General features: G+C 38.7%; 5 protein-coding genes across 7 annotated transcripts in view; 3 read left to right on the top strand and 2 right to left on the bottom strand.

The window, feature by feature from the left end:
- Window positions 1-44410: 44410 nt before the first annotated feature.
- On the bottom strand, window positions 44411-88722 carry LOC309479242 (calpain-1 catalytic subunit). 2 transcript variants are annotated; one of them, XR_014199176.1, is made up of 23 exons: window positions 88582-88722; window positions 87615-87888; window positions 87369-87441; window positions 85834-85952; window positions 85556-85689; window positions 85194-85368; window positions 84964-85035; window positions 84563-84648; window positions 83166-83237; window positions 81848-82008; window positions 79531-79691; window positions 79376-79387; window positions 79079-79284; window positions 78840-78891; window positions 75578-75646; window positions 75436-75493; window positions 75278-75339; window positions 75064-75132; window positions 74437-74515; window positions 74072-74188; window positions 73640-73692; window positions 73371-73509; window positions 44411-44421 (listed from the first exon to the last, which is right to left on the bottom strand). XR_014199176.1 is itself a non-coding variant. In XM_082143246.1 (22 exons), exons 2-22 carry the CDS (start codon window positions 87861-87863, stop codon window positions 73483-73485), a joined length of 2106 nt encoding a protein of 701 aa, XP_081999372.1. In that variant the 5' UTR covers window positions 87864-87888; window positions 88582-88722; the 3' UTR covers window positions 73360-73482. The 2 variants fall into 2 exon arrangements, 1 of the variants encoding a protein (XP_081999372.1); XM_082143246.1 differs by lacking the exon at window positions 44411-44421 and having other exon boundaries at window positions 73360-73509.
- Window positions 88723-93051: 4329 nt separating this feature from the next.
- Window positions 93052-96420, top strand: cd93 (CD93 molecule). The gene has a single exon (XM_082143279.1). The coding sequence runs from the start codon at window positions 93275-93277 to the stop codon at window positions 94937-94939; it is 1665 nt and encodes a 554-aa protein (XP_081999405.1). The 5' UTR covers window positions 93052-93274; the 3' UTR covers window positions 94940-96420.
- Window positions 96421-98742: 2322 nt separating this feature from the next.
- susd4 (sushi domain containing 4) lies at window positions 98743-108496 on the top strand. Of its 2 annotated transcripts, none has more exons than XM_082143302.1 (9): window positions 98743-99580; window positions 99999-100163; window positions 102561-102764; window positions 102883-103056; window positions 103159-103347; window positions 104458-104649; window positions 107386-107530; window positions 107615-108000; window positions 108079-108496. In XM_082143302.1, the coding sequence occupies exons 2-9, from the start codon at window positions 100034-100036 to the stop codon at window positions 108114-108116; spliced, it is 1458 nt and encodes a 485-aa protein (XP_081999428.1). In that variant the 5' UTR covers window positions 98743-99580; window positions 99999-100033; the 3' UTR covers window positions 108117-108496. The 2 variants fall into 2 exon arrangements, with proteins under 2 accessions (XP_081999428.1, XP_081999427.1); XM_082143301.1 differs by having other exon boundaries at window positions 98743-99595.
- Window positions 108497-114026: 5530 nt separating this feature from the next.
- Window positions 114027-129334, top strand: hhipl2 (HHIP-like 2). The gene is made up of 9 exons (XM_082143236.1): window positions 114027-114537; window positions 120679-121331; window positions 122259-122402; window positions 122556-122887; window positions 124790-124916; window positions 125121-125266; window positions 125369-125450; window positions 126618-126700; window positions 127436-129334. Exons 1-9 carry the CDS (start codon window positions 114190-114192, stop codon window positions 127969-127971), a joined length of 2451 nt encoding a protein of 816 aa, XP_081999362.1. The 5' UTR covers window positions 114027-114189; the 3' UTR covers window positions 127972-129334.
- Window positions 129335-137314: 7980 nt separating this feature from the next.
- The window catches only part of marc1 (mitochondrial amidoxime reducing component 1), a 6877-nt gene continuing 12 nt past the window's right edge, over window positions 137315-144179 (bottom strand). Inside the window, exons 1-7 of the mRNA XM_082143330.1 lie at window positions 143862-144179; window positions 143303-143473; window positions 140734-140899; window positions 139990-140130; window positions 139846-139907; window positions 139697-139768; window positions 137315-138128 (exon numbers count right to left, since the gene is read on the bottom strand). The exon at window positions 143862-144179 is cut by the window's right edge and continues 12 nt beyond it. Coding sequence (XP_081999456.1) covers window positions 138014-138128; window positions 139697-139768; window positions 139846-139907; window positions 139990-140130; window positions 140734-140899; window positions 143303-143473; window positions 143862-144112 — 978 coding nt within the window. The 5' untranslated portion in view covers window positions 144113-144179 and the 3' untranslated portion in view covers window positions 137315-138013. The remainder of the gene's footprint in view (window positions 138129-139696; window positions 139769-139845; window positions 139908-139989; window positions 140131-140733; window positions 140900-143302; window positions 143474-143861) is intronic.

Here is a 144179-nt window from a genome sequence, read left to right as displayed (position 1 = left end):
CATAATAAAATAATTAATAACAATAAGTAAATAATCATAATTCATTCATTCACCAGCAAAAACTAAATGTAATATACACAGCAAAAACTCCAGTGTTAAATGAACTCTCCTGGGAGTTTATATGGCTCCAGACTCAAGAGTGTTAAAGTGTTAAAATATGAGTGTTAAATTAACATTCAAGAGTGTTAAAGTTAATGAGCTAATTAAATGTGAAACTGGATTATTTGTTTTGATCATTTTTATTCCGATTGAGGTGTTGACATGGAGCATTTTCATTCTGATTTGACTTTTAAACTGGTTATAATTGTAATACAATGCAAGCCTACATGTAAACGGTGCTATTGACATATAAGACTTATTCTAGATACAGAATACACTATTAATTTATGTGAAAACATGTCAGTTTCATATATACATTTTCCATATTCCTTTACACACAAATACATTTGAAGTTGCGTGCAGGCATTTAGTAAATAAGATCTGAGTTCTTATGCAGAATAAAAAAAATGTGTTTGTTTTTTTGTGATTGTCAGATAGAGACATACACATTGAAATGACTTTCTGGTGAAATAAAGATTATATCTTGGGGAGGAAAAGAAACTTTATAAAAACAAGCACTGACAGGTGTGCACAGGTTACATAAAAATGCACTCGAATACCTGACTTTCACGCGTAAAGTCGACTTAAAATTGCTGTTAACTAAAATAAAGAAGAAGAGGTTTTGGCAATGGTATCACAATGTGTCTGAAACTGAAATATAAACTCTCCAGACATCATCATCATGATATCATTCAATGTGTCTCTATAGCACACATTATATTTATCGTGCAATTTATATGCTAAAGTTTAACTATTATTTACTCAATTTTTTTGGTGAATCACTTTTACACTACAAGCTGTGAAATCAATGAAATATACTGTATGAATTGAGTAAATGCAAGTAAAAAAATTAAGTAAATCTGAGTAACTGCATCTGGTACATTAACAAGTGAAATTGAGAAGAAATAATTTAACATTTAAACTTTTAAAAAACAATATTTATGAGTAATATTAACTGTTTTTATTTATGAGTAAGATTACCTTTTTTTATTTCCTCTAAACCTTTGTAAAATAGTATTCCATACAACCACCAGTATACATGACATTGGCCTTTATTGTCGATGAGTAACGTACAGCAATACAGCACATTTTACACTGTTTTAACATGTATACAATATTGCCTACATTTAAACTCATTTAACAAACATTTTAGAAGTAAAAATGAAACATTTAAACATTCAGGTAGCCTAATTCAAGTGTAATCAACCAGTCTCTTACAGTGGCGCCTCCAGAAATTTTTCATAGGGGTGGCCAGATGGGGCCACTTAAAATCTTGGGGTGGCACACCAAACCTATAAACCATAATTTCCGAATTTTTTTCTACTGTTGTAGTAAACCGGCCTGTAGTAAACTTTTAGAAAGACTTAAGGAAACTCCTACTGATATACTATATGATGGTTTATTGTGTTATATTTAATGTTACTAATGATATAATGTGCATAGACTAATAACAGTACAGTTAACATTTTGAGTTGCACAACAACAAAGGTGTACATTTATTGCAAACAAAACAGTTACTGGGGAAAAGCAGATACTGGCAGATACAAATATATTATATTTATTAATGTCAAGAATTCAGAAGTGTATATATTTATATAGCCTACACTACAAAGAAATAATATACAATTAAATTATGCTTATTTTAAATCTATTGAGCAGGCTAGGTATAAAAAATATAGGCTTTTAATAATCTTTCAGTGCGCAAAACCATGATAATATGAAACGCTTCAAAACAGAGCACACAAAGAGCGTATGCGCATCGCGGGTGGGCATTTAAAAGTTCATGGCACAAGGCGAAGAAATGTCGAGCGCACAAATCCTAGTGTATATCTGTCCAACACTTTATTGATCATTTGTTTCACAGTTTTAAATTCCAGTTATTGTGCGTTTGATTCCGATTCATAGTCCTTGTGAGGTGTGTGATCTAACAAGCACACGGTAGTGAGTCGTTTAAAAACAGCAACAAACTCCAACAAAATAAAGTCATTTTATGCAAAGCCACAGCATTTTATCTACAGATAATGCATTATAATGTGAATATATCATATTGGAGAGAGTTCTCTTACGAGAGGTCTCTCGTACTTGCGTAAGTATCTTACGCTAGGGGAAAACCTCTTTTCCTCGAGATATTGAAGCCAAAAATTATCCTTAATTTTGCAATAATGTAAAACGCATTGCAGCAGCATGCAGACATGGGCGAGACAGCTCGCGCGCCCATTGGCTGCTCTGCGGCAACTGCACCAGCCTATCGATAGAGGCCCCCATTACGTCATGTCCCGCCAAAAGCGGGTGGGGCTAGGGCTATAAATACGGCCCAGAGAGGCTGGTTTGGTCAGTTTTTTTATCTCTTCAGCGGGCCAACGCATCGCTGGATCCTGAGAGGAAGCCGCGCCGTCTGATTCAAGCACCCAGCGGGATTAGTCTGCATCTGAAGCTGCCGGTCGACAACTCGCCGCCTTCAGTCGCCGTTCCTGCTGACGCTTTCCGGCGTATATATCCTTTTCTCTGCTACTGTGTTTTGTGTATGTGTGTGTTCGCCGCCGGGACACACACTCTCATTGCACTAAAAGAGCCGGGCGTCTTTTTCAAGACGCCCCTTTCCTGAGGACGCGCAGCTCTCGCGCTCGCTGACGGCGACTGCCCTCACTGCGAGCTAGTTACTGCCTATGGTGACTCTGCGGACTCACCTGGCATCCTTCTCCGAGACTGCGCCTCCGCCCCCCCCCCCAACCCGCAAAGCTTGCCGGTGCGCCCGCTTGCCTTGCCTGCTTGGAGGATGATACCTGCTCTCCCTCTGTTCGAGCCGCGCAAACCGCGCTGTTCACAGGGGATGTCAGGAGCTGACGGTCACGGGGCTAGCTTTCTCTCTCCCTCTGTTCGAGCCGCGCAAACTGCGCCGTTCACAGGGGAGGCTGGAAGCGGACGGTCGGGGTTAGTTTTTCTTTACGTACAAGAAAGCTATACCCTGCCCCTGCGCCCCATTCACGCGTCACTCACCGGCGAAAGGAGAAAAGAGTGTTGATAGTCCCGCCGAAGCTGGACTGACCTGAATTTTCTCACACATTTCTCAGTTCCCTGATCAGGCGACTGGAAATATAAATATTGCAGCGCCTGCAAGCAAACGCCGAAGAAAACATTTTGACGCTCTTATATGCTCGTGCATCTGAATGCCTCCAATGCTTCGCTCTGTCAGTTCCCTGAAAGGCGACTGCAGATGTGCATTTTGCAGCCAACGAGCGCGTTGTACAACCCGCTCGTCTGCACCCAAACACCGTTTCCATGGTTCCCGTGCGTCACTGGCGAAAGGAGAAAAGAGTGTTTATGTCCCGCTGCGGCCGGGCCGAATTCTATTTCTCATACATTTCTCATTCCCCTCTGAAGTTCAGGCGACTGGAAATGTCAATACTGCAGTGAGCGAGCCTGTTGTAATGCACGCACGCCTGCATACAAACGCCAGCATGTTGACGCTCTCTGATAATACTCGCGCTAACTAAATGCCTATGTGTCTTCCCCTGTGGCCCAGTGGCAGATTCTCAGGCTATCGCGCGAGAGACCCGTGTTTGATCCTGGGTCTACCGGCAGATAAAAGTATGCCGTCAATGCTCGCTCTGTCAGTTCCCTGAAAAGGCGACTGCAGATGTGTATTTTTGCAGCCAACGAGCGTGTTGTACAACCCGCTCGCCTGCACCCAAGCACCGTTTCTATGGTTTCCGTGCGTCACTGGCGAAAGGAGAAAAGAGAGCGTTCCTAGTCCAGCTGCGGCTGGATCTACCTCCATTCTCACACATTTCTCTGGAAATGTCAATATTGCAGTGTACGAGCCTATTGTAATACACGCACGACTGCAAACAAACGCCAGCATGTTGACGCTCTCTGTTTCTATGGCAACTTCTCGCTCGTTCAGTTCCGGTAAATGCGACTGTTCCAGTGTATTCTGCAGTAAACAAGTCGGCAACACAGCCCGCTTGCCTGCACACAAACGCAGATTTTACAGCTACCCAGATAAATCCCATAAGAGTGTATTTTCTGGTGTTCCGGCCACGGCCGATGATGTTATGAGTGTAGACAAAATGCCCACTTCCCAGTGCTCATTCCTACACAGAAACACAGCCCGTCACACAGGGCTCGCGCACATGAAATCGACCCAGATCGATTGCGCATTAAATGTGGTAAATGTGCCCAGTGCCCACAAACACTACGTTCTGCATGTCTCAAGGTTTCTGTAAAACGAAACCAACATGCATTCGCTCTGCTCAGGCGGACAATGCTCTCAGTGTTGTAAATGTGCCCGCTATCCCACGCCCACATTCACACATAGACATGACAGGTCTTACAGGACTCGCCCAGCCCTCCCCCTCTCGGTTGACCACCGCAGAGGAGTCGAGCGCGGGCAATCTGCCCGCTGTTATCAGCGCGCCCCCTGCCTCAAATGTCATAAGCGCGACGCTTATGTTGCAGCACACTGAAGCCCCTCTGTCGCTGAGCGACCAGAGCGCGCTTCGCATTCAACCCCTAGCCATTCGTGCAAACGCATGGGCAAGGCTACCTGGGGTTTCGAAGTGGGTGCTAGACATTATAGAAAGAGGCTATTCGCTACAGTTCGGTCGACGCCCGCAACGCAAAGCGGCGCAAATCGATACTACGGTGAAAAGGAAGTAGCACACCTACTTCGAGCCGAAATAGCGAAGCTACTGAGCAAAGGGGCTATAGAACCCTCATCACAAGCTCAGAGCGAAGGGGGCATGTACAGCAGATATTTTCTGGTACCCAAAAAAGACGGGGGTCTCAGACCCATTCTAGATCTAAGACGACTAAACAAAGCACTTCTGAAACGACGGTTCAGAATGCTCACGACCAAGAAAATCCTCTCGCAAATTTGCCAAGGGGACTGGTTCATGTCGATAGATCTGAAAGACGCTTATTTTTCAAATACAAATAGCGTCACATCACAGGCGATTTTTGAGATTCGCCTTCGAGGGTCAGGCATATCAGTACACAGTCCTGCCATTTGGACTATCCCTGGCACCTCGCGCATTCACGATGAAAACGCAGCTCTGAAACCTTGGACAGTGACCGACTGGTACCGGTCAGGAGTAAGCCTGGGGACTTCCTCGAGTGTGAAGGTGGTGTCTACGGATGCCTCAACCTCGGGATGGGGAGCGCTGTTAAACACGATCACACAGGCTAGAGCTCCATCTACGAGGCGGCTCTATTCCTCAAAATGGTCTGTGTTCACTAGCTGGTGTACAGCGAGTGGCACTTCACCCTCACACTGAGGGGTGCCGGAGGTTCTCTCCTTTTTACAAGAGCTTCTGGATAAGGGCAGAACCCCATCCACGCTCAAAGTTTATGTGGCGGCCATAGCAGCGTTCGCTGAACCACCGCTTGGCCAGTCATTAGAAAGGAACGATCTGGTCATTCGCTTCCTTAGAGGAGCTAAGAGGCTGAACCCTCCCAGACCTCCCTCAGTTCCCGTTTGGGACCTTTCCACGGTTCTGGAAGCCATGAAAGGTGCCCCATTCGAGCCAATACAGTCAATAGACCTGAAAATCTTGTCTTTCAAAACAGTGTTTCTTCTGGCTCTCGCTTCAGTGAAGCGCATAGGGGATTTGCAAGCGCTCTCAGTGAGCGCGACGTGTATGGAGTTTGGGCCTAATGACTCGAGAGTCATACTCAAACCAAAGCACGGATATGTTCCTAAATCCCTCAATACACCATTTAGGGCACAGGTTATCTCCCTGTAGGCCCTGCCGGTATCTGAAGAGGAAGGGGACGCAGGCTTCCTTTGCCCGGTCAGGGCGTTAAGAGCCTATGTGTCTCGCTCATCTGTTTTCAGACAGACGGAGCAGCTCTTTGTTTTGTTCTCGGACGTTCTATGGGACTAGCTGCATAAAACAGAGTCTATCCAGATGGATAGTTGATGCTATAGCGCTAGCTTACACATCCAAGGGCCTGCATGCCCGATAGGTGTCAAAGCGCACTCCACAAGAGGCATGGCCTCGTCGTGGGCTTGGTCCAGTGGGATTGCCTTACAAGATATCTGTATGGCGGCAGGCTGGGCCTCCCCGTCTACATTTATAAGGTTTTATAACCTCGAGGTTCCCGCTTTACAAGCTAGGTTGCTCTCGGTTTAATTTTTCAGTATTGCCCGCCCGATGCTATCGGCTCAGGATGCTGAAACTGCTAGAGCGTCGATCACTGATCGTCTGTATACTTCTGTGGGCAGTCCGTAAGTCCCCCATATTTACCAGTCCAGGCCGAGTTCGCCCTGGCTGTGTGGAACACTTGATATAACATGCTCTTATCAGAGCTCCATATTACAGGAATGATGCTATTCTAGCCCCTCTTCCCGGATTCTCTGAGAGTCCCTTGTGATTAGGCACTGTATGAGCCCCGGGCACCTGCCCTTGGGACTTTAGTGTTATGTCTCAAGCACGCACGGCGTTTTACATTGTGTTACCCTAGCGTAAGATACTTACGCAAGTACGAGAGACCTCTCGTAAGAGAACGTACTCGGTTACTAACGTAACCTCGGTTCTCTCTAGAAGAGGGAACGAGTACTTGCGTATCTTGCCGTGCATGCGTCATGTTCTGATTCGCTTCAGCGATGAAAAAACTGACCAAACCAGCCTCTCTGGGCCGTATTTATAGCCCTAGCCCCACCCGCTTTCGGCGGGACATGTAACTAGCTCGCAGTGAGGGCAGTCGCCGTCAGCGAGCGCGAGAGCTGCGCGTCCTCAGGAAAGGGGCGTCTTGAAAAAGACGCCCGGCTCTTTTAGTGCAATGAGAGTGTGTGTCGCGGCGGCGAACACACACATACACAAAACACAGTAGCAGAGAAAAGGATATATACGCCGGAAAGCGTCAGCAGGAACGGCGACTGAAGGCGGCGAGTTGTCGACCGGCAGCTTCAGATGCAGACTAATCCCGCTGGGTGCTTGAATCAGACGGCGCGGCTTCCTCTCAGGATCCAGCGATGCGTTGGCCCGCTGAAGAGATAAAAAAACTGACCAAACCAGCCTCTCTGGGCCGTATTTATAGCCCTAGCCCCACCCGCTTTTGGCGGGACATGACGTAATGGGCGCGAAGCACCCTCATTGGTTCTTACGTCATGAGGGGCCTCTATCGATAGGCTGGTGCAGTTGCCGCAGAGCAGCCAATGGGCGCGCGAGCTGTCTCGCCCATGTCTGCATGCTGCTGCAATGCGTTTTACATTATTGCAAAATTAAGGATAATTTTTGGCTTCAATATCTCGAGGAAAAGAGGTTTTCCCCTAGCGTAAGATACTTACGCAAGTACTCGTTCCCTCTTCTAGAGAGAACCGAGGTTACGTTAGTAACCGAGTACGTTTTACCGTGCATCCAACCGGAAGAGGCGCGCGCGCTGTTTGAATACTGAATGGAGAATGATTGACAGCCACAGAGGAGGGAAAACGAGTTTCCGTAAACTTTAATGATGTAAATAGACTTCTGTCCCTCACATTAAGCTATGGAATAACTTCAGATGACTTTGTCACCCAAACTGACGCGGTAGTCTTCTTCGTCTTCTTTCTTAACTTCTTTTGAAATTGTTGACCGACGGGCACGCGCTGAGCTGTTGCTGTCTGAGCGCGCAACAGCGGCATGGACGGAGGGGCGGGGGAGTACTGGCTACTGGGTGCGATCGAAGGTCTAGAGCGGCTTGCCTGCCTGGCTGTGCATTAGGGATGAAATGCATAACTGATGCTACTAAAATTTATACTGGCCAGCGGGGTGGCCATTGGTCTGTTATCCAATATCCACCGGATCAGCGCTGGTTCTCGTGTGGAGACGGACTCTCGCTCTGCGGGTGAACTTCGAACTTTAGACCGCCGTCCTGCATTTCACTCATAACTGAAAGATACTGCGAGCGACTGACTCCATAACCTGCCAATAAACAAACAGTGCACAGTTCTGAGGACATTTTATCATCCAAATTAATTATATTCATTATCATTAGGAATAAAGTCGTGTGTTTATGCAAGGCGTTTCAATCACGCGAAAAGACAGGCACGACTCTCGTTTAGGTGTCACATTACGCCTCTGTATGTTGTTTTGCATTAAATAAAATGATTTAAAGCACAGTAATGATTTTATAGATAAAATAAAACATACACAAACCTGAATTTCACAGAGAAAATGCATCAAATCTGCAACGCTGAGAAGAGAACTGTTGTTCTGGGGCCTGTTCTTCGTACGTCGCTAACTCAGTTAGCTGGATTTGATTGTTGACGATTTGGCATGATCTTGGATTGTTTGGTTCTTCGAAGCTCATCCTGGACTTGCTGTCATTGCAACAGGTCCGTAAGCTTAAACCTGCTCGGGAGCTGAGCGGAGCTGATACAGGAAGTCCAGCGCAGCGCGATAGTGCACTTTCTGAGATATATATTTTTTCTCGTGACTCGTGAGATTGTCGTTTACATTATTAATTTGTTGGAAACGCACATTTATTTTCGACTTGTCAGAGTCGGGCTTTAACTACAGCACAAACTGTTTGCATTGCCCTAAGATTATTTGCGAGTGGCTCTTTCCTTTACACTATTGACTTGACTTGACTATTGGAGATGCGGAGAACTTGATGGAAAGTGCTGTCTGTCGTGTCATTCGGAGTTTACCTGGCGCTTTTAGGTTTAAAAAACAGTTTTAGGTTTTTTTGTGGCATTTCCAAGCCACTTAAGACCCAATGTTGTAAAGCAGTTTTTTTTTTTTTTTTTTTGCTATCATAATTTTTTATGAAGATCATGCAATCATGACCATACCGATTATGTGTCACTCATGCTTCACTAACGTGATTGATACCAGAGACTAGACCATAGACTGCCATCAAGGCCTCAATGAATGGGATTATGTGAACAGAAAGGGGGTTCACTATGCAGCCCAGTTACTATTGTGATTCTTAATATTCCAGATTAGTAATATTATATCAAATTTTAAAAAAAGGCAGTTGACTAAAATCTTCCATATCACAAATGTGAAAGCAAAATGGCCAGGAGCTGTGCATGACTTAAGAATTTTTCAGAGATTCACATTTATGCACATTATTTGAAAGTGGTAAGGAAAGTTCCACAATTAAATATCAACCTCACTGTATTGCATACACTTATGCTGATCCTAACAGAACTGCATTTTTTCATAGGTGATTATGACATGTTCCTGCCTGCAGACAGGTGTTTTATGACCCCATTCCCTGACCCAAACCAGTTACAATGCAGCTCTAACCAGGACAAGGGCACACAATTAAATGAGTCTGAAAACTCTGAGGGTTGCACACCTGACAGGGCCTGTGACATTGTTGCATGTGCCATATTACACAACATTGCAAAAAAAAAAAAAAAAAAAAAAAAACACTTTTCATTAATGTTTAATAAAAGACAAATATGCTTAATTCCTTTAGTTTTATTTCAATTGTTCTTTGTAAAGAAAAGCCAGTGGTCAAGTGCCTGCAAGAGATATTAGACACATGCCTCATGCAACAAATAAAAAGGAAAAAGTTGGCTATCCACTGCCCACCTGTAGGCCTATGTCTCCTCTGTCTGTGCAGACTCTTCAGGCCTTTCTGTAGATGTGAAATCCTGCAACTTATATTGCAGCCATAAAGCATACAAGTATAAATTAAGTCAAGTTATTTATGCACTTGCAGGTAGGCTAGTTCCTCCATATGACAGTAATCTGAGAGGGTTTATTCACTGTCCAGTGCAATGGAAACTGTCACAGTGTCTGGTTGTGTTTCCCCGGGTACCCACTAGATGTCCTCCTTACCCCCACGGTGTCTTGCACTAGGAACTTCATCTCCCACAATTCTGTCTGTGATTTGCACCCAGGTGTCTGTATTTTGTATCACCAGCTGTCTCTTGTTATCCCCTTGTCATTCATGTATATAAGCCCTGTTTGTCTTGTGTTCTTTGTGAATCAATGTTTAATGTTACACCGCGTCTGTTGCCTGAGTTTTGTCCTGCCTTGTCCTGCCTTGTCCTGCCTTGTCCTGCCTTGTCCTGCCTTGTCCTGCCTTGTCCTGCCTTGTCCTGCCTTGTCCTGCCTTGTCTGTTTCTTGTTTTTGTTATTTGCCTACCTGGATTCTGACCTTTGCCTGTTTTGGATTTCGCTTTTTGGATTACCCTTTTGATATTAAACACCTCACTTTGCTGCACATTGGATCCTGTGCTTATTACCTTGGCGGTCGTGACAGATTGATTCACCCTCTAGGATCCAAGCAGTATGAGCGCCCGCCGCAATTTCCCCGCTGCCAGAGGGGAACAAGGAGGACCATCAGCACCAGAACCCAGAATGAGCATTTTTGAATGCTTTGCACTGTGGGCTCCGATTATGGAGGAGAGAATGGCGGTCAACTCCCCTGAGCCACAGCGCAAGAACACCGGGCAAACCAAGTCGGTTAAGGTTCCCCCCCGTGAACATTCTTTCGTGGGGACCCGCCTGGTAAAGTTTCGCGGTACCCGCGGAGGTCGCAGAGGAGGTGGAGGTGGGCGGGAGGAGATCCCGTTCCATTACCCGTTCTGGCCGCACATTGATCCAGAGGTTCCCCTGCAGCGGGCTCCACCTAGTCCAGAGCCGTCCACTCACCATCAGAGACGGCGGAGGAGGAGGAAACCTCTCGGCCTCGACCACGGGTCCGAGATGATGCCCGTACAGCCTGCTGTCACGCCAGAGACTGTTCACTTCACATCTGCCCAGCCAGAGACGGTTCACGTCACGTCTGCCCAGCCAGAGACTGTTCACGTCACGTCTGCCCAGCCAGAGACTGTTCACGTCACGTCTGCCCAGCCAGAGACTGTTCACGTCACGTCTGCCCAGCCAGAGACTGTTCACGTCACGTCTGCCCAGCCAGAGACTGTTCACGTCACGTCTGCCCAGCCAGAGACTGTTCACGTCACGTCTGCCCAGCCAGAGACTGTTCACGTCACGTCTGCTGAGCCGGTGTCTTCGGACAAGATGGCCGCCGCCGAAAGTGTTCCCGTCACGTTTACCGAGCCGGTGTCCATGGACAAGATGGCCGTACAGCCTGTGTCTGAGCCGGTGGTGTCTGTTCCAGAGTCGGTGGTGTCTGTTCCAGTCCCTGAGCTGGCAGTGTATGTTTCTGAGCCGGTGGTGTCTGTTCCAGTCTCTGGGCCGGAGCCAGTCTCTGTTCCTGAGCTGGAGCCAGTGTCTGTTCCTGTGTCTGTGTCTGTGTCTGTTCCTGTTCCTGGGCCTGAGCCGGTGACATCTATTCCTGAGCCCTCAGTGACCGCGACACTGGCCATTATGGCCACAGCCGTGTGGTGTGTGTGGGCTGCGCGCACGCTTGGACCGGTGGTGTCTGTTCCAGGGCCAGTGGTGCCAGTTCCAGTGCCTGAGCCGGTGGTGCCAGTTCCAGTGCCCGAGCCAATGGTGCCTGAGCCGGTGGTGCCAGTTCCAGTGCCTGAGCCGGTGGTGCCAGTTCCAGTGCCCGAGCCGGTGGTGCCAGTTCCAGTGCCCGAGCCGGTGGTGCCAGTTCCAGTGCCCGAGCCGGTGGTGCCAGTTCCAGTGCCCGAGCCGGTGGTGCCAGTTCCAGTGCCCGAGCCGGTGGTGCCAGTTCCAGTGCCCGAGCCGATGGTGCCTGAGTCGGTGGTGCCAGTTCCAGTGCCTGAGTCGGTGGTGCCAGTTCCAGTGCCTGAGCCGGTGGTGCCAGTTCCAGTGCCCGAGCCGGTGGTGCCAGTTCCGGTGCCCGAGCCGGTGGTGCCAGTTCCAGTGCCCGAGCCGATGGTGCCTGAGTCGGTGGTGCCAGTTCCAGTGCCTGAGTCGGTGGTGCCAGTTCCGGTGCCTGAGTCGGTGGTGCCAGTTCCGGTGCCTGAGTCGGTGGTGCCAGTTCCGGTGCCTGAGTCGGTGGTGCCAGTTCCGGTGCCTGAGTCGGTGGTGCCAGTTCCGGTGCCTGAGTCGGTGGTGCCAGTTCCAGTGCCATTTCCGGTGGTGCCAGTTCCGGTGCCTGAGCCGGTGGTGCCAGTTCCAGTGCCCGAGCCGGTGGTGTCTGTTCCAGTTCCTGAGCCGGTGGAGTCTGTTCCAGTTCCAGTGCCTGAGCCGTTGGTGCCAGTTCCAGTGCCTGAGCTGTTGGTGCCAGTTCCAGTGCCAGTTCCGGTGGTGCCAGTTCCAGTGCTTGAGCCGGTGGTGCCAGTTCCACCGTCCGAGGGGTCGTCTCCGCCGTGGCCGCCCGAGGGGTCGTCTCCGCCCTGGCCGCCCGAGGGAAAGTCTCCGCCCTGGCCGCCCGAGGGAAAGTCTCCGCCCTGGCCGCCCGGGGGAAAGTGTCCGCCCTGGCCGCCCGAGGGGTCTTCTCCGCCCTGGCCGCCCGAGGGGTCTTCTCCGCCCTGGCCGCCCGGGGGGTCTTCTCCGCCCTGGCCGCCCGAGGGGTCTTCTCCGCCCTGGCCGCCCGAGGGGTCTTCTCCGCCCTGGCCGCCCGAGGGGTCTTCTCCGCCCTGGCCGCCCGAGGGGTCTTCTCCGCCCTGGCCGCCCGAGGGGTCTTCTCCGCCCTGGCCGCCCGAGGGGTCTTCTCCGCCCTGGCCGCCCGAGGGGTCTTCACCGCCCTGGCCGCCCGAGGGGTCTTCACCGCCCTGGCCGCCCGAGGGGTCTTCACCACCCTGGCCGCCCGAGGGGTCTTCACCGCCGTGGCCGTCCGAGGGGTCTTCACCGCCGTGGCCGCCCAATGGACTGTTCGCTTTGCCCCGACCACCCGATGGACTGTTCGCTTTGCCCCGACCACCCGATGGATTGTTCGCTTGGCCCCGGCCACCTGAGAGACTTTTGGTTTTCCCCTGTTTCCCCATCCTATTGTCCATGTTTCCCTGGCCCCTGTCTTATCCTAGTTCCCCCGTGTTTGTTCCCCTGCATGGACCTGGTCCCCCGTCCCTCCCCTGGATCCTCCACCGTGTTACCTCCCTCCTGATCTCTTGGTTTGTTCTGTGTTCCGTCTTGGAGTGTCTGGGAGCCACTCCGTAGAGAGGGGGTCATGTCACAGTGTCTGGTTGTGTTTCCCCGGGTACCCACTAGATGTCCTCCTTACCCCCACGGTGTCTTGCACTAGGAACTTCATCTCCCACAATTCTGTCTGTGATTTGCACCCAGGTGTCTGTATTTTGTATCACCAGCTGTCTCTTGTTATCCCCTTGTCATTCATGTATATAAGCCCTGTTTGTCTTGTGTTCTTTGTGAATCAATGTTTAACGTTACACCGCGTCTGTTGCCTGAGTTTTGTCCTGCCTTGTCCTGCCTTGTCCTGCCTTGTCCTGCCTTGTCCTGCCTTGTCCTGCCTTGTCCTGCCTTGTCCTGCCTTGTCCTGCCTTGTCCTGCCTTGTCCTGCCTTGTCTGTTTCTTGTTTTTGTTATTTGCCTACCTGGATTCTGACCTTTGCCTGTTTTGGATTTCGCTTTTTGGATTATCCTTTTGATATTAAACACCTCACTTTGCTGCACATTGGATCCTGTGCTTATTACCTTGGCGGTCGTGACAGAAACAAATAGACATTACAAAGTCTTATACTTTCTTTCCTTTGGAAAGTTAGAAAATGTCCACTTACTGCACATATTTCAGCCACCACTTTCTTGGAAACAGATACAAGTGTTGGTGTATTATGTAAGTGCACAAAAGAGGAAAACAGAATGTCAGTAAAATGAACTACACTCGGAAAAAATGTGATCAATAACTCATGGCAAAATATTTTTACATTAACATAAGTTTATCAGTTTTCACTTTCACAAGTCAAAGTAATTCATCATTACTCAAGATTTAACAGTTGAAATGACTATACGGCCTTAATTTAATGCAGCAAAAATTATTTTACAGTGTAGGCTACTAAGATCTTTCTATTTTTCTTTTATAAACAGACAACCATTTATTTAACAGTGCCTTTTATACAAGAGACTATAATATAACAAAAAATTACCATTATGTAGAATATTTTTGTACTTCACTTTTATTTGTTCCCATGTTCTAGTGTGGTGACTCTGACATTACAATGAACAAAGTAATTATGCAAATATTAAAATACAAAATATAGGCTAATAAGTGATAAAAAAAACATCTAACATGGCCACTTCTAACGGATTTAAATTGTCTGCTACTTTTTGCCAGCCCTCTCTCCTGGCTTTTGCAGACTTTGAGGTGTTCCCTGGCGTTTTGATTAAACATTAAAATTCCGAATAAACTTGGACTATTAGTTCTTGCTCTGCTGAGGAGAAAAACTGAGCCCGCTCTTTGGCCACGCTGAACAGCCAATAGCAGTGTTGCTGATCAATGTTTCTACTATCGATACATATCCCCTTTTAAACCCCCTTTTGTACAAGCTAATATGATTCTTTGGGGTCTAAATTAAATTTAATTTCTCATTAGTATAGTAAGAAAACACAAATTTTACCTGGTCAAAAACAGCTCTGATTTCAGCACGCCGTATAAGTGCATGTGTCTTTAAATGATAATGAGCTTTGCTCACCCCGCCCCTCTGTTCTGTGCGTACACTGTTTGAAACACAATAACACAATAACAATAACGCGTTGTTCATTATAAACGTGGGATTATGAATTATATTGAGAACGTCGTACATAGAAAACATGCTGTAATGTACCCTGAGTGTAAAAATAGCCGCATTCATCGTGAAGCGTGCAGCAAGCGATTTGCAAAGATTAATATAAAGATTAATATAAAGGTCAATAAAACGTTACACTCACTTCAGTTCTTCTGGAGGTGCAGCAGGAACACAAATAGTTGGTACTGATCCTTTTTTCAGGAGCAGCTTCTTAGCAAATAACCAGCTTTACTGATCCTCGTTTGTAAAGCAGTCTGGTGTGTGAAATGATTCGCGCAAACATGAAAGCATTGACGTTGATCGTGGGGAATATTCCCTTCGAAAACAAACTCAGCCACTGCGTCTTCAGCTGTACGGATTTAGGAACATCAATATGACTGCTGTGTTCGTTATTGCACCGAAGAACAGAACACCACAATCGCTTAGACGCCATTCTACTCAGTGCTCCAGCTATCAACACTGAACACGCCGGTCGGCGCGGGCTATGATTGACAGCGAGGGTGGGTCTGTGTTGAAACGCTGCTGTCAATCAACCATCGCGGGAGGGGCGTCGATTTTGTTATGTTTAACTCAAACAATCAAGTAAACGATATTCAGAGATTTTATTAAGTTAATAAAGTTAAATATTTCTGTAATATTTACTAAGCCACAGAATAATTTTTTAGAGTGCTGAGTGGAATTTGGAGACGGTCCCTTCGGCGAATATCAAACCCAAAACTAACTTTACTGCGCTCCCGGAGCGGTTGCTTCCCAAATGCAAAGGCAAATGCAAATGATCCCCCACCCCCGGATAGACAGACAGATAGATAATCTATAATCTATTTTCTATAATCTAATAGGATTCAACTGAATGGCAACTGTGTATAGCTCATAATAATGAATCAAAACAAAAACTGAAATTGTGCACAGCTAATTAACTGCTATACTTCTAAAGTGTTTTTTTATATATATATTAAATTTAGTTTTTACTGGTGAATGAATTAATTGTGATTATTTACTTATTGTTATTAATTATTTTATTATGTGGGTATTGTGTTTTAGTATATAAACGTGACTAAAGCTGTATCGTTTCGTGACTAAACAACGCCCCTCAGGATTTAAACTCAAAAGTGTGCACTTTTGGATAAATATTGATGTATTCTCATATGTTTACTTAAATTTTATTGTATCTGTGTACGTTAATTAGCACCCCTCTCCAGAACATAGGAAAATGTGCATTTTTGATTTTTATTACATTTTGACGTTTTGAAGCGCTGACTTTTTAGTGACGTCATTACGTAATCCCCGCGGAGGCGCGGACCCGTCCTGCTGCCACAGTCAGAGCCGTTGAAAAACATATTTAAAGCAGGGCTATGCAGTTTCGGGAATTTCTTCGCTGTATTCTCGCTTTTTGCTCGCAGGTTTCTCTATAGAGCTCCCCCTACAGCTTCGGAATAGATATTTGACAACACTGTCGAAAAACTCGTTGGCGACTCTCAGATACCAGAGGCTATAGATCAACGACATCAAAGCAGATGGGACATTCTTTAAAACGTCTTCTCCATTCGGGTTCGAACAGTGTGAGGGAGCGCAATAATGACAGAATTTTTGTAGATTTTTTTTGCCGTAAAGCAATTCGTTACATCGCGAGACCTGATATCACGCGATACTTCCTGACGCTGAGGCCGCCAAAGTTGCAAGGGTGGTTTTTCGGCTCACAGGCGCTTGGGGGGTGCGAGACGAGCACCATTCAACCCGAAAAAAGTCATATAACTATTCCAATGACTCCGAAGCTGTTCGGTTAAGGTAAAAAAAATACTTAGTTCACCTTTAACAGCTCTGCAGTCAGTGTGCTGTTTCACATCAGATACAGAGCAGCACCGCGAGCCTGAGGCCCCGTCCACACTACTGCGTTTTAGTTTAGAAACGGAGAATTAAAACGAATATGATCTCCGTCCACACCAGCGTTTTAGGTGCGTATTAGAATTGATCTCCGTCCACATTAAAACGACTGAAAACGCGGTTCACGTGACCATTCACCAACACTGGGCATGCGTGTGCCGGTGTAAACACAACTTCATTGATAAAATGATCCCACCATGCGCTGGTTCTTCCCGGGTTAACCCAAAACCGACGCTCCATGTACGGTCGGTACCGCCGCTGCACACGGGAATTGTCACAGATCGCTCGAATAATAGCTTGCCTCCGGCGCATGTAGGCAGTTATAGCATTGTAAAATGCAGAATTTACTTGCACAAAAGCTGCTAGCAAAGATATACGCCATGACTGATGACACCCAATCATAGAGCCGAGCGTGAGCCTCTACTACGTCATTGTTTCTAAAGTCCTCCGTTTTGACCCGTCCACACTAAAACGCCCTCCGGAGATTCAAAACGAAAAACGGGTCGTCAGCGTTTCTAAACTTCTCCGTTTTGGGTCTCCGTTTTTGCCGTTTTAGTGTGGACGGGAGGTGCAAACGTAGCAAAAGGTCTCCGTTTTTAAACGAAAACGCAGTAGTGTGGACGGGGCCTGAGAGAGAGAGAGAGAGAGAGAGAGAGAGACAGGTATGTGTTTACAGAGCTGCTCACAAAACTACAGAAATGAGACATATAAAGTGAACGGTGAAGTTAATATAGTTGAGGGAGTGTTTTAATGCTTGGAAGTTATCATGCTAGTGTTTTGTTTGTTGACGTTAGTTTATTCAGAGTTTTAAGAACGAGCGGTGTTTTTGTAGAGGTGTATAGAAAGACGGCATGTTAGACATCGTTTAGATCGGCGCTTGCGCTGCGAACCTCCAAAAACAACAACAACGAGAATATTTTTTACGTTTGATAATTAAATTCTATGGTTATAGTATAGGTAAATAAATATTATACTACAAAGTTGTCACTTTTTGCTAAAATTCAAACATTCAAAAACATTTAGCCTATGTGATTTGTGCTGAACCGACAGGTTTTGGCAGGGTGATGTAACACTTTACAATAAGGTTCATTAGTTAACATTAGTTAACGTAATTAACATGAACAGCTATTTTTATTAACTAACATTAACAAATATTAAAAAATACTGTAACTAATGTATTGCTCATTATTACACTCTAAAAAATGCTGTTGGCTTTAATTAACTTTTTTATGTCAACAGGTCCCACGTAACTAGGTTACGTTGGATTTGTGTAACATTATTTATTTCAATTAACTTAAGTTAATTACATAAGGTTAATCCAATGCTGTTTAGTTGAATAAGGTTAACAGTCTTAATTTTGTCCAAAACAATTAAGTTAATTAAGTTCAATTATCCTAAAATGACCATTTTTACATTCAACCAAAACAAATAATCCAGTTTCACACAGCAAAAACTCCAGTGTTAAATGAACTCTCATGGGCTTCAGACTCAAGATTGTTAAAGTGTTCAAATATGAGTGTTAAATTAGCATTCAAGAGTGTTAAAGTTAATGAGCTAATTAAGTGTGAAACTGGATTATTTGTTTAGATCATTTTTATTCCGATTGAGGTGTTGACATGGAGCATTTTCATTCTGATTGGACTTTTAAACTGGTTATAATTGTAATACAATGCAAGCCTACATGTAAACGGGGCTATTGACATATAAGACTTATTCTAGATACAGAATACACTATTAATTTATGTGAAAACATGTCAGTTTCATATATACATTTTCCATATTCCTTTACACACAAATACATTTGAAGTTGCGTGCAGGCATTTAGTAAATAAGATCTGAGTTCTTATGCAGAATAAAAAAAAATGTGTTTGTTTTTTTGTGTCTCTGATTGTCAGATAGAGACATACACATTGCAATGACTTTCTGGTGAAATAAAGATTATATTGAGGGAGGAATTGAGGGAGGAAAATAAACTTTATGAAAACAAGCACTGACAGGTGTGCACAGGTTACATAAAAATGCACTTGAATACCTGACTTTCACACGTAAAGTCGACTTAAAATTGCTGTTAACTAAAATAAAGAAGAAGAGGTTTTGGCAATGGTATCACAATGTGTCTGAAACTGAAATACAAACTCTCCAGACATCATCATCATGATATCATTCAATGTGTCTCTATAGCACACATTATATTTATCGTGCAATTTATATGCTAAAGTTTAACTATTATTTACTAAAAAATTTTAGTGAATCACTTTTACACTCAAAAAAATTGAGTAAATTTTAAAGCTGTGAAATCAATGAAATATACTGTATGAATTGAGTAAATGCAAGTAAAAAAATTAAGTAAAACTGAGTAACTGCATCTGGTACATTAACAAGTGAAATTGAGTAGAAATAATTTAACATTTAAACGTTTAAAAAACAATATTTATGAGTAATATTAACTGTTTTTATTTATGAGTAAGATTCACTTTTTTTATTTCCTCTAAACCTTTGTAAAATAGTATTCCATACAACCACCAGTATACATGACATTGGCCTTTTTTTGTCGATGAGTAACGTACAGCAATACAGCACATTTTACACTGTTTTTAACATGTATACAATACATTTAAACTCATTTAACAAACATTTTAGAAGTAAAAATGAAACATTTAAACATTCAGGTAGCCTAATTCAAGTGTAATAAACCAGTCTGTTATTAGGCTTGGGAGGGTTACTTTAAAAATGTATTCCGTTACAGTTACAAATTACTTCATGAAAAAAGTATTCAGTAACGTAATCCAAGTACCACAATATGAAAGTAATGTAATCTGATTACTTTTGGATTACTTCAAGGTCACATATATAAATAAAGTCTATTTAAGAAAATGTCATATAGCTGTAAGTAACTATGTTGTAGCTAAAAACCTATTAAAACTAAGCAATCATGTCTCATTTCCACAACTTGGGAACACACAGCCCTGAATATTTATGTAAAGGGCTATACAGACATCTAGTGGCTACTGTATGGTATTACAGATTATTTTTGTTTTATTTTTAACTAACATAGTTAAACATAGTTAACAAACAAAAAACACAACATTTAAAATTTCTACACAATCTAAATATTTGTTTATTTTAAAATAGGCCGTGATCTGACTTAATTTGCCTGACTAAACTAGGGGCGTTGGCAGTGGGAGTTCCCCCTACGTTACCTAGGCAGCGAACATCCCTTTAAGCGAGAAGAGATTAAGAAAGGACATATTGGTACAACCATGTTGTTTGCATTTTCTTCTTTGAAAACAAAATATCTGCGGAATTTCCATGAATTTCCATGAATTGAAAGCGTTTTTCTACTGGCAGCAGTGATTCATTCAGCGTCTGAGGAGATTGTAGACAGCTGTTATTTGCGCATGCACCAGCGCGTGGCACACGTGAGTCATTACTGGCAACAGAACCAGGAACTACTGTATAATCAAGCAGCGCTTAATATAGTGTTATTATGCCAAAATACTGATTTATTAAGTTTTAAATTAAAACATTGTAATCCTGAAAGTATTCCCCCTTTTTTCAAAATGTAACTATAATCTGATTACTATGTTTTTTGACGTAACTGTAACGAATTACAGTTACTGGATTTTTGTATCCTGATTACATAACGCCGTTACATGTATTCCGTTACTCCCCAACCCTGTCTGTTATCCAATATCCACCGGATCAGCGCTGGTTCTCGTGTGGAGACGGACTCGCGCTCTGCGGGTGAACTTCGAACTTTAGACCGCCGTCCTGCATTTCACTCATAACTGAAAGATACTGCGAGCGACTGACTCCATAACCTGCCAATAAACAAACTGAGGACATTTTATCATCCAAATTAATTAAAAAAACCCATGTTCATGTTAAACAAATATAAAGCAGCAAAGACAAAGTCGGCAGCATTGACACAAAATAGGCTACAGAATATTTGGTTCTGTATTGACAGGTGCAATATTTGAAAATCGATATTATTTGGAAACATATAATATTATTCGGAAAAGGGTGGCTTGCCCACTTCAGGTTGGTGGAGAGTTCCTGCCTCAAGTGGAGGAGTTTAAGTATCTTGGGGTTTTGTTCACGAGTGAGGGAAGGATGGAACGGGAGATTGACAGACGGTTTGGTGCAGCTTCTGCAGTAATGCGGTCGCTGTACCGGTCTGTCGTGGTGAAGAAAGAGCTGAGCCGCAAGGCGAAGCTCTCGATTTACCGGTCAATCTACGTTCCTACTCTCACCTATGGTCATGAGCTTTGGGTCATGACCGAAAGGACAAGATCCCGGATACAGGCGGCCGAAATGAGCTTTCTCCGCAGGGTGGCTGGGCGATCCCTTAGAGATAGGGTGAGAAGCTCAGTCACTCGGGAGGAGCTCAGAGTAGAGCCGCTGCTCCTCCACATCGAGAGGGGTCGCTCGGGCATCTATTCCGGATGCCTCCTGGACGCCTTCCCGGGAAGGTGTTCCGGGCGCGTCCCACTGGGAGGAGACCCCGGGGAAAACCTAGGACACGCTGGAAAGACTATGTCTCCCGGCTGGCCTGGGAACGCCTCGGTGTCCCCCCGGAAGAGCTGGAGGAAGTGTCTAGGGAGAGGGAAGTCTGGGCATCTCTGCTTAGACTGCTGCCCCCGCGACCCGGCCCCGGATAAGCGGAAGAAGATGGATGGATGGATGGATGGATGGATGGATGGATGGATGGATGGATGGATGGATGGATGTCACACCTGAGGCGTTCCCCAAAGCGTCATTGACACAGTGCGAGTTCCCTTTCGACTGGGAACTTGCTTCAAGAATTGTCTCTGATGATACACATATTTTACATATGTATTTTAATTTGTTACCATCAGATTCAGGGTCTTGATGTGCAAGTCTCGTTATATAAAATCTTTTGTTCCAACTGCGGTTAAAATTTTAAATAGAGATTTTTTAAATTGATGTAGGATGCTGCTAGTTTTTTTATTTTTTTATTTTTTTATTCATTGAAATGCTGTTATTTTCTTTTTTCATATGTTATTGTATGTGCTGTGTTGTGTGTGATCGAAGTTGTGTACTGGCTGTGTCATGCTGTCCAAAACAAATTTACCAGGAATGGGACAATAAAGTATAAAACTAACCTAAAACTAAATATTCACAGCCGTCATGTCACCAATTCTCCACCAAAGGTCACTGACTTTAAATTAGTGAGTTTCATTCCCATTGTCACCTGTAATCATTCAATATCTTCAACATCAATATCTTCATGATAATGTAGTACTAGCAACTCAAACTGACTACGCCATTCCCTAATGAAGGCAGGAGGAACTACAATATTAGAATCAATAAACACAAAATGTATAAGAATAACAATATTTATTGCAGGCCTACTTGCATTAGCTATGGGTGCGTCTCAATCAGCTCCCTAGCTTCCGAAGTCGTGAATTAGTAGGCTATATCATGTAGGCTACACAAATTTAGGCATTAGTAAGGACAGTGAGGACCCAGTTAAAATCCTCCAAATTCAATTAAATTTAATTTCCCACCGTTTCGGAGAGAAATAATACATGCATCGTTCAAAGGGAGATTGCATCACAGCGGTGCAGCAAAGGCTGTGCCAAATTCGAAAGCTCCTTCAAATGCATCTTTTGTTTCCTGTGAAATGAAGGATACAACAGATGGATCTTTCGTGGCCTTGCCTACCCCACAATTTATTGCGTGCCAGTGACAGGATTTTTTTAGAGATATTATCGAATTACACTTATAAACATAAGTATTGGGTTTCGGTTTACTCAAATGTCACAGTTGCTAGGCGACAAGAACAGTCTTCAGCAGGCTAGATTTATTGTAATTAATATATTTATGATATATTTGTAATGATGAGTATAACATATATATATATATCATATATAAATTATGACTATAGTAAGTAAGAGTATGAGACATTTCTTGATAAATAAACACTCATGCCAGCCAGGAAAATCCTTGTGTCAATACAGTATATGCAAATGAAAATCAGTCAAGTCAGATCAAGTCCTGTCACTGAACTAAGAGAGGAGTAATTTGATAGTGCCAAACTTTAAGAATGTGCAATCACTGTGATCTTTGAGGTTACTTTGGAAAAAAAAGAAAGAAAAAAAAGATCAAGGTAAACATATTTTAAAAGCTTTAAAACAATCTTAGTTTTGTTGTTGTTGTTGTTGTTGTTGTTGTTTTTCATTTGGAAGGTATGAACCATGTATGCAGCTATTTTAAAAGTGACAATAAGCAGACGTGTTACATGAACATGTGGGCTACAAATAACCACCAAAGAGTCATGGAAGTGTGGACTAGTTTCCCAAAGGAAGTTGATTAGTCACAAACATTCATTCTTATAGTTTGTTTTCACTTGTTTCCTGTCTTCCTTTGTTCTGGGGCCTGTTTCAGAAAGGAGGTTAAGTGAAAACTCTGAGTATGTTAACCCTGAAATGAGGGAAACTCTGAGTTTTCTGTTTCAGAATGGGAGGTATGTTAAACCTGAGAAAGCAGAGTAAGTCAAGCCCGTTTCTGAACGAGAGGTAACTTATACTCAGAGTCAGTTACCATGGTAACTTACTCTGTGAACCTAACCTGGTCGGGAGCAGGTTTTCTTCGGTAAACCCAGAGTTTCTATTGGTCTCCTCCCCTTTTTTAAAGAGGAAGTAGTGTTTAAACACCTCATTCATTCTTTCAGTACATTTTTATTAATAAAATTAATCTTTTATTAATAAATAAAATATTGCTATTTTTACTGCAGTTTTTTTCTATTTTTTTTTAAGATGAAGTCTATATAACTCCTTAACTGGCAACTGAAAATACAGTAGTAGATTAGAGTTACATAATGTAGTTCTGAACAAATTCTACAGAATTAAACTGTGGCATTTACTGGAAATCACTGAACTGTGTTCATCTGTGCAACAGAAGTTAATGGACCGTCCTCCTGCTGTTCTTCCACACTCTGAGGAAGGGAGAGATAAGAATACCTGTTTATACTTAGATTTAAACTTAGATTATCCACATAAAAATGTGAAAAAATCTGAATGTGATGTAGCTTGTTTGATGTGTAGACACATAATATTAACTTTACCTCTGTAGGCCTCTCTGTGGCAGCAGAAACTCTTTATCCCCATCGTCCTGTGAAGATGAGCATTTGGTTGAGTGCACTTTATAACACTATTTTTCATAATTTCTGGTGTATTGAGTAGGCTACTTACAACTGCCTGGGGTTCTGTTGGGACAGGAGGCTCCAAAAGACAGATATTACCATCAGAATCTGTTGGGACCAACAAAAAACCCAACCCAAAGTAAAATAAATGGAAATATCAAAAATAGCCTATATAAAAAATAACACATGTAAACCTCTTACATTTTATAAAGACCCTTGGATCTTCGGGAGTGACTGGCTCTGAAGTCCCTCCAGGAATTCCCTCAGCCAAAAATGCTGCTGCACTGCTAGACACTGGATGCTATTTAGTTATTTAATATGCCAAATGTAAAGTCAGATAGCCTACACCCATGATATGCTCAAGCCTTACTTGATTGAATTATGTTTTTATATTTAATTTTCAGCTGCTGCCATATTCTTTTAATACCTGCAGGATTGCACCTATACATGAAAATTTTAATTAGGTTGAATAACATACTGTTCTTCCAGTTTCACCTCTGATATTATAACAGTTGGGTAAGTTACTCTTAAATAGTTATTCTACAAATGACATCTTAAACAGTGTAATTAGATTAATGTAATAATGACTATCTTTAGAAAGTATTGGTCTACTTATTACTAAATCCCATATCAACCTCAACCACTTGAACAATACAAGGAGAGACAAGAAATAGCACTTTTAATGCTTTCAAATAAACAATATACAATTGCATGAATTATTCTTGAATTGACCAAAGTGTGTAGAGGGAGAAGGTTACATTAAAAATATACCTTTTAAAAATGTATATTTAATATACAGAATTGTTCTATAGTCTAATGCAATTACATCAGATTTTACTTTAAATTACAGAAGAATTAAGAGTAATCCCTTTAATTAAATTACAGTATTAATGTTCTAATACTGTAAAATTACAGTAATAATGTTCGTACTGGTGAGAAATATGAAGACCTCTTTTTGTCTGGCGCTGTTGCCATGGTGACTCATAATATCTGCACTCCATTGATAATGCCTTTTTATAGTTGTGGTGCACGCGCTTAAAGGGATAGTTCACTTTGAAAAAAATTTTTGGTATGTTTTAGCTTACCTCAAGGGCATCCAAGATGTAGGTGTCTTTTTTTCCGCAGTAGTTTCAATTTTGATATTTTTAGGTCAAACCGTTCTTGTCTGTCAGTCATATAATGCAGGTCTATGGTCATTAAATCAAAACACAAGCACAGAGTCCAAATTAAAACAATTCCCCGTCGTCCAAATTAAACAATTCCCCATCGTAAGTACACATTGATGGCCTAAGACACGAAACGAGCGGTTTGTGTGAGAAAAGGAACAGTATTTATATCGTTTTTACCTTTTATACGCAGCCATGTCGAAGTGATCTGATCTGACGTGTACGCAGACTGGTGTATAGATATACACACTAGATGTCGCCTTAAAGACATTCGTTCCAATGAACTGCCGTAGACAAGGCGACATCTAGTGTGTATATATCTATGCACCAGTCTGCGTACACGTCAGATCAGATCACTTCGACATGGCTGCGTATAAAAGGTAAAAACGATATAAATACTGTTCCTTTTCTCACACAAACCGCTCGTTTCGTGTCTTAGGCCATCAATGTGAATTGTTTTAATTTGGACTCTGTGCTTGTGTTTTGATTTAATGACCATAGACCTGCATTATATGACTGACAGACAAGAACGGTTTGACCTAAAAATATCAAAACTGAAAATACTGCGGAAAAAAAGACACCTACATCTTGGATGCCCTTGAGGTAAGCTAAAACATACCAAAAAATTATTTCAAAGTGAACTATCCCTTTAACTCAGAGTAGGTCAACTCGGAGTTGATTGAACTAACTCAATTCAGCTGTTCTGTAACCGAAAACTCAGTTTCCCATCTCAGGGTAAGTCAACTCAGAGTTCAAGTTTTAACTCAGAGTTGGTTGAGGCTCCTTTCTGAAACAGGCCCCAGTTTTCCTGCCACTCTTTAGTTGTCATGGTAATTAATTTAATCAGCACAGGTGTTTATCATTATTTCATTCATTTGGCTTGTACTTATTAAGTTGCAGTCTTTTCAGTGTTCAGTTGTCCGTTCTCATTAATGCATCACTTGTATTTCTTCGTCAACATTTGTTGGTTTGCCTTCTGAGTTTGTCATTAAAGACTTTTTAAAGAGTTGGAAACGTCTTGGGAATTTTTTTTTTTTTTTTTTTACAAATTTTCGTATAATATCCAAGGTTCACATTTCTAGTAATTGTGCAGTTAACTATCATATTGTATTTTCAGAAAGTTTGGGAATATTTTCCTCTCATTGAAATTTATAAGATCTGTTGTATTTTGAACCCAATCTTTCTTTGTAAAAGGCATTAAGTTAATCATACTGATTTCAAAGTTAAGGATTCATTAGTTTGAATATACATTGAACAAAACACTATAATAACATCTTAGTTGAAAATTCAATATACTTTATTTTAGACAAAACATTCCATGTTTCGGTCGTGGCGGCACATTTTCGTTAATGACAGTTATGTTTTGGTAGTGACCACATCACATTACAGAATTTTAACTCGCATACTAAAACACTACTAAAACATACTAAGATACTAATGATTTGCATTACTGTACTAAAATGTTGTTTATTTCCCCCAAATAAATGATTGTGTTCCCTTTTGTCACTACCAAAACAATGATGACATGTTTTGGTCATGACTGTTTCGGTAGGGACAATTTTAGATACTTTTGAGCCTAGCTCAAAGATGCTAATCAGCACATGGTTAAGCACAGTTCTGAACAGTTGTATACACACAAAAACTAAATTTTATCGAAAAACACTCAAAAAAACATGATGTCACAACCGAAACTTCATCACATGTTTCGGTAGTGACTGTTTAGAATTAGATAGTCAAGTCAAGTCACCCTCATTTATAGCGCTTTTAACAATATACAGATTGCTTCAAAGCAGCTTTACAGTGATAATAGGAAATTACAGTAACAGAGATTCTTTTGGCTTTACAGCAGCTCTAGAATAAAGTTATTGTCCAGCTAAAGTTAGTTTTGATTGATTGTGTAATGACTGAGACAAATCAGACTCAATTATTTGTTATATTTAATAAATTATACAAACTGTATTTTTTAACATAATAGGATTTTTTACTAAATGTATTGTACAATTTTTTTTTTTTTATGTAATTTTACTCTCTTTTAGGGTGACTTTTAACATCTGTCCAGGGACTGCAGATGAAAAATAGCCTTCTGGCTAACTCTGGCATATTGGCAGAAATGTTTATTAATATGCACTGTCCCTGTAATAATAAATAAATAAATAATCTTTAAAACTCACTCTGGGATCTGGTGTCCCATCCCTCCAACAAGGGCAAGAAGGGTCTTGGTGACCATGACTACGATCAGATAAGTTGGTTTTATTGCTGTTAAAAATGTGGTCACATGGAAAAAGCAGAGGCCATAAGAAAGACCCACAGCCCTTAAAACAGACATTTTCTGCATCAATTTATAGACGAACTGATCTATAAATGAACATGCACCTCAGGACACTGTGTGAATGATTTACTGTCTTGTGTACTATTATGTTTTTGATACTACAGTATGTAATTTTATGATACAACCAATGGTCAATGTAACCCCACCGGTATCATGTCTCCTATCTAATTAATCCTCATTTAATGACTCACACTTAAAGGGATACTCCACCGTTTTTTCATATTAAACTATGTTATTCCCTTAACTAAGACGAGTTGATACATACCTCTCTCATCTCAGTGCGTGCACTTAATCGCTCTGGCGCGCGGTGACACTTTGATAGCACTTAGCTTAGCCCAGTATATTCAATGGTATCTAACAGCAATGAATTTAGAAGTGACCAAACACATTAACGTTTTCCCTATTTAAAAACAGTTACACGAGTAGTTATACGACCAAGTATGGTGACACAAAATAAAACGTGGCGCTTTTCTAAGCGGGTTAAAAAGGATAACTATAATGTACTGTATGGCGGAATAGCACTTTTGGGAATACTTCGACTCGGTGCAGTAAAAAGTCACGCCTGATCCTCTTCCCGCTATTGACAGAAGTGAGAGGAAGAGGATCAGGCGTGACTTTTTACTGCGCCGAGTCGAAGTATTCCCAAAAGTGCTATTCCGCCATACATCCAATAATTAGAATCTCTGTTTTTTCAGAATTAAGTAGTAGGAAATTACTAGACATCCAGTTTTTTATATAAGCTATGCATTTCCGTTAATTTTGTGAATTGGTAAGTTTCGTCAGGGTGTGAAGAAATATAGAGCTGAGTATCATCAGCATAACATTGGAAACTAATGCCATGCTTCCTAATGATATCTCCTAAGGGTAGCATGTACAGAGTGAACAACAAAGGCCCTAGTACTGAGCCTTGTGGTACGCCATACTGAAATTTTTATCGATATCTCTTCATTTACTGCTACAAACTGATAACGGTCAGATAAAGTATGATAACTGATAAAGTATGATTTAAACCATGCTAATGCAATTCCACTATTGCCAACATAATTTTTGAATCTATTTAAAAGAATGTTGTGGTCAATAGTATCAAATGCAGCACTTAGATTGAGTAACACTAATAGAGAGATACAGCCACGAACGGATGATAAGAGCAAATCATTTGTGACTCTAATGAGAGCTGTCTCAGTACTATGGTACAGTTTAAATCCTTACTGAAAATCCTCGCAGATACCATTTCTTTCTAAAAAGGAACATAGTTGTGAGCATAGTGACAATTTTAGATACTTTTGAGCATAGTTCAAAGATGATAACCAGCACATGGTTACCTTGCACCGTTCTATAAAACAAAATTTTATGGAATGACACCCAAAAAAGTTTGCTTAATTGCATAAAAAAAGGTGTTTGGTAGTGACGTTCCTTAAAGTTACACATAGATTTTCAGACTTTTGAACACATTTCCCTCAATTTTATGGTACCTATCTACAATGCATTCATCCATCCATCTTCTTATGCTTATCCAGGGCCGGGTCGCGGGGGCAGCAGTCTAAGCAGGGATGCCCAGACTTCCCTCTCCCTAGACACTTCCTCCAGCTCTTCCGGGGGGACACCGAGGCATTCCCAGGCCAGCCGGGAGACATAGTCCCTCCAGCGTGTCCTAGGTCTTCCCCGGGGTCTCCTCCCGGTGGGACATGCCCGGAACACCTTCCCGGGAAGGCATCCAGGAGGCATCCGGAAAAGATGCCCGAGCCACCTCAGCTGGCCCCTCTCGATGTGGAGGAGCAGCGGCTCTACTCTGAGCTCCTCCCGAGTGACTGAGCTTCTCACCCTATCTCTAAGGGATCGCCCAGCCACCCTGCGGAGAAAGCTCATTTCGGCCGCCTGTATCCGGGATCTTGTCCTTTCGGTCATGACCCACAGCTCATGACCATAGGTGAGAGTAGGAACGTAGATTGACCGGTAAATCGAGAGCTTCGCCTTGCGGCTCAGCTCCTTCTTCACCACGACAGACCGGTACAGCGACCGCATTACTGCAGAAGCTGCACCAAACCGTCTGTCAATCTCCCGTTCCATCCTTCCCTCACTCGTGAACAAGACCCCAAGATACTTGAACATCCGCAAAGAGCAGAGATGAAATTGTGTGGTCCCCAAACCTGACACCCTCCGGCCCCTGGCTGCGCCTAGAAATTCTGTCCATAAAAAATATGAACAGAACCGGCGACAAAGGGCAGCCCTGCCGGAGTCCAACATGCACCGGGAACAAGTCTGACTTACTGCCGGCAATGCGATCCAAGCTCCTGCTCCGGTCGTACAGGGACCGGGTAGCCCTTAGCAAAGGGCCCCGAACCCCATACTCCCAGAGCACCCTCCACAAGATGCCGCGAGGGACACAGTCGAATGCCTTCTCCAAATCCACAAAGCACATGTGGATTGGTTGGGCAAACTCCCATGAACCCTCCAGCACCCTGTAGAGGGTATAGAGCTGGTCCAGTGTTCCACGACCGGGACGAAAACCACACTGTTCCTCCTGAATTCGAGGTTCTACTATCGGCCGGATTCTCCTCTCCAGTACCTTGGAATAGACTTTCCCGGGGAGGCTGAGAAGTCTGATTCCCCCTATAGTTGGAGCACACCCTCCGGTCCCCCTTCTTAAAAAGAGGGACCACCACCCCGGTCTGCCAGTCCAAAGTGGTACTGCCTGGTACTGTCCCCGACCGCCACGCGATGCTGCAGAGGCATGTCAGCCAAGACAGCCCCACAACATCCAGGGACTTGAGGTACTCAGGGCGGATCTCATCCACCCCCGGTGCCTTGCCACCGAGGAGTTTCTTGACTACCTTGGTGACTTCAGCTTGGGTGATGGACGAGTCCGCCTCCGAGCCCTCAGCCTCTGCTTCCTCAATGGAAGACGTGACGGCGGGATTGAGGAGATCCTCAAAGTATTCCTTCCACCGTCCGGTGATATCCCCAGTCGAGGTCAACAGCTGCCCACCTCCACTGTAAACAGCGTTGGTAGGGCACTGCTTCCCCCTCCTGAGGCGCCGGACGGTTTGCCAGAATCTCTTCGAGGCTGCCGCCCGATCCTCTTAGCACCGGCCCCTTACGGTCCCTCCTGCAGGTGGTGGGTCCACGGGAGGGTGGCCCCATGTCGCTCCTTCGGGCTGAGCCCGGCCGGACCCCATGGGGAGAGGCCCGACCACCAGGCGCTCGCATACGAGCCCCTACCCCGGGCCTGGCTCCAGGGTGGGGCCCCGGCTGCGCCATGCCGGGCGACGTCACGGTCCTCGAATTTGTAGGCATCATAAGGGTTTTTGAACCGCTCTTAGTCTGACCCGTCACCTAGGACCTGTTTGCCTTGGGAGACCCTACCAGGGGCATATAGCCCCAGACAACATAGCTCCTAGGGTCGTTCGGGTACTCAAACCCCTCCACCACGATAAGGTGGCAGTTCAAGGAGGGGCTATCTACAATGAAAAAAACAAAAAACATTTCAATATCTTTTCACAAGTTGGAATTTAGGGGTTAGGGTTCTGGACAGCCACATTCCATTTGAAAGTACCCAATAAATTATGATTTTATATACGCTGAACAAAATTATAAATGCAACACTTAGGCTGAACTCAAAGATCTAAGACTTTTTCTATGTACACTAAAGGCCTATTTCTACCAGAAAGACTCGGGAGAATTGATGCTGTAGCAATATACATTTATTTAGAAGCTCAGCAAGCAATCAGGTTCTTTGGCGTAGGCCCCGTTCGTAACTCGCATTCAGAGGGTACGGAATCTGCGTGTCCCGCCTGAAGATGAAGGCAGGGGCGCAGCCCACCCCCCGCGAAGTAAGGAAGGGCGCCATCTGGTGGTGGTGGGGTGGATGGAGGAAAAGAACATTCTGAAGTCTTCAGGATGGGGGGGATAGCCTGTCTGGTGGTGTTGGGGATGATGGAGGGGGAACCCGACTTGGTGGTGTAGGGGGGGTTGGAGGAAAGGTCCCGTCTTAGTGGAGGCGGGGAGGATGGTGGTAACTGGAGCGACAGCATCTGCGAACTCAGACATGTGTAAGTACTACCCTTTTATGCTACAGTAAATGATATGATTGGATAGATGAGAAGGTAATTAGTGACGTGAACGATTGAGTCTTCCTGGCAGAACTTGCGCTAGCTTCATTTCTCTCAAATATTGTTCACAAATCTGTCTAAATCTGTGTTAGTGAGCACTTCGCCGAGATAATCTATCCACCTCACAGGTCTGGCATATCAAGATGCTGATTAAACAGCATGATCCTTAGGCTGGCCACAATAAAAGGCCATTCTAAAATGTGCAGTTTTATCACACAGCACAATGCCACAAATGTCGCAAGTTTTGATGGAGCATGCAATTGGCATGCTGACTGCAGGAATGTCCACCAGAGCTGTTGCCCGTGAATTGAATGTTCATTTCTCTACCATAAGTAAACAAAGGCGTTTCAGAGAATTTGGCAGTACATCCAACCGGCCTCACAACTGCAGACCATGTGTTACCACACCAGCCCAGGACCTCCACATCCAGCATCTTCACCTCCAAGATCATCTGAGACCAGCCACCCGGACAGCTGCTGCAACAATCGATTTGCATAACCAAAGGATTTCTGCACAAACTGTCAGAAATCGTCTCAGGGAAGCTCATCTGCATGCTCGTCGTCCTCATCAGGGTCTCGACCTGACTGCAGTTCGTCGTCATAACCGACTTGAGTGGGCAAATGCTCACATTCGATGGCGTCTGGCACTTTGGAGAGGTGTTCTCTTCACGGATGAATCCCGGTTTTTACTGTACAGGGCAGATGGCAGACAGCGTGTATGGCGTCGTGTGGCTGAACGGTTTGCTGAAGTCAACGTTGTGGATTGAGTGGCCCATGATAACGGTGGGGTTATGGTATGGGCAGGCGATGTTATGGACAACGAACACAGGTGTAGTTTATTGATGGAATTTTGAATGCACAGAGATACCGTGACGAGATCCTGAGGCCCAGGAATGGATCAGGACAGTCTGATTCGATCAAAGGGGGTTTATTGAACACTGAGAATTCGTTGGTCTGTGTGAGGTATGTGTGTGGTTCTACAATAAAACATAAATAAAGAAATAATCAGTATAACATGACTTGACTGTTATATCAAAATAAATCACACTATAGCCTACATCACATTGCATTACACTATACAATGTTATAATATACATAACTCAACTTTCCGTGGACCAATACAATGCAATTTGGCGCTGTCATTGTTTAAGTAAACATAATTGGCACGTTGAAACCGAAAGTGTCCATATATTGACAATAAATATCACACAGCGCACTATACAGTACTCCCATATGAACCTAACAAAGAATTAAGTATAGTATCATAGTAACATGAATAAACAGGTACGGAACAGGCTGAAGATATCCTCAACTGCTATATTATATTGCAGAGATGGGGGACTCGAGTCATATGACTTGACTCGAGTCAGACTTAAGTCGCAAATTTTAGGACTTGAGACTTGCTTGACAAATATTAATAAAAGACTTGACTTGACTTTGACTTGATATTCATGACTTGAGACTTGACTCGGACTTGAGGTAAATGACTTGAAATAACTTGTCTTTTTAAAAATAAATATCTGTGTTTGAACGCACCGCAACAATCACGTGACGCAGCAGGAACGCGCGCTGTGTGAACAAAAGCCGTAATACGCTGATTTCACGCAGCCGTTATTTTGAAATCGAAAGCGAGGCTCCGGTGGGAAGAAAACCGGAAGTGTCGCCTTTAATCACAGGAGAGTCGTGAATGCAATGGCGTATTGTTGTGTTTAATGATGTTGTGTCAATTCTAAAAATGTACATACATTTCTTTCATACTTTAGACTATATACAGTGAAATTCATTTATGAATAAAAAATTTTTTTTATATATATAATTCAGAATGTAAAAAAAGAAGCAGGAATGAACTATATACATATCCTATATTGGATATTAACATCCAATAGTGTAAATCGCGGCAGCAGCTTCAGGTTGGTAATCCAAGGCATTGTTGTTTATCGTTACTTCCGGGGTTCTTCCCACCGGAGCCTCACTTTCGATTTCAAAATGGCGGCTGCGTGAAATCAGCGTATAATGCAGTGTCGTAGTGATGACGCTGAAGCGCGGGATCGTTCGCCAGCTGTGAAACGGTACGTAATGCGCAAGTTTATGATCGAATCAGAGAAAAAAAAAATGCACAAGCGTGGTTTCGAGAGAGAGAGAGAGAGAGAGAGAGAGAGATCGCAGCTCATAAGCAAACTTAAGACGCTGCTAAGACATTGATTACATGTCTTTAGGGGTTGTGTGTGAACGCAATCTCTGATTCCGGGAAATCACTGGCACTGCCAGACTGGCAGTGTGAATGAACCTAAATCAAACGAACCCGGGTCAAATCTTGGGTCACTTTATCCGTGTATTTTCCGGAATCTCTGTGTGAAAGGGGCTTTGGTCACACACCCTGACAAAGGCTCATTAGCCACAACGCATAACTTTGTGCAAGTACTTGTCACCTGATTTTAAAATATTAAAGCCATGATGAAATAAAGGCTTTCTATATGTTTTTAATAATATTCGAGTGCCTTGGATTAATTATTTTTTTTTATGATCTGAATAATCCCTTACATACAAAAGCACAGAGAAAAAATATTTTCTTGAAAATGAAAATTCCAGTTTTTCTTACCTGCATGCATCCCTTTGTACTGTCTAGTTATATGCTACCAATATAGTCTGCTATCCCAGGGTTGACTTGAATGTTAAAAGAAATATAAAAAAAAATGTAACTGTAATTTAATAATAATTAATAATGCATTGGTACAGTCTCTGGGATTTGTTTTCATGATAATCGAATGTAAAGAGTTTTATCTCTAAAAACTGTTTAGCTTATAACGCTAGTATATAGGGCATAGAGTAGGTAAAAAGAAATCGCTAGTTAATACCACTAAAAGATTGTAAAAAGACACCGACACACAAAGAAAAAAAACATACAGACTTTCGAACCGAACCATGCATACACAAATACACAAAACAAAAATTCAAACTTGCAAGCACAACCATGCACACATGCAAACAAACAATACACTCTTCACTCATACACACGCACACACATTCACTCACAAATATTAATGAATCAATCACACTCAATCAAATCATCTCTCTCTCTCTCTCTCTCTCTCTCTCTCTCTCTCTCTCTCACACACACACACACACACTCTCACACACACACACACACACACACACACGGACATGCAAACAATACACTTTTCACACATACACATGCACACACATTCATTCACAAATATTAATAAATCACTCACTCACACAAATTAATAATGTACAATAGTCAATCCACCTGATTGACAGGTGTAAGTTTTGTGTCCACCTGATTGACAGGTGTAAGTTTTGTGTCAATTCAATTATTACTGTTTTTTTCTTGTTATTCTTTTGTTAAAAAGGAAAGATCTAACTTGTTGGGATGTGTTCATGTTCCATAAAGGGAATGCCAGTTTGAAGAATGTCATTTGGTGGCATAGGAACCATTATACTTGAATTGTGAATTGTTTAATACCTTTTAATGGTGTTCTGCAATGTTTGAGGCATATTTATTTTTCATGCTTTAATGTTGGCCTAATTTCAGTTACATTTACATTTTAGGCTATGTAGTTTGACTTTTATTTATTTTTATTTATTTTTTTATTGTAGTAACCACTCAGCTGTATGTGGAAATGCATATTAAAAAAAAAAAATGCAAATAAAACCATAGTCCACAGCTTATGTAGTTTTAACTTATTTTAATATATAAATTCAGTGAAATCATCAAACGTTTGTATGACTTGCCAGTGACTTGTGACCCAAGCTACGACTTGACTTGACTTGCTTGACATAAAGCAGTGACTTGACTTGACTTGACTTGCTTGACATAAAGCAGTGACTTCACTTGACTTGACTTGCTTGACATAAAGCAGTGACTTGACTTGACTTGACTTGAGTTGCTTGACATAAAGCAGTGACTTGACTTGACTTGACTTGACTTGCTTTTCACAAAATTGACTCGGACTTGCTTGAGACTTGAAGGATAAGACTTGAGACTTACTTGTGACTTGCACTTACTCCCACCTCTGTTATATTGTAAACATAGCTCGTGAATGCACCGAACGCGTAAGCTTAGTTCTCACACTGTTCATTCTGACTACCTCCATAACAGCGGACAAATACCAAATTGCCTCGAAAATAAATACTATGATTAACAAGGACTGTATGCTGATCAAAACGGGTACTCACAATCAGTAATAGACGCACACTATAGCACACAAAATATTCCACCAAATAGTGGTTTGGAACAACTTGAGGGTGGGTAAGTAATGACAATTTTCATTTTTGGGTGAACTATCCCTTTAAGAACTCTTTTCCACTATAAATAACCTTTTGTGGAATGGAACGGTTACTAAAAGAGCTTCACATATGAAAGGGGGAATCTCCTCAACCACCACCAATGTCTAGCATCCACCTGGATGATGCCAGAGCAGCCACATTGTGCCAGAACGCCCACCACACACCAGCTTGTTGGTAGAGAGGAGACAGAGTGATGAAGCCAATTATGGAGATGATCAGGAGGCCATGATGATGGACAGAGGCCAATGGGCAAATTTGGCCAGGATGCCGAGGTTTAACCCCTACTCGGTAACACTTTACAATAATGTTCATTAGTTAACATTAGTTAATGTATTAACTAACATGAACTAAGCATGAGCAACACATTTGTTACTGTATTTGTTAATCTTTGTTAATGTTAGTTAATGAAAACAGCTGTTAATTGTTTGTTCATGTTAGTTCACAGTGCATTAACTAATGTTAACAAATACAACCTTTGATTTTAATAATGTATTAGTAAATGTTGAAATTAATATTAACTAAGATTTATAAATGATGTAGAAGTATTGTTCATTCTAGTTCACGTTAACAAAGGTAGTTAACTAACGAACCTTATTGTAAAGTGTTACCCCCTACTCTTTTCCGAAGGACATCCTGATAAGTCCGGACGTCTCATCTGAAGGACGGGTTAATGGGGCCCATCAACTATTTGGTTACCCATATTCTTCAAAATATATTCTTTTGTGTTCAGCAGAAGAAATAAACTCATACAGGTTCGGAGTAAATAATGACGGAATTTTCATTTTTGGGAGAACTATCCCTTTAATTGACCCTAGCAACACAGGGTTGGTTCAAATGTCATCTCTTAAAAAAAAAAACTTTAAAAAAAAAAACTAGAAAAGATAAGATTTAGCTAGATAACTAACAATGCCAGCAATAGCAGGAGGTTTCAAAACCAAAGCAAAATATAGCTGCGAGCAGCGATTGCGGGCCCAAGCCGGTGGCACCGCCACCCTGGTGCCTTTAGTTACACTAAAGGCACCGGGGTGGCGGTGTCACCGGCTTGGGCCCTCCATCGCTGCTCGCAGCTATATTTATATATATATATATATATATATATATTAAAAAAATATATACATATATATATATATATATATATATATCAGACAAGTAGTATTCTCTGTCTTGTCACTTAAAAAAAAATATATATATAGATAGATAGATAGATAAATTAATGAACATATATATATAATATATATATATATATTTTTTTTTTTAAGTGTGTGTGTATATATATATATATATATATATATATATATATATATATATATATATGTATATATATATATATATATATATATATATATATATATATATATGTATGTATATGTATATTCTTTTTTCCCCTATTTTTAATATATATTATTATTATACATATAATAATTATATATATATATATATATATATATATATATATATATATATATATATAATTAATTTTTTTGGATGCTAAACTATTGTTTATTATAGGCTTTGTACTTCACTCACGTTCCAATATTGAAGGGAAAAATTATCCTCTTCACATGCGCAAAAATGTGCTTGGAAACATCACAGTTGAGCGGTGATTACTGTGAATAGTATGAATTGTACTACTGAATATTTAAACAGAGCAGTGTTTTTATATGTTAGGTTGACTATTTTATTATTAAGGCTATAATGAACAGGCTGCGATGTCAAGATTGCAATGCTGGAATGCACAATATGTTGTTGTTGTTGTTGTTGGTGTGTGTGTGTGTGTGTGTGTGTGTGTGTGTGTGTGTGTGTGTGTGTGTGTGTGTGGAGCAGTGTGTATATGTTAGGTTTACTATTTTATAATATTTTATTAAGGCTATAATGAACAGGCTGCGATGTCAAGTTTGCAATGCTGGAATGTGTGTGTGATTTAACAGTAGACACATAAAAACATAATTGGTACATCATTTTGTTCATACAGGACATCATTCAAACTGCAAAGTGTTTACTTATATTTATATACACTCGCAATAAAACACAACATTGTGCTTTTGTCAAATAAATTCAAGTAATCCACCCCCCGAAATTGCGTTCATTTTAAAATTAAACTAAAAGCTCTTGGCTAAACAGGCATTCATAACTGTGAGCGCCCACGGCGAGGAACAAGCAGAACAGAGCGAACGTTTTTTTAGTTAATTCCTACTTCCATAGGAATGGGCTTTATGCACAGCTACACTACTTCCTGAACTTCAGCCAGCTCTTTGTTTCCTGTCTGTCATTATTGGACAAACTGATTAATCCAGGTGTGTCTGATTATTGTTACTGAGGTCAGGCACACCTGGATTAATCAGTTTGTCCAATAATGACAGACAGGAAACAAAGAGCTGGCTGAAGTTCAGGAAGTAGTGTAGCTGTGCATAAAGCCGCTCTACTCAGCACCATTATTAAAGTCTGTGCAGACGATCTGTATTTTACTTTAAATTAGCGATTTAAAAGCCCCCAGCGGTGTCACACGTCGATTAACCGACATCCCTAATATATTTCTATATATATACAATAGGCCTACCTGAAAGAGAATTTGGCTTGCCCAACCAGAGTAGCCTGATTTGAACGTCAATGACAAAAAATAACTTGGGAATCACTAAAACGAGAGATTATTCTAATTTTATTACATTCATTTTAAGTTGCAATCAACGAACGTCAGATAATAAATGTATTACTGATCAATGGTAACAAGGTTGCGCTGCTGAGCTCGTGCAGCTTCTCCAGGAGAAACGTAAACAAATGAGCGCAGCACACAAAAAAGAAACCCAGTTAACAACATACTGACTATAACAATTACAAATATGGAGTTTTTATATATTTTATAACATAGAGTTAAGCAACCTCGCTTGACGAGTAGGCTACTATTTCCTGAATACAATCACGATTGAAACTGTGACATTGATTTCATACAACAGGTTAATAAACAGTTATAATTAAGTCACTTACATTTTAGATGCAATATTGACTGTTTTTGTTCTGTTTCAGCAGCAAAAATAGTTAAATATCACAGCAGAACCATCGCGCATCTCACAGCAACTTGTTTTCTCATTACTGAATGATTCAGCATTTTGAAACGAAACAGCATGTTGACTCAAAGATTCAATGGTCAATCCATAAACATCTGTCTCAATCATGAATGACTCAGTCATTCGAACGAATCGTTTGAACGAATGAATCAATGACTCGCTCATTAAGACGGTCGCCTGGCGACACCTAATGGCGGTTTAGTGTTATGTTTAAAAGTATCATTCTTTCCAACGTGTGTGTGATTTGTGTGTGCACCATTATCAATGTCCGTGCGGACGTCCGAATTTTACTTTCACTTTTATATTAGGGATTTAAAAGCACCCGCTCGTGTCACACGTCGATGGGAAAATATCCTCACAGTCATATACCTAATACATTTATATTTACATACAATATAGGCCTACCTAGTAAAAAGTTTTATATACTATTTTTATATCCTTTTGGACACAAGAGGGCAGTATAGCCCTATGTTTGCTTTTTTGTTGAACCAAATAGCACTAAATAGCCTGTTTTTAACTTTTTTTATACTTCTTGAATTGCAAAAACAGAATAAAATGGGTTTAGTTCTAATATTTGTATAATTTTATATAAAAATAAACGGTGTATAATTACATTTGTAGAAGATATGAGATGTTTTCTGATTCCTTTTTTGACATTACTTTAATCCCTCGCCATATCAAAACCGTTTGAGATATTCAATATCCGTTCACAATTTAGCATCTTTAATGTATTTTCATCATGTTGAAAAAGTTTGGTGGGAATAAAATAAATAGTTTAAGAGGAGTGGCTAAAAATTAAGAGGCTGATTTTGCAAAAAAATCCACATTCAGACCAAAATATATGACTTCCTGATGGCCGGAGCTAATGAATGTAAATTAGAAAGTTGTCCGGCTTGATGAGTACAATATACAAACTATTTTTTTTTTACTCTAGTTAAAACTAACCCGCCCACTTTTGTCAAAAGCATGTTGAAAGTGACACACTTCCTGCTGCCAGTTGGTGGCGCTATAACTTTGACTCACAATAGTTACATCCATCTGATCGGCCTTTTACCACGAACACACTGCTGAAGTTTCATCAAGATCAGTTAATGTATGCAGAAGTTATTCCACTTCGTGTTTCTCTTTTCTCGCCATAAATTCGTTTCCTCGCCACGGCCAAACCGTTCGAGATATCAAAAATCCGTCCGCAATTTAGAATACTCAATGTCTTGACTTCATGCACACCGAGTTTGGTGGGGATTGGATGAATTCTCTAGGAGGAGTACTTCGCATTCCACAGCAAGCGTTTTCCAAACAACCCATAATAGCCGACTTCCTGTTGGGCTGGCGTAAAACTTAGAGCACGAAAGTTGTTCGGCCCGATGAGATCTTTATGTGTACCGAGTTTCATATTATTACATGCAAGCGTGTTTGATTTATGGACCAAGTTTTCGGACCCCGTTCCAGGGGGCGCTGTTGAGCCCCCCTGCCACGCCCGGGTACCAGCTTCAACCCGTCCCTGATGGCAGGGGGTTCCGACTTGTATGTAAAGTTTCAAGAGTTTTTGAGCACGTTAAGGACCCCAAAAGCCCCTGAAACCTTGATTAACAATATAAAAGCAATAGTCAAATCCCCCCTCCCCTCACACACACAGAGACACAGAGAGAAGGAGAGAAAATTCTTCAGAAAATCCACATTCAAACCAAAATATCTCTCTTCCTGTTGGTCGGAGATCGTTATTGTAAATTAGAAAGTTGTCCGTCTTGATGAGAACAATACACATACCAAGTTTTGTTGTTGTTGATAAAACTAACCCCCCCACTTATGACTAAAGGTGGCGCTACTGAGCCCCTCACCACGCCCGTTTCTGAAACTTTGCACATGTCTACGGGCTAATAAATGTGATGTGTCTGTCGAGTTTCATCCAATTTCAAGTATGTTAAGAGTCTCAAAAGCATCAAAAAAGAACATTAAAGTTTGAAGCGTTGCCATGGCAACAGTATTAAAGATATCAAAAATCCTTTCACAGGTCTACATCTGCCGTGTGTTTACATTATACACATAAACTTTGAAGCAAATCGGGTAAAAATAAGAGGGTGATTTCAAAGCATTTTGAAAGGGACACACTTCCTGCTGCCAGTTGGTGGCGCTATAACTTTGACTCACAATAGTCACATCCATGTGATTGGCCTCTTACAACGAACACACTGCTGAAGTTTAATCAAGATCAGTTAATGTATGCAGAAGTTATAACACACTTCCTGTTTCCATTATTCGCCATCAATTCGTGTCCTCGCCACGGCCAAACCGTTAGAGATATCAAAAATCTGTCCGCAATTTAGCATCCTCAATGTCTTGACTTCATGCTGACTGAGTTTGGAGGCGAATGGATGAATTCCCTAGGAGGAGTACATTAAATTCCACAGCATGCGTTTCCAAACAACCCATAATAGCCGACTTCCTGTTGGGCTGGCGTAAAAAGTAAAAGTACGAAAGTTGTTCGGCCCGATGAGATCTATATATGTACCGAGTTTCATATTATTACATGCAAGCGTGTCTGATTTATGGACCAAGTTTTCGGACCCCGTTCAAGGGGGCGCTGTCGAGCCCCCCTGCCACGCCCGGGTACCAGCTTCAGCCCGGCCCTGATGGCCGCGGGTTCTGACCTGTGTGCAAAGTTTCAAGAGTTTTCGAGCACGTTAAGGGTCTCAAAAGTGCCCGAAAGGTTGACAGAAAAATAAGAATAAGAAGAATAATAATAAATATAGCTGCGAGCAGCGATTGCGGGCCCAAGCCGGTGGCACCGCCACCCTGGTGCCTTTAGTTACACTAAAGGCACCGGGGTGGCGGTGTCACCGGCTTGGGCCCTCCATCGCTGCTCGCAGCTATATTTATATATATATATATATATATATATATATATATATATACACACATATATATATATATATATATATATATATATATATATATATATATATATATATAATAAAGACGGGAAATTTTACTTGTCTTACCTTATTCTGATTTTATGATACACTCAAAATATTCCACAACAAATCCTTTAAATTTAATGTAAAAATAAAAACGAAAGTAAGCCGTGTTGGTCTCACGTAACCCTCTCATTAGAATCAAAATGTTTCAATATTTGCGATGTATTTGGATGCTAAACTATTCTTTATTATAGGCTTTGTACTTCACTCGTGTTCCAATATCGATGGAAAAAATCATCCTCTTCACACGCGCAAAAATGTGCTTGGAAACATCACAGTGGAGCTCTGCTTACTGTGAATGGTACAAATTGTACTACTGACTATTTAAACAGAGCAGTGTAATTCGTATATGTTATGTTGACTATTTTTATTATTATATTGTATTAGGGCTATAATGAACAGGCTGCGATGTCAAGATTGCAATTCTGGAATGTGTGTGTGTGTGTGTGTGTGTGTGTGTGTGTGTGTGACGCGGTTGCGGTTGAACAGTGGACACATAAAAACATAAATAAAATGTATTAGTTTATTCCTACTTCCATAGGAATACATTGAAAATGCTCGCTCTACTCCGCACCATTATCAATGTCTGTGCGGACATCTGTATTTTATTTTCGCTTTTAAGTTAGCGATTTAAAAACCCTCAGCGGTGTCACACGTCGATTAACCGGTGGGAAAATGTTATCACAGTCACATCCCTAATATATAAATACAATAGGCCTACCTGAAAGAGAATTTTACTTGCCCGACCAGAGAATAGCCTGATTAGAACGTCAATAACAAAACAAAATATAGCTGCGAGCAGCGATTGCGGGCCCAAGCCGGTGGCACCGCCACCCTGGTGCCTTTAGTTACACTAAAGGCACCGGGGTGGCGGTGTCACCGGCTTGGGCCCTCCATCGCTGCTCGCAGCTATATTTATATATATATATATATATATATATATATATATATATATATATATATAATAAAGACGGGAAATTTTACTTGTCTTACCTTATTCTGATTTTATGATACACTCAAAATATTCCACAACAAATCCTTTAAATTTAATGTAAAAATAAAAACGAAAGTAAGTGTTGGGCTCAAGTAACCCTTTCATTAGAATCAAAACGTTTCAACAGTTGCGATGTATTTGGATGCTAAACTATTCTTTATTATAGGCTTTGTACTTCACTCGTGTTCCAATATCGACGGAAAAAATCATCCTCTTCACACGCGCAAAAATGTGCTTGGAAAAATCACAGTGGAGCAGTGCTTACTGTGAATGTACGAATTGTACTACTGACTATTTAAACAGAGCACTGTGTATATGTTAGGTTTACTATTTTATTATATTTTATTAAGGCTATAATGAACAGGCTGCGATGTCAAGTTTGCAATGCTGGAATGTGTGTGTGATTTAACAGTAGACACATAAAAACATAATTGGCACATCATTTTGTTCATACAGGACATCATTCAAACTGCAAAGTGTTTACTTATATTTATATACACTCGCAATAAAACACAACATTGTGCTTTTGTCAAATAAATTCAAGCAATCCACCCCCCGAAATGGCATTCATTTTAAAATTAAACTAAAAGCTCTTGGCTAAACAGGCATTCATAACTGTTAGCGCCCACGGCGAGGAACGAGCAGAACAGAGCGAACGTTTTTTAGTTAATTCCTACTTCCATAGGAATTCATTGAAAATGCTCGCTCTACTCAGCACCATTATTAAAGTCTGTGCAGACATCTGTATTTTACTTTAAGTTAGCGATTTAAAAGCCCCCAGCGGTGTCACACGTCGATTAACCGACATCCCTAATATATTTATATATATATATACAATAGGCCTACCTGAAAGAGAATTTGGCTTGCCCGACCAGAGTAGCCTGATTTGAACGTCAATGACAAAAAATAACTTGGGAATCACTAAAACGAGAGATTATTCTAATTTTATTACATTCATTTTAAGTTGCAATCAACAGTTGATAATAAATGTATTACTGATCAATGGTAACAAGGTTGCGCTGCTGAGGCTCGTGCAGCTTCTCCAGGAGAAACGTAAACAAATGAGCGCAGCACACAAAAAAGAAACCCAGTTAACAACATACTGACTATAAAAATTACAAATATGGAGTTTTTAAATATTTTATAACCTATGATAGAGTTAAGCAACCTCACTTGACGAGTAGGCAACCGTTTCCTGAATACAATCACGATTGAAACTGTGACATTGATTTCATACAACAGGTTAATAAACAGTTATAATTAAGTCACTTACATTTTAGATGCAATATTGACTGTTTTTGTTCTGTTTCAGTAGCAAAAGTAGTTAAACAAAGATCACAGCAGAACCGTCGCGCATCTCACGGCAACTTGTTTTCTCATTACTGAATGATTCAGCATTTTGAACGAATCGGTTGACTCAAAGATTCAATGATCAATCCATAAACATCTGTCTCAATCATGAATGACTCAGTCATTCGAACGAATCGTTTGAACGAATGAATCAATGACTCGCTCATTAAGACTGATGCCTGGCGACACCTAATGGCGGTTTAGTGTTATGTTTAAAAGTATCATTCTTTCCAACGTGTGTGCACCATTATCAATGTCCGTGCGGACGTCCGAATTTTACTTTCACTTTTATATTAGCGATTTAAAAGCACCCGCTCGTGTCACACGTCGATTAATCGATGGGAAAATATCCTCACAGTCATATACCTAATACATTTATATTTAAATACAATATAGGCCTACCTAGTAAAAAGTTTAATATACTATTTGTATATCCTTTTGGACACAAGAGGGCAGAATAGCCCTATGTTTGCTTTTTTGTTGAACCAAATAGCACTAAAAAGCCTGTTTTGAACTTTTTTTATACTTCTTGAATTGCAAAAACAGAATAAAATGGGTTTAATTCTAATATTTGTATAATTTTATATAAAAATAAACGGTGTATAATTACATTTGTAGAAGATATGAGATGTTTTCAGATTCCTTTTTTGACATTACTTTAATCCCTCGCCATATCAAAACCGTTTGAGATATTCAATATCCGTTCACAATTTAGCATCTTTAATGTATTTTCATCATGTTGAAAAAGTTTGGTGTGAATAAAATAAACCACTTAGCAGGACTGGGTAAAAATTCAGAGGCTGATTTTGCAAAGAAATCCACATTCAAACCAAAATATCTGACTTCCTGATGGCCGGAGCTAATGAATGTAAATTAGAAAGTTGTCCGGATTGATGAGTACAATATACAAACTATTTTTTTTTTACTGTAGTTAAAACTAACCCGCCCACTTTTGTCAAAAGCATGTTGAAAGTGACACACTTCCTGCTACCAGTTGGTGGCGCTATAACTTTGACTCACAATAGTTACATCCATCTGATCGGCCTCTTACCACGTACACACTGCTGAAGTTTCATCAAGATCAGTTAATGTGTGCAGAAGTTATAACACTTCGTGTTTCTCTTTTCTCGCCATAAATTCGTTTCCTCGCCACGGCCAAACCGTTCGAGATATCAAAAATCCGTCCGCAATTTAGCATCCTCAATGTCTTGACTTCATGCTGACCGAGTTTTGTGGGGATTGGACGAATTCTCTAGGAGGAGTATTTCACATTCCACAGCAAGCGTTTTCCAAACAACCCATAATAGCCGACTTCCTGTTGGGCTGGCGTAAAACTTGACCGGGGAAAAGTTGTTCGGCCCGATGATATCTATATGTGTACCGAGTTTCAAATTAATTCATGCAAGCGTGTTTGATCTATGGACCAAGTTTTGGGACCCCGTTCAAGGGGGCGCTGTTGAGCCCCCCTGCCACGCCCGGGTACCAGCTTCAACCCGTCCCTGATGGCAGGGGGTTCCGACTTGTATGTAAAGTTTCAAAAGTTTTTGAGCACGTTAAGGACCCCAAAAGCCCCTGAAACCTTGATTAACAATATAAAAGCAATAGTCAAATCCCCCCTCCCCTCACACACACAGAGACACAGAGAGAGGGAGAGAAAATTCTTCAGAAAATCCACATTCAAACCAAAATATCTCTCTTCCTGTTGGTCGGAGATCGTTAATGTAAATTAGAAAGTTGTCCGTCTTGATGAGAACAATACACATACCAAGTTTTGTTGCTGTTGATAAAACTAACCCCCCCACTTATGACTAAAGGTGGCGCTACTGAGCCCCTCACCACGCCCGTTTCTGAAACTTTGCACATGTCTACGGGCTAATAAATGTGATGTGTCTGTCGAGTTTCATCCAATTTCAAGTATGTTAAGAGTCTCAAAAGCATCAAAAAAGAATATTAAAGTTTGAAGCGTTGCCATGGCAACAGTATTAAAGATATAAAAAATCCTTTCACAGGCCTACATCTGCCGTGTGTTTACATTATACACATAAACTTTGAAGCAAATCGGGTAAAAATAAGAGGGTGATTTCAAAGCATTTTGAAAGGGACACACTTCCTGCTGCCAGTTGGTGGCGCTATAACTTTGACTCACAATAGTCACATCCATGTGATCGGCCTCTTACAACGAACACACTGCTGAAGTTTAATCAAGATCAGTTAATGTATGCAGAAGTTATATCACACTTCCTGTTTCCATTATTCGCCATCAATTCGTGTCCTCGCCACGGCCAAACCGTTCGAGATATCAAAAATCTGTCCGCAATTTAGCATCCTCAATGTCTTTACTTCATGCTGACTGAGTTTGGAGGTGAATGGATGAATTCCCTAGGAGGAGTACATTAAATTCCACAGCATGCGTTTCCAAACAACCCATAATAGCCGACTTCCTGTTGGGCTGGCGTAAAAAGTAAAAGTACGAAAGTTGTTCGGCCCGATGAGATCTATATGTGTACCGAGTTTCATATTATTACATGCAAGCGTGTCTGATTTATGGACCAAGTTTTCGGACCCCGTTCAAGGGGGCGCTGTCGAGCCCCCCTGCCACGCCCGGGTACCAGCTTCAGCCCGGCCCTGATGGCCGCGGGTTCTGACCCGTGTGCAAAGTTTCAAGAGTTTTCGAGCACGTTAAGGGTCTCAAAAGTGCCCGAAAGGTTGACAGAAAAATAAGAATAAGAAGAAGAATAATAATAATAAATAATCCTACCGAAAACAATAGGGCCTTCGCCCTTTCAGGGCTTGGGCCCTAATTACTTGGGAATCACTAAAATGAGAGATTTTTCTAATTTCATTACATTCATTTTAAGTTGCAATCAGCAGTTAATAATAAATGTCTTACTGATCAATGGTAACAAGGTTGCCCTGCTGAGGCTCATGCAGCTTCTCCAGGAGAATTGTAAACAAATGAGCGCAGCACACAAAAAAGCAACCCAGTTAACAACATACTGACTATAAAAATGACAAATATGGAGTTTTTATATATTTTATAACATATAAGCAACCTCACTTGACGAGTAGGCTACTATTTCCTGAATACAATCACGATTGAAACTGTGACATTGATTTCATACAACAGGTTAATAAACAGTTACAATTAAGTCACTTACATTTTAGATGCAATATTGACTGTTTTTGTTCTGTTTCAGCAGCAAAAATAGTTAAACAAAGATCACAGCAGAACCATCGCGCATCTCACAGCAACTTGTTTTCTCATTTACATTTACATTTACATTTATTCATTTAGCTGACGCTTTTATACAAAGCGACTTACAATTGCTATATATGTCAGAGGTCGCACGCCTCTGGAGCAACTAGGGGTTAAGTGTCTTGCTCAGGGACACATTGGTGTCTCACAGTGGATTCGAACCCGGGTCTCTCACACCAAAGGCATGTGTCTTATCCATTGCGCCACCACCACCCCTCATTACTGAATGATTCAGCATTTTGAAACGAATCGGTTGACTCAAAGATTCAATGGTCAATCCATAAACATCTGTCTCAATCATGAATGACTCAGTCATTCGAACGAATCGTTTGAACGAATGAATCAATGACTCGCTCATTAAGATGGTCGCCTGGCGACACCTAATGGCGGTTTAGTGTTTAAAAGCATCATTCTTTCCAACGTGCACCATTATCAATGTCAGTGCGGACGTCCGTTTTTTACTTTCACTTTTATATTAGCGATTTAAAAGCACCCGCTCGTGTCACACGTCGATTAACCGATGGGAAAATATCCTCACAGTCATACCTAATACATTTATATTTAAATACAATAGGCCTACCTAGTAAAACGTTTTATATACTATTTTGATTTCCTTTTGGACACAAGAGGGCAGTATAGCCCTATGTTTGCTTTTTTGTTGAACCAAATAGCACTAAATAGCCTGTTTTTAACTTTTTCATACTCCTTGAATAGCAAAAACAGAATAAAATGGGTTTAGTTCTAATATTTGTATAATTTTATATAAAAATAAATGGTGTATAATTACATTTTTAGAAGTTATGAGATGTTTCCTGCTTCCTTTTTGACATTAATTTAATCCCTCGCCATAGCAAAACCGTTTGAGATATTCAATATCCGTTTACAATTTAGCATCATTAATATATTTGTATCATGTTGAAAAAGTTTGGTGGGAATAAAATAAATAGTTTAAGAGGAGTGGCTAAAAATTCAGAGGCTGATTTTGCAAAAAAAATCCACATTCAGACCAAAATATCTGACTTCCTGATGGCCGGAGCTAATGAATGTAAATTAGAAAGTTGTCCGGCTTGATGAGTACAATATACAAACTATTTTTTTTTTACTGTAGTTAAAACTAACCCGCCCACTTTTGTCAAAAGCATGTTGAAAGTGACACACTTCCTGCTGCCAGTTGGTGGCGCTATAACTTTGACTCACAATAGTTACATCCATCTGATCGGCCTCTTACCACGAACACACTGCTGAAGTTTCATCAAAATCAGTTAATGTATGCAGAAGTTATTCCACTTCGTGTTTCTCTTTTCTCGCCATAAATTCGTTTCCTCGCCACGGCCAAACCGTTCGAGATATCAAAAATCCGTCCGCAATTTAGAATCCTCAATGTCTTGACTTCATGCACACCGAGTTTGGTGGGGATTGGATGAATTCTCTAGGAGGAGTACTTCGCATTCCACAGCAAGCGTTTTCCAATCAACCCATAATAGCCGACTTCCTGTTGGGCTGGCGTAAAACTTAGAGCACGAAAGTTGTTCGGCCCGATGATATCTATATGTGTACTGAGTTTCAAATTAATTCATGCAAGCGTGTTTGATCTATGGACCAAGTTTTGGGACCCCGTTCAAGGGGGCGCTGTTGAGCCCCCCTGCCACGCCCGGGTACCAGCTTCAACCCGTCCCTGATGGCAGGGGGTTCCGACTTGTATGTAAAGTTTCAAGAGTTTTTGAGCACGTTAAGGACCCCAAAAGCCCCTGAAACCTTGATTAACAATATAAAAGCAATAGTCAAATCCCCCCTCCCCTCACACACACAGAGACACAGAGAGAGGGAGAGAAAATTCTTCAGAAAATCCACATTCAAACCAAAATATCTCTCTTCCTGTTGGTCGAAGATCGTTAATGTAAATTAGAAAGTTGTCCGTCTTGATGAGAACAATACACATACCAAGTTTTGTTGTTGTTGATAAAACTAACCCCCCCACTTATGACTAAAGGTGGCGCTACTGAGCCCCTCACCACGCCCGTTTCTGAAACTTTGCACATGTCTACGGGCTAATAAATGTGATGTGTCTGTCGAGTTTCATCCAATTTCAAGTATGTTAAGAGTCTCAAAAGCATCAAAAAAGAATATTAAAGTTTGAAGCGTTGCCATGGCAACAGTATTAAAGATATCAAAAATCCTTTCACAGGTCTACATCTGCCGTGTGTTTACATTATACACATAAACTTTGAAGCAAATCGGGTAAAAATAAGAGGGTGATTTCAAAGCATTTTGAAAGGGACACACTTCCTGCTGCCAGTTGGTGGCGCTATAACTTTGACTCACAATAGTCACATCCATGTGATCGGCCTCTTACAACGAACACACTGCTGAAGTTTAATCAAGATCAGTTAATGTATGCAGAAGTTATAACACACTTCCTGTTTCCATTATTCGCCATCAATTCGTGTCCTCGCCACGGCCAAACCGTTCGAGATATCAAAAATCTGTCCGCAATTTAGCATCCTCAATGTCTTGACTTCATGCTGACTGAGTTTGGAGGCGAATGGATGAATTCCCTAGGAGGAGTACATTAAATTCCACAGCATGCGTTTCCAAACAACCCATAATAGCCGACTTCCTGTTGGGCTGGCGTAAAAAGTAAAAGTACGAAAGTTGTTCGGCCCGATGAGATCTATATGTGTACCGAGTTTCATATTATTACATGCAAGCGTGTCTGATTTATGGACCAAGTTTTCGGACCCCGTTCAAGGGGGCGCTGTCGAGCCCCCCTGCCACGCCCGGGTACCAGCTTCAGCCCGGCCCTGATGGCCGCGGGTTCTGACCCGTGTGCAAAGTTTCAAGAGTTTTCGAGCACGTTAAGGGTCTCAAAAGTGCCCGAAAGGTTGACAGAAAAATAAGAATAAGAATAATAAATAATCCTACCGAAAACAATAGGGCCTTCGCCCTTTCAGGGCTTGGGCCCTAAATATAGCTGCGAGCAGCGATTGCGGGCCCAAGCCGGTGGCACCGCCACCCTGGTGCCTTTAGTTACACTAAAGGCACCGGGGTGGCGGTTTCACCGGCTTGGGCCCTCCATCGCTGCTCGCAGCTATATTTATATATATATATATATATATATATATATATATATATAACAAAAAAAACAAAAACAAAATATATATATATATACTTTTTTTTTTTAAGTGTGTATATATATATATATATATATATATATATATATATATTTTTTTTTTTTTTTTTTATATATATATATATTACATTTTTTGGATGCTAAACATTTGTTTATTATAGGCTTTGTACTTCACTCACGTTCCACTATTGAAGGGAAAAATTATCCTCTTCACATGCGCAAATATGTGCTTGGAAACATCACAGTTTAGCGGTGATTACTGTGTTTAAATAGTCAGTACAATTCATACTATTCAGAGCAGTGTAATTTTTATATGTTAGGTTGACTATTTTATTATTATATTTTATAAAGGCTATAATGAACAGACTGCGATATCAAGATTGCAATGCGCTCGCTCTGCACCATTATCAATGTCCGTGCGGACGAACATATTTTACTTTCGTTTTTAAGTTACCGATTCAAAAGCCCCCAGCAGTGTCACACATCGATTAACCGGTGGGAAAATTTTCCCACAGTCACATCCCTAATATATTTATATATAAATACAATAGGCCAACCTGAAAGAGAATTTTACTTGCCCGACCAGAGTAGCCTGATTAGAACGTCAATGACAAAAAAATAACTTGGGAATCACTAAAACGAGAGATTATTCTAATTTTATTACATTCATTTTAAGTTGCAATCAACAGTTGTTAATAAATGGATTACCAGTAATCAGTTGATCAATGGTAACAAGGTTGCGCTGCTGAGGCTCATGCAGCTTCTCCAGATGATATGTAAACAAATGAGATCAGCACACAAAAAACAAACTCAGTTAACAACTTACTGACTATAAAAATTATAAATATGGAGTTTTGATATATTTTATAACAGTTAAGCAACCTCACTTGACGAGAAGGCTGTTTCCTGAATACAATCACGATTGAAACTGTGACATTGATTTCATACAACAGGTTAAAAAACAGTTACAATCAAGTCACTTACATTTTAGATGCAATATTGACTGTTTTTGTTCTGTTTCAGCAGCGAAAATAGTTAAACAAAAAGATCACAGCAGAATCATCACGCGCATCTCTCAGCAATGTGTTTTCTCATTTCTGAATGTTTCAGCATTTTGAACGAATCGGTTGACTCAAAGATTGAATGATCAATCCATAAACATATGTCTTAATCATGAATGACTCAGTCATTCAAACGAATCGTTTGAACGAATGAATCAATGACTCACTCATTAAGACGGTCGCCTGGCGACACTTAATGGCGGTTTAGTGTTATGTTTAAAAGTATCATTCTTTCCAACGTGTGTGTGATTTGTGTGTGCAACATTATCAATGTCCGTGCGGACGTCCGTTTTTTACTTTCACTTTTATATTAGCGATTTAAAAGCACCCGCTCGTGTCACACGTCGATTAACCGTTGGGAAAATATCCTCACAGTCATATACCTAATACATTTATATTTAAATACAATATAGGCCTACCTAGTAAAACGTTTTATATACTATATTTATATCCTTTTGGACACAAGAGGGCAGTATAGCCCTATATTTGCTTTTTTTGTTGAACCAAATAGCACTAAATAGCCTGTTTTTAACTTTTTTATACTTCTTGAATTGCAAAAACAGAATAAAATGGGTTTAGTTCAAATATTTGTATAATTTTATATAAAAATAAACGGTGTATAATTACATTTGTAGAAGATATGAGATGTTTTCTGATTCCTTTTTGGACATTACTTTAATCCCTCGCCATAGCAAAACCGTTTGAGATATTTATTATCCGTTCACAATTTAGCATATTTAATGTATTTTCATCATGTTGAAAAAGTTTGGTGGGAATAAAATAAATAGTTTAAGAGGAGTGGCTAAAAATTCAGAGGCTGATTTTGCAAAGAAATCCACATTCAGACCAAAATATCTGACTTCCTGATGGCCGGAGCTAATGAATGTAAATTAGAAAGTTGTCCGGCTTGATGAGTACAATATACAAACAATTTTTTTTTTACTGTAGTTAAAACTAACCCGCCCACTTTTGTCAAAAGCATGTTGAAAGTGACACACTTCCTGCTGCCAGTTGGTGGCGCTATAACTTTGACTCACAATAGTTACATCCATCTGATCGGCCTCTTACCACGAACACACTGCTGAAGTTTCATCAAGATCAGTTAATGTATGCAGAAGTTATTCCACTTCGTGTTTCTCTTTTCTCGCCATAAATTCGTTTCCTCGCCACGGCCAAACCGTTCGAGATATCAAAAATCCGTCCGCAATTTAGAATCCTCAATGTCTTGACTTCATGCACACCGAGTTTGGTGGGGATTGGATGAATTCTCTAGGAGGAGTACTTCGCATTCCACAGCAAGCGTTTTCCAAACAACCCATAATAGCCGACTTCCTGTTGGGCTGGCGTAAAACTTAGAGCACGAAAGTTGTTCGGCCCGATGATATCTATATGTGTACTGAGTTTCAAATTAATTCATGCAAGCGTGTTTGATCTATGGACCAAGTTTTGGGACCCCGTTCAAGGGGGCGCTGTTGAGCCCCCCTGCCACGCCCGGGTACCAGCTTCAACCCGTCCCTGATGGCAGGGGGTTCCGACTTGTATGTAAAGTTTCAAGAGTTTTTGAGCACGTTAAGGACCCCAAAAGCCCCTGAAACCTTGATTAACAATATAAAAGCAATAGTCAAATCCCCCCTCCCCTCACACACACAGAGACATAGAGAGAGGGAGAGAAAATTCTTCAGAAAATCCACATTCAAACCAAAATATCTCTCTTCCTGTTGGTCGGAGATCGTTAATGTAAATTAGAAAGTTGTCCGTCTTGATGAGAACAATACACATACCAAGTTTTGTTGCTGTTGATAAAACTAACCCCCCCACTTATGACTAAAGGTGGCGCTACTGAGCCCCTCACCACGCCCGTTTCTGAAACTTTGCACATGTCTACGGCTAATAAATGTGATGTGTCTGTCGAGTTTCATCCAATTTCAAGTATGTTAAGAGTCTCAAAAGCATCAAAAAAGAATATTAAAGTTTGAAGCGTTGCCATGGCAACAGTATTAAAGATATCAAAAATCCTTTCACAGGTCTACATCTGCCGTGTGTTTACATTATACACATAAACTTTGAAGCAAATCGGGTAAAAATAAGAGGGTGATTTCAAAGCATTTTGAAAGGGACACACTTCCTGCTGCCAGTTGGTGGCGCTATAACTTTGACTCACAATAGTCACATCCATGTGATCGGCCTCTTACAACGAACACACTGCTGAAGTTTAATCAAGATCAGTTAATGTATGCTGAAGTTATAATACACTTCCTGTGTGCCTTATTCGCCATCAATTCGTGTCCTCGCCACGGCCAAACCGTTCAAGATATAAAAAATCCGTCCGCAATTTAGCATCTTCAATGTCTTGTCTTCATGCACACCGAGTTTGGAGGCGATTGGATGAATTCTCTAGAAGGAGTACATTAAATTCCACAGCATGCGTTTCCAAACAACCCATAATAGCCGACTTCCTGTTGGGCTGGCGTAAAAAGTAAAAGTACGAAAGTTGTTCGGCCCGATGAGATCTATATGTGTACCGAGTTTCATATTATTACATGCAAGCGTGTCTGATTTATGGACCAAGTTTTCGGACCCCGTTCAAGGGGGCGCTGTCGAGCCCCCCTGCCACGCCCGGGTACCAGCTTCAGCCCGGCCCTGATGGCCGCGGGTTCTGACCCGTGTGCAAAGTTTCAAGAGTTTTCGAGCACGTTAAGGGTCTCAAAAGTGCCCGAAAGGTTGACAGAAAAATAAGAATAAGAATAAATATAGCTGCGAGCAGCGATTGCGGGCCCAAGCCGGTGGCACCGCCACCCTGGTGCCTTTAGTTACACTAAAGGCACCGGGGTGGCGGTTTCACCGGCTTGGGCCCTCCATCGCTGCTCGCAGCTATATTTATATATATATATATATATATATATATATATATATATATATATATATATAACAAAAAAAACAAAAACAATATATATATTTATTTTTTATTTTTTTTAAGTGTGTTTATATATATATATATATATATATATATATATATATTACATTTTTTGGATGCTAAACATTTGTTTATTATAGGCTTTGTACTTCACTCACGTTCCACTATTGAAGGGAAAAATGATCCTCTTCACATGCGCAAATATGTGCTTGGAAACATCACAGTTTAGCGGTGATTACTGTGTTTAAATAGTCAGTACAATTCATACTATTCAGAGCAGTGTAATTTTTATATGTTAGGTTGACTATTTTATTATTATATTTTATAAAGGCTATAATGAACAGACTGCGATATCAAGATTGCAATGCGCTCACTCTGCACCATTATCAATGTCCGTGCGGACGAACATATTTTACTTTCGTTTTTAAGTTACCGATTCAAAAGCCCCCAGCGGTGTCACACATCGATTAACCGGTGGGAAAATTTTCCCACAGTCACATCCCTAATATATTTATATATAAATACAATAGGCCAACCTGAAAGAGAATTTTACTTGCCCGACCAGAGTAGCCTGATTAGAACGTCAATGACAAAAAAATAACTTGGGAATCACTAAAACGAGAGATTATTCTAATTTTATTACATTCATTTTAAGTTGCAATCAACAGTTGTTAATAAATGGATTACCAGTAATCAGTTGATCAATGGTAACAAGGTTGCGCTGCTGAGGCTCATGCAGCTTCTCCAGGAGAAATGTAAACAAATGAGATCAGCACACAAAAAACAAACTCAGTTAACAACTTGCTGACTATAAAAATGATAAATATGGAGTTTTGATATATTTTATAACAGTTAAGCAACCTCACTTGACGAGAAGGCTGTTTCCTGAATACAATCACGATTGAAACTGTGACATTGATTTCATACAACAGGTTAAAAAACAGTTACAATCAAGTCACTTACATTTTAGATGCAATATTGACTGTTTTTGTTCTGTTTCAGCAGCGAAAATAGTTAAACAAAAAGATCACAGCAGAATCATCACGCGCATCTCTCAGCAATGTGTTTTCTCATTTCTGAATGATTCAGCATTTTGAACGAATCGGTTGACTCAAAGATTGAATGATCAATCCATAAACATATGTCTTAATCATGAATGACTCAGTCATTCAAATGAATCGTTTGAACGAATGAATCAATGACTCACTCATTAAGACGGTCGCCTGGCGACACTTAATGGCGGTTTAGTGTTATGTTTAAAAGTATCATTCTTTCCAACGTGTGTGTGATTTGTGTGTGCAACATTATCAATGTCCGTGCGGACGTCCGTATTTTTCTTTCACTTTTATATTAGCAATTTAAAAGCACCCGCTCGTGTCACACGTCGATTAACCGGTGGGAAAATATCCTCAGACACATACCTAATAAATGTATATTTAAATACAATATTGGCCTACCTGGTAAAAAGTTTTATATACTATTTTGATGTCCTTTTGGACACAAGAGGGCAGAATAGCCCTATGTATGACTTTTTTTTTCTTTTCTTTTTTACTTTACTGTTTTTAATTTTAGATTAAAATTAGAATAAAATTATTTTTAAAAACAGAAAAAAATGGGTTCAGTTGTAATATTTGTATACTTTTATATAGAAATAAATGGTATATAATTACATTTTTAGAAGATTTTAAGCTTTTAGTGTTTCCTTTTTGGACATTACTTTAATCCCTCGCCATAGCAAAACCGTTTGAGATATTTATTATCCGTTCACAATTTAGCATATTTTATGTATTTTCATCATGTTGAAAAAGTTTGGTGGGAATAAAATAAATAGTTTAAGAGGAGTGGCTAAAAATTCAGAGGCTGATTTTGCAAAAAAATCCACATTCAGACCAAAATATCTGACTTCCTGATGGCCGGAGCTAATGAATGTAAATTAGAAAGTTGTCCGGCTTGATGAGTACAATATACAAACTATTTTTTTTTTACTGTAGTTAAAACTAACCCGCCCACTTTTGTCAAAAGCATGTTGAAAGTGACACACTTCCTGCTGCCAGTTGGTGGCGCTATAACTTTGACTCACAATAGTTACATCCATCTGATCGGCCTCTTACCACGAACACACTGCTGAAGTTTCATCAAGATCAGTTAATGTATGCAGAAGTTATTCCACTTCGTGTTTCTCTTTTCTCGCCATAAATTCGTTTCCTCGCCACGGCCAAACCGTTCGAGATATCAAAAATCCGTCCGCAATTTAGAATCCTCAATGTCTTGACTTCATGCACACCGAGTTTGGTGGGGATTGGATGAATTCTCTAGGAGGAGTACTTCGCATTCCACAGCAAGCGTTTTCCAAACAACCCATAATAGCCGACTTCCTGTTGGGCTGGCGCAAAACTTAGAGCACAAAAGTTGTTCGGCCCGATGAGATCTATGTGTGTGCCGAGTTTCATATTAATTCATGCAAGCTAGTTTGATCTATGGAGCAAGTTTTCGGACCCCATTCCAGGGGGCGCTGTTGAGCCCCCCTGCCACGCCCGGGTACCAGCTTCAGCCAGGCCCTGATGGCCGCAGGTTCCGACTTGTATGTAAAGTTTCAAGAGTTTTTGAGCACGTTAAGGACCCCAAAAGCCCCTGAAACCTTGATTAACAATATAAAAGCAATAGTCAAATCCCCCCTCCCCTCACACACTCAGAAACACAGAGAGAGGGAGAGAAAATTCTTCAGAAAATCCACATTCAAACCAAAATATCTCTCTTCCTGTTGGTCGGAGATCGTTAATGTAAATTAGAAAGTTGTCCGTCTTGATGAGAACAATACACATACCAAGTTTTGTTGCTGTTGATAAAACTAACCCCCCCACTTATGACTAAAGGTGGCGCTACTGAGCCCCTCACCACGCCCGTTTCTGAAACTTTGCACATGTCTACGGGCTAATAAATGTGATGTGTCTGTCGAGTTTCATCCAATTTCAAGTATGTTAAGAGTCTCAAAAGCATCAAAAAAGAATATTAAAGTTTGAAGCGTTGCCATGGCAACAGTATTAAAGATATCAAAAATCCTTTCACAGGTCTACATCTGCCGTGTGTTTACATTATACACATAAAGTTTGAAGCAAATCGGTTACAAATAAGAGGGTGATTTCAAAGCATTTTGAAAGGGACACACTTCCTACTGCCAGTTGGTGGCGCTATAACTTTGACTCACAATGGTCACATCCATGTGATCGGCCTCTTACAACGAACACACTGCTGAAGTTTAATCAAGATCAGTTAATGTATGCAGAAGTTATAACACACTTCCTGTTTCCATTATTCGCCATCAATTCGTGTCCTCGCCACGGCCAAACCGTTCGAGATATCAAAAATCTGTCCGCAATTTAGCATCCTCAATGTCTTGACTTCATGCTGACTGAGTTTGGAGGCGAATGGATGAATTCCCTAGGAGGAGTACATTCAATTCCACAGCATGCGTTTCCAAACAACCCATAATAGCCGACTTCCTGTTGGGCTGGCGTAAAAAGTAAAAGTACGAAAGTTGTTTGGCCCGATGAGATCTATATGTGTATTGAGTTTCATATTATTACATGCAAGCGTGTCTGATTTATGGACCAAACTTTCGGACCCCTTTCAAGGGGGCGCTGTTGAGCCCCCCTGCCACGCCCGGGTACCAGCTTCAGCCCGGCCCTGATGGCCGCAGGTTCTGACCTGTGTGCAAAATTTCAAGAGTTTTCGAGCATGTTAAAGGCCCCAAAAATGCCCGAAAGGTTGACAGAAAAATAATAATAATAATAAATATAGCTGCGAGCAGCGATTGCGGGCCCAAGCCGGTGGCACCGCAACCCCGGTGCCTTTAGTTACCTAAAGGCACCGGGGTGGCGGTGCCGCCGGCTTGGGCCCTCCATCGCTGCTCGCAGCTATATTTATATATATATATATATATATATGTATATATATATGTATATATATATATATATATACACACACACACACACACACACACACATATATATATATATAAATATCTATATCTATATCTCTCTATATATATATATACACACACACACACACACACACATATATATATATATATATATATATATATATATATAAGACAGAAAATATTACTTGTCTTACCTTATTCTGATTTTATGATACACTCAAAATATTCCACAACAAATCCTTTCAATTTAATGTAAAAATAAAAACGAAAGTAAGCCGTGTTGGTCTCACGTAACCCTCTCATTAGAATCAAAATGTTTCAATATTTGCGATGTATTTGGATGCTAAAGTATTCTTTATTATAGGCTTTGTACTTCACTCGTGTTCCAATATCGATGGAAAAAATCATCCTCTTCACACGCGCAAAAATGTGCTTGGAAACATCACAGTGGAGCTCTGCTTACTGTGAATGGTACAAATTGTACTACTTACTATTTAAACAGAGCAGTGTAATTCGTATATGTTATGTTGACTATTTTTATTATTATATTGTATTAGGGCTATAATGAACAGGCTGCGATGTCAAGATTGCAATTCTGGAATGTGTGTGTGTGACGCGGTTGCAGTTGAACAGTGGACACATAAAAACATAAATAAAATGTATTAGTTTATTCCTACTTCCATAGGTGGGAAAATGTTATCACAGTCACATCCCTAATATATTTATATATAAATACAATAGGCCTACCTGAAAGAGAATTTTACTTGCCCGACCAAAGTATAGCCTGATTAGAACGTCAAGAACAAAAAAAAAAAACTTGGGAATCACTAAAACGAGAGATTATTCTAATTTCATTACATTCATTTTAAGTTGCAATCAGCAGTTAATAATAAATGTATTACTGATCAATGGTAACAAGGTTGCCCTGCTGAGGCTCATGCAGCTTCTCCAGGAGAATTGTAAACAAATGTGCGCAGCACACAAAAAAGCAACCCAGTTAACAACATACGGACTATAAAAATTACAAATATGGAGTTTTTATATATTTTATAACAGAGTTAAACAACCTCACTTGACGAGTAGGCTACTATTTCCTGAATACAATCACGATTGAAACTGTGACATTGATTTCATACAACAGGTTAATAAACAGTTACAATTAAGTCACTTACATTTTAGATGCAATATTGACTGTTTTTGTTCTGTTTCAGCAGCAAAAATAGTTAAACAAAGATCACAGCAGAACCATCGCGCATCTCACAGCAACTTTTCTCATTACTGAATGATTCAGCATTTTGAAACGAATCGGTTGACTCAAAGATTCAATGGTCAATCCATAAACATCTGTCTCAATCATGAATGACTCAGTCATTCGAATGAATCGTTTGAACGAATGAATCAATGACTCGCTCATTAAGATGGTCGCCTGGCGACACCTAATGGCGGTTTAGTGTTATGTTTAAAAGTATCATTCTTTCCAACGTGCACCATTATCAATGTCAGTGCGGACGTCCGTTTTTTACTTTCACTTTTATATTAGCGATTTAAAAGCACCCGCTCGTGTCACACGTCGATTAACCGATGGGAAAATATCCTCACAGTCATATACCTAATACATTTATATTTAAATACAATAGCCCTACCTAGTAAAACGTTTTATATACTTTTTTGATATCCTTTTGGACACAAGAGGGCAGTATAGCCCTATGTTTGCTTTTTTGTTGAACCAAATAGCACTAAATAGCCTGTTTTTAACTTTTTTTATACTTCTTGAATTGCAAAAACAGAATAACAGAATAAAATGGGTTTAGTTCTAATATTTGTATAATTTGATATAAAAATAAACGGTGTATAATTACATTTGTAGAAGATATGAGATGTTTTCTGATTCCTTTTTTGACATTAATTTAATCCCTCGCCATATCAAAACCGTTTATTTAGGGTAAACAGTCTTTACAAACATGTACCCTTCATTCATCTCACAGAAACGCGATTCATATTTAGGCTAAACAGTCTTTACAAATATGTACCCTTCATTCATCTCACAGAAACGCGATTCATATTTAGGCTAAACAGTCTTTACAAATATGTACCCTTCATTCATCTCACAGAAACGCGATTCATATTATAGAAACGCGATTCATCTTTTTGTTTACATAGGCCTACACTAACGTTATTCCATAACGTTATTCCACATTAACACTTGAGAAAGGATAACTTAGCCTACCTCACTCCTCAGCGGGATCTGCTCCTCATATCAGCACGGAAAATTTTCTCCATAAGGTAGGCTATATTATGCCTCTTTGTTTACAGCTGATGTGGGGGCGTTTCACAGACTGAAATGGTTCTCAGAATTTGCGTTTGAATAGCACGCGCTCTCCGGGGCGTGGTCAAATTACTGTGAATCATCTCGTAATGAGCTCGACTGGAGTCACTCTCTTTTTATACAGATTACAGAAGCTGATAATATTTGTTTTTTATATAAATTACTTCATTTAAAAGCTGCGATCTCAAGCTTCATGCCCGTGGGTCTGTTTCCCTGTTTGACTGAATTTTCGCGGAGTTATAGATAATTTTCGAACGCGTTTCAAATGGGAGTTTACTGGCAGAGAGAAGGCAGAAATAGCATCATGTTAGTTTTTCTTTATTTGTCAAAAAGCAAAACACTTTATTTTTATTGTGAGTATACAGAAAAAAAATAGAAACTGAACAGGATCGATTGATGTATTACACGAAAATGAAAGATCAAAATTAACAGAGCATTTTGTGTTTATTTTTCATTGCTAAAAAAAAAAACGAGCAAAACGCGCGGGCGCGTTTTTGGTCCCCAGAGGGTTAAATTAGAAAGTTGTCCGGCTCGATGAGACCAATATACGTACTGATTTTTGTAATTGTGGGTAAAACTAACCCCCCCACTTTTGTCAAAAACATTTTGAAAGTGACACACTTCCTGCTGCCAGTTGGTGGCGCTATAACTTTGACTCACAATAGTTACATCCATCTGATCGGCCTCTTACCACGAACACACTGCTGAAGTTTCATCAAGATCAGTTAATGCATGCAGAAGTTATTCCACTTCGTGTTTCTCTTTTCTCGCCATAAATTCGATTCCTCGCCACGGCCAAACCGTTCGAGATATCAAAAATCCGTCCGCAATTTAGCATCCTCAAAGTCTTGACTACATGCACACCGAGTTTGGAGGGGACACGGTGAATTTTCTAGGAGGAGTATTTCACATTCCACAGCAAGCGTTTTCCAAACAACCCATAATAGCCGACTTCCTGTTGGGCTGGCGTAAAACTTGACCTGGGGAAAGTTGTTCGGCACAATGAGATCTATATGTGTACCGAGTTTCATATTAATTCATGCAAGCGTGTTTGATATATGGACCAAGTTTTAGAACCCCGTTCAAGGGGGCGCTGTTGAGCCCCCCAGCCACGCCCGGGTACCAGCTTCAGCCCGTCCCTGATGGCAGGGGGTTCTGACTTGTGTGCAAAGTTTCAAGAGTTTTTGAGCACGTTAAGGACCCCAAAAGCCCCTGAAACCTTGATTAACAATATAAAAGCAATAGTCAAATCCCCCCTCCCCTCACACACACAGAGACACAGAGAGAGGGAGAGAAAATTCTTCAGAAAATCCACATTCAAACCAAAATATCTCTCTTCCTGTTGGTCGGAGATCGTTAATGTAAATTAGAAAGTTGTCCGTCTTGATGAGAACAATACACATACCAAGTTTTGTTGTTGTTGATAAAACTAACCCCCCCACTTATGACTAAAGGTGGCGCTACTGAGCCCCTCACCACGCCCGTTTCTGAAACTTTGCACATGTCTACGGGCTATAAATGTGATGTGTCTGTCGAGTTTCATCCAATTTCAAGTATGTTAAGAGTCTCAAAAGCATCAAAAAAGAATATTAAAGTTTGAAGCGTTGCCATGGCAACAGTATTAAAGATATCAAAAATCCTTTCACAGGTCTACATCTGCCGTGTGTTTACATTATACACATAAACTTTGAAGCAAATTGGGTAAAAATAAGAGGGTGATTTCAAAGCATTTTGAAAGGGACACACTTCCTGCTGCCAGTTGGTGGCGCTATAACTTTGACTCACAATAGTCACATCCATGTGATCGGCCTCTTACAACGAACACACTGCTGAAGTTTAATCAAGATCAGTTAATGTATGCAGAAGTTATAACACACTTCCTGTTTCCATTATTCGCCATCAATTCGTGTCCTCGCCACGGCCAAACCGTTCGAGATATCAAAAATCTGTCCGCAATTTAGCATCCTCAATGTCTTGACTTCATGCTGACTGAGTTTGGAGGCGAATGGATGAATTCCCTAGGAGGAGTACATTAAATTCCACAGCATGCGTTTCCAAACAACCCATAATAGCCGACTTCCTGTTGGGCTGGCGTAAAAAGTAAAAGTACGAAAGTTGTTCGGCCCGATGAGATCTATATGTGTACCGAGTTTCATATTATTACATGCAAGCGTGTCTGATTTATGGACCAAGTTTTCGGACCCCGTTCAAGGGGGCGCTGTCGAGCCCCCCTGCCACGCCCGGGTACCAGCTTCAGCCCGGCCCTGATGGCCGCGGGTTCTGACCCGTGTGCAAAGTTTCAAGAGTTTTCGAGCACGTTAAGGGTCTCAAAAGTGCCCGAAAGGTTGACAGAAAAATAAGAATAAGAATAAATATAGCTGCGAGCAGCGATTACGGGCCCAAGCCGGTGGCACCGCAACCCCGGTGCCTTTAGTTACCTAAAGGCACCGGGGTGGCGGTACCGCCGGCTTTGGCCCTCCATCGCTGCTCGCAGCTATATTTATATATATATATATATATATTAGGGGTGGAGCCGAACCCGAATACGGTATTCGGAAAGCACAAATAATGTGTTTTTTACGAATACTTATTTCGAACAAATACTTTTAAAAATATTTGTATTCGGGAACAAGAAAAACTTTATATCAAAAAGCTACGTTTCCTCATGAGACATGGCGACCGGCGGTGCTGCTGATGTGGTGGCTGAAATATTTTGGATTAGGCTAATGTCACGTTGTCATAAGGGGTAGTTCACATAGCGCGTTTTTTGCGCGTGCAGATTTCAAATGTAGGCGCGCGGCAAGCGCGCTGCATAGCAACGACAGACGCCACGGGAGGGCAAGCGCTTGTGGAAAGGAGAAAGCGTGCGAACTGCGCTCTTCATGATTACGAAGTATCAGCAAAGAATTAATTGATTTCTAGCCCTTGCATTAGCTTTAGATATATTTATGGAGATGAGAAATGAAATAAAAAAGCCGTCATTTTGTCATTAATATCAGTCCGTCAGAAAAGCAGTTCTAGGCTTATTCTTGGCTGGATAACTCTTAGCAGGTTTAAAAAGCTCTTTTAAAATTAAATATGAATGCAGTTTTGGATTAAATATAAGTACAGTCAAGTCAAATAAAACATGTTTTATCTCCTGTTTGGTAACACTACAATAAGATACCATTCATTAACATTACTTAATGCGCATCTAACATCAACACATTGAGTGAACAATATATTTTTACAACATTAATGTTTGTGAATGTTATTTAATACAAACACTTGATTGGTCATGTTTGTTCACTTCATTCATTGTGCATTAAATAATGTTAACATAAATAATGTTAACTTTTGATTTTAAAAATGTATTTTTGAATGAACCCCAAGGAGAATAATTGCGACAGTATATAGCCTAACTATTGTTTATTGTTAGGTCATTTTATCTATTGTTATCTAACAAAGTAATATTAATGTAGTGTTTTTAATACTACAGTTTCCATCTTTGTAACCGTGATATAAACTTTAATATATGTAAATTTAATCTAAATTAAGCTTTACCGAAATTGTTACCGAGAACCGTGGATGTTCACAGGTATTGGTACCGAATACTGAAATTTTGGCACCGTGACAACACTAGTAGCTCTGTTAGCTTGGTAATTTAGACAATATGCTGTTGACAGAGTAACATTAACGTAGGTAATGGCTGTTATGTTATTTTCTTTTCAATGACGTTCCTTGTTACATGTTCATTGCTGGATTTATGGAAAAACATCAACCAATATTGCATATCCATAATTATTATAATTGATATATAATTAAAGAATACTTACACTATAACGTAAATTAGAAGTGTAACGCAAAAAAATGGATTTTTACACCTATTTTGAAATTTACTCGAATACAAATACAAATACAAATACTTTTCCTCTCTCAACAAATACAAATACAGATACAAATACCGGCTGCTTTGCACACCCCTAATATATATATATATATATATTATACAAACATACATATATATATATATATATATATATATATATATGTATGTATTTATATATGTGTGTATATATATATATATATATATATATATATATATATATATATTATACAAACATATATATATATATATATATATATATATATATATACACATATATAAATACATATATATATATATATATATATATGTATTTATATATGTGTATATATATATATATATATATATATATATATATATGTTTGTATAATATATATATATATATATATATACACATATATAAATACATATATATATATATATATATATATATATATATGTGTGTATATATATATATATATGTGTATATATATATATTATACAAACATATATATATATATATGTATTTATATATGTGTATATATATATATATACACCGTTCAAAAGTTTGGGGTCAGGAAGATTTTTAATGTTTTTAGGAGAAGTCTCTTCTGCTCACCAAGGCTGCATTTATTTGATTAAAAATACAAACAAAAACAGTAATATTGTGAAATATTATTCCAATTTACAACAGCTGTTTTCTATTTTAAAATATTTTACACTGTAATTAATTTATGTGATCAAAGCTGAGTTTTCAGCATCATTACTCCCGTCTTCAGTGTCACATGATCCTTCAGAAACCATTCTAATATGATGATTGATGGTCAATAAATATTATTTATTATTTTCAATGTTGAAAACAGTTGTGTACAGATTTTTTTTCAAAATGCGTTGATGAATGTAAAGTTCAAAAGAACAGCATTTATTTCAAATATAATTTTTTTTACATTATAAATGTCTGTACTGTAACTTTTAATCAGTTTAACTCATTCTCGATGAATAAAAGTATTGATTTATTTTATTTCTTTTCCCCAAAAATAAAATTAAAATTATTACTGACCCCAAACTTCTGAACGGTAAAGCTTTAGATTTCAGATAAATGCTGTTCTTTTGAACTTTCTATTCATCAAAGACTGTACACAACTGTTTTCGACATTTAAAATAATAATGAATGTTTCTTGAGCATCAATCATCATATTAGAATAATTTCTGAAGGATCATGTGACAGTGACGACTGGAGTAATGATGCTGAAAACTCAGCTTTGATCACAGGAATAAATAACAGTTTAAAATATATTAAAATAGAAAGCAGCTGTTTTAAATTGGAATAATATTTTACAATATTACTGTTTTTGTTTGTATTTTTAATCAAATAAATGCAGCCTTGGTGAGCAGAAGAAACTTCGCTTAAAAATCTTACTGACGCCAAATTTTTGAACAGTAGTGTATATATATTATATAAAAATGTAAGGGATAAGACACAGATAATTTTACTTGCCTGACCTGATTAGAACAATGAAAAAAACTTAAATGAAAAAATAACTTGGGAATCAATAAAACGGGGGCGCGATTGAACAGTGGACACATAAAAACATACTCTGTCATTTTGTTCAGAACATCATTCAAACTGCAAAGTGTTAACTTATATTTTTGTACAGTAGCAATAAAACACAACATTGTGCTTTTTTTAAATACATTCAAGCAATCCGCCCCGAAAATGAAACTAAAATGCTCACGGCTGCACAGGCATTCATAATGGTGCGCGTCCTCAGCGAGGAACGAGCAGAACAGAGTCAACGTTTTTTAGGTCATTCCTCCTTCCATAGGAATTTATTGAAAACGCTCGCTCTGCTCCGCACCATTATCAATGTCCGTGCGGACGAACATATTTTACTTTCGTTTTTAAGTTAGCGATTAAAAAGCCCCCAGCGGTGTCACACGTCAGTTAACCAGTGGTAAAATATTCTCACCGTCACATACCTAGTATATTTTTATATAGATATAATAGGCCTACCTGATTTTGAACACAAGAGGGCAGTATAGCACTATGTTTGACTTTATTTATTTATTGTTTAGACTAAACAACCATTCTGGCAGTTTTTAAACTTAAACATTCTTAAATTGAAAAAAAAGAATAAAATGAGTTAAGTTCTGATATTTGTATACTTTTATATAGTAATAAATGGTGTATAATTACATTTTTAGAATATATGAGCCTTTGAGTGTTTCCTTTTTAGACAATACTTTAATCCCTCGCCATAGCAAAACCGTTTGAGATATTTATTATCCATTCACAATTTAGCATCATTAATATATTTTTATCATGTTGAAAAAGTTTGGTGGGAATAAAATAAACAATTCAGAGGCTGATTTAGCAAAAAAATCCACATTCAGACCAAAATATCTGACTTCCTGATGGTCAGAGCTAATGACTTTAAATTAGAAAGTTGTCCGGCTCGATGAGACCAATATACGTACTGATTTTTGTAATTGTGGGTAAAACTAACCCCCCCACTTTTGTCAAAAACATTTTGAAAGTGACACACTTCCTGCTGCCAGTTGGTGGCGCTATAACTTTGACTCACAATAGTTACATCCATCTGATCGGCCTCTTACCACGAACACACTGCTGAAGTTTCATCAAGATCAGTTAATGCATGCAGAAGTTATTCCACTTCGTGTTTCTCTTTTCTCGCCATAAATTCGATTCCTCGCCACGGCCAAACCGTTCGAGATATCAAAAATCCGTCCGCAATTTAGCATCCTCAAAGTCTTGACTACATGCACACCGAGTTTGGAGGGGACACGGTGAATTTTCTAGGAGGAGTATTTCACATTCCACAGCAAGCGTTTTCCAAACAACCCATAATAGCCGACTTCCTGTTGGGCTGGCGTAAAACTTGACCAGGGGAAAGTTGTTCGGCACAATGAGATCTATATGTGTACCGAGTTTCATATTAATTCATGCAAGCGTGTTTGATATATGGACCAAGTTTTAGAACCCCGTTCAAGGGGGCGCTGTTGAGCCCCCCAGCCACGCCCGGGTACCAGCTTCAGCCCGTCCCTGATGGCAGGGGGTTCTGACTTGTGTGCAAAGTTTCAAGAGTTTTTGAGCACGTTAAGGACCCCAAAAGCCCCTGAAACCTTGATTAACAATATAAAAGCAATAGTCAAATCCCCCCCTCCCCTCACACACACAGAGACACAGAGAGAGGGAGAGAAAATTCTTCAGAAAATCCACATTCAAACCAAAATATCTCTCTTCCTGTTGGTCGGAGGTAGTTAATGTCAATTAGAAAGTTGTCCGTCTTGATGAGAACAATACACATACCAAGTTTTGTTGCTGTTGATAAGACTAACCCCCCCACGTATGACTAAAGGTGGCGCTACTGAGCCCCTCACCACGCCCGTTTCTGAAACTTTGCACATGTCTACTGGCTAATAAATGTGATGTGTCTGTCGAGTTTCATCCAATTTCAAGTATGTTAAGAGTCTCAAAAGCATCAAAAAAGAATATTAAAGTTTGAAGCGTTGCCATGGCAACAGTATTAAAGATATCAAAAATCCTTTCATAGGTCTACATCTGCCGTGTGTTTACATTATACACATAAAGTTTGAAGAAAATCGGGTAAAAATAAGAGGGTGATTTCAAAGCATTTTGAAAGGGACACACTTCCTGCTGCCAGTTGGTGGCGCTATAACTTTGACTCACAATAGTCACATCCATGTGATCGGCCTCTTACAACGAACACACTGCTGAAGTTTAATCAAGATCAGTTAATGTATGCAGAAGTTATAACACACTTCCTGTTTCCATTATTCGCCATCAATTCGTGTCCTCGCCACGGCCAAACCGTTCGAGATATCAAAAATCTGTCCGCAATTTATCATCCTCAATGTCTTGACTTCATGCTGACTGAGTTTGGAGGCGAATGGATGAATTCCCTAGGAGGAGTACATTAAATTCCACAGCATGCGTTTCCAAACAACCCATAATAGCCGACTTCCTGTTGGGCTGGCGTAAAAAGTAAAAGTATGAAAGTTGTTCGGCCCGATGAGATCTATATGTGTACCGAGTTTCATATTATTACATGCAAGCGTGTCTGATTTATGGACCAAGTTTTCGGACCCCGTTCAAGGGGGCGCTGTCGAGCCCCCCTGCCACGCCCGGGTACCAGCTTCAGCCCGGCCCTGATGGCCGCGGGTTCTGACCCGTGTGCAAAGTTTCAAGAGTTTTCGAGCACGTTAAGGGTCTCAAAAGTGCCCGAAAGGTTGACAGAAAAATAAGAATAAGAATAATAATAAATAATTCTACCGAAAACAATAGGGCCTTCGCCCTTTCAGGGCTTGGGCCCTAATAATAAATAATTCTACCGAAAACAATAGGGCCTTCGCCCTTTCAGGGCTTGGGCCCTAATAATAAATATATATATATATATATATATATATATAATAAAGACGGGAAATTTTACTTGTCTTACCTTATTCTGATTTTATGATACACTCAAAATATTCCACAACAAATCCTTTAAATTTAATGTAAAAATAAAAACGAAAGTAAGCCGTGTTGGTCTCACGTAACCCTCTCATTAGAATCAAAATGTTTCAATATTTGCGATGTATTTGGATGCTAAACTATTCTTTATTATAGGCTTTGTACTTCACTCGTGTTCCAATATCGATGAAAAAAATCATCCTCTTCACACGCGCAAAAATGTGCTTGGAAACATCACAGTGGAGCTCTGCTTACTGTGAATGGTACAAATTGTACTACTGACTATTTAAACAGAGCAGTGTAATTCGTATATGTTATGTTGACTATTTTTATTATTATATTGTATTAGGGCTATAATGAACAGGCTGCGATGTCAAGATTGCAATTCTGGAATGTGTGTGTGTGTGTGTGTGTGTGTGTGTGTGTGTGTGTGTGTGTGTGTGTGTGTGTGTGTGTGTGTGTGTGTGTGTGTGTGTGTGTGTGTGTGTGTGTGTGTGTGTGTGTGACGCGGTTGCGGTTGAACAGTGGACACATAAAAACATAAATAAAATGTATTAGTTTATTCCTACTTCCATAGGAATACATTGAAAATGCTCGCTCTACTCCGCACCATTATCAATGTCTGTGCGGACATCTGTATTTTATTTTCGCTTTTAAGTTAGCGATTTAAAAGCCCTCAGCGGTGTCACACGTCGATTAACCGGTGGGAAAATGTTATCACAGTCACATCCCTAATATATAAATACAATAGGCCTACCTGAAAGAGAATTTTACTTGCCCGACCAGAGTATAGCCTGATTAGAACGTCAATAACAAAACAAATTACTTGGGAATCACTAAAATGAGAGATTGTTCTAATTTCATTACATTCATTTTAAGTTGCAATCAGCAGTTAATAATAAATGTCTTACTGATCAATGGTAACAAGGTTGCCCTGCTGAGGCTCATGCAGCTTCTCCAGGAGAATTGTAAACAAATGAGCGCAGCACACAAAAAAGCAACCCAGTTAACAACATACTGACTATAAAAATGACAAATATGGAGTTTTTATATATTTTATAACATATAAGCAACCTCACTTGACGAGTAGGCTACTATTTCCTGAATACAATCACGATTGAAACTGTGACATTGATTTCATACAACAGGTTAATAAACAGTTACAATTAAGTCACTTACATTTTAGATGCAATATTGACTGTTTTTGTTCTGTTTCAGCAGCAAAAATAGTTAAACAAAGATCACAGCAGAACCATCGCGCATCTCACAGCAACTTGTTTTCTCATTACTGAATGATTCAGCATTTTGAAACGAATCGGTTGACTCAAAGATTCAATGGTCAATCCATAAACATCTGTCTCAATCATGAATGACTCAGTCATTCGAACGAATCGTTTGAACGAATGAATCAATGACTCGCTCATTAAGATGGTCGCCTGGCGACACCTAATGGCGGTTTAGTGTTTAAAAGTATCATTCTTTCCAACGTGCACCATTATCAATGTCAGTGCGGACGTCCGTTTTTTACTTTCACTTTTATATTAGCGATTTAAAAGCACCCGCTCGTGTCACACGTCGATTAACCGATGGGAAAATATCCTCACAGTCATACCTAATACATTTATATTTAAATACAATAGGCCTACCTAGTAAAACGTTTTATATACTATTTTGATTTCCTTTTGGACACAAGAGGGCAGTATAGCCCTATGTTTGCTTTTTTGTTGAACCAAATAGCACTAAATAGCCTGTTTTTAACTTTTTCATACTCCTTGAATAGCAAAAACAGAATAAAATGGGTTTAGTTCTAATATTTGTATAATTTTATATAAAAATAAATGGTGTATAATTACATTTTTAGAAGTTATGAGATGTTTCCTGCTTCCTTTTTGACATTAATTTAATCCCTCGCCATAGCAAAACCGTTTGAGATATTCAATATCCGTTTACAATTTAGCATCATTAATATATTTGTATCATGTTGAAAAAGTTTGGTGGGAATAAAATAAATAGTTTAAGAGGAGTGGCTAAAAATTCAGAGGCTGATTTTGCAAAAAAAATCCACATTCAGACCAAAATATCTGACTTCCTGATGGCCGGAGCTAATGAATGTAAATGAGAAAGTTGTCCGGCTTGATGAGTACAATATACAAACTATTTTTTTTTTACTGTAGTTAAAACTAACCCGCCCACTTTTGTCAAAAGCATGTTGAAAGTGACACACTTCCTGCTGCCAGTTGGTGGCGCTATAACTTTGACTCACAATAGTTACATCCATCTGATCGGCCTCTTACCACGAACACACTGCTGAAGTTTCATCAAGATCAGTTAATGTATGCAGAAGTTATTCCACTTCGTGTTTCTCTTTTCTCGCCATAAATTCGATTCCTTGCCACGGCCAAACCGTTCGAGATATCAAAAATCCGTCCGCAATTTAGAATCCTCAATGTCTTGACTTCATGCACACCGAGTTTGGTGGAGATTGGATGAATTCTCTAGGAGGAGTACTTCGCATTCCACAGCAAGCGTTTTCCAAACAACCCATAATAGCCGACTTCCTGTTGGGCTGGCGTAAAACTTAGAGCACGAAAGTTGTTCGGCCCGATGAGATCTATATGTGTACTGAGTTTCAAATTAATTCATGCAAGCGTGTTTGATCTATGGACCAAGTTTTGTGACCCCGTTCAAGGGGGCGCTGTTGAGCCCCCCTGCCACGCCCGGGTACCAGCTTCAACCCGTCCCTGATGGCAGGGGGTTCCGACTTGTATGTAAAGTTTCAAGAGTTTTTGAGCACGTTAAGGACCCCAAAAGCCCCTGAAACCTTGATTAACAATATAAAAGCAATAGTCAAATCCCCCCTCCCCTCACACACACAGAGACACAGAGAGAGGGAGAGAAAATTCTTCAGAAAATCCACATTCAAACCAAAATATCTCTCTTCCTGTTGGTCGGAGATCGTTAATGTAAATTAGAAAGTTGTCCGTCTTGATGAGAACAATACACATACCAAGTTTTGTTGTTGTTGATAAAACTAACCCCCCCACTTATGACTAAAGGTGGCGCTACTGAGCCCCTCACCACGCCCGTTTCTGAAACTTTGCACATGTCTACGGGCTAATAAATGTGATGTGTCTGTCGAGTTTCATCCAATTTCAAGTATGTTAAGAGTCTCAAAAGCATCAAAAAAGAATATTAAAGTTTGAAGCGTTGCCATGGCAACAGTATTAAAGATATCAAAAATCCTTTCACAGGTCTACATCTGCCGTGTGTTTACATTATACACATAAACTTTGAAGCAAATTGGGTAAAAATAAGAGGGTGATTTCAAAGCATTTTGAAAGGGACACACTTCCTGCTGCCAGTTGGTGGCGCTATAACTTTGACTCACAATAGTCACATCCATGTGATCGGCCTCTTACAACGAACACACTGCTGAAGTTTAATCAAGATCAGTTAATGTATGCAGAAGTTATAACACACTTCCTGTTTCCATTATTCGCCATCAATTTGTGTCCTCGCCACGGCCAAACCGTTCGAGATATCAAAAATCTGTCCGCAATTTAGCATCCTCAATGTCTTGACTTCATGCTGACTGAGTTTGGAGGCGAATGGATGAATTCCCTAGGAGGAGTACATTAAATTCCACAGCATGCGTTTCCAAACAACCCATAATAGCCGACTTCCTGTTGGGCTGGCGTAAAAAGTAAAAGTACGAAAGTTGTTCGGCCCGATGAGATCTATATGTGTACCGAGTTTCATATTATTACATGCAAGCGTGTCTGATTTATGGACCAAGTTTTCGGACCCCGTTCAAGGGGGCGCTGTCGAGCCCCCCTGCCACGCCCGGGTACCAGCTTCAGCCCGGCCCTGATGGCCGCGGGTTCTGACCCGTGTGCAAAGTTTCAAGAGTTTTCGAGCACGTTAAGGGTCTCAAAAGTGCCCGAAAGGTTGACAGAAAAATAAGAATAAGAATAATAATAAATAATTCTACCGAAAACAATAGGGCCTTCGCCCTTTCAGGGCTTGGGCCCTAATAATAAATAATTCTACCGAAAACAATAGGGCCTTCGCCCTTTCAGGGCTTGGGCCCTAATAAATAATCCTACCGAAAACAATAGGGCCTTCGCCCTTTCAGGGCTTGGGCCCTAATAATCTGACAACAGTGACTCCAGGTGGTCAACATGAGAAATATTTCATCCATTACATTAATCACTTTTCAAACAGAGAGTTAAAACAGTTATATTTGCACAAAATACAGAATTACAAACACAATTGTAATTCTGTATACACATGTGAAATGTGTATATCAAATAATAATTTTAAGAAAAACAAAAGCATTTTAATTCTTAGAGGGATAATAAGTGAATAGGCATCACAATTTGTTTATTAGTTTAATATAAAAAATAAAAAAAATGAAATGAAAGAAATGTTTAGAAATGTTTAGAAAAAAAGAAATGTCTAAACCGCCAATCTGTTCTTGCGTTTGTTGGCAAACCTCCTGGCAAACAGACGTTCCCTCATGAGTACATGGTGAGTCCAATCCACTAAAACACAGATGCACACAAATAGGTTGTGATGAACTTTGAATGAATTTTTTTTTTTTTTTTAAATGAAACACTTGTACAGTATGTGGTTGGAGATATGGAAAAATTGAAATGTTTACATCAGGATTACCTCACTCTCATTAAGAGTTATCTTCCCACTTTCACAGAGTCTCTGGAATATTCCTGATGAAGAAAATAAAGGCTGTTAAAATGTAATAATAATAATTTAAAAAAATACCTGCAGGATATTTAGCACAAACTATTTCAGAAGCATGAAAGGGTCAAAACAAATTTTGTTGACCAGTTTGTGTGATAAACAAACAACTCTTGGTAGCTTACCCTGATGTTTTATTATTATTTTTATTTTATTTTTTAAGTCCTGACACAAATTAGGGCGGCACGGTGTGGACTTTGGTTAAATTGGAAAGTTTAAAATGGCCCATAGATGTTACACTGAGAGTGTGAATGTGAGTGTTTGTACTGAGAAAGGCTCCAGCTTTCTGTATAAGGAAGTCAGAGAGAGAGAGAACATCAAATTGCTTTTCTGTCTAGTCTTACTCACTAGCCATGCAGTTCAAACGCATGACAAGGCAAATGAAACCCTCCAGAGAGATCTGTTCTGTAGCACCACCATACCGCACAACCATGAGACTCAGGATGTCTTCATTTATATGCATGCCTAGGGCACAAGAACCATGACATAAATACAGTATCTATACAATGTGTGATTGAAAATATTATATGTATCATAATATCTCTGTTTTCAATTTTAGGGGTCACTAGGCAGCTATACAGATACACTGTACCACAGCAGTGATGTTTGGAAAAAATAGTTCATACAAATATTGAGCACTTTTCTACTACTAAGTAAATTACAATATTTTCAACGTTTTACTACCGCAAAGTATAAACTGTATAAGCTTTAACCTGTTTTCTCTAATGCATTTTGCAGCTCGTTCAAAGACAGAACCCCATCTCTGGAAGAATCCATGTTGTAGAAGATTTCCTATAAAAAAATTAAAAATAAAAATTGTCTTAAAGGAGTAGTTCACTTTCAAATGAAAACTGATTTACTCAAGCCATCCTAGGTGTATATTACTTTCTTCTTTCAGACGAATACAATCAGAGTTATAATTTAAAAAAAATCCTGGCTCTTCCAAGTTTTATAAATGGCAGTGGATTGCAACCAACAGATTGAAGTTCAAAAACATGCATCCATCCGTCATAAACGAACTTCACGCGGTTCCGGGGGGTTAATAAAGCCCTTCTGAAGCAAAACGATGAGTTTGTGTAAGACAAATATTAATATTTAAAACTTTATAAAGAAGTAAGCTTCCGGCCAAACGAACATACGGATTCCACCTAAGTGTAAAGCGCAACTTATGTGACGTACTGCGGATATTTACGCTACACCATCGACATCACAACTTTCGTAAGTCGTAAGTAGACTGCTTATGGCCATTTGGCCGAAAGCTAAAATTGTTAAGCTAAATATATAAAGTCATATACACCAATTAACCATCAAAGCTAAATTCCAGACTCAAATCCACTCACCTTGTACATCATAATGCGGGTCCACAGACGAAGAAATTCTGATCCACGAAGTATTCCAGTGACAGAGAACTATTTTTATTGTCAGGAAATATTTCTAGAGCTAAAACATGTTTCTTCACAGTATGACTGGAAACATAAACTGATGGGGATAAATCATATATCATCGTTCAACAATTTTTTTTTTAATCGTTTTTAATTAAGGAAAAAAGGATACATCTGACATGGCAATTATACTTCTGCAGGAATCCAGGCCAAATCCTTCAGTATTTTTATTTCCTAAAAGGTACAGGTCACATTTGTGAGATTTATGAGGCAATTAAAGATTTCTAAGCTATATTTCACATAGAACATACAGGATTTTAAAACACTCACCTCTGAGTAGGTTTTCATGAAGAAGCTGTTGAAGTTTCTCAGCATCAACAACTTTGTACTGTTTCCAAAGAAGACATTCAAGAGTTTGAAGCTCGTAGCAGCTAATTTATTTTTTTGATAATATATTAGCGTACATATTTACCTGATCGGAATATTGTCGAAACCGAATTTTATTTTTCAATCCTTCATCCACTTTATCGTTGTATGCGACCTAAATGAGAAAAGAGACAACTGTATCATCGGCAACTGCTAAAATCACAATTAGACTTCCCATTTCTAAAGCAGAGTTCTGAGCTCTGATAATCTACCCTTTACCATTTTCAGATGATATCAGATTCTCAAATCTTTAAAAACTTTAGTTAGTGTGTAATTTTGCTGTTTGAGCATAAACAACATCTGCAGAGTTACGATGCTCTTGAAAAGTTCGAAGCAAAGGGAGATATTTTCTTTTAAAGAAATGGCTTTTTAAGGATTACAACAAATGGCTGGTAGGGACTACACGACATTCCTCCCGGGTTAGTGACATTGCCAACCCTAAAATTTACATAAACCCCGCCCCCGGATCACGATTTATAGATTATCAAGACAGAATATGCTAATCAATGACTAGAAGATAACTATACATAATGCTGGGTACACACCAAAAGATGTTTTACATCTTATAAGATTTTCAAAATGTGATAGGATATTTTCAATATGTGATACAAAATGTGACTCACAATGACTTTGTGAACTGTTTGGGTGTCAGAGCTCAGATTATTGAGCTAGTGTACATCACACACATTGAAAGTGTTTTAACCTTTCATCTCTCTGCTTGGTTTGGCCATTTAAACCGCAAACTTATTTCTGGACAGTTTGAGTTTGAGCTTCTGAAGTCTGGGAGGCGATTCAGAGTGCCTCTGCCTAAAAGTATTTTTATATATATATTTTATCCCAAATGCCATTAGTATCCCTAACCAAACCAAGTGACAACAACAAATGAGTTGTTATCTTAATGTATTTAAGTATATTTATTTTCATTATGATATTTTCCATTGTATCCTTTTTTCATATTTCCTTTACTATGTTTGAGATGTTGTCTGTATGTTTGTCTGTCTTGTATGTTTGGTGAGCCAAAGAAAAATTTAGACCACAAACATTTTTTCAAAAACGCCATGTTTGTTATGCTTCCGTCTTCCATCATCTTGCTTTCTGACTGGATATTGTTTCGTTTCACGTGATAATCTCCAGAGCGTGCACGCGTTTGTCCTCGGGGTTCACCCATAGACAGTAAAAGAAACCCCACACATCAGGATTTCTGATCGTAAATATTCAACATGTAGAATATACGATTCGCGATCGGGGCGGCTCCGACGTTCTTCCGATCAGGTTCGGACACTCTAATGCCTGGCTCACACTACAGGAGTTTTAGGCCGATTTATGCACGAACGCCATAGAGAATCGGAGAAAAAAATCTTGTCGTGGACCTCGATCGGTTACGATGTTCGGCGCAGATTATCTGGTAATGTGAGGCGTTCGTTCACAGATCGAATCTTGCACCTCCCAATCTGCTCTCACACAAATCGTGCTCGCCCCGATCATATCAAACATGTTTGATATATCGGGATGAGCAAGATTGTGATTACATCAATACTGTCACAATAGCCAATAAGAAACAAGTAGGGCTGTCGTGGTGAAGGAATTTCCATTGAGGTAAATAAATAAGTGTTACACTGTGGTCAGCACTCAGTAATGAAACGAAACTAAAAAAGCGCATTCAAACGAAGTAGAGTAAACAGAAGATACAATGTCAAAATAAGGCTCCACATATTATAATACCAGAACATAAACCTTACAAAAAGCTTGTTAGGCCATTGTTATATAACAGTTAGTTCCGATCCTCGAATCTCACCTTACGAGAGGCTTTCTGCGGATATTACACCAGTATCGGCATTGCTCGTCTCAGCGCATTTTAGACAGGCTGACACTCAGTCCAGTTACATTGTTGGCAAGGGTCTGTCTTTGAGTGAGTCATTAAACCTTTCATTCAACGAAAATGTAAAATAAATTTGGATTCATTCAAAGACAGATGCTGAAACAAGCTGTTAATTATTTTTATATTTAATTTTAACTTTGAGCTCCTCTTACAAGGCTCAGTTGAGCAGCAATGCGGCGCATGGACAACGCTGAAGCTGATGCTCACTTCATAGAGATCAATGGCATTGATTTATTGTATTGACCAGCGCTGACGCTATTCATTAGAAATATCCTTAAATGTTAAAATGTGATTTTTGAAAGATTTCGCTTTCCTTTGAACACGGGAACCTTTTCACGAAGATGACTTGATATGAAGGACATATATTTTGTTTACATCCACTTTTCCACTTCCGATCTCCTGCGTGAGATCACGTGAGGCGCTTCCTCTGGCACGATAATCTTAATAACATTGTGTAGTGTGTGATGCGCTGCGAATTTCAAATCTTGTAGTGTGAGCATGTTTAAGATTTGAGGGAAGAAAATATGCAAAGATTCTCCGTAAGTGTGTGCTGCAACCAGATTTCACAATTGGTTAGGATTTTAAAACTTCTGTAGTGTGAGCCAGGCATAACACACCTCACACCAAGGGAAAATCTGATAAGATAATCTGTAGAACCATCAAGATAATCGGGACATAGCTAGGATTGTTGGGAGGGGGGAAATCGGCCCAAAATCAGCCCGATTATCTTTTGGTGTGTACCCAGCATAAGCTACATAAATTCATCAACTAACCTTTCAGAAATGTTGTCTACATGTTGTCATTTATTCTTGAGTCTCTCCATCTCTGTATGACTCCAGTTTGAACATAAAGGCTAAAAGGTTTTGAAATTTTCAGTGCATATCTGTGTGAGGTAAAAGGACACAAGCTGTTGTAGCTCCGCCCTCTGTTCCGGAATCAGCAGCTCATTTGCATTTAAAGGGACAGACATGGTGCGTTTTTTGCTCACCCTCAAAAAGTGACAACTTTAACATGCTATATAAAAATATCTGTGGGGTATTTTGAGCTAAAACTTCACATACAAACTCTGGGGACATCAGATACTTATTTTACATCTTGTGAAAAGGGGATTATACCACCCCTTTAAAATGAATAAAATGTGAATTTATGTAACAATATATTTATATTTGTATAGAATAAACAATAATGTAATATTCAATGTGCAGAGACAAGTGTTCATGTAATAGATTCTGAAGTTGTAATTATACTAACTTTATTTGTACAATTAATTTCATTCCCCTTGTAGGAGAGTTAACAAAAACAAGACAAAGATAGGGTTTAGTTGCAATTGCAGAGATATGTTGAAAGAACCAATATAACTAATTCAATGATTGCACATATTGACAAACTCAGGAATATACTGTTACAAAATAAGTGTGTTTATTATTACCTCGTCTACGAGATCCACAAGAAAATCTTTCTCTGTCCTTTCTGTGTCCTTTCTGGATAAAAAAAACCCCACATATAAAAAAACTTAAAAATTAACCAGTGTAATAAAGCACATGATTGTGAACATTTCAGTGTATAAAGTCAGTTTTTCAGTATTCTTCCAATCATAAATAAGTAGGCTACTCAAATGTTGAATATTGTAAAGTTATAGTCAATCTCTCAGTCCTTCATGTAACTTACTGAATGTTTATCTCATTTTGGCACAGAATGGACAGGATGAATTCTGCGTTCTTATTAGGGATGTAAGTGGATGGTACAATGAGATACTCTCCTGGCTCCAGTCTGAATAATTTCATCACTTGTCTTGCATCCTGAAAGTCCCCGCTTGTTGCCACAGGCTTTCTGCTATAGAAAAAGCTTGACCCAAACTTTCCCTCAGATCTCATCTAAAGGATAATTAAACACTAAAACGTGTCAGAAAGGTATGACAACTTATGTATTATGTATTAAAAACTTTATATTTATTATTTTACTTGCCTCGGGTGGAACCTGTAAAAGTTCAAAACAAAAATAAAGATTACACTAAGCACAATGGCATCATTGTACAACCATATTTATTGCCATTGAGTTTTTTGTTTGTTCGTTTGTTTGTTTTTGTGTGTGGTTTTTTATGTTTTTTTGTGAATACTGACCGCAAACACGCAGAAGCCGATGCCATGGTGTGAAGCAAGGCGTCTGTTTCTCTTGTCAGGTTTCTGTATGAGGGACACCAGAACATTGCTCTGGCCCTGATCACAGCCCTTATCCATCTCATTAATCTTCAGCCAAAACTGGGGGTTGGTAAAGAAGGTGTCTACAATTACAGGACATGGGTGTCAGAAGCAGATTTGCATTGATGACTAGTAGATTTATAATCATAACTAGAATGTACATTTCCTGAAGAAAATGTGAGTGGTGCAATATGCTAACAAATTTAGCATGTTGTTAGCATGATGATGACATGATTAGCATGTTGCTAGTATGATTAGCATGATTAACATAATGCTAGTAGGATTATCATGTTGCCAACATGATGCTTGCACATTTTTAATTGTTCTTATGTTTAGCAGGGTTTGAATTATGATTTCATCTTTGTGGGGGTCTCTTTAAAAAAAAGAAAAAAAAAGTAGCCTATGAGCAGGCTTACTAATGTAAATAAATAAAAATGTTTAATAAAAAAGCGTTGCTAACACAATTCAGTTTAAATAGTACATTTGTTTTAATTTGTCGTTTAATGAGGTCTAATGTGTTAGTGGTGAGAATTTTCACGTGAATAAATAAATAGATACAATGATTTTAAGCGTGTGATTAAGTGGTCCAGCGTCAGAACTTCTGCCAAGTGTGTCAGAGGTTCTGGGTTCTAATCCGCACTCGTATAGGTTTTAAAAAAAAAAAAAATTATCAAAACCGATTATGTTTATCAGTGGTTGTATATCAGGCAAGGACACGTTTGTGTGCATTTTGTTTTGTAATTTCACCGGAACGAATAGAGAGTCTCCACAACGGATTGAAGCGCGCGTCCGAGTGAAGACTGTGCGCGAGCCACAAGAGAACACAATATCCACGCCACTGATCGCAGTGGCAACGAGCAATTTGATCACTTTATTTAAAAAACACCACATTTCAGCGCTAGATCGCCTCTTATTTAACAAACAAACTAATTTAATGCTCTGCTAGTTAACTGAAGATGTTTTATTTATTTGTATTGGTATATTAGTGCCGCGAGATGTTTCAAAAATGGTGGGGACAATATCGACCTTAGCAAAAAGTGGTGGGGACATGTCCCACCCGCAAATTACGCCTATGTTAAAATAACACTTGCCTGATGGGTTATGCTACTGCTAGATCGGACGTTGATGTCACTTCTGTGAGTTGAGAAAAGTCAGTAAAAGTCCTGGCAGAAAGCGAAGCATAAGGATGTAGTGTGGTGACGATCCGTGTTTGGCATCTTTGGTGGTGTTTGGCATCTTGTCCAGTCTGTTAAGTCACGCTACAGTAGTCTGAAGGAAAAAGTGCTTTATTTGTAAATTTAAAATAATGGTGCTGATGATTTTTAGAGACCCCCACAGGTGTATGATTTTACTGCTTTCATGGGAGCTCATCCTCTCTCTATGGGAGCTCAGCTCCCACTGGCTCCCACGTAATTGGAACCATGTGTTTAACCCTAAGTTAATTGCAATTAGCATGTAGCTATCCACAGCTAGCATGTGTAGCATGTTGGAAATCCTGTTTGATAGCACGAGTCAAAAGAGCCAAACCCCATATCTATATGATGTTCTGATGCAGAGATATAGGTCTTGCAAAACGGTTGCTAGGGTACTCTATTTGGTTGCTAGGGAGTGGCTTGGCAGCTGTCATTGATGATACTCCAAAGGCTGCTTGTCAGTATGAATGATAAACCAACTCCCATGCCTCTATGACATTCAGAATGGAAGATATCCCTCTTTGGATTTGGGTTGCTAGGGTGCTTGACAATGGTTGCTAGGGTGTGGCCAGGAAGTGTTGAAGGTGTCTCATGATTGGCTGTTTGCTGACCCGAGTCAAACGAGACCACCCTCATGTTTCTATCCAAACTTCTATCCAAAGATATCCCTTTGATCTATTTTCAAGAGTGATCTCTATGACACTGTGATCCAGAGTTATGTTCAATTCAAAATCCCTATGCAATTTACCATATTAGGAAAAACATGTGTGTTTCATGGGCCGTCCTACACCATAGTAAGTCAGTGGGGCAACTTTGGGCAGCTCCTGCCCCCCAGGGTCACAACTTTTACCTCATTGTGAGGTATGTTCTTACAGAGCCTGCCAGCCTCTTCAAATGTGGTAAATCACACGTTTCTGTGAAATCCTCACTCGGAGCTATGGCTCGTCAAAGTTTTCCACGAAATAATAATAATAATAATAATAATAAGTATGAGCAATAACAATAGTAGTGCCTTGCCTTTGGCACCACTAATGAAAGAAAAGCACCTGAATGATTCATGCAGCCTCCAGCTGTACTCCCAGGAACCCAGCTGCCATGGTGGAACTTGGAAATCCAGTGACATACAGACTTTTCTTCCAGAAAATCAGGACAGGAACAGCAGATATCCATGTTGTCAAATGTTCTACGGAAATCTTTCATTGACATCCTGCAAAAAAAAAAAAAAAAAAAAAAAAAAAGTTCATATGTAAATCCTAGATAATATGTAATTCATGTTTTAGTATCCGTTAAAGGGGTCATATAATGGTACATGCACTTTTACAAGCTGATTGTACTGAAATGTGTGTTGGCAGTGCCTGTACACAACCATCATAAAATAATAAAAATCCATCCAGTGTTTTTTTTTTTTAATCTTCTGTTTCCTCCCATCTCAAATCAAGCTGTTCGATTTTGTGACGTCACAAAATCGACGCCCCTCCCACGATGGTTGATTGACAGGAGCGTTTCAACACAGACCCGCCCTCGCGCCCTCGTGAGCGAGCTGTCAATCATAGCCCGCGCCGACCGGCGTGTTCAGTGTTGATAGCTGGAGCAATGAGTAGAATGGCGTCTAAATTATTGTGGTGTTCTGTTCTTCGGTGCAATAATGAACACAGCAGTCATATTGATGTTCCTAAATCCGTACAGCTGAAGACGCAGTGGCTGAGTTTGTTTTCGAAGGGAATATTACTCACGATCAACGTCAATGCTTTCATGTTTGCGCGAATCATTTCACACACCAGACTGCTTTACAAACGAGGGTCAGTAAAGCTGGTTATTTGCTAAGAAGCTGCTCCTGAAAAAAGGATCAGTAGGCTACCAACTATTCGTGTTCCTGCTGCACCTCCAGAAGAACTGAAGTGAGTGTAACGTTTTATTAACCTTTATATTAATATTTATATTAATCTTTGCAAATCGCTAGCTGCACGCTTCACGATGAATGCGGCTATTTTTACACTCAGGGTACATTACAGCATGTTTTCTATGTACGACGTTCTCAATATAATTCATAATCCCATGTTTATAATGAGCAACGCGTTATGGTTATTGTGTTATTGTGTTACAAACAGTGTATGCACAGAACAGAGGGGCGGGGTGAGCAAAGCTCATTATCATTTAAAGACACATGCACTTAAACGGCGTGCTGAAAACAGAGCTGTGTTTGACCAGATAAAATTAGTGTTTTCTTACAATACTAATGAGAATTTTTAATTAAAGTATATTACAAACTTTTAATTTAGACCCTAAAGAATCATATTAGCTTGTACAAAAATGACATTATATGACCCCTTTAAGAATCTTTTTTAAAACATGGTTCATACTCACCAGAACTCTCCATTTTCGTCCAGAAGATGTTGTTTACGGTCCTCATCACTCACTGTGTTCCACAAGGGTGATCTGAAAGAATTATGTAAAACATACATCACAATAAAGGATCATTTTGACTGTGCAATAACCAAATAATTTCACAAACTTTTTTGTTTGTTGAGAACTGTGAAAAGTATAACAATTTGTTGTTGAATGTTTTCACTGCCTGTTGTTCTGAAAGTTAGTTGTGTTTAACTGCTACTATTGTGTGATATAATTTATGATTCCCTATCTATTGCTGTAAATTTTATAAAATTATACAGTCTGTTCTAACATCTGATCATTCTTATATTAATAGCTTCAATAATCTACTATTATTATACAATTATATCGTATTTTTTCTTTTACTAAAATACCTACAGAAGTTTTGAATATTATTGATCAGCTCAGTCTTAATAATACATAAAATGATGTATCCTCATGTATCCACTGGCTGATCCACTGACTATATGGAAGTATTCTTGTATTACTCCAATTTATAAAGAAGGTGACATTCTTGATCAACAAAATGATAGACCTATATTAATAATGTGTGTTATTGTTTAAGTATTTGAAATATTAATTTATAATCTGTTATCAAAGTACCTAAAAATAATAATACATTAGAAGAGATAGAAGAGGCAGATGAGAGTGGTGAGGATTCTCTCTCCCCACTGCTCTCCGGGGCCTTCTTCGGACCCAGAGATGGAAGAAACTGCTCTTTTATTGAAAATTTGGGTTCCGCTGGTTTTGAGGCCAGCGGCGGAACAAAAACAAAAGGAAAACAAGGATTTTCCACCAGGCCCTCTTCCGGGGGAGGGAGCGGTGCGGTCACCGTCTCCTGAAGAGCAGTCCCATCCATCTCCGGGTCGCCCATCCTAGGGCCGCTTGCTCTTGGCTTTACCACCCTTCTTCATACTGTACATGCTTTAGATTATGTTATATTTATGTTTATATACTGTATATATTATTGCTAGGCAAACATTGCCATGTTCAAGTAATGTTTAGATCTCTGTTTGTCGTTGAAGTTATGGTAGATGTGTAGAGTTGACTTGATTTCTTTGTTTATTTAACCTCATGTTTCATTGTCATTCTGTGCCACGCATCCCTCTTTAGATTCAACTACACTGCACCGTTACAAACATTTGTTTGTTGTAATTTATTGGTTGTGTTTATTAACGGTTTGCAATTCTTGTGTATTAATTATCTTGTAGTTTTTTTGTGTTTTGTGTATTGTATATTAGGACCCTCTTGAAAACAAGATTGTGCATCTCAAGGGGTTTATCCATAAGAATCAAATTTGTTGCAAATAGGAAATTTCCACAACAGACTTTTTAAAAAAAGAGAATGTGTGGTTAAATAAAATCAGTTCTTACTTGTCACTCCAGTCTCCATTCCACTCAATGCCTCCCCATGGGTTGAACAATCTCACCAGCTGAACTGGATATTTACCACACATGACCTGTGGAGCATGATTTTAAATAATTTGTAGATCTTTCTGATGTTACCAGTAGATTTAGCCTTTAGTAGCTTTATTTTGTCATTTAACAGAATTTTGAAGTAAAATGAATGTTTATTTTTAATGATTTGTCACATTTGAGCACCGAGCAGAACAAACACTAAGATAATGCAAAATAGGCCAAATCATGTACAAACATGTAAAGCATGGGTGAGTATCAAGTTGGTTGGCTTCCATTATCTTTTGTCCCTAAAATATTTACCTTGAGACCTAATTTGAATCTGATGCGTGCTGAGACTTGATTTTGTGCAGTCTTACCTGGTAAACCTTTGTCACAGTGTAAGCGTGGCCCAGAACAATGCCATTTGGTAATCGTTCCTCATTCTCTTTCTGATTATGTGGAAACAGAGAAAAATTATCAGAAGACAGATGGTGTGGTGTAAAAGTCATTGCTTAAAATGTGCTGTAAGTGTTTTTTTGGAATCCCACAAATTAAAATGTCCCTGTAAAATATTGTTGTTTTTTTGTTGTTGTTTTTTTGTTTTTACCCCTGCTGGAGTTTCACAGCCCATAAGGACTTCTGACTGGAAAGCACGGTACATTATCTCCCACAAATCAGTTGGAGCCGTTTTCAGTTCGTAGTGCATATGAACCCCTCCGGTGAAATCCATGAGAGCTTCGGATACCCGGCCATAGTGCATGTCAGCGTAGGAGCCGCACACCCTGTAACAGTCATTCAAACTCTAAATTATATGCTGCAATGTTATAGACATAAATTTGAAGACTAATACAGTACATTAATCACAGGTTGAATTACAGTCGTGCTTATATTGAATACGACAGCACAATTGCTTACATATACTTGAAATTATTTTTTTATAAAGTCACTAAAAGATGTACAGGCACTTACTTTGCATACGCTTTCTCCAGCAAGGCTGGCCAGAACTCATTATATGTTTTTGATCTGACAAAAATCAGCTTGCTGTTGATTGTTGGCAGTTTGTCATCAATCACAACATCGTACCATTTCCCAAACCGCCAGAACTGTAAGTTTAAATAAGCAGAACACTGAGTAAAAAAAACTAACAGGAATAAATATTGCTTGGGGTTTCGATTCTAGATAATATGATCAAAATAGTGGAAAAAATTAAATATTGGAAATTATGGCATGAATTAAAAGGAACTCACCCTGAAGTGAAATAAACCAGTATAATTGTGGCTGAACGATTGTCTGTCTGGGACGACCTTCTGTAATAATTTGTTTTGAAATGTTAGAGCCCCAACAGAGGCCAGAAACCAGCAGTTTCCTGAAGAAAAAAACACACAAATTGGAACAGTAAATTTTATAGGATATCTTACATATTACACAACTCAACAAAAAAAAAATGTCTTCTAGTTTTCAATGGCTCGGACTAAAGGATATAGGGATGTTGCCATGCATCTTTTCAAATACAACAAGTCTTTAAGTGTGTCTTTATAGATATGTTATTATATTATAAAAGACAAATAATATTGTCTCTTAATTTTAATTAGACAGCAGTAGCCTATATATACCACATCACACAAATTGACAAATATGTTTTCAATATTATTGGGATAAATTGTAAACAAATTATATAAAACTACATTGTAAGTGCAATATAAAATTATGTTTCTTCCGATAACATTTTGTCATGAGGGTCTTGGAATAATGCATGCCAAGTTTTGTGCAAATCGAACCATCGAACCATAAAATCGTTTTTCCAGAAAGTTCAAAATGGCGATAAAATTTCCCTGCAGGCAAACAAAATCAGATGTATGATTCTTGGGGCTTACAAGGATTTGAAAGGGAAAAGGAATTTAAGACTCTAATGCACTTATTATAGCACCATCTATTTTGTTGCTCAGAGGGCAGAAAAAGAATAATATGCAAATCTGTACAAAATACAATAAGGTTACTTGGCTTAAATATAGGCTAAGCTTTTATTTACACAGAGCAGGTCGCTTTGTCTCAATAGCCCCTCTAATCTATTATTGGAAAAATGTTATGTATTTTTGCCGCTAGGTGGCAGTAGGTGCCAATGCACTAGAATTTACTGAGTTTTAAACAAGTGTAGTTTTTAAACTTTTGCTAAGGGTAGGCAATTTATTTTATACTTGTTGAAACTCCCTTCTCTTCTTGATAGCAATCAATAATTGAAGTGGTCTAAGTTTAAAAATGTACAAAATGCAATGATAGGGTGACCTTTCTGCCTGTATTTCCATCACATGTCAACATGAGTTGTAGACAGACAGCCAAAGCGCTGCAAAGAAACAGCAGCCGCTGTTTTTACTTTTACAGTTCCTCCTGAACCAAAACAACGAGTTTATGCTGCATAATTACCGAGATGGCAATCCGTGACGTTCTACTTTTTATTTCTGTTTCTTTCTATGGCAACACTATCAACGCCGAAATGTACAGGTATTTGCATCAATAAGGTGGTACAAGTAAGAGCTCTGTAAGTTGTTTACGTTCAGTATTATTGCAGTGTTATGTGCTTTGAGACGTGAGGTAATTTAATGCCGTCTCTAATGACTCTCTGGCTTTGCGCGTTCATGTGTTTTGAAGGAGGCGTGGTTTTGGAGAAGCTCTGAAGGGAGGGTTGGATGCCTTCCAAGCTAACATGCTATTGCTAGCATCTCCAAAACTGCCTACCCATGTTTTAAGTGTCTAAAACAGCAATACTGTGGTTACCCAGACATACCTATATTCCCTTGGGCGTAGTCAAACCTGGACACTGTATCTACAACAAATTCAGCTTTATCTGGATACAATTTCTGAAAGAAAATAAGTAATATCTTCAGTATTTGGCAACTGATGCATTCTGTGAAAGGGATGTGATTGAAAGTTGTTTTTAGTAGTGTCTTTTAAATTCTTTTTAAATTTTACACTTCTACTTAGGTGTGCATTATTATCAGAACACGTCAAAGATGAAGTATAGATTACATACCGATGGTCTTATCCACTCCACTCGGGCCATGACTTCTGGCTCCAGCAGCCCTTCGCCAATGGAACGAGGGTCTGGCGGGAAAAACTCATCAACAAATCTCTGTCTTGTCTTAAGACAGTACTCTTGTAAAAAGTAGTAGTCCTGATCCATGAACTTCAAAGGATTTGTTTCAGAGCCCATGCCACCCTTCATGTTGCGGTCATCCATGACTTTTAGGCACATGCCGTGTGGAACCGCTGGAGGAGGCATTTTGAAATCTGTCTGGATTTCTTTACTATTAAAAAGAGGAAATTACAACAACAATACAAAGATATTACATTGCTTTAATAAAGGTTACCTCTATCACATTCATATTCACCAGTTCCCATTGACAACCTGTGCCATCCCTGCCACCAGAAATACCAGCCGCAATCTTTATTTTAAGAGGAAGGTCAATGTTTACCCTGACAGATCAATGTGTCTGTTCATCTTACAGCTCTATGACTGTTCTCGTGGTATGCGTGCTAAGAGTCTTTGAATATAGTTGTTCACATGTTCGATTAAACCTAAACAGAACCCATCCTTTTATTGATTTTTCTGTGTTGTAACTTTTACAGTTGCCATTTGAGGCTTTTACCCAAATGACTTTCATTTCATTCAAAGTATACATTTTATCAAACCTATTGTTTGCACAATGCTCAACTGTTTATGCTGCGGGAATACAGACATAAAACATACATAAACACAGTATAATAAATCCTTACAGCACAACATCTACAGATGTAAATGTACAGTGGTACTTTATTTTACATATGTTACAGACTAAAGACAAAGTAATTAAATTCATACAAGTATACAATCCATAAAGTGTTTTTTAAAATCAATTAGTTTGTATCTACAAACTGAATAGGTCTTCCCTTCCAATGAGACTATTGAGCTTTAACTTATTGCATTACTGACATGAATAATACATATATATTATATATACCTTCAGAGATGCAATGAATTTTCACCCAAGTGACTGGTAATCTTCTCCGTCTTTACACACTTTTGCCTTACTTATAAACACTTGTAGAAGCCCTGCCCCACCCAGCGTAGGTGTTTATAACAAAAAAGTGATTGACAGAAACTCATCTGAACTCATCTGGATCTTTTTCATTATAAGACACTGAAATCCTCCACATTTGCCAAAGGACAAAACATTGGTCTACATGTTTCACATTAGCAAGTTATTATTATTATTTTCATATTATAAAATACATGCTGGTTTTTTTTAGATACTCTATTACAGTTTAGTTTGCTTTTATAGTATTGGTTTATGCAAGGCCTCCAAAAATGCATTCAGTGCAGCAGAAACCAGTTTATCCTGCCTGGACTTGCTTTGAATGTAGAATTCTACTGCAGCCTTCATCATTATAATGATCATGAATTACAATTTATATTTATTTATTTATTTATTTATTTAATGATGTATAAAATTTAAATAAAATATATAAATGATGGCCATAGTAAGTAAGAGTATGAGACATTTCTTGATAAATGAACACTCCAGCCAGGTATGTTAGGTATTTAAATCATTGTGTCAATACAGTATATGCAAATGAAAACCAGTCAAGTCAGATAAAGAACTGTCTCTGTACAAAGAGAGGAGTAGTTTGTGCCAAACTACAGTGCATTTGAAGTGGATCAAAAAAGTTCATCAAAGTTGTCCTAAGACAAGAACGGGTATTGTTCAAAATTCATGTATAACTTTAATGAAAGGTTTTGATCCACTTCAAATGTTGTCTACTGCAGAAGAATGTGCAATCTGTGAGGTTACTTTGGAAAAAAATATACCAAGGCAAATATCTTTTAAAAGCTTTAAAACCATCTGTGGTAAAACCAACCATGTAGGCTTAACCATTTTTTAAACGTCACAATAAGCAGATGTGTTAATGTTGGCTACAAATAACCACAAAAGAGTCATTAAAATGTGGACTTACATTTACATTTATGCATTTGGCAGACGCTTTTATCCAAAGTGACTTACATTGCATTTCAAGGTTCACACATATATATTCTTATCAATTCTTGCTTTCCCTGGGAATCGAACCCATGACCTTGGCGTTGCAAGCGTCAACACTCTAATATTTGAGCTATAGGATTTAAAAAAATTATAATAATTATGAACAAGACCCTCAGAGACAGAGTATAAGACCACTCAAAGGTTCACAGGGCACAAGCTATAAGGTGAGCATTTCTGGTCAATATCTTCATCACTGTTTGTTTTTTGTGAGTGATAAATACTCAGATTAACATTTCCTTCTGCATTCTCAATAACAAAATGCTCTCTGCTGTCTTCCATAGTCATAATAAAATGCACATTAAATTGATTGGTAAAAACTGATATTCACAGCCATCATGTCACCAGTTCTCCACCAGAGGTCACTGACACTAAATTAGTGAGTTTCACTCTATGGTTTCACTCCCATTGTCACCTGTAATCATTCAATATCTTCAACATCAATATCTTCATGATAATGTAGTACTAGTAACTCAAACTGACTACGCTATCCCCTAATGAAGGCAGGAGGAACAACAATATTAGAATCAATAAACACAAAATGTATAAAGAATATTAATACATCTTTGAGGCTATTATACTAGCCGACCATGCTCCCTATAGCTTCCGGGGTCGTGAATCAGCAGGCTATATCGTGTACATGAATTCAGGCACTGGTAAGGACAGTAAGGACCCTGCTCACTACACATTGGGACACTGATTACTCTATTTCCAGCAGCATGAAAACGTCCTCATTGTACAACATCACTACTGGTGTTTATGAACAAAAGCAGAACTGATATCTTTCCGACATTATCTCCCTGGTTTTCACAGTGCGTGCATTGTGGGACTTTTTAGGGAATGAACGTTTCAGTGCACTGGGATCATTTTGTGATTGAGACAGCCAATATTAATATTTTAATTTTAATATTAAAACAACGATTAAAACATCTGTGTTTCAATAAAATCCATAAAAGAAGATAATAGCTCTCCTCAGATGCAAGGGGGGTCAGGCATGCTCACACACACTGACGCTCCTGCCAGCTAAGAGACTGAAAAAGAGAAGCAGAAAAACACGAACACAGCACCTGAAATATACAAGGTGCTCAGATCTCTGTCCATTTTTGAATCATGGTGCCTTTAAAGTCTGCGTGAAACAGAAGTTGGGATTGTCTTTTCTTTCCTGTTGTGATGTAGGCCTTGGCTATATCAAAGTGATTGTTTCTCGAACAAGAAAAAAAGTAGGGCGGGACTTGATTTTGTCCATCGGGAACTGATTGGATCATCAATTTTAATTTCAAGGTGACTTTTGTTTTGTTTATTGATAGGCTAAGAAGTCTTGCAGAAATTCAACAATACATTTTGAATTTAATATTTATGCTCACCAGTCTTTCAACGTTGAAATATGGTTGAAAACAAGTCAGTCCGCCTTGGACTGGTTTACGACGTGATTTCAACTAAGTAGTTTCGGCCGGACTGTTTGTACGTGTTTTCAACTGATCATCTAAGACATCTACATATTCCATCAAGACGATCAAGATTGATCTGTTTTCAATGTTGAAAAGTCGTAATTAGACGTTGAAGATGTACGTCTATTCAACATCTAATAGATTACTTTTTGATAGCTGGGTAGTCTTTTGCACCAGCAGGTAGATGCAAAATTGATTGAAAATGTGTGATAAGGGTATTATACAACAACAACAAAAAAAAACCTTTCAAACAACAAGCAGATCCCTGATAAGAAAATATACTACAGAGGAAGGAAACTGTCTGTTTACAAGTCAGAGCTCATGGGACGGACAGCAGATGTTTCTTTGTCTGTGGAAGTTTTCTGTTTTAAAAGAGTGAGAGATATTTGGGGAGAGACAATGGGTTGATCTTTGTACTGAAATGGAATATGCCCTTTGCATTTTTGATGAAGTTCCTTATCATCACAGTTGTGCTAACTTGTATTAATGCAGTGAAGACAATGTTTTTCACAAGTTCCAACACCATGTATAACGCAAAATAGTAGGAAAGAGTACAATTCCCAATGACTACGAAAAAAAGCAACTTCAATGCATCGACACAGGGTCTTAAGGGCCCACCGGAAGGGTGTCTTAGGTCATTTCCTGCCATTCATATGGAGGCGCTGCCCTGCTCAACACAAACACAGGATGTGATCCATGGCTAGATTTATCAGCATCAGGCAGGCAACAGACACAATGGCAAGACATGTTGTGTGTTTGTTTCTGTGTACAAGATCATAACCTTTGTGGCTGAGTATGCAGTATGTATTAAATGTTAAATTCAGGGTTGTCTCATGCACAGCGCATTATGTTACTGACTATTTTAATTAAAAGTTTAGTTACACAAATGAATGAAAAATGTGCAGAATTATAGTATTCTCTATAGCAGTGGTTTTGTATGTTAGTTTCAAACACCTAGATCATAGCTGCTATTTTGTAACTTTTTCAATTGTTTAGTTTAGTTTACTGCTGAATAACCGATAAAAGGCTATCAGCACAAAAATGTCAGTGTTTGTGCAATGGTAAATGGACTGCATTTATATAGCGCTTTCACAGACCCAATGGCCACCAAAGCGCTTTACAATATTGCCTCACATTCACCCATTCACTCACTCATTCACACACCGACGGCGGTGTCAGCCATGCAAGGCGATCCAGCTCGTCGGGAGCAGCTGGGGTTAGGTGTCTTGCTCAAGGACACCTCGACACTTGGTCAGGTGGAACCGGGGATTGAACCACCAACCTTCCGGTTTGTAGACAATCTACATGAACCACTGAGCCACTGCCGCAATGAACTATATCTTGTTCCAGAAAATAAAAATAAAAATATTTTTAAAAAAGTAAAAAGTGTGCCAACTTGCCCTGTTGTCCTAAAGGGTTGGAGTAATATAAGGTAACTACATGGGTTAAGGTTAGATTTAAGGGTAGATTCAGGGTTAGTATAGTTATTACGGTTATTGTAATTAGCCTATAATAAGTACATAGGCCTACATGCGGAACAGGACTATAAAATAAAGTGCTATTAATTAAAAATATATGCAATAGAATTATGTTGTTTGATAATGACAACATAATACACAACTTGTGCCCTCTTTTTGATAACATTAATTTGTGAATTATGATTAATGAAAAGATATGGATTTTCTACTCACCCAGTTTGTCTGATTATTATTGTTTAATATTGATGACACAAGAACGGATCAGGATGTATTTGTTTGATACTTGACAAACCTTAGGCACTTATTACTCATGGTAAACTAAATTATGAATCTGTCCTGGGTAATATGGTGTGAATGTGATTCTTCATTAGAAACTATAACAGCATGAAACATGGATATTAGTCTAAATCTAAAATGGGACTGGTGTCACGTTGTTGAACGGCCATAGGCTGATACATCTGGGAAAGTAGTCAAAACAATGAGCAGCCTGGTCAGTTGTTTTTTGTTGGCGTCAGGAACTCGCCCTGAGAAGACACAAATGAAACATTATTTCCGTTGTAGGTTATTCACTAAACAGGATGCATTAGTTTGAGTCTTGGAATTCCTATGAAGAACTCTTTCTCCATTCTCTGAGATGAACTGAATATTTCTGCTCAAAGCGAAAAGTATTTTAACATTAATGAAAGTGGCGGGATGATGCGTGTACTGATTCTGATGTTGTCCTTTTTTGTCGCTGACGGAACTGACCGGGTGATCTCAACCTGCACAGCCGAGGCTTGCTTCACATTGCATTTGAAGGAGAAGCATTTTGAAGAAGCTTTAGAAAACTGTGTCAATAATGGCGGCAATTTGGTTACAATGAGAAATGACAATGAATTTCAGAGCGTGAAATCAGCTCTTCTAGCAGCAGAAGACAGGATCCTTAACTCGAAACTTTGGATCGGACTTGCGTTGCGGAAAGGACGCTGCACTGATAACACTGAGCACTTGCACGGCTTCAGATGGACGTCAGAGCCAAGCGAGTCCAAATATTCCAATTGGAAAAAGGAACCTTTGAGCACGTGCACGGAAAAAAGATGCGTGTCGATTTCGCTGACTGATGATCTCAAGTGGACAGATGGCTCATGTAAAGAAAGTGCATTTTATATATGTAAATTTCTTTCCAAAGGCAGGTGCAACCCTATAGTGATGGAAAAACCAGGTCATGTCAAGTACAATCTTCCGTTCTTCTTAGACAAACCGCAAACTCAAAGTGAAAAGTTGGCGATGTTACCACACGGGACATGGGCTGAAATACTGTGCGGCGGGTCGGAAGATGCAGAATCCTTTATCTCAATTTGTGACAACAAAGATGACATTTTTGGCTGGACAAATTCAGAGCGTTTTTGTGCTCGAGATAATAGAAGTTGTGCGCGTAAAAACGGAGGCTGTGAGCACAATTGTTCAGAAACTGCTGGAGCAAGTGTTCGTTGTGAATGTTATGAGGGTTATTATCTGATGGATGATCAAGTAAGTTGTGCTCTCAGAAACACCTGCGAAAATTCACCGTGCAAATCAAAGTGTATTCCGACAGCTGCTGGATTTTCATGCGGATGCGCGGACGGATTTCAGCTGTCTAAAGACAACATCACCTGCGTTGATATCAATGAATGTCATCAGCATGTCTGCGGTGAACACAGGTGTCACAACACGCCGGGAAGCTTTCTTTGTGAGTGTAACCCAGGTTTCAGGCTTTTTGCTGGCAAATGTAAAGACGTGGACGAATGCACCGAATCAAGGTGTGAGCAGGGCTGTCTCAATTCGCAGGGTTCATTCTCTTGTTACTGCCACGCAGGTTTCGTTTTATTATCAGATAGAGGGATATGTACAGATATAGATGAATGTCTTGGTAACGTTAATCCATGTGAAGACATCTGCCTCAATACTGAAGGTAGTTTCATATGTTCATGCAGAGAAAACTTCATTTTGGCTAAAAATGGCATCAGCTGCATCCAGGATCCCACTGAGAATCCACAAAACACTCCTCCTCCAGTTCATAGAGAAGAGTTCACCACTAAATTGAGTCATTTACCTGTCAGTTTTGAGTCGACAACAATCAACCCCCCTCCACTTAACAAGACAAACACTAAAGTGGACTCCACTAAACGCAGAGAAAGTTTCCTCGGTAGTTCTTGGATATTGGTGTGCGTGTTAGCTTCAGTTTTTGCATTGGTTTCAATCATTGCGGTCATATCTGTCGTTTTATGGAAACGTTCAAAAAAAGCCACTTTGAAAAATACCACCGCTGACAACTACTGCTGGGTTTCATCTGGATTGGACAAAGAACGGAAAAAAAGCAACATTCAACTGAATAATTAAATGTAACTATTCCAAGTGTGAATACTTGTTTTCTGTCAGCATCATATTTAATAGAAATACAATGTTATCTACACCAGTTTCAAACACCAGTTCAGAACTTTTAAACGTTTTTATTTTTTTATTTTTTCATGTCATAACATTGTTTAGAGCATTACAAAAAAATTGAAATAAAATAAAATTGGGGGCATTTTTTGTTCATATGTTATGCTATGTCCTCTGTGGACACCAGGCACAAATGAAAAGATGTGAAATTACTGGCAAAAACAAAGGGATTTTATATATATATATATATATATATATATATATATATATATATATATATATATATATTAATTCACTTATACATTTTTTAGGTCAGAATTGTTTTTAACCAAAATTAGTATAAAGGTGATTCTCAACTATGAAACAAATAACGGAATGAATACCATTTTGCTTTATGCAATATGGGTAAAATGGCCATAAATGGGGTAGTCCCAATCAATAATTTATACTGTATCTGATTTGCATATTAATGTGTTCTTGGGACAACATGTAGGCCTAATGAAAACAGGAGTCTAATAACGGGAGAAATAATTGGCAACATTTTCATAATATCTAATATTTCATATGAATATTTATATATAATTTACTCCCTATTCACTTGTGTCTCCCATGAATGCCTGATAAACATGCTTTAAGTCCTGGTGTCTCTACAGAGGACATGCATGAAATCAATGCACTCTTTTGTAACAGAAAGTCATATTTTGATGAACATTTTCCTGAGATGTTGATTTATGATAAACAGTTTGAAAATTAGTCAGATTTAAATGATAATGACAAATATTATCATATGTCCAAAAAGAGTGCTTCATTTGATTACTAAATAATTTTTAAAGACCAAGGAGATGTTGTTGTCATGTTGAAACCTCCAAACATTTGGTAGCCTATCTCTGAAAAGCCCTGAATGTGCTCTTTACTGGACATCCAGACGGTGACATTTTTTCAGATTTCATAATTATCATATTTTTTGTTACCACATATGTTGAATAAAAAATCTAGCATAATAAAACCACACAGGATACTTTAAGGCAAGGGTCAATAATGAAGGTATACTTTAACAAATAGATGACCTCTTTTTCAGGGTGTTTTTCTGTCAGGGAGGGGCAAGTTACATGTGATGTCAACTTTTGTTTAACCATTTACCTTAAATACAGTTTATGTCTTTTACCTGTTTTCTGTTTTATTGTTTTGTTTGATAATTGTCTTGCTGTAAAGCCTTTACAATAATATTTAATTGAACAGGACCCATCATGATACAATTTGAACAAGTTGTCACAAAAGGGCAATGTTTTTTCAGTGAACTTTATTTCTTTCTGGCACTAAATGTAAATATATAAATACTTTGTTGTTGTTGTTTTAAGTAAGCCTACACGATGTAGCTATTGTTGTAAAAAAAAAAAGAAAAAAAAGTGGTAGAACAAATAAAGCTACATTTAACTGTTTTCAGTGATCTAAAGATTTGTTCTTTGACAGGGCTACCCTAAAAAAAAGAAGAATATACTTTGTTAATTTTATTAAGTAAAGGTCAAGTATATTGATAAGTATGTGGTACACTGTAAAAAATTTCTAACCTCTAGAACACTGATAGAACAGACAGTGTTCGTCAGCGTCCTTTTGGTGTATTTCTTGGCTTCCTCAGGCGGGGTTTCCTTCCTATGTTTAGGCCTATCTCTGCTAATGGGTTTTCTAAAGTTGGGAATATTCAATGCTTTTAAAGCCATACAGACTATCCTCATGCAGCTCAAGTTGCCGTTCCTCTTGAAATCAAGATAGGATGGATTCTTATGGACAAACTATTTTGATTTTCATCGTGTTAATTTCGTCTTGTGCTGGATTGGAGCGTAGTTGTGCTTGCTCAAGTAATCTAAAACATTGTGCAAACATCTACCAAATACCAGCGGACTTTCAAACGGCTCAAGAGAATTGCAGAGAACGGGGCGGTCAATTGTCTATCCAGCCGAATGCATCTGATAAAGTTTTCGGCTTTCTTCTTGATAACATGATCGGACACTTTTGGATAGGACAACATTTTCCAAAGGATAAGTGTAATACGAGTGCATTACGCGAAAGAGAAATGACCACGGAGTTGACGAACTTGGAGAGCGCAGAAACGGCGTGCGTTCCTCTCTGCGTGTCTGTCTCCAGCGACAGAAGATTGACTGTGAAACCATGCGCAGAAAAGCTGGATGGATTTCTGTGTGAGGACCCTCAGGGGGATCTCTGCAAAGGAAGTGTGGTCATCCTGGATGATGCGCAATGTATGTATGCACCCTGTGAACATAAATGTATTCCTATGAGAACCGGATACAGGTGTTCGTGTATGGAGCGACACCGTCCTAATTCACGGGATCCAACCCGCTGTGACTTTTATTGCACAACAACAGTTTGTGAAGCGATATGTCTGAGAAGCGGGATGGCGTGTTGGTGTCCGAAGGGCTTTGTTAGAAGCGAACAAACCTGCGAAGATATAGATGAATGTGAATCAAATAATGACTGCGCTCACATGTGTATAAATACGATAGGAAGTTATAGATGTGATTGCTATCAGCCCTTTATCCTCGTCCATGGAAGTGATTGCGTTCTCGATCTTGATATATTTAATGGTCAAGTATTCACAACACCGTTCCCTAATTATATAGCACGGGGGAGCATGTCGAACCCAGGAGAATATGTTGGGCTGATCATATTCCTAGTAGTAGCTGCTTTTGCTCTATTAGTACTTGTGCGTTATTTGCGCGGACGTAAAGCAACTGTACAGGAATGCAATCCTCCAGATGATGACGAGTTTCAAGGAAGTGTATCCAAGTGAATTATATCTTTTTTTTCTTTTTTTCAAAGTTGATAGTAATGTCTCTTTGTGTATACATCAAGTAATCTTCTTTGTGACACATTCTCTGAAGGATTGACATTTTTAATGAAGTGAACTCTTATGTCCTAAAATAGAAAAGTTGTTAAAAATATATTATTTCAAAATGCATTGAAGCTTTAAAATTGTTCTTGAAAAATTATGTTTTTCTGGCAGTGATGCTTTAAAAGATTCTCATAGCAAAATTACCCATAAAAAATGATTAACTCAGCAGTCTTAGAATGCCATAAAGATCATGTGAAAATATATGTAGGCCTGCACATGACACTCTGATGCTGCTTCGTCTCCATAGGGGTGTGATGAATCCGATCTTCAAGCTAAAGGAACTGGATTAAATATTTGAATGCTAGTGATCCACTATCTGATTTCTAACTTGTGATGCAGCCTGAATCATGATCACACCGTGTTCGTTCGTTGCCAGAGGAGAACTGGCCCCCGACTGAGCCTGGTTTCTCCCAAGGTTTTTCTCTCCATTCTGTCACCTGATGGAGTTTGGGTTCCTCGCTACTGTCACCTCTGGCTTGCTTAGTTGGGGATACTTAATATTCAACAATATTATTGATCTGACTGCGCTGACACTATTGGATGAGAACTGAACTGAGCTGGTGATGACATCACTGTTTTTCTGCAGAACTGCTTTATAGATTAACTGATTTAATAATTGATGATAATATTTACAATGGAACTGAATCAACACCGAACTGACTTCAGCTGAACAATGACACTATTTTCTTTTAGAGCCGAAATTAATTCTGTTTGCATCATTGAATCAATTTCCTGTTATTACTGTAAAGATTCTTTGAAACAATATGCGTAAAGCATTACATAAATAAAGGTCACTTGACTTGACAAAAAAAATTCTGTGCAGGAAGTTGGGAAATACATATTTTTCGGGGGGGGGGGGGGTGGTTCTGTTATTGTCATTTTCAAAAGTTGCTTTTGATGTTTAAAATGATAATGCCTCTATAAGTATATTCTTGTTGTATATGCACTTTGATAAGATGTAATTTGCCAAACAAACATAAATAAATGCAGCCCTCTTTTAGCCCTTTGATCTTTATGATATCTGACTAGATGATTTCTATAGTGAATAAAATGAATTCCTTCAGCCTACTTTCAACTGAGTCATTCAGTGGTCAAGCTTTGTTCACTTAATTTGTTAGTAGCCTACATTACCAGCTTGAATTTTACTGATATTTACAGTTTTACCTTGAATGCATAAGATAAAACCATTTCTGAATGCTTTTTATATCTGATATTCTGTAATTTGCTAATACATAATGACAGTTTTCATATTTGTCAAAGTTCCATTCTGAAATGAACAAAATGCATTGCCTGCTGTTAATATATGTTAAAAGGAATGGCCTATTTACTTGTGTAAATCAAAATTGTGTATCACCAAAACGTCATGTCTTTTTTAAACCTCAGATCATATCACATGCTCATCCTTTCAAATGTATTCTTGCTCTTTCTTTTAGCATTTAGGCCAACTAGTTTATTTAAAAACGTTGTTTCCCTATTGCTCATTTTATGTTTCTCCACACAGGTACTTTGACCTGTATAATAATTCATCTACCCATCACGAGATGGCCTATTACACCACGAGAGGCTGGACAACTTTCCAGTGTAGAAATGATCTAGCCTACAAAAGCAGAAGTAACCTCGTTATTCCATTGAATATAATCAGCTTGATCAGCTCGAGGGAGAGAGAAACTCCGACGAAACTCATTTTCAATGTACGACATCAGTGGGTAGGTGACAGAAACAAATCTGAAAACACGATCACTTTTTTAAAAACAGCAGTAGCGTCATCATTAGACCTTGGCTTTCAACCGGGTAAGGTAGACTAGTGACGCTCATGACGTATTTTTCATCATCATTTCGACCATCGTACATTTAAACAGCATCGATATGTTGCGCGAGCCTTCCTCTGATCCGCTGAAGACAATAGAATAATGCATAATAATGCGTGCCGGATATGCCCTACACGCGTTCCCGAAAAGACTATTTTGGTATTTACAAAATGATATGGGGATTTACTGGTCATCATGTTCTGCGCGTCGGCGAGGAGATTCTGCAGGATTGAAAATCCATGATGCAATCCTAATATTTTCACGTTTTACCTAGTTTTTGTCGTTGTCATCATAATTTCAGAGCCTTGTGACCCGATGAATTTCATTCAATGAAAGATGTTTCATCATGGTGTTAAAGAAGGCAAGAAATCTGCGTTTGGACATCCTGTCTACGGCCAGATTATTCTCTCGATCATCCTCCTCCTGCTTCCTCTTCTGGTCACCGCCTTCCCGGTTAACACAGTAGGTAAGAGAACTGCTTAAATGCTGCGATTATATAAGTGATAAGGATTTGGGAATATGATGAGGATGCAGGACCTCCCTTGTGTAACGGGACACTCTGAAATTGTCGATAGCCCCCCGGCCCGTTCTGTTCTGTTCACTTAATGCCATGACGATGCTTTCCAGCTGTCTGTTGTATATTGAATAACCTTTGGTCATGACGAAGCAAACAAATTCAAAACAAGCAAAAACACACTCATAAAATTCCAGAACCATTGAGTAAAACAAACATCTCAGCAGAAAAGTGTTTTCTCATGTAAAAGGAAATGATATGTTGATAGTGTGATGCTGGAGAGACTGTTGTAACACGGGCTGAGTTGTAACACTAACAGTTTCACCCAACAAAAATACGGGTGACAAAATGCTATCATGCGCTCAACACCCTCCTGAGGTGATAGAAGTTGTTGTAAGACCATACTTAAAATATAAAGGAAAATATCAATTTTAAGAAAAGATAGATTGCGGAAAGAGATAGCAAATTTCTATCTTGTTGTTTATGGTTTAATTGTGATCATATTCAACTGAAACAGAAACTGGGATCATCTGAATAAGCTGAATCACCATGACTCGCCAGACTTTGTCAGTTTTTCATACATGTATGGAAGAGTTTCCGCCACGGAATAAAACAACTTAAAAGATAATTACAACTTTTTTGAGTTATGTTTTTGGCCTTTTTGTGCCTTTATTGGATAGGACAGTAGAGATTTTGACAGGAAAGCATGGGGTAAGAGAGATAGAGGAACAGGACCTCAAGCTGGGAATCGAACTCAGGTAGCAGTTGCTTCCCTCCCTCCCTCCCTCCCCTCACAATTGAGTTATAAAGTCAGAATTGCGAGATATAAACTTGAAATTGCGAGAAATAAAATCAGAATTGCCAGATATAGTCAGAATTGAGTGACACAATTCTGAGAAAGTCAGTGTTCCCCCCTCAGAATTAGACTTAAAACTCAAAATTGCGAGTTTTTATCTCACAGTTCTGAGAAAAGTTGTCAGAATTGCAAGATAGTCAGAATTGTGAGATATAATGCACGCAATTGCAAGAAAAAAAAAAGTCAGAATTGCAAGTTATATAGTAAGAATTGCGTGATTAAACTCGCAATTCTGAGGGGAAAAAAAGTCTGAATTGTGAGATAAAAAGTCGCAATTACCCTTTTTATTTTTTATTCTGTGGCGGAAACAAGCTTCCATGTACCTTAGACCAGTCAGTGTTTTTATTTATTTTTCCAGCATTTTTTTTTATTTTATTTTTTTATGAAATACTTTCATATGTAGCAGATATAAACAAGAGTATATTAAAGCTTGGAAGGTATGGAACAAAAAAACGATCAAATTACAGACATTAGGATCCAACACTGATATCTTGTAAGGGGTTAACAGTTTAGGACCCAAGGACCAGATGTTTGAAAGAAGACCTGGAGTCAGAATTATAAAAAATTGAAGAAAAGTTATACTGAAGATATTTTGCAGTTTCATCAGCAGAAGTCAGCTTCAAGACTCACACAGGAGTTCGTAGGCCGCCCCGCTTACCGTTACAAAGATCACAGCAGTTATACCCTACACCAAGGTCTAAGCTACGTCATTACTTACAGGTTGCAGTTTCTGATTGGCTAAGAAATAGATAAACAGTAATTTTCCACACATATACAGATAGACGGAAGCATATCTCCATCGATTATGCAGCTGACACTCGGACCCTGAAGTTAGGCACGTCGTGACCTTCCTTGTCGCATATTTGGGTTGCTGGGCGCCAGCATGTCCAGAACAACAACTCAGTCAATCTCCAGTAATGCCAGTGGTTTCCCTAACCTGTAACCAAGAAGACTAACACACACACCGACACACAGCTTTTCCAAGGTTGGATTTGGCTTGGCTCTAACTATAAACAGGAGAGTCCTCTCAAAACATCAAGATAATGCGTTCTTTCTCTCAAGGAGAGCTACACTTTAGTCTAACTGGAAAGTAAGGCTTTAACAAAGAAATGGTCCCTTAAACTATTGGCTTCAATGACCCTTATATGTTTTAACACGTTGAAGACCTTTCTCAAACACAAAACATGTCCCTATTTCATTTCTGGAAGCCGGGATAAATAAGCAAGCACTGTTACTGCATTCAGATATCAAATACAGACATCAAAGAATACATGAAAAGAACATTTCAGTGATCATACTGGTTACTTCTATAACAAAAGTAAAATCTCCAGAGAAGTCATTCAACTCATTTGATATTTAGAAGGAAAAAAATTGATTAATACCTTGATTATAATCATATACATATACATTGATATACATATACATCTGCACAATCATAAGATGTCTTCTTTGCTTTAAATGTATGATTTTGGTTCTTCCCGGTGCACTTTTAGTGGGGCAGTTCTGCAATGATCCCGGTGTTCCTGAGCACGGAATCAGAACTCCAAACACCGGTGTGTTCTTCGAAAACTCGGTGGCGAGGTTCTCTTGTGTGGATGGTTATAGCTTAAAGGGTCCGGCCAAGATTATCTGCACGCGCTTCCACAATGGATCAGTAGGCTGGAAACCAAGTCTTAAACCAGTGTGCCTTTCAGAAGGTGTGGTTACTCAATCTTAAATAGTTCTGTTCTGTAACTCAATCATTTTTACTGTTTCATCTGTAATTGTATGGAAATATAGCAGCGTTTATTTATTTGGATAATCTATCTTTCAAAGAGTGTCTTCCTCCATTCATCGAGGATGCCCATGTCACAAATAAGACGTACAGGCCTGGCGACAGCCTCATTATTAGCTGTCATGAGGGATTTCAGATCCGGTATCCTGACACGGAAACTATGGAATCAGTGTGTCAAGCCGATGGGACATGGGATAATCAGCCAACTTGTCAAGGTTGATGCAAGTCAACAAATCTGACTATATTTTAAAAATGTTCATGTGATATGATGTCCTCCACTTAATATGTGGGTTTGATGCGCTCCTCTGTCTCCACAGGCTGTCTACGGCCGCTGATACCTCCACACAGTTACATGAACATCTCGGAAACAGAGTTCTCTGTGCCTGTTGGAACTGTAGTCCGCTACCAGTGTTTTCCTGGTTACAAGTTGGAGGGTCCTGAACTTTTGGAATGCATGTATAACCTCATCTGGTCGGACACGCCACCCCGGTGCCTTGATGTTGAGGGTAAATATCATTAAGTCATTTCTCAGTTTTGAGAGAATCAAGATCCACAAGCTATGTTCAGAATAAAAATGTTTTTTATTATTATTATTATCTTTTTTTCAGAATTATTTTATGATTGCACTAAAATTGCATTTTTAGTACCCTTGAAAACTTAAAAACGTTTATATGTCACCGTTTTCAACTTAAAGCGTTTTATGCGTTTTGGCCGTTCTTTACACAACAACTGCGTTTTGGGCCTGAAGATGCAGATGTTTGAAAACGGGTTTCAGAGTGCAAGTTGATGAAAACGATACGGTTATTGTCTATGTGTAAACTACAAAAACGTGAATTTGTGAAAACGGTGACGTCATGCACATGCGTGTTACGTGTTCGGTCTATAGGCGCGAAGTGACATCGCCAACTACTGGCCTGGCATGACTAATACAGCGTTTTTAGTCGTTTTTGCGAATCCTTATGAACGGGGCTCGTTTTGACAACGTTGTCGTCTGGAAGCAAAAAGGAAAGTTTTTCAGTTTTTAGTACATTATTGTCTTGTAAACGTACCCTTAGCTAATGGTTTACAGTATATAGTCTTAACCACAAATTCTACTTGGGCCGTTCGCGTTCCGTGTCGGTCTGCATACTGTCCATGTGACATAATTTTCTTCCCTTCACATCATCAGGAGGGTCCACGGACGTCCACGTGCAGCACAATTTTTGTGTCAGCGCATATGCAAGTGAATTGAGCGCTTGAAAACAAAGTTCACTAGATAGAGAGCACGAGCCAAACGTGTCTTTCCACGCTTATGGCCAAGGGAGTATACTTAGAAAGGCTCGAGCTCTCAACTGTGCGCAAGACAGAGCGGAATGAGGGAAATAAAGAATACCCAGGTCTTTAGTTTTCTCTGTTAATGAAAGACAAGTAAAATCTCAAGATCTATATGTAAACTTTTGAAAGCAAATTAAAATGAAAAGAAAATCTGCAGTAATGTAAACAGAAAGCTACGTAATAGTGTTATTTTGAAGTGTTTGTAAACAAATACAGGGACGCATATTAACATGTGGTGTGGGACTCAGGAAGAGGAAATGAGTTCTCTGTTTCAGATGTCTTTTTCTCTGATGTTTTTGCAGCATGTTCCTTACCCTCGATGATAGAACATGGAGATTACATGTGCCACCCACAACCATGTGACCGCTACATTCATGGGACGGTCGTAGAATACTACTGTTATCCTGGCTACTCTCTAGCGAATGACTACAAGTACATCACCTGCCAGTACGGGCAATGGTTCCCAGAGTTGCAGTTCTACTGCAAGAAAGATGGTAAATCAGTCTGCATCAGTTTCGATAAAAGATTACAAGCATTTTTATTTGGAACAACCTAGTCTAATCAAGCTTGCACATTAGCACAAAGAATGTGCAATGAGAAATAATTAGGTACATTTCTCTTTCATGTTGAATAAGTTTTATGAAATTTATAAAACTGATATGTGTATGAGTTAATTATGTAGTTATAATGTGTTTTGAAACAAATGGACTTGAATTAAATTGGTCAATCTTTTTTTTAAACTGTTACAAAAAGTTATATTTAGAGTAAATTCTGTTCTCTTTAACATTACGGTCTCAACAAAAATATTAAGCAGCACAGCCATTTTCAACACTAATAATAAGAAATGTTTCTTGAACACCAAATCAGCATATTAGAATGATTCCTGAAGGGTCATGTGACACTGAAGACTGGAGTAATGATGCTGAAAATTCAGCTTTGCCATCAACAGTTGGAAAACAATTATTTTGAATTGTAATTATATTGAACAAAATGACTGTTTTTACTGTATTTTTTATTAAATAAATGCAGCTTTGTTCAGGATATATATATAATACCGTTAAAAAGTTTGGTGTCAGTAAGATATATCTATATAAATTAATTCTCCTCTGTTTATCTGATTCCTTTAAGTTTATGTTAAATTTTCTCTCATATCCTAAACACAATATTTGTATGCCCTTCTTTAATTTATGGACCACAAAAGGAGAATTTTTAAGGGTGCTGATTGCTATCAGCCGATAATAGCTTTATATAGTTTCAGTTTGATCGGTGGTTTCTGTAAAGGCCGATCAGAAGAGCCGATGATGCAAAACTCATGAGACAATTTTTCTATACGCACCTAAAACCGGTCTGCCAGTTCTACCAAGTGTCTGAAAAGAACAATAAAGTTGCAACATTTTGCGGAGAGCAGAGAGATTGCAATGAAAGCAACATACAGCAATGAGAGCAAGAAACAAGGGCCTGGTTTCACAGACAATTAGTTCAATTAGAACATTTAAGTCACTTTTATAAACATGCCTCAGAAAAAAAACATTACCAGTGTGCATCTTGAGACAAAACAATGGCACATATATTAAAAATGACATTTTTAAATTTAAACAAACAGCGCAAACGTGCATTTTAGACTAGGCTTAAGACTTAGTGCATTTCTTTCCTTTAAAGAGCTTTAATTCCTTAAAAGCTAAAACTGAACTTCTAAATCAACTAGATCAGTGATTGTTGTAAAATGCCGTTACTAAACTGTCACTAAACTGCAGGACGTGCTTGATAATAAAAACGGTCATTAAAACAGTATTTAGACAACATGGAAAAGCAAAGTGAACTTTGGACTTCGGGTTCGCGCCTAAATGGTTAAAAACAGAAATGTCAAAATGCCTGGCTTGGTGAGTGTTTGCTTAAACACAGTCGGTTTTGTCTTAAAGGAACACTCCACCGTTTTTTCAAATTAAACTATGTTAATGCTATGTTAGCACTTGGGAGCACTTCGACTTGGCGTAGTAAAAAGTCACGCCTGAAAAATCCTCTCCCCCTCTCGCTCTCACTTCTGTCATTAGAACCAACGTGACTTTTTACTACGCAGAGTCGAAGTGCTCCCAAGTGCTATTCCGCCATACATTTTTTACCCGCTTAGAAAAGCGCCACGTTTTATTTTGTGTCACCATACTTGGTCGTGTAACTACTCGTGTAACTATTTAAATAGGGAAAACGTGGAGGTGTTTGGTCGCTTCTAACTTCATCTCTGTTTGGTCCCTAATGAATGAACTGGGCTAAGCTAAGTGCTATCAAAGTGTCGCCGCGCGCCAGAGCGATTAAGTGCACGCACTGAGACGAGAGAGGTATGTATCAACTCGTCTTAGTTAAGGGAATAACATAGTTTAATATGAAAAAACGGTGGAGTGTTCCTTTTAGTGAACATAAAAAGTTGGGAAATAAGTCACATATGGAACAGAATGTTGGATCCGTGCATTAGGTCTTAAAGTGACAGTAGCCTAATATTCCTTCTGCCGTCTGTCCTTAATGTTGATCAAACAAGAAAAGACAAGAGAAAATCACTCACTGCTCTTTAGTAATTTAGTAGGATTAATCTATATTTAATACAGTGAAGACTTTGCCGTGGTTTTACATTTGATTACTTTCTGTTGATAAAGACTGTTCTGTTTTTTATTTTATTATTATTATTATGTTTTATTATAAGTTGTTCCTAATCGCCTTCAAGTTAGGGGATGGAATATGTTGCCAATAAATAGAGTTGTCAATTCATGATACTTTCTCATCTCTTATTTTTTTATACTTAAAATACATTGTTGTTAAGAATAGCTAAATAACCCCAGTTTAAAAGCTTTAAAGGCTTTACTATTTAAAGCCTTCTATTTATCATATAGTATTATTTATTTCGGTGATCGGTATCGGCTAATACTGCTTCCAGTGATTGGTATTTTTCCAATAAATAATACATTAAATTTCATATCGTATGCCCCCAGAACACTTGGAATATATGACATGTATCGCACAGGATCATTCTGTGATACCTTTGAGTCTTTTTTAAAAAGCTTGATGCTGGTCACTATTCACTGCTATTATATTTTTTATTCTCCTTTTGTGGTCCATAAAAGAAAGAAGGGCATATTAGAACAACACCAGGGTGAGTAATTTAGGACTTAACTTTCATTTTAGGGCGAACTATCCCTTTAAACTTGGATGTACTTTGTACTTTGGTTTTTTCCCCTCCATAGAGACATCCTGGCCTGGTTTTCAAGACTCTCTACTAACCACATGGAAAGTAGTGGCTTGTACGGCCACAAGTGTGCTGCTAGCCCTGCTCTTGGTGATCACAGCCAAGATGTTCCACTTCAAATGCAAATCCCAGCAAAGGCCAAGGTACAGCCAACATAATAATCACAGTGTCGTTTGATCTTTTTTGATTACTTATAAAAAGTTTCTTCTTCTTCTTTTTTTTTTCAGTGAAGAGCAAGATGAAAGCCGGGATCCTAACATCTTGGTTGTAGATGGTGTTGCTGTGCCACTTCCCTCTTATGAAGAGGCTGTTAGTGGTAATTATTGTCAGCCTCCAAACGATCTGCCCCCTGCTGGTCTGGGGAGCTCACAGCATTCAGAAGAGCAAAACCCACCTTCATATCCCGGGCATACAGGGAGTCAAAATAGTGTGCCGTTGGACACTGGCGAGGCTGAGACCTGCGATAGCATCTCGGACACATCAGAATGTTTTCAAGGCATACAGCCATCTCTCTCGCACGCTGGTGGACTAAATAACATGTCTGAGAAAACCAATGCCATCACCTCAATGGAAGAAACCGCTTCCACAAGCCCTAGCATAGACATTGCAGACGGTAAGGCTGCTGCCACCTAGTGGTATAACACACTGTTCTATCATATCAATGACCAATGTTTTGCTTTGTATTTTGCAGAAATTCCTCTCGTGGAGGATGGTGAAGAGGACTGTTGATTGTTACTTTTAACTGAAAATGAGATTGTTTCACTCCACTGATAATTATTTCAGCATTTATTTCTGATTTTGTTGAACAATATTGCACAGGCCAAATTGCTGCTCATAAGGATGATATTTAATCACACCAGGGAAGGATAGGCAATAAAAAAATAAATACAAATGAAATAAACACCCAATTTTTTCTCATGAAGGAACTATGCATTAGATCATTGCATATTATGTTAATTTAACTTTCCCACAACACAATATATACAATTCAAGTATTCTAAATTATTTTTCTTCTGACTTTCACAATGTGCTGCATTCTGGACAGCTATCAAATGGTATGGACTGTAACAATGATGAATATTTCTTAAATAAATGACAAGTTAACTTTACATCTAAGTTTATTGTTATTAAATTTCAGTGTGCACTTATCCAGGTTAATTGTGGATGAAAGTATGTACAAGTTAAAGGCAGGTGCACTGCAAACATTATGACAAGCTGACAACAAAGTGTAAATTTGGACTAAAGTAAATATATTGTTCATGCAAAAAAAACAAAAAAAAACGTTTAATGGGGTTTTAGATAGTACGGTGACGCATTGCTGCCACATACATATTATTTTTTCCCCTCAATTATGTTGTAATAACGAGATCTTATGTCTTTAAAACTATAGATTTTCTCATAATAACGAGATCTTATGTCGTTAAAACGATATATTTTCTCGTAATAACGAGATCTTATGTCGTTAAAACGGCATCTTTTTCTCGTAATAACGAGATGTTATGTTGTTAAAACGACATATTTTCTTGGCCTTATAAGGACATGTGTAGTCATGTACAAAATATGCCTTTATCCACATAAAATTGATAGCCTATCACGCCTTTATCACACTTCTACGTTCAAAAAAGTTAAGCAAATAGTAGCAGCCCCCAATCAGGCAAAATTAATCAATGAGGCCCTTTTTTAAAAATATATTTTATATAGGCCTTTATAAGTTTTTTTTATATAATATATAAGATTTATTTTTGTTAATAGGCTATATCTTCATTACCTAGAGATATAATTAAACAAAAAGTAGTCAAAATACATCTAACAGCCTAAGTTGTTTATTTTTAACAACATTGTGTTCTTATTTTGTTTAATTAACGAAATGTAAATCTTCGTCTTTATAACAGAAGATACAATACAATACAAAAATCTTCAAGATACAGCCTACAATCTTCACATGTATAACAGATTGTCACCTTATAAACAGTCCGTTGTGTGGTGGAATAAGCAATGCTATATAGAAATATATGGTTAGTATCTTAATTTAAACTTTATTTATTAGTTCATTAACTAATTATGCTAACTCAACTAATTTAATGTAAAGAGCTGGATACTAATTACTAATTAAATAATGTCAAATATTAAATGTAGGCTCAAAAAAAATTTGGAAAAAATCCAAGTCCAGGCACTCAGTAGGTTACGAAAAAGTTAAAAAGCCTTTATTAATTAGTAGAGGGCTAAAACATTGAAGATAAAAACACCAACGCGTATCGGCCCACTGGCCTTCATCAGGGTGTTGGTGACCATTCATTGGTCACCAACATTCATTGCTTTTCAGCTTATTGCGACCCGAGTTCAAGTCCCGGTTCGTCAAACTTTCTTGATACTATACTGTCTTATCATAATAAAAGGCAAAAAAAGATATTATTTAAACTGATGCAAGTTAAGCTCCATCCACACACAGAATAGAATAAGCATATTTTAAGCCGATACATCAACATCTCTCATCATTGGGGTGGGGGAACGGACTTCGACAGCTGAACTATTTGCCGTCGGATTCTGTTCCCCCTATGTTTCTTACACAATGAGGTTCTAATATTTATTACATTGCATGTAATTACAAAACCCAATAGCCTAGTGTACTCTGCACTGACATTCATTGCTTTTCAGCTTATTAGGACCCGAGTTCAAGTCCCGGTTCGTCAAAATTTCTTGATACTTTACTGTCCTATCATAATAAAAGGCAAAAAAATATATTCTTTAAACTGATGCAAGTTAAGCTCCATCCACACACAAAAATAAAATCAGCATTTTTTAAGCCATTACATCAACACCTCTCATAATGGGAGTGGGGGAACGGATTCCGACAGCTGTTTTTTTGCCGTCGGATTCTGTTTCCCCCATATTTCTGACACACTGAGGATCTAATATTTATCAAATTGATGCTGTTTAAGCTCCATCCACACACAGAATAGAATAAGCATATTTTAAGCCGATACATCAACATTTCTCATCATTGGGGTGGGGGAACGGATTTCGACAGCTGAACTATTTGCCGTCGGATTCTGTTCCCCCTGTTTCTTACACAATGAGGTTCTAATATTTATCACATTGCATGTAATTGCAAAAATCAATAGCCTAGTGGTCAGTACACTCTCCATTGACATTCATTGCTTTACAGTTTATTTTGACCCGGTTCGTCAAAATTTCTTGATACTATACTGTCCTATCATAATAAAAGGCAAAAAAATATATTCTTTAAACTAATGCAAGTTAAGCTCCATCCACACACAAAAATAAAATCAGCATTTTTTAAGCCATTACATCAACACCTCTCATAATGGGAGTGGGGGAACGAATTCCGACAGCTGTTTTTTTTCCGTCGGTTTCTGTTCTCCCCATATCTCTGACAAACTGAGATTCTAATATTTATTAGCTAATAGCTAATTACTAAAACCAATAGGCTATAGCGCATGCATAAAACTTGCCGCAAAGCACCGGCAAAAGTAGGCTAATGATAATAAATGTGTCTGAAAAAAAATAATGAAGCATTTTAATTGTTTATTAATGAACTAGTCTTTTCTAAATCAGTGTAGGCTGCCTGCAAACATATGTCCATACATCTCTGCTGTTATTTAGCCTAGATGCGCCTTTCATAGGACAGGATTAGCCTACATAATCAGATGGTACCATACGTATTTGCTTTCGATTGGATTTTTTTTGGCCTGGACTAAAGGCTTTTTTTATAAGATTGATATAGATAGCTATATTTCTCATGTCTGTGAGGCTTGTCTATACACTGTTTTTCAGTTCATTTTTGAGACGCGCTCCAATTCACGAAGATCATGAAAGCGCGCCCTGTTCGTTTTATTTTATTTTACGAAAGCACAACGTTTTCTTGATTTGTTGTGAGTTTACACAAATAAAAGTAGTTGCGACTGATGTATTATTATTTTCTGTATGACCAGAAATGATGGAGTATTTTAAGTTGTTTCCACTGTTGATAGGAAAATGCGAGTGATGGCACCGGCGCCTCCATGTCAGTGCGAGCTCCACACTCCACACAATGTTTAACAAATCAAATTCTGTTGCAATTTATTGCGCCAGTTTAAAAAGGGCGGCTGAAACACAGATAAACGCCCAATGCTGGTGTTTTTCTTTAAATAAATTTGTTTAAGCTTTAAAATAAATATTGTTTGTGGGCTAATTAATGCCACAATAATTTGTTTATTTTATTGGCTACTTATATTTTTAATTTTTGTTTTGCATTGAATACCATTTAAAGGATTTTACCGCAATGCCATCCTCCCATAGAAAGACACGTTAAGAGACACCTTTATTTTCTTTATAATAAAGGGTTTCTATGGGGGGAAAACGCTTCACGTGTAATTAAATGCATTCCGTTCATATTCTGGGCTCATCTACTTTTCTGTAGGATGGTATGGTTTATTAATAAGGTGTGTACAGCATTTGATCTTTATCACTGAAGTAGGTTAGCCTATTAAGCCATTAAGCTTTTTCTTTATTATAAGGGTTTTCTATGGGAGGAAAACGCTTAGCCTAATGTGCAATTAAACGCAATGTTCGTATTCTGGGCTCATCTGCTATTAATTAGGTGTGTACAGAATTTGATCTTTTAACACGAATGTCCGTTGGGGGCTGCTATTTCTTCAGCTTTTTTAACGTAGATGTATGATAAAGACATGATTGGCTATCAATTTTATGTGGATAAAGGCATATTTTGTACATGACTACACATGTCCTTATAAGGCCAAGAAAATATGTCGTTGTAACGACATAGCATCTCGTTATTACGAGAAAAAGATGTCGTTTTAACGACATAAGATCTCGTTATTACGACATAACTGAGTGGAAAAAATAACATGTGGCAGCAATGCGTCACCGTAAGATAGAACCCTAGGGTTCTTGACTCAATTTTAAACAACCCTTTATGCCAAAGGCTCTATTTAAGGATACATGTCCTAAAGTGATAGTTCACCCAAAAATGAAAATTCTTTCATTAATTACTCACCCTTATGTCGTTCCAAACCTGTAAACTCTCGTTCATCTTCGGAACAAAAATGAGAGCTTTCTGACCCTCCATTGACAGCTAAGCAGCCACCATTTTGACGCTTCAAAAAGTTCATAAAAGTATCATAAAACTAATCCATATGAATCGAGTGGTTTAGACCAAAATTTTCTGAAGAGACACACTTTATATGATGAAAAGACTGAATTTAGGCCTTATTCACATATAAACATTCATCAACTTGTGATAAACACATCAGTTGTGGTAAACGGAAGCTCAAGCATGTTTGCTTGACCTGCGAGAACCAATGAGGTTCATTCTCGTGTTACGCAGCACGTTTGAGCTTCTGCGAGAACCAATAGGGATTGTTCTCGCACGTAAAGCAGGTTCGGTTGAGCTTCTGTTTATGTTCACTGTTCAATGTTTATAATGTAAATAAAAGCCTAAATTCAATCTGTTCATAATATAAAGTGATCGAGTCTCTTCTGAAAACTTACAGTAAACCGCTAAATTCATGTGGATTAGTTTTACGATCTCTTTATCTTTTAAGCGTCAAGGTGGTAGTTCCGTAGCTGTCATTGGAGGGACAGAAATCGCTCAGATTTCATCAAAATTATTTGTATTTGTGTTCCAAAGATGAACAAAAGTCTTACGGGTTTGGAACGACATGAGGCTGAGTAATTAATGACAGAATTTTCATTTTTGGGTGTGCAGTTTTCAACAAAAAATTATTAAATTGCTACTTACGTGGGTATTATTTCTGAACATCTATTTCTGATCTAGTTAATCACTTTTAAACTCCATAAAAGCAGATGGAATAAAGATTTATTAGACTTTGTGTGCAGCATATCAAACACTTTCCAGTTCATGATGCTGGATCACTAGGATCAAGAGCTATCTTTGAGCTCGTCTGTCATTGAAGAGGACAGGTGACTTATGCATGTGCGATACTGACTTTCTTCTTAAGACAAACATAATACACAGAAACTGTGCAGTTTTGAAAGTTAACCAGTTGCAAGGAAGCAATGCTTTGGATAAGATACGATTTTTTCCCCCACTAGGTGGCACACATGAGTTTGTTTTCAGGAAATCAACGGGAGTTTTTGCTCGGAACATCTACTCATCTACCTGGCAACTGAATTGTGGTGGAATTCTTAATTTCATAAACACAGTAGAAACTAATCCTGATTCATGCAATTAAATAAAACAAAACTGTAAAGAAATATAGCCTAATTTTAAAATAATTTAAATGTAACTTCACTGGTAGGCTATTTGTTAAGCATGGATGGCTCTCTTTTGATTCATTTGTTTTATGTGATTTTATTGTTGATATTTCGTCGTACTTATAACTTATTTTTGTATAAAACAAAATTTACATCGATTTCATTAAAGGTAATGTAATAAATTATTATACCAAAAGTCTTGACAGAAAAAACAACAATTAATTATTCATAAAATGAATCAGATATTAGATATTGTATATCAGAAATGTATCGAATTTAAAAATGAATTGTATTTAAATTATTATATATATATATATATATATATATATATATATATATATATATATATATATATATATGGTCGTTTTATAGGCCAATTACAAATATTGTACATCACCAATTTAGCATAGGGTAAGAATACGATATCCTGTAATCAAAGGCGCACATTTAACGAAGAGTGCGGCGCGCGCACGCTCGCACACAGCATATAGCTTAAGCAAAATTCCGTACACACACACACGCTCAAGAGCAAACACACTCCTTCACTCCCAGGCACACGGGAAAAATGCCGAGAGCGCCGGATTCACGAAATCATCATCATAGTGTAAATTACCCTGAGGTGAGTTTCCTGACCAAGAGGACTGCATGGCTCCAAGGACTCTTCACACACCTCATTATAATAATTTACTTCTCTTATTTGAGACATACTTTGGCACATCCTCAGTGTTTGGACTACCGGCCACCTTTCAAACCCCCTCACCACCTTGAGTTTTGCAGGCACTATGAGAAATTTGGTTGCTGTGACCAAAAAACGGACAACAATATTGCAACGAGATACTGGGACATAATGGACCTGATTGGTGAAGAAGAATATGCAGTGTGCGGGGATTTGGTAAAAGATATTATGTGTCAGGTATGTCTGATATTTTGTGAACAATTATGATGACGTTTCAACTGTTACTGATGTAGCCTATTAACGTGGTTTTTGAAATGTTTGTCTTGTGTGTGTGAGAAAATATTAATAGGCTAAGTTGCACCTGTTTAAATTATTGCTGCTCTTCCCAGTAGACGTGCGGCTGCATACAGTTATACATAAGCAGAAATTTACAGTAAATTATTTTATTAGTGCTTGGGTAAGACAAGCGTAATTTTACTAGGCTATCATTTGGTTAGATATGACAGCTTTTGAACAAACCCCCAAATCATATTATATTTTGTTTGTTGTACTTGCCCCCTCAGATTTTTGAGCTAGATATATTTTGAATGCAGATTCCAAAAATAATAAAAATTATTATAATTATAATATTTTTACATTTGATACGATCACACAGGTATGATTGGAACGTTCAGTTCTGCACGTTCAGCGATCTGCTAAATTCAAATCTGCTTTCGCGCTTTAGCTGGTTTGAGCCAGAGACGGACGCGCTCACGCTCACATGTTTATTTTATTCTTCTGATATTTAAATGCATATTAGCCTACTAGCAAAAATATGTATTTGTTTAGTTTGTAAAGTACTCACTGTCTATAGAAGCGGCAATAATAGTCCTCTATTCTTTTCCCAGTTCACCAACGATATACTTTCATGTCTTTTGAGAGAAGTTGATGAATTTAGCCACCACGTGTTGTAAAGCAAAAGCAAAGTTAAGCCATTTTAATCCAAACCATCCAATTTGATTGTACTTAAATTAAGGCAGCAATTTTTTTAGTGTTCTGAATTGCAGATCAACTAACCTTTATAGATCTACTAAAATATAATTATAAAGGTGTTTAAACAACAAAATACATTTTCTTACACATATTTGAGAATCGTAATATCAGATTTCATGATATATAGCCTATTTAACAAGTGTTTGGGAATGTTTTGAATAAATACAAATGAACTAAAACCAACACATCAGTAATATAGCCATATTGTGGCAGCGGTGTCACGTGGCAAGCATGAGGCATCGCATGGAAATAATAAATATATAAAAATGCGAGGCTATCACTGGCCAATCTATACAGATATGAATGATACCTCATCAGGCTTTTTTAAAAATGTGTACAGATACCTTTCAAAAGTGATTTTACTTGTAATTTTCACTGGGGGATCATCTTACAGTAGCCTACATTTAAAGTGGGACCCAAGTCATATTACAGGGTAGGAGTGCCAATCCTGTTCCAGGAGATATACCTTCCTGCTCCAAACCTAATTAAATACACCTGAACCAATTAAGCTCCTCAGGAATATTTGATAACTACAATCAGGTGCAGGGCCGCGGGAAGTGGGGGTGCTGGGGGTGCTGCAGCACCCCCTGTTTTCACAGAATTGTAAATGCAACGCATATGTTTGTTCATTAAAATGTATAAATTTTTAGCATTTAGTCATTTATTTGTAATAAACACTTTAAGTGGGCTATTTAAAAATTGTTATTTATATGTTAAATTATCTTTTTAAAACATAAGCGCAGAGTGTTACGTAATGTGTGTGTGTGTGTGTCGAAAGAATTTGTCCGCAGCTGCTAAAAAAACAACAACAACCCACTGTCAGTGTTTTGTAAGGAACAGGCAAATATGTAAAATATAGCAGGAGACATTTTAATTTTTTACTAATAAAACAGTTTTTTTTTTTATGTCAGTGTCAGCTAGACAGATGAAGTTGACGACTCGCGATCTTCGCAGCGCCAGAGAGAAATGCACATTTCATACGAATTACATAAGCAGCGCAGTCTGTTTTCTTTCGTTTTGAATTGTTCTGCTTAAAAGTAGACATTTCAAGCTATCTATATGTCTCAGGTCTGTGAGGCAATAGGCTACCTTATAGGCCTACGCTGAGTTTCATTATGAGACGAGCTCCAGGTTCGCCAGCGCCTCCGTATCCTCATTATTTATTTTCTAATAGCCTATATTTAGGCTACTTCTTATTAAATCCAGACAATTTGTTGATGAAACATCGATTAAAATTAAGATACAATTAATACAAAACGAAATTAAATTTAAAGACAGGCTTTGTGCTTTCAGTTTGAGGTCTCTGTGAAAGTTTTAAAACATTATTTTAGTGCCGCTTTAGAGCGCTCACGTCCGTAACGGACTGTCTGTAACATTTTTTTTTTTTTTTTTGTGAAATAATTTTTTTTTTTAAATGCGACTTAGTCCAGTGCGACTTAGGCTAATAGATGTTTTTTTCTTCCCCGTGGCGCATTTTGTGACTGATATGCGACTCCGGAGCAATAAAATAAAAGGGACTCCGGAATAAAAGCAGAATCAATAAAGTCAAAAATGTGATGTGCAGTCAGGTTTGAGTGTGTGCACGTTTTTTGAGGAGTTTTATAGTCTTGATATTGTTTCTTATTCAAAAGTGGTGACGCCCCTATCTCCCCCCCCCCCCCCCCCCCCCCAAAAAAAAAAAAAATCAGCACCCCCAACCTAAAACCTCTTCCCGCGGCCCTGATCAGGTGTGTTGGAACAGGGTTGGAACCAGTGTTGTAGTCGACATAGATATCATATAATAAAGGCTAGATGTCTTAAGGCGGAGTCACTTCCGGCATCACCAACGTCCATCTTGCCACAGGGAAGCTGTGAATTAAGGTAAGTGATCAGCACGCACACAAATCCTCTTATCTCGCTGAAATCTTGACGGATTTACAAACGGTTTGGTTTCTTACAAACGTTATTAACGTGGCTATAATTCTTTCATATGGAAGTCCATTGTTATAATTATTCATATGTATGCAGTGTCATAACTACATCGCTGACGTTTATAACAAACCAAACCGTTTGAAAATCGGTAGAAAATTTAGCAAGTTATGGTTATTTAAAAGTACATGCACCATGTTACGAGTGAGCGAGCACCCTGTGGTAAGATGGCTGCCGTGTGCGGACGTCGAGCTCCATTGGCCAGCAGCGCGCACGAGACATCTAACCTTTATTATATGATATCTATGGTAGTCGAGACCAGCTCATTCGAGTCTTAGTCCAGGCCAATACCTGAAAAGGTTGAGTCAGAGTTAAGACCAAGACCAGAATTCAGACAGTGTAAATAGGCTTTCCTTTAGGGTAAACGAAGCCTGGTTTTGCATCAGTGTCACGTGAACCTCTATAGCATGTTCCAGAGACACAATGACACTGAGGGGCTGTTTACACCTGGCCACTTCATGCGTTTTCTCAGATCGGATAGCTATCCGATCGTGAAAAGACCAGGTGTAAATATTTTAATCAGTATTATTTTAATTTAATACTGTGAAGCTGCTTTGATGCAATCTGTATTGTGAAAAGCGCTATACAAATAAACTTGACTTGACTTGACTAAATGCCCTCCGAAACGCATTCGAGACGGATTTGAATCCGATCGCTCAAACCACTTCAGGAGGTGGTCTGGGCCGCATTCCAGACGAAATTGGACAAGTGTAAATGCATCTGGTTGTTGAAACCACATATGTAAATTGTACTCCTCCGAAAAATGCTAAAAAAATAAGCATGTGAGAGCGTGTTATAGGCTATATGTAATGTTATAGCCAGATATGACGACACTACTGGAACACGCATCACCGCAGATGAGAAGCAGAGCATCTATTCATTAAACCAACGTGCAAACTATCGCAAATCAAAGTGAAAGTAAGTCGCAGACGCTTAACACACAATCATCATCATTAAAAGTAAAGAAACGAAATGATCTTACCAGGGCTGTTACTGCTCTCTCTTATTGCTGTCTTTGATTTAGAAATTTTAGCTGATGATCAATAAAATGCAGCTCATATCTGTTGCTTTCGGTGACATGCACTCCATTAAATCTGCATATAGCGCGGGAATTGAAGATCGGATTTAAAGCCACACTAAGTAGAAATTGTGTTTTTGTCAAACAGCGACCCCTAGAGTCGCTGTGGAATACTTGCACTGTCGTAAATATATTATATTATAACGTTTTTACATGATTGCAGCTAAATCACAAGTAAATAGTCTATAGTCTAGGCCTACTGTATAATTTAATTTGTGTTGTTTTTATTGTAATGTAAATATTACAAAATGCCAGATAACATCAATTAAGTTAAATGTACGTCGCATTATTTCATAACATTGGCCGTTATGATGTCATTAGACATGATTATTGCAATTTATCATAATAGTTTGCAAATTGTGCTCGTTTACACTATTTACAACCTCTACGTTAGGCTTATTTATGATAATTATGTGAGATATTGAAAGCTGTTCTCATGATAATCGCAGGAATCAACGTCAACAGCGTCGTCTGATATCCCTCAGGACTACGTGATAAATACACCTCACAACACCTGAGTTCAGCTGACAAACTAATTCGTGAGGCATAGCTATCTGATTTATCAAAACGATTCCATTTACACCTGGTCACATAAATGTATTTTTGCGAAACGGATTTAAATTCGATCTTCAATTCTCGCGCTATATGCAGATTTAATGGAGTGCACGTCACCGAAAGCAACAGATATGAGCTGCATTTTATAGAACATCAGCTAAAATTTCAAAATCAAAGACCGCAATAAGAGAGAGCAGTAACAGCCCTGGTAAGATAATTTCGTGTCTTTACTTTTAATGATGAAGATTGTGTGTTAAGCGTCTGCGACTTACTTTCACTTTGATTTGCGATAGTTTGCACGTTGGCTTGATGCAGTTGCTCATCTGCGGTGATGCGTGTTCCAGCGCGTCGTCATATCTGGATATAACAAATAGCCTATACAACGCTCTCACACGTTTTTTTTTTTTTTTTTTTTTTTTTTTTTTTAGCATTAAAAAACACTGGTTGGCCTCTCACGTCCAAATTTGAGGAAGTGGTGGGGTATGCCGTAAAGCAGTCGAATTTTGTAGTTCTTTTTGTGCTCTGGTTACTACCCGAACCCCGAAGTTACATAGTGCCAGTAAAAGCGATACAGACCCTGTCAGGCCATGGCAGACGTGTCATTCAACCTATTGTAAGTCGATGTACCATCACAAGGATCTTGGAAATATATTATGAAGGTTGAAAAGTTACATAGTGTTGCTTTAAATCCGTTTCGCAAAAACACATTTATGTGACCAGGTGTAAATGGAATCGTTTTGATAAATCAGATAGCTATCCGATCTGAGAGCATGAAGTGGCCAGGTGTAAACAGCCCCTGATTCAAGACCAGGTCCAAATACTGAGGCCCTGTTCAATCTGATGACAAGAGGGACAGCTCTAGATAGAGGTGTTAACGGGTTTAAAAAGTTTTGAGGCTGTCCACTTTCGACCACTTCCGGAGGTGGTCAAAAACGCATTCGACCAGAATGCTTTCGTAGTGTAGACGCTCATGAGGTCGAAAGCGTTCAAAAAGCCACAAAAACCGCCTACTGACCTAACTCATAAACATTACGGGAAGCGCACTAGCCAGATGGGATTTAAACTTTGTCGGCTGAAGTCCCAAATTTGGTTTGAGGATGAAAAACATGCCAAGCACAATGTTCTCTCACCATTCTTTCTAACAAACACTCACAGCGTTCGGTGTGGTCTTGTGGCTTTCAGAGCAGAAACGAAAGCTGATGCTCCCGTATGTTTTTCCGACGTCTTCGGGCACGTTCATATGTAAATTGCACAAGCTTATTTTGCCCATTAGACCGAAAGAAAAACATACATTTACCCGGCCATAGACCCTCCCTTTGAAGAAATCAGAACAGATGTGGTCCAAAAGTGGACAAAAGAGATGGGAATGTTTCTCCCTTGTCTACTTGTGATCCGTTCGACCAAAATGCATCTCAGTACCAGGTGTAAACAGTGCCTGAGTTGGTGTAGCTGGTCCACCTGCACTTTTTCTTTTTTATGCTGGGGGCCAACAATCCAACAACCAGCATCCCATGCTGGTCCCAGCATGCAAAACATACCATATGCTGGTAACTAACAATGCTGGATTTTTCAGCAGGCTCAAGATGGACTCAAATCTGGTCTTACAACACTGGTTGGAACTGAACTCTTGGATTGGGCACCCGTTTTAAAGACTTGTGGGTGGGCTCTTTTGAGTGGGCCAGTATAAGCTTCAGAAAAGGTCAAAAGTCTAGTTGTATTTTCTTACTTGTATTGCTCTTTTGCAGGAGTGTTCTCCTTACGCAGCACACTTGTTTGATGCTGAAGACCCGTACACTCCAGTGCGCCACCTACCAGGACTGTGCTTCACTTACTGCTCAGACTTTCACAGCAAGTGCCATTCTGTGGTGAAGTACCTAACCAACAGCCAGGCCCTGCAGGAGACGTGTGAGAAAGACCGCTCGCATTTCTGTAACCTCATTAATCTCCCTGACCAGGACTACTGCTACCCCAATGTCCTGAGGAACAATAACCTGTATAGCAATCTGGGCAAAGTGGTGGAGGACCCCAGAGGCTGCCTGCAGCTGTGCCTGACAGAAGTTGCCAATGGGCTGAGGAACCCCGTGCTGATGCTCCACAGCGGAGATGACACCCACCGCATGTTCGTGGCAGAGCAGATAGGCTTTGTATGGGTGTATCTGAGAGATGGCAGCCGCTTGGAGCAGCCCTTCCTGGACATCAGCGGGGAGGTGTTGACCACACCGTGGCTGGGAGATGAAAGAGGTTTCCTGGGTCTCGCCTTCCATCCCAAGTACAGAAACAATGGCCGCTTCTTCATCTACTACTCCATTCTGATCAACGGCAAACTGGAGAAAGTTCGCATCAGCGAAATGAAGGTCTCAGCTCATGACATGAACATGGCAGACCCCCACTCAGAGAGGTTAATACGTTTGATCCATGTTGTCATGCATATGCTATCAAAAAACATGGAATATGGAATGGTTCTCTCAAAAATACGCAATCTTTTTTTTAAACTCCAGTTGTTTTAAATCCGCACAGTTAAGGGGGCCGCACACCAGACGCGCAGCTCAGCGCCGCACCACGTCTAGGCCAACTCTCACCTGAAAATCCAATAACATCAGCAATTTTCTGATTTCTGTAAATACATATAAAACTAAATGTATATTGCAGCACAGGGTGAAGTCCGTATATACATTAACTACGATTTGAGACACATACATGTAAATTTAATATAAAACTATGTAAATGGCGCTCTGTGGCGCGGCAGGATTTTGAACACGGTCCTGAGCCGTTGCTGGGCGCCGCAGACAGACGCCGAAAGGCGCCGCCGGTGTGTGTACTCTCATAGAGAATAATGTGTTCGAATTTAAAAGACGTGGCGCTGCGCGGCGCTGAGCTGCGCGTCCGGTGTGCGACCCCCTTTACTCTGTGCATAAATTCCTATAGTCAAGTTCTCAAAAAGCACATAAAGTGCTTTAGATTTCAAACTATCATAAATTGATGCGCCCCGTTAAGCTGCATGTTAATGACATCAAACCTCATTGGTTCTCTCGTGCCTCATGACCAAATGTCATTGGACGTCATTGTTTTTGAAAACAGACAGTCACTATAACTGTCATTGTATAGAAAAGAACTGCGAGACATTTCAAAATATATATATTTTCTTTCTGTTCCAAAGAAAAAAAATAACAGAATACAGGTTTGGAATGACATAAGGGTGAGTAAGTAATGACAAATTTCATTTTTGTGTGAACTATCCCTTTAAGTTGACAGTACATTGGAAATAGTAGGCTACTTCATATTTATCTTCCTTATATTTTAATCGGTTTTAAATCTGGCTTTACAGAGTTCTTCTTGAGATTGAGGAGCCTGCAGCAAACCATAATGGTGGGCAGATTCTGTTTGGTCTAGATGGATATCTATACATATTCACAGGAGACGGTGGAAAAGCAGGAGACCCTTTTGGGAAGTTTGGAAATTCTCAAAACAGGTGAGGACAGTTTTTAAACATTTAATAATAATTAGTGTAGAGTTAATATTATGAATGTCACAAATCATGCCTAGTGCTTTGAAAAAAACTCTTTCCAGTACCTCCCTCTTGGACACGTTATCATAAAAGTGTTGCTATTCAAATATGTTTCAGATCAGCATTGTTAGGAAAAGTGCTTCGGATTGATGTGGATGGTAGCAGTTTAGATGGAAAGCCCTATAAGATTCCTCCAGACAATCCCTTTCTTGGAGAGCCTGATGCAAAGCCAGAGGTCTATGCCTATGGTGTGAGGAATATGTGGCGCTGCTCAGTGGATCGAGGCGATCCGCTCACCCGTTATGGCAGAGGGAGAATCTTCTGTGGAGATGTGGGTCAGAATCGATACGAGGAGGTTGACATCATTGTGAAGGGAGGAAACTATGGATGGAGGGCCAAAGAAGGCTTTGAATGCTTTGATATGAAACTGTGCCAGAACTCTTCTCTAGGTGAGCTGGGCCGTAGAATAACCACACACACATTTGGGTCCGAGAAAATGACAAATCAAACTGAGCATTCCAAGATTTTTTTACTGCTCAATGAAACTGGTTATTGAAGAACGTCACACCACAGGCCAGTCCATAAATTTGTGATCCTGATTTCTGGAAATGGTGAAGTTTTCAAAACATTTTAAAGAAATAGTTAACTAAAAAAAAATTAAGATTTACTTACCCTCATGTCATTCCAACACTAATACTATTTTCAGTTCCATAGAATCCTTAAGATATTAAGCAGAATGTCTGAGCCTGTTTTCCGTACAAGGAAAGCGGATGGTGATTTATACTGCCAAATTCTCATAGGAATTTACAGAGTTACAGAGATCTCAAAATAAATTGATATGGTTGGTTTTAGGTTTTAATAGCTTTACACATGTTGATGCTTCCCATTTTAGACATCTTAAGTGGTTACCTATAGAAAGCAGAGTTGTGCACTTTAAATTAAAGATGGTACACAAGATAATTAATAAAAGAGCTCCTTCATAATTGTATTATGCCTTTTTATAGGGTAAGTAGAAACACTTATAATACTAGGCAGATTCTAATGGATATTGCATTATGTTGTTTCAAAACAATGTACGGTTGAAGGTCTTTTGAATACTCAGGGTAATAAGTTGCCTCTAGATGTAAAGAGTATGTTAAATATGGTTGGTTTTAGTGTGAAAGTTAAAAGTTGGCTATTAGATAAGTTTGTTTTAGTGATTCATTTGTGTTAATGTTTTTGGGTTAAGTGTGATGCATATTTTGGTAATGTGTGTTCTTATTGTAGTGTTGTAAGTATAACAGTATGCAGTGCCAAGATAACCTGTCTCTAGGAGTGAAGTTGTGATTTACAGCAAGGACCACAATGGAAACAAGTTTTTTTAAACTTTGTTGTGTTATCCTTGACAAATGAGTGAATTTTTCACTATTATTTTTGTCTAATAAATCAAATTAAATCAATAAGGTCAAAAAAAGGCCCAAAAAAAAAAAAAAAAAGAAGTATCAAAAGCCCCCAATATTCAGAACAGTGGTAAATTAATATGGGATTTACAATGACAGATTCTCAAACTAGTCCCTCTATCTTGAATTTTGTCTTCTGAAGTCCTATGAAAGACTTGTGTGAGAAAAATTAATCATTTACTAATAATATGCATAGCTTTCAAATCTCATTTGCTACTGAATTGCAATTGGTCACATTGCACACAAAAAAACCAACGGTGTTTGGTGAAAATCAGGTCTAATAGTGCAATGAACCTAAAAGCAGCTTTGCAGCGGTGGAGAGAATTTTCATTGAATAATTGCGTATATGTTTGTGCTCCTCAGACAACGTTAATGTAAAGCTATAGGAAGACTTGGAATATAACCCACAAGTTGCATGGACCACATTTATGATGTTTTTTTAGGGCTTAGCAGTACAAATCACCATTCTTGTACAAAGCAGGTCAGACATCCTAGTCCCAGTTCCAGACTTAAATGCATGTTTGAGCTGTGTTAACTGAAAGCAGCTTGCAATGGCATATCTTAAAACATTTCACTGCCATTGTTTTGTTTTAAGATGCACACGAGTAATGTTTTTTTAAGGCACGATTATAAAAGCTTATGTCCTAATTAAACTAAAGCTTACTCCTGGCTTAATCCAAGCCTTGTCTGTGAAACCAGGCCTTTGTGTTTTATGAAAGAAATACAATTCAGGATCAAAGCAACACAAAAGGTGAGGAAATCACAGAATATTCTAGAATGAAACTTAATGAAAATATGTAAAGGTCTGTGTCAAATTAAATAATGAACAAATTCTCATTTCTTTACATATTGTTTTAATGACAAAACCTGCTATAATCCACCTATGTGTTTTTTTATTGTTTTTTTTAATAGATGACATTCTTCCAATATTTGCCTATGGACACCATGTTGGGAAATCCGTAACTGGAGGTTATGTGTATAGAGGATGCGAATCACCCAACCTCAACGGACTTTATATTTTTGGAGACTTTATGAGTGGGTAAGGACCAACGCTCGTTCAGTATTGCAACAACTTTAAAAACTGTCTTTTATGCACAATCAACTTTCAATTCGATTTTCTATAAAATAACTATAAAGTTACAGTACATGAGAGTTACTTTCGAGGTAATTCGGTCACTTCTTTTTTTAATTAACATAAGTCTGGGAGAGATGACAATTCAAGCCTTTTGTTCTTCTTATTCAGACAACTAATGGCTCTGGAGGAGGAGAGGAAAACTGGGAGTTGGAAGGAAAAGAATGTGTGCATGGGAGACACTACAACCTGCTCTTTTCCTGGGCTTATAAATCATCACCACAAGTTCATCATCTCATTTGCTGAGGATGAAGCAGGTAGGTTTGTGCACAATTCTGTAAAGGTGTAATATGAATATTAAAGCAATAATATGGCTGAAAATCATTCAGACAATATGTTTGTTTTTGCTTTTTCTGAAGGAGAGCTTTATTTTCTAGCAACCTCCTACCCAAGTGCAATGTCTCCTTTTGGCACACTTTACAAATTTGTGGATCCATCCAGGTATGTATATTTTGATACATATTGTCAACTTACACTGATTCTCGTGCAAATGAAGGCAATAGCTACTGTATCTATCCATTTATCCATCCATCCATCTATAATATGCAGGTAGTACAGTAAGTGAAGAAATGAACTGTCAAAATAAATCTTTGAGTCGGCGCCAATGGCCTCGTGGTCAGTGCGCCGACATGTAGTGCCTTTGCGCTCGGGTGGCCCGAGTTCGAGTCCCGGCTCGTGGACCTTTCCCGATCCCATCCCCCGTCTCTCTCTCACCTCATTTCCTGTCATCTCTCTACTGTCCTGTCACAATATAAGGAAAATCACCCAAAAAACAATATACAAAAAAAAAAAAAAAATTATTTGAGCAATGGCCTCTATATAACCAATCGACAGATTGGGTAAGTTCCCCATTATAAGAGTTCTTAAAATGTAACGGATAACTCTCAGTTAAGACATCATGCTGGGAAACAAAAGGACAGGACGTGTCAGTTTAAGCATCATGTGGTCTATATTCCTTTGGAATCTTGGAATCTTGGAATCTGTGGCGCATGCTTTCACCAGATGGTTTCCATCCAAACTTCTGGAAATCTGGCTATCATCTATCTATCACGGATCATAACTCAATGATTTGTTCATGCTATTTTGTAAAATGGGGGGGTCTGATGTGTGAAATGTTTAATTTATTATTTTATTTTGTCTCTAAATAAAATGAATCTAGTAAAGGATAAATAACTGACAAATTTATATTTAAAGAGTGAAATGACTATAAACAACCAAACATAAGCCGTTTGATGTTTTAAATAATTAACTGATAGAAAAAAAATCAAGAAAATAATCCTGCTGGAACCAGCAAGACTACAGGAGATTAATCGGCACATCTGAAATCAATCTCACTAATAGCAATACCATACATTAATCCCAGATGTTCCATATTCTTTATCCCTCTTTAAATAGCCAAGTGGAGAAAAATTGATTCATTACTAAAAAGAGCAGTTGGAGGTCCTTGTCGTCTCACACACACAACCCTGTGTATCAATTTGTGTTGAAAAATGATGATGCAATTTTAAAATGTCTTTTTTACCTCACGGCACTAAAGGAGGCCTACATTTTTTAAGGTTAATGGGAGTTAATTTTCTCTGCATTCCCTCTGTCTGTCTGGATTTACAGGAGAGCACCTCCAGGAAAATGCAAAAACAAGCCACTTCCAGTAAAGGTCAGAGGGAAGAAAGTGCCATTTACACCAAGAGAATGTAAGAATCTATCCATATTTATTGTAGGTTATATATACAGTGCTGCTTGAAAGTTTGTGAACCCCTTGCAGAATCTGTGAAAAATTGATAATTTTAACAAAATAAGAGGGATCATACAAAATGCATGTTACTTTTTATTTAGTACTGTCCTGAATAAGATATTTTACATAAAAGATGTTCACAACATCAAAAAATTGCTGATTTTATAAAAATGACCCCATTGAAAAGTTTATGAACCTTTGATTCTTAATACCGTGTGTCGTTACTTGGATGATCCACGACTGTTTTGTTTTTTTGTGATGGTTGTTCTTGAGTCCCTTGTTTATCCTGAGCAGTTAAACTGCCTAATGTTCTTCAGAAAAATCCTCCAGGTCCCGCATATTCTTACGTTTTCCAGCATCTTTTGCATATTTGAACCCTTTCCAGCAGTGACTATGATTTTGAGATCCATCTTTTCACACTGAGGACAACTTAGGGACTCAAACACAACAAGTATTAAAAAAGGTTCAAACATTCACTGATGCTCCAAAAGGAAACAGGATGCATTGAGAGCATTGTTTTTTTGTTTTTTTTTACAAATTCTGCAAGGGGTTCACAAACTTTCAAGCAGCACTCTATATTATTTTATTATTAATTTATTAATTCAACTTCAAACATTCCTGGTTAAGATTGCCAGTGTTATGTAACAGAACTGCTTAAAGACTCATACATGTATAAATATACTGGCTTTTTTAGTGACTGTGCTTGGCATAAGTGAAACACCTACAAGATCTCCACTGGAAAAGATCATACTCCCCACTAAACCACCGGGCACGCGCCAGCCCACAATGGCCAAACCCTCCACATCTGCACCAAAGAAAGAAAAGCCGGGCCAAACCACTACGGCAAAGTTGCGCAAAGACAAGCCCAAGAAAACAACTCAACCAAAGGAGAAGCAAATCAATGTAAGTACAAAAACACTAAAGAAAGCTCCGCATCCTCAGAAGAAGACAATGTTACAAACCAAAAAAGTCACAGGAAAGCCCTCTCACAATCCCAAGCTGTCCATAAAAGGAGCCCCGGAAAGAAAGAAAACCAAACCGCTCAAACCAACGAAACCAAAAGAGGCGACAAAGCTGAATGTCTGGCTACAGAAGGCTAAAAAGACTGGAAAAGAGGTGAAGAAACCTGTGAAGAGCAAACCTAAGGCGACGGTTTCTAAAAAGAATCCAGACAGCAGCAAAAAGACTAAAAATAGCCCTCTGGCAAAAAAGAGAAAACTGTTTAAATAAGCCATGTGCGTGGTGTAGTAATTAGATGGTAGTAATGTAGTGCAGTAATAAGAACTCAAAGATATCCTGTTCAAACAATGTATCAATGAAATAGCAGCTCTGAGGTCAGTAAGATGTGTGATGTGAGAGACCAAAGAAAAAACCACAACAGTCTTGCGCCAACAGTTGATTTTGTTTAGCATGCAATACAGGAGCATTCTTCAAATGTTGATCTTTATTTTTGGACTGTGGTTGAGTAATTAGTTCGGGGCGATGATCTTTAGTTTAGATCGAAACTACAATTATAAGGAGAAATTCTAAATAAAAACACAAGAATGCTTTGGAAAGTCTTTCTTAAACATAACTCTTTGAAGCTAAAATACATTGTATTGTAAAATGTGATAATTTTATGACATACCTAAGAAAGTCCAAAATTTTTCAAACGTAAAACCAAAGTGGCATTGCTTTGCCTTTAATAGACACAGACAGAAGGCAAACTTATGTACCATGCATGATAAGTTTTTTGGGAGGTGTAAGTAAAAATGGTTCTTTCAATAAAGTGTTTTGGCTTGTTTACAGTAAAATTCCATTTAATGCAAATCCAAACCAAGTCTGTATGAGGGTGTAAATTAAGTATTACTTGCTACACCCTTGGTGTTTGAAGTACTAGTTCCATCTGAAAAATAATCCCAGACTTACAGGAGGACCACTATTGCTGAATGGGTAAAAAAAGATGTCTTAAAAATGGAAATTAATACAATTCACAATTTTTGCAATGTGACTTTTAATGAATTAAACTTTTAAATTATGCAAGTTAGTCATTATATATGCATACAAGTATGCACACTTTGAAAATGTTACTTTTGCTAACTGTTGTTTCACAAAACAATGAATAAAACACTTTTAATAAAACATGTTTTGTTTTGTGTGTTTTTTTATAGATCAAATCGCCAATAAAGGGCCAAGTAAAAAAGATTTTCAAAATAGTTGCACTTTCTGCAGCATTAAATAAAAACGGGTCAAGGGAAAAACAATTTCTCATAAAATTTTACCCCAGCAACAGAGTCATCACTGTGAAGTATGTCAAAAACTCCAAGCAGAGAATAATGTAGATGATCTGCCATAATTTAACTGACAACATCCGGCCAAAGCAAAGGCCAATCCATCATTCAAGATCCTAATAACCTCCCCTTCCTTCCATTCCCTTCCACACACCTGGACAGAACTATGCACCTCACATATTTGAATAGATAATGGTATAGGCACTTCTATCCACCTTATTTTGCAACGCGAGTTACAACATTTTTTTGTGAACGTGCAAGACTTCTGATTTATTTGCTGCTACAGGTAAAAAGAAATCTAAGAAAAAAAATGCAGTGAATGGTCAAACTATTTGTGCCATAAACCAGTGTTTGTAACTACAACAATACATACAAATAATATGAGAAATACTAGTTTGCAATATCAAGCCGTTTTTGTACAGAGCCTCACAAATGATCGCACCTGCTCTTTCATCAAAAATAAGGTGGATATAAATGCACAAATTTACGGAGATATTTTTTGCAGCGTTTGTAAGGTATTGTGCTGCATCTAATGGTCTTTGCATGTGTAAGATGTCCCGGTGATTATAAGAATTCAACTGTGATGGGATGTTGGAATGTTGCAAGGGGATTATCATATTTGGGTCCTTGGCATCAAAATGTTTTAAACCCTGAGCTAACCTATGATTATCATCAACTGTAATCAATGAATTTGATATTAAATCAGTAAAATAAAATGTTTATTAATTTTATTGCCTATTATTGTGGTTGTTTTTCACACTAAATTGTACATAAGTTTGGCCAAATTGGTTCAAATAAAATAGGCAAACACTTAAAAACAAACACTCACTCACCACTTTATTAGGTTCACCTTGTTAGTACCAGGATAGATCCCTTTTGTCTTCAGAACCGCCTTAATTCTTCATGGCACAGATTCAACAAAGTGCTGGAAACATTCCTCAGAAATTTTGGTCCATATTGACATGAGAGCATCACACAATTGCTGCAGATTTGTCGGCTGCTCATCCATGATGTGAATCTCCCGTTCCAACACATCCTAAATGTGCTCTAGAGGATTAAGATCTGGTGACTGTGGAGGCTGTTTGAGTTTAGTGAACTCATTGACATATTCAAGAAACCAGTTTGAGATGATTAGAGCTTTGTGACATGGTGTGTTATCCTGAAGTAGCCATCAGAAGATGGGAACACTGGTCATAAAGGGATGGACAAGGTCAGCAACAATACTCAGGTAGGCTGTGGCGTTTAAACGATGCTCAGTTGGTACTAAGTTGCCCAAAGAGTGCCAAGAAAATATCCCTTACACCATTAAGCATTAAGCCTTGCACACACAGCAGCACCAGCCTGAACCGTTGATACAAGACAGGATGCATCCATGCTTTCATGTTGTTTACCCTAAATTCTGACCCAACCATCTGAATTTTGGTGCTCTCGTGTGAATTGTGGCCTCAGTTTCCTGTTCTTATCTGACAGAAGTGTCACCGGTGTGTCTTCTGCTGCTGAAGTCCCTCTGCTTCAAGGTTGGACGTGTTGTGTTCAGAGATTGTTGTGTGTTGAGAGATGCTCTTCTGCAGATCTCGGTTGTAGCGAGTGCTTATTTTAGTCATTTCCTTTCTATCAGCTCGAACCAGTCTGGCCATTCTCCTCTAAATGCTGGCATCAACAAGACATTTTCACCCACAGAACTGCCGCTCATTGAATATTTACTCTTTTTCTGATCATTCTCTGTAAACTTTAGAGATGGTTGTGTGTGAAACTCCCAGTAGATCAGCAGTTTCTGAAATACTCAGACCAGCCCGTCTGGCACCAACAACCATGCCACGTTTAAACTCACTTATATCCCCTTTCTTCCCCATTCTGATGCTCAGATTGAACTTCAGCGGATCGCCTTGACCATGTACCAAATGCATTGAGTTGGTGCCATGTGATTGGCTGACCAGATATTTGCGTAAATGAGTTGAACAGGTGTACATAAAAAAGTGGCTGGTGAATGTATAAAGGTTGATTGTGTTCATTTTTAAAATAAACTGGCATGCTGATGGACGAGTGATCTGGCTGTGACACAATAGGATCACAAACAATATTTTTTTTTTTAAATCAAGCTTTGTTAGGGCTTGTCTTTTGCAGTTAAACTAAACACAAACTTCATGCTGACAGAACCTAACTTTGCTAAGTCTGCTAAATCTTTACTTGAAAGGCTCTGTTGTGCTCTCACCCAGAGCTTTACTGTATGCTGTTATTAAAGCACAGGTTATGGGCATACCATTACAAAAGTTTCAGAAGACATGCTGGAACTAGATTATTTGTATCACGACAAGCTGAAACTAATAACTGGGTTTCTGAAAGCCACTGCAAGACATATTTGTTTGGCAGAAATCCTAAGGACTTCTCTAGGAGATTGCCTAAAGGTGATGATTTGTCGGACTGGTGAAAACATCACTAAGGTTCCCTTTTATCCAAAAAAGAAAAAAAAAAGGGTCTTCAGCACGCAAAAAAATATTTTCACTTGGTTCTCTGGTTCTCTATTGGCTTTATTCCGTTTAGGGTCTTTTTATTTCTAACTCCAAGATCATGTTCTAACATGTATTTTTATTAGATTGAGTCTTGAGGTATACTTATATTTTGTTGTTTCTTCATCTTTATCATAATCTTAAAGGAATAGTTCACTTCAGAATGAAAATTCTGTCATCATTTACTCATCCTCAAGTTGTTTCAAACCTGTTTGAGTTTCTTCTGCTGAAAACAAAAGAGGATATTTTGAATAATGTTGGTAACCAGACAGTTGATGGACCCCATTGACTTCCATAGTATTTTTTTTCCTAGAAGTTAATGGGGTCCGTCAACTGTCTGGTTAACAACATTCTTCAAAATATCTTCCTTTGTGTTCAACAGAAGAAAGAAATTCATAGGTTTGAAACAACTTGAGGGTGAGTAAATGAAGACAGAATTTAAATTTTGAAGCGAACTATTCCTTTAAAAAGTGGATATTGCATAAGTTGTTTGCTATTCAGATAATGTGCACTTGTCTACACTCAACAAGGCCAATGATGCCTACAAGGACTGCTGATTCATGAACCCCGACAAATATCATACTGGCACTATAGAAATTCCAAAAAGTAGTCATTTAGACTATAGGCTCTCTCAAACTTTTGAATCAAGGACCTGTTTTTTGACCCCATACAGTTTGAGGCTGATTTAGAAGAAACGTATTTGAAGCAACTGGTTTGACTTCCTATTGTGTGGATAAAAAAACACTGAGACGTTTCTCAAAATATCTTAGTTCTGCAGATAAAATAAAGTCATACAGGTTTAAAATGGCATGTCACTGAAAAATCTGTGTAGAAGACACAATTTTCACTCAGAAATTGCTAATTAATTTAACAAACAATTACAAAGAAATGGCATTTAACACAAGTAGAAAAACTGAAATAGTATTTTCTTGTAAAACTTACTCAAATAACCTTTGTTTTATTTACAAATTTGAAAAATCAGGTTTATAATGACTTATAATTATAATCTTTGCTCTTTTTTTTTCCTGTCAAATGTTGTTTGTTTGCATATAATCTATAAACACTAAAACATATATAGACCGTTAACAGCAATGACAGCAATGCCCAGCAGTGTGACATGCTACTTACTATAAAACAACTTTAAACAAGCTGGGTAACATGAGGGTACCACAATCCCATGTATTCAAATTCAACAAAAGACCCCTGACAGACAAGAGAACATCCATGCAAAAACATGTTTTGGATGATTTGGTTGGCTGAAAGACAACAAAAGACTTATGTCACTCTGTCTATGTCTGTAATTACTTGCCCTCTAGCACTACACTTTTATGTACTTACAGTACAGTAATTGCCAGGACTATTCACGTAAAGCAACCTGAAAGAGTGAAGCTGCTAAAATGAAAGGGGCTCGGGACACCTTTAACATGGGTGGGTCCCCTCTCCCCCGGGCCCTTCGTAGGCCTCTCTGATCACAGGGACTGAGACAGCATTCCTGCTTATGGGGACAGTTCTGCCTGGTTAAGCTCCTGGCTCATGGAAGCAATGATGATGGAAGAGGATTTTTGATTTCAGATTTACTTAATCTTTAAGAGAACTGTAGAGATCTGTAGTAACTCATAAAGGGCGGCACAGTGGCTCAACGGGTAGCACTGTCGCCTCACAGCAAGGAGGTTCGGTTTCGAGGCCCGTATATGAGCCAGGAGGCCTTTCTGTATGGAGTTTGCATGTTCTTCCTTTGTCTGCGTTGGTTTCCTCTGGGTGCTCCGGTTTCCCCCCAAAACACGCATTATAGGTGAAATGGAGACACTAAATTGTCCATAGGTGTGAGTGTGTGTGTGTTTGTTTGTGAGTCCCAAGCCATGTAATGTGGAGGGTTGGGGAAAGACCTGGCGAACTACCCCAGAAAAGTCATTGCCAAAAAAAAATTCATGCAGTCTTTTGCATATTGCAAAAAAAAATGGCCCATAAAATCACCAAGATTTGGATATGACTGAAATGGTTAATGAGTAACTCATATAAATGGACACCACAAAATGAAAGGGGAGAAAAATGCTTCAAGAATTGAGTAAAGCCGAAATGCTATTGTCATTATCCTGCTCACCGAGTTTGTCATCTTAGTGAGATATTTCACATAGATGTGCTAGCCTTCCGACAGGAAGAAAATTATTAACTCTCTTTCCCAGTTAAGAGGAGCCCGTTTACTGAATGAGCGACAAACATGCTGGCAGAAGACATCTGCCCTGGTTATGAGATTCTTAAGCTTGGAAAAATGGATTTAGCAAGAATTACATTTACAAATGCAAAACAATACGATACAATAACCCATGCAAATATACTAATTCAATAAAGAATCAATATCACGTGATTTTTCCTTGTATTTTATGATATCTGCGTTTTCACTATGTTAATTTTCTCTACCATGGCAATAGATAGATAGATAGATAGATAGATAGATAGATAGATAGATAGATAGATAGATAGATAGATAGATAGATAGATAGATAGATAGATAGATAGATAGATAGATAGATAGATAGATAGATAGATAATTATTTCAAGTTACATCTGTTTCTTCAATTTATATTAAAGGGGCTATATGTAGAATTTAGCTTATATGTTATTATAATGTTATTAGCGACACCGGTGGCCATTAAGTGAACTGCAGCCAGCAACTTATTTCTCGAGCTCATACACTTGCACACGTAACGTATAAGTGACTGAAGGTGATTCTATGCCCCGATATACTCATGGCAAAGTTCTTTTTCGTTCGTTGGTTAGAAAGAAGTTTGAAATACCTTTGCAGCAATATACATTTTAACGAACGTCTCGACATCATCCACACTGCTGAGAGAACTCTGTTTAGAGCAATATCTAAATATGTGCTGCGTGCTTTCCTCTCAATAACAAAATAAACACCCAGCAAAAATGACAGGGGTGAGAAAACAGCAGTTAAGAAAGCATCTGAAGCATAGTTCAGCCAAAACTTTAATTCTGTCATCATTTACTCCCTCTATGTTCCAAACTTGTATGACTTTCTTTCTTCTGTGCAACATAAAATAAGATATTTCAAGAAATATCTTTTTTCTTTTCTTTTTTTTTTTTTACAATCCAACATTCTTCAAAATATCTTCTGACAATTTTCATTTTTGGGTGAACTATTTTAAGCTGAAAAACTATTAAGTGACAAAGTTAGTTAAACAGCCACTAGGAGCCAGTTGTTGGACCAGAGAGAGAAGGTACTGTGAGAATATTGGGTCACAGACAGAATCTAATGCTGCATATTCCAGACTGCTCAGAATATGGATTTGTCCCACCTCCTATTTGGAAATAACGTATGGAACGCCACTCGAAGTCAGACATTCGACCTGCTCGATCAACCCCAACCTCAGCGAGACACGCAATTTGACGTCACTTCCAAGATTCCAATGCGCACAGTGTTGTTGAGCTGCTGTAAGTCAAACGTAGAAACAAACTTTAAAGGGATAGTTCACTTTGAAATAAATTTTTGGTATGTTTTAGCTTACCTCAAAGGCATCCAAGATGTAGGTGTCTTCTTTTGTACGCAGACTGGTGCATAGATATATACACACTAGTGTCGCCTTGTCTACGGCAGTTCATTGGAACGAATGTCTTTAAGGCGACATCTAGTGTATATATATCTATGCACCAGTCTGCGTACACGTCAGATCAGATCACTTCGACATGGCTGTGTATAAGTGGTAAAAACGATATAAATACTGTTCGTTTTCTCACACAAACCGCTCGTTTCGTGTCTTAAGCCATCAATGTGTACTTACGATGGGGAATTGTTTCATTTGGACGACGGGGAATTGTTTTAATATGGACTCTGTGCATGCTCTTTGAGACCGTGACCATAGACCTGCATTATATGACTGACAGACAAGAACGGTTTGACCTAAAAATATAAAAAAATTTAACTACAGCGGAAAAAAAGACACCTACATCTTGGATGCCCTTGAGGTAAGCTAAAACATACCAAAAATTAATTTCAAAGTGAACTATCCCTTTAACATTAGATATTAAGTTTATATAATACCTTCATTTGAAATTTCCGTCAGTTGTTTTCAAAGTGAACGGCAGTATTTTATGCTATTTCTATTGTTTTTGCCATAATTGACACAAAAACAACACGAAATGTTCTTGATGTGTCATAGCGACATGACAACATGTGAACGTGAGTGTGATCGACTGGAAATGAACTGAGGTCTGAAGTGGGACATTCCCACATACAACCTAGCCTGGGAAAACCCAGACAACTTCCGGCAAATTTAGATTTGCTCTGCAAGTAGTCTGGCAAAGAGCTCATTCAAGCCCATTTCTAATCCCTCGAAATCGTGGCACCAATCAGAAACGTTGGGGCGGGCTTTACACGATGACGATCGCTCTGATTGGTTTTAGATCTATCCAATTGCGCCCAGAGGCATTTGAGCGACGTCCGTTGGTGAAGCGCAGCAACTTTTAAATGCATATTAAAATTGCAAACACATGAGGATAGTCTCCATGAAAGACCCACTGGCAGATGAACGTGCTACTACATTTCTCTCCGAAACGGTAGGAAATGAAATTAGATTTAATAGAGGATTTTAACTGTGACAAGATGATTGACAGGGCAGTTTACGTGACAGGACGCACGCGACAGATCCGTCCGATAAAGATGACGAAGTAGTATGTCCCAAGCTTGCCTACTTTTTTGCTACACATTCAAAAGTAAATACCTTTTCTTCACAAAAAGAGTACATACTTTTATGGCGTAGTGTAACTTAGGCGAATTGGGACGCAGCATACGGCTTTACACGATGATGATCGCTCCGATTGGTTTTAGGTCTATCCAATTGCGCCCAGAGGCATTTGAGCGACGTCCGATGGTGACTCCCCTTTGGAAACGAAGCTTTGCCAGACCATAACTCAGTTACTACTGAGAATGGTCTGGTTTTAACCAGGCTACGTGCAACCTAGTCCACCCGGCATATCTGGTATACACATTGCACGTGCAGGGGGGAAAAAAAACACACGTTTTGCTGCCACAAAGCAGAATCTATACACAAATGACAACACACTTATAGAAGACAATGCATTCTAATAGAATATTTAGAGATTTCGGTTCCTATAAAATCTTGAAAAATTCTTTAAAATCTCCTCATTAAAGGCATGGTTCACCCACAAATGAACATTTTGTCATCATTTACTCACCCTCATGTTGTTCCAAACCTGTATGAGTTTCTTTCTTCTGTTGAACACAAAAGAAGATATTTTAAAGAATGATGGTCACCAGACAGTTGACAACACCTATTGACTTTAGTATTTTTATTTTTTTCTTACTATTGAAGTCAATGGATACCGTCAACCGTCTGGCTAGCAACATTCTTTAAAATATCTTCTTTGGTGTTCAACAGAAGATAGAAACTCATACAAGTCTGAAACAACTTGAGGGTGAGTAAGTAACGACAAAATGTTCATTTTTGGTTGAACCATCCCTTTATCAGTTAATAATTGATCAAAACAAGGATGTCAAGGCTTTTATTCAGGCTTATTTGAAAACTACAGGTATGCGTGTTGAAGCAGGTTTGGAGAAGAGTTTGACATCCCTAGATTAAAACATTCTTTAAGCCATGAGAGGAAAATAACTTAACTTAGCAACTACATGTAATAGACTGCAAATGTGTAGAAAGAGAAACGTAGTTTAAGTGTCACTGGATGTCTTCTTCTACTGAAACTCCTTGTAATCACTGAAATGGCACCATCTATTGGATGTTTTCCAAATGAACACAGTACTAGTTAAGTTTCAAAAAGCTTTATGTTCAGAATGCCTGGTCTCCTTTCAACATCACAGTATTAGTAATTTTACTCAGTAGTTCAGTGTCTGATGGTTGGGATCATTTAACATGTTGAGAGAAAACAATACTGAAATAGCATCAGGTTTTTGAAAACATCATATACTCAATGCCTCTTTAAATCAGTCACAGACTGTTACAATTAAGTTGTTGGTTTGAGTTGTTACATGAAACCTGATCATTATCGCAATGCAGCATAATTATCTTGCTAATACACACTGGTCATTTTGTGGTACCTAAAGAATATAGATTACACACAAATCACAGATTTCATATCTTCTCATTGCAAACAAAGGTTACATTTTGGACATGTAAGAATGTGTTCACTCACGCTTGTGGTATTATTTTGACAGAGAAGATTTTTTTGTTTTAGAATCTTCCCACAAAAAAATGTATTTACCTTTGCAGAAGACTAATGGTTTCGTAATCTAAGACATTTGATCTATTCCAACCATAATTCTACAGCCAATACAGAAAGTTTTACAAACAATCTTTACATATGATTTTATATTTCTTATTCAATGAAAATTATAAGAATATTGATTCACTAACTAACTTCAGAAACGGTAAATTAGTCTGAATGTAAATGAATCACTCGATTTTGATATATATGGTTTGACATATCATTCCATCCGGCCCCATTTCAATAGGTCACAGTATAAACGGGTTCACCAACATGAAGGACGCCTGTTTTCTTGACGCTGTAGTACTGTCCCAATATTGGCGCGGTTTTCTGCTTAGGGTCAGTCAGTCGATAGCTATGAAGCAAAAAAATCAAGTAGGTGATGAAAACCGTGGACATATTAAGAGATGCCAACAACATGATATAATAAAATTACCCTATGCGCAAAATCAGGGCTTCCTTGAAGGGGGTGTTGGGTTGGTGGTTGCACCACAAATATATTTATTCATATATAATTCATATATACATGGGGTTGGTAAGATGTTTTTTTTATTTTATTTGAAAGTCTCTTTTGCTCACTAAGGCTGTATTTATTTGATCAAAATAACAAAACAGTAATATTGAGAAAAATTTGTGAATTTAAAATAACTGTTTTCTATTTTAATATATTGTAAAATGTAATTGATTCCTGTGATCAAAGCAAAATTTTCAGCATCATTACTCCAGTCTTCAATGTCACACGATCCCTTTTTATTATTATTGCTTAACATTTTTTGTGGAAACTGTGATACATTTAGTATTCTTTGATTAATAGTTTAATTTATTTGAAATAGAAATATTTTGCAACATTATAAAAGTCTTTACTGTCACTTTTGATCAGTTTCATGCATCTTTGCTAAATAAAAGTATTAATTTCCTTTATTTTTTTAATCTTAATTTTTTTAATCAAATAACAAAATTGTATGGGTTTTTTTGGCCAATAATTTACATTTTTGTTGAATCATTGATTTAATTAAGACATTTATTATGTTGAAAAAGAATTATATTTAAAAGTTCTATTTCAAATAAATGTTGTTCTTTGAAACTTTAAATCAAAGAATCCAAAAAAAATAAAAAATAATAATAAATAAAAAAACCTGATACTTGTTTACACGTTAAGCCTCGTGCACACCGGGCGATTATCGCCAGCGTTTTTCGACGCGTCTTTGCGTTCATACCCAAGCGATTTTCACTGGCGATGTGCCGAGTGAACGTGCAAATTCACAGTAGACAGTAGATGGCTTGTCACACAGAAGGTGAAGATAGCCAGTATTTACGTGCTCGCCAAAACCATTCACACACTTTTTGCTAAACTGGCAAACAGAACATGGATATTTCAGACACCAAAGAGACTAGCAGCTCTACATTTATCTTGCCTCGTTGCATCTTCTTCTTAGTCTACTTACTTCCTCTTCGTCGTCGTCTTCTATCAATGTCTGCTCGGCAAGACCGGTTTGTGCTTGAGCGCCACCAAGTGCTGTAACTTCAGCAGCTCCAGGCACGAGAACAAAAGCGCCAATCTCATTGGTCGGACAGTTTTTAACACGGGGCGTCAAACCAAAAAAGGCTGTTTTTTATTATTACGCTTTTACGCCTGCCGTTTTGTGCATACTCACACTGGCGCCATTTGTTTAGTCAGGAGACGTTAAACGTCGGCGATAAGCGCGCACGATAATCGTCCCGGTGTGCACGAGACTTTACACATTAAGCCGTGTAATAATGTGACTCATTTTCCAGATTCTGTAACTTATTAACTAAAAAGAAACAAAGCCAAGTTCTTTGGCAAGAAGCACAAGAAGAAAATGATTAACTAAACACAACAGCCATGAACTCGTGAGCTCTGCCCTTTGATCCGGGTAGATTTGAACTAATGTGTGCACTAACTTTTTGAGCGTGTCCAGTGGTTCTTTCCGGGTGATGACTCCAGTCTCAGGGTCAACGGTGGTAAAGACGCATCTGAATATTAATACACAGAATTAAATATTTTACATTACTAACGATTATACTTGTGAACAGTGTATATTCCACTTTACCTTCCACAGCCAACAACTCTCTTCATCTCCACTTGCCCAATCTGAATATGATCCCATGTGTCCTGGTGTAGGAATAACAGGGTTTTATTTTATCATAACACACCTTACATCATATCATTCATCTTGTATTATATTCAGTTATACCTCTGTGAATGCCTCACAGTCACTGACAACAATACTGGGACGGAATTGAAATACAGTAACATCACTATCCAAACGGGTATTCAGGTCCCTAACCGAGGCCTCCGACATCAGCATGATGGGAGCAGCATCAGGATAGGCCACCTGAAGAATTGAAAAATCTGATCAGATAATGCCAGTGACAGATAAGGAATAACCCAAAGGAAGTTGTTTGGTTTTGTGTATTGTAGTCTACTTACTAATATAAAAAAAAAGTCATATTGCCAGGAATTGTACTAGATTTCCATATATGTTGAAAGGAGGAAGAAGCACAGCTGTGAAACCGTATCAAATATACATTTTTAATTACTCTCCTCTGTCGGGATTCTTTTCTGTCATGACAGTATTTTTTCCTTTTAAATATACATCTATAGTTCTGCTTTTAGGATGATTGAGTAATATAATAATATATATATATAATATGTATCATGTAATATAATTTTGCTAAAATAAAAATACTAAAATATAATTGTGTATTTCTCATTCTCCAATTAATAAATGTATAAATAATACATTTCTCCTCTAAATAATACATTTCTCCTCTAAATAATACATTTCAATGTTGCTATATGAAAAACTAGTAATCGCAGGTACAATTATGAGACATGTTTTGTCCCACATCTCAAGAGTCAATATTTTACAATAATAATTGTATGGTTAAAGATCTTTATTTGTGGTATGAGACATGTACAGGGCTGTCCATCAAACCTTTTCGTCCTTAGGATAGAGGGGATTTTTCTCAGAAGGTCTCTGGGCCTTTAGATGAGGTTCAAAATGCACCAGGCGAACCGTCTTGTCTGATTCCAGGTATCGAGTAATCCAGTCAGACACGTCGTCCCCGCAGTCCCTGCCCTGAACGTCTATACTAAAGACTCTGGACACACAAGCAAAATTATTTTCAAGTTTCAGTATGCCACTTCAACTAGAAGAACTATCTTGCAAAGGAAATTTTGGCCACACATAGGATGAGTAGGCACAGGCACACAACAGCTAATTTCTTACCGGAAAATGTTCTGTTCTAAAAGAAAAAAGAAAAAAGAGAAAAAAAAAGAAAAGAAAAGAAAAAGAAAAATCACAGCTTCATCAGAATGGTACGAAGAATGGTACGAATGGTACAGAATGAACACAACAAAAAAATTTCGGGCATGATTCAAGCAGGCTAAGTGGTCATAAAAAAAATAGTCACACTTGTGACAGAGTCAAAAAGGACTGACCATAGAGAATGAATGGGAAAAATCGACAAAAACACAAATTCTCTACAAATCGGCAACGATGCAGAAAAAAAAAAAAAGTGCTCAGCAATGAAGGGGTGAAAATCTAAAACGTCAAAAGTGCAAAACAGACCCAACCACTCACACACACACACAATTATAAACACAAATGAACTGGTAGGGCTATTACCATATAGCATAATTGAGTCAGAAGACAGAAATAAGAGGTTGAGATGAGATCAGAACCAGATGGATTAAGCTGTGATAAAGCATTCCTGTTTATTTTTTTTAATTGAATTTTAATGTTACGTGTAACAAAATGCTTTCTCTGTATTCAGGTTTGACTGTAGTAATATTAATGCAAAAACGTGTACACTTCACATAATATATATATATATATATATATATATATATATATATATATATATATATATATATATATTATAAACCTTAAATACTTTTTTTTTACAAAAAAAATATTCAAATCCACATCTTAAAAGGAAGTAATTTTGTCCAAAAACTACTAAAGAATTCACAAGCCTCTCCATAGAGAGCTATACAGGCATCTAGTGGTAACACCAATGAGATGGCGTTTTATTTTATTTTATTTTATTTTATTTTAACAGATGGCGCTAATCTGACTTCAAAAATTGGATTTAAAAGGCCTAGTCTCTATATTAATCTGAAATACTGCATTCATTGAAAAAATATTTTTAAAATAAATGTTAAATATTAATAAGTACCATCAAATCCTCTCAAAATACAAAGTATTATTGAACAAAAATATATTACATTGGTTTTACAGGGGTGGAGGAAGTTTCATTTTCAGGTGTCCGGTCACTTCTGACCGCGAAGATAAAAAGTGTGACTCCCAAATGAGGAGCACCAGATGGTTTAACAAAATTAAGTTTTATGTAACAAAGTTCGGGAGGAGCATGTTCAGGTAATCATCCAATCAGCGCAAGAAGAAGCCAGTATAAATAAAGCCTTCCCTTACCTCCTGTCTCATGACTAATTTCTCAGCATCCCGCCACCACCCCATCACCTCACACTCGGCTGGGTCTACTCATAGATACCTATGAGCTATACATTCATAGGGGGGAGTACTCTGGGGTCGGGCCGAATTCTGAGCTCGGAGCCCTCCCCCCGGACAGCAAGCCAAATACGCATTATAATATTACATCAGATTTCATTAACATGTGAACTCGTGAAATGAGTTTGTCAGGTTAAAAATGAAGACAAATGTATTTAGGTTGTCCAACATTATTGGAACCTGTTCACAATTAATGTGATGAACTACACCTGTGCGAACTTGGAGAAATTCACGCAAAATATCTGTCATAAAAATTACTGCAGCAAAAAAAAAAAAAAATACTGTTACTGCAGCAAAATCACATGAGTTTTTTGTTGCATATCAAGGGATTTATTCCGAAAACGAGTTTCCATTATGTGCATGTCTTCTTATCGAAAAAAATATTATCCACCTCAATTTTTTTATTTATGCGCATCTTGGCACTTCCATGTAGCGTTTTTTTATGCAATATACCAAAATACACATAAAAATAAGTGGATGGAAACATAGCTACAGTAAACTAATACTAAAGCTATTGAATAACATTTTCTTTTAGCGAAATAAAGCTGAAAATATATATACAAAATAAAATCTACAAATAGTAGATATTTTACATAAATATTAAACATATTTTTTGTTTTAGAAATGTTGCCTTGACAGCTTACTGAAATAAAATTTGTTTAAGTTGAAGTACTAAAATTACTAAAACTGAACAAATAATAATAATAATAATAATAATTAAACTTATAAACATGATATAAGCACATAAAATTACAAAAATGAAAACTGAAAATGTAAAAAATAAAAGCTAAATAACAAATCATCAAAATCTTAATAATACAAGAATATAAAGAACACTAGAATAAAACTGCTTCATTCAGCCAAGTGCTATGATGATTCATACAGCCACTATAACTATAAATATATGAAATGCATACATTTCAATGTGACCTAAGTGTTGGTGGGGTGGGTCACTGTTTGTAGCACTATGTACCTGCAGTCCATAACTGCATTACTGGGCTGGTGAAGAGGAACCCTCAACTCCTCCATCTGGGGTCCGTTCAGACACAGCTGCCCCCCCTCACAGGTCAGAGACACCAACACCAGACGAGGCTGCTGTCTGCCGGTCACCATGTGTCCATCCTCGGTGATGACCAGCCAGTGACTGCAACAAAACAAAATATGTGAAGTGGTTTGAGAGGTGTCTGAACTTTGAACCCCTCCAAAGAAAAACAAAACGACACAATTAAGCATTTACATATATAATACAAGTATTCATATTTTCACTGAATTTTCATATTTTCGCTGAGTTTTCAAAAGTTTTAGTAGACACAAAAAGGTACAAAATAGACAAAAACATGGCAACAGCTCGAGCGCTTTCCGTTAGCATCTTTATCAGACGGTAAATCATTAAAAGTCACATTAATAATTCGCACACTGACCCATAGCCTATTACAGAACATTTATACGCGTGTATGAAACAGACAGCCAATGCGTTCAAAGTAATTGCACGACTGGAAAGCAAAGATGCACACTTTTAATAAAATACTCACCGATCCCGCAGTTCGCCATGTTTCAGCCCCATTCGCAGACATTCTGCTGTCTCTACCGACACCACTTTCCCAGACTTCATCGGATGAACCAGCAGCTGAGTAACAACTCCAACTCGGGTTAACTTTTTCTCCGGACGCATATATTTATACACGACACCGAGTCCAAGCAGAGCAACAGTTGTGCCTGCAGCGCATAATGCGATTTGCCGATTTTGGTCAAAGATCTTCATAATCATCTCTTTGAAGTCCATCTTTATTTTCGGGAATAAAACCTGCTGCGAAATTTGACAAGTCTGAAAGGTTTCTCAACGGTGTTTT

The sequence above is a fragment of the Leuciscus leuciscus genome (assembly GCF_965113295.1).
Source record: "Leuciscus leuciscus genome assembly, chromosome: 17".
Taxonomy (NCBI): Eukaryota; Metazoa; Chordata; class Actinopteri; order Cypriniformes; family Leuciscidae; genus Leuciscus; species Leuciscus leuciscus.
The sequence above is the reverse complement of the archived record's forward strand: the minus strand, read 5'-3'. Positions and strand labels throughout refer to the sequence as shown.

Excerpts from the sequence above, each read along its gene's own strand:
- cd93 (XM_082143279.1), top strand. The coding sequence starts at position 93,275 with ATGATGCGTGTACTGATTCTGATGTTGTCCTTTTTTGTCGCTGACGGA.
- susd4 (XM_082143302.1), top strand. The coding sequence starts at position 100,034 with ATGTTTCATCATGGTGTTAAAGAAGGCAAGAAATCTGCGTTTGGACAT. Across the intron at positions 100,164-102,560 it reads CTTCCCGGTTAACACAGTAG|TGGGGCAGTTCTGCAATGAT; the intron begins GTAAGAGAACTG and ends GTGCACTTTTAG. Across the intron at positions 107,531-107,614 it reads AAATCCCAGCAAAGGCCAAG|TGAAGAGCAAGATGAAAGCC; the intron begins GTACAGCCAACA and ends TTTTTTTTTCAG.
- LOC309479242 (XM_082143246.1), bottom strand. The coding sequence starts at position 87,863 with ATGCCTCCTCCAGCGGTTCCACACGGCATGTGCCTAAAAGTCATGGAT. Across the intron at positions 85,953-87,368 it reads CTACGCCCAAGGGAATATAG|GAAACTGCTGGTTTCTGGCC; the intron begins GTATGTCTGGGT and ends TTTTTTCTTCAG. Across the intron at positions 84,649-84,963 it reads CTGTGACAAAGGTTTACCAG|GTCATGTGTGGTAAATATCC; the intron begins GTAAGACTGCAC and ends CATGCTCCACAG.
- hhipl2 (XM_082143236.1), top strand. The coding sequence starts at position 114,190 with ATGCCGAGAGCGCCGGATTCACGAAATCATCATCATAGTGTAAATTAC. Across the intron at positions 122,403-122,555 it reads TTTGGAAATTCTCAAAACAG|ATCAGCATTGTTAGGAAAAG; the intron begins GTGAGGACAGTT and ends AATATGTTTCAG. Across the intron at positions 125,267-125,368 it reads ATTTGCTGAGGATGAAGCAG|GAGAGCTTTATTTTCTAGCA; the intron begins GTAGGTTTGTGC and ends CTTTTTCTGAAG.